We start from the raw sequence: 142,482 nt of genomic DNA, 5'->3' as shown, positions 1-142,482 counted from the left end.
AGTACTTTAGCCAAAAAGCTCTAATCCTCCTGCCTTTGACACTGGTGTCGTACCAGTTCCCCCCTGTGCGTTCCACTGCACTTACACATAGCCTAGCAAAGAGGAGCTCCAGCTGTGGAACTCCAGATGCAGGGGTGTCATATAATTTGTATGTATTTAATTTTCAAACTTCCAGAGGTGTGCTAGGAAACTGGTCAATTTGCTGTACCCTACGCAGGCAGTGGTTAATCAAATTTAAGAACAAAACAAGCAGTGATCACAGTCAGATGGTAGAAAATTCTTTGGTTTTGCTTTCTGGTTGGAGCAGGCCAGCTAAAAACTGATGTGGGTAGACACCCCTGCTATGCCACAGGTGAAGTAAAACCCCTTTTTGGCGCTTGCAGCATCAGCAACTTCAGGCTGATGTTATTTCTTTTTCTGTTAAATGGAAGCTGTGGTGTAAAAATAGACACTGGTATTTATTGGAAGCTTAAGCCTGCAGAAGTTTTACAGATTTAGAAAGTTCGCTAATCACTATCAATTAAAAAGGCTGCTTCGTTCTTGCATAAATTAATCAGAATGATGCACTCCACTTCAGGATCTGCTCAAAATATTTATTTTGAAAAAGCATTACCAGATTTAGTCTAAGAGTGGTACTTGTAGTAACAATCAAGGCTTTTAAACTGCTATAATTACAAGCATTTTTCTAAGTATCTTATAAACTTGGCAAGACTACGTTACCAGTGTCCTAGCGTCTGGTAAATATCGTAGTATCATAGAATAGAATCATAGAATTGTCTAGGTTGCCAGTCCGACCATCAACCTAACACTGACAAAACCCATCACTAAACCACATCACTAAGCACCACGTCTATCCATCTTTTAAATACTTCCAGGGATGATGATTCCACCACTTCCCTGGGCAGCCTGTTCCAATGCTTGATAACCCTTTCTGTGTAAAATTTTTTCCTAATAATTTCCTAATATTGAGCAGGTTCTGAAAGGCAAGACCGGAAAAGCAATACTTAAAACTTATTTTGAATGCCTGGAAGGCTGGAAGCATATGATGTTCCCATGAGACTTTCTTACATTACAGATTATGACCGAAAACAAAAGCATTTGTTCCGTGTTACTGTGAGAAAGAGTAACACAGCTCTTACCCAGTATCCTGTTCTTGCAAATGCTTGGACGTAAGGAAGATCACCTGGGTTGAATTCCTGTCGAGATTTATAACAATGGCGAGGCTTCTATTAAGTTATGTATTATCAGGTTTTCATTTATTGCACTCCTAACATCCACTATATTTTCAGGAAGAGAAGCTGCTTGCTTTAGTTCTGTACAGGTGACGGTGGTTTCATGCAGAGTCCTACGGAGTAACTTCCTCTTCCAATCTGTAATGTCTGACTTTGTGGGATCCCATAACTTATTGTTGCAAAGGCTTCCTAAAAGCTGTGGAAGGCAGGGGTCTATGTGCTCATCATAGTGCACCATGTTAAAGCAGAGACAGTGCACGAAGACTTAGTCACTGGTTTAGTGAAAGTCAGAACTGATTGACTTTTCTTGGAGATTTATTTGAAGCAATCCTTTGAGGATGGATGTCGTGGTGTGCCAAAGTGAAAGTGGTGCCGCCTTTGCTCACAGCGCTGAGTTGAGACAGGGCATTCGGATACTGCTATTTCCTTGCTCTTCAACTACAAATATCCCAGCCCCTCTAAAATGGCACTTTGAGGGAAAATTACATAGTATTTACAATACTTAGTGTTGCTTTACAAAGGTTTAATGAGTTTGATTCAATCTCTCCATGATAAATCTCTCCATGATGAATAAAGAAAACATGATATGGTACTTAAAGTAAGGCATGGGTGGTCATGCTGAGACAGATTAAATTAAGAAAAGTTAGCCTGTTAAACTAGGTATGATAATGTTTGATAAGGTTCGTGTTACGTATGATCTTACAGGTCTTGGAGTTGAGGGGTGGGCCTGTTACCATGTCTATAACCCTCTGACTCCATTAACCCTACCTTAGTGTCAGCATGAAGTTACTGAATACAAGTTGGATTATAGCATGTCGTGAATTTATCTTCAAAATATGACAACACTAAAAAAAAAAAAAACCACAACAAAAAAAAAAAACTTAATTTTTTTGTCTGTCTTCCGGTTTCTGTAGTTGTGGTGCATGTGTTTTAATATTTTCAAACTCCTCCTAGCAATCGTGAGCCAGAAATTGTTCTAAATTTCTAAGCTCAGAAAGATGAGGTTCCCATGTATCTGGAGAATGCCACAAGAAAGCATTAAATCTTACTAGATTTATGATAGGCATCATTAGTACCTGGCTGTTAAGTATTTACAGCTGTAGTAAGGCTCTGTGCAACCAAGCACTTGGTTGGAGTGCTGCTGTGTCAGATTGGGAGCCTCCTCTTCCCCGCACTCTGCCCGAGTCGTGGACCATGCGATGGCAGCATTGGACCCACCGAGGGGAGCAGAGCTGCGCCCAAGGGCTTTGCGACCTGAGAATGAAATTATCTCTGTTTTTCTTAAGAAAAAAACAACAAGCATTCGAGAACAAGCTCCTAGGGTCTGAAAACTCAGCACAAACAGATTTAACCCGGAGTTCTTTTATTCACTGAGAAATAATACAAAGGAATGAAAATATCTGAGATGCTGTGAATAGAGCATGGGCTTACTATTAAGATAAAGTTGATATTTTGATTTCATAAAAGATACCTTTCCTACTGATTGCAATAACAAAGCATTCGTGGTATATGTGAATTACTAGCTCAGAATACCAGTGTTAAAACATGCCTTTCACTAACACACATTTATTGAGTTACAAATACATTGTTTTCACCGTTGAAATAACCAGGAATTAATCAGTATTTGGATAGACTTTCAAGTAGAAGCATCTCAAATCTCTAAGGGCTTCAGCTTTTCTGGTATCTTCCAAGGTGTTTTAAGGAACAGGCAGTACTGATAACTTTTGGCACACGGTAGTGACCAAGCAGTAGCTTCTTAAAAAAATTGAAGTTTCAATGCTGTTTTCTTGTAAGTAGTAAAATAAAAAAATATATTTAGTAGTTCCAGTTTATATGTTTACACTATGCTCAACATAAGTATGCTGGTAAATGGTGTAAAAATTCCTCTCATTCTCTCAAACTGTTTTTTCTCTCGATTCTCTGAAGAGAATATAATAGTGCATTTAAATTTTTGTCATCAGTGCCATAAACCAAGTGTTAACCTTAGCAGTCCCACCAAATCAGTAGTGAAGAGAAATATTTTGTTGCTTTTTTTTTTACCTGAACAATGTAGTATTAAAGTACTTGCACTGGATTTGAAAGCATTATTCCACACATAAATGAAAATGTGGTCTGCCCTATTGCACTGTACGTTGTATTTGATCACAAGGAACAGAACAAGTCAAGACAGTAGACGATAAGACCGCAGCAATTTATTCTTGAGTTACATCAACTTACGCCTCTGTGAAACAGAAATATGGGTTACTGAACACATGATGTTTCATATCAGCAATGAGATTAATAATTACTGACAGTTGTACTTAACTGGAACTTTGTTCAAAGCTGCTAACATGTATTCTTTCACTTGAAATATTCCAGCTGGAGAGTGGTGTCCTCCAATGGAGTGTAAATTAAAGCATCTCAGTGTGGCCAGAGGCTCCTTCCCAAAGATCCTACCACAAAATTGCTTTTCATTTTCAAATAGTCAGTCTGTACCAGATTTGTTAAGAACGATATTCCTCAAATTGTTGCTGGTAATTATCTGAAAAGTCTACTCAGCATAATTTACTCCATAGAAATCATCCTTCTGTTTACTCTGGTGTCTTAATCTCCCCTTATTCTCACCATACAGTTCCAGAGACTTCAGCTTTAAATCCAACTAGCTTGGCACATTGTGGTTGCGTAGTATCACTAATAGTAATCTTTCAACATTTACACGAGAGAGGCAATTCTGAAGTTCTCAAAGAAACGTTAAAAACACACCGTTACTGTAATCTGGTACAGGCAAATGGAATTAATTAAAACCATTGACATTGTGAGTTGATTAATGAAAAATACGTTTATTTATAGGTTTTATGACTCTCTAGGTTTTATGACTAACTACAAGCATTGCATGATCCCTTGGATAACTGATTTGTGAAGTCTTTCATTCAATACAGTATATTGGGTATGAACAATTGACAGCTCGTAGCATAAACCAGTGCATACTGGTGCTTTCAGTCAATGTAACAAACTATATACCCACTAAGTGGAAAAAGGTTCCTTCCTAGCAAAAGAAGCCTGAAACTAATTTATATAGAGAGTAAAGGGTAGTAAGTATTTATATTTTAGTATTTTTACTTAGAATGTTTAGTTGTAAAATCAGTGATATAAAAGACACTCATCCTATACTGTATCTGAAGTATCACGGGATCATACATATAATTCATTTAATGACTATAATTGTCAAAACAGGTCCTATATTGTTGGTTTATCTTACTGCAGAAAACAATATTTTAGCACAAATATTTCATGGAATACTACTAAATTTTCCAACCACCTGGAAAATATTTATAGAAGCTGTACTACATTAACTGTGCCTTAAAACGATACTCATCTGTGTCTCAGCTCCGCACTGAATACGTCCGCGGCAGTGGTTTAGCATTCTCAAAGCTCACCATCCAGTTCTTCTTTTACCATCCACTTTTTCAAAAGTTAATTAAAGCATCATCCGTTACTATAAAAGAAGGATGACATGCCTTTATTTCTGTAGTATAATGATAAGGTAGTAACCTAGCATTAATTATATGCCGTATAGCAAATTATGAAAAATAGCAATGCCTGAAATATTTATCACAGAATAACATCCCCCAGAGGAATAATATATTATCTAATAGTATGTGGCAGACCCCCCACCTTCACCCCAAACATGTTGCAGCCTCTCTGCTTCTTGAATCCTCTGTCCTACTTCCTCGTTGCTTTTTTTCAGTGGCCCTTTTTCAAGTCCTGACTTTTCATTTTTTTAGGACTATAAAAAAAACCTATCTGGTGGCTGTGTTTGGAGTTTCATAGTTTACACCTACTTTTATGACAGCGAATATGAAAACTTCCCTTTCTCAGTGCCATCTTTTTGCAAGTATGCATTTTGGTTACCTAAACAGTTAATTCTCTTTCACCAGAAGCGAAATATTAGTATACTGAAAAAGGCCATTGATGCCTGCTGATTCTCAACAATTTTTCCTCATTTCAGACATAGTTTTTGATTATTATATGTTTTCAATTTGTAGGAATTTAAAACCTTGCCCCTTTTTGCAGGAGAATTAAATTTGTCTTTACTGATTTCCTAGCTGTGGCCAGTGCTGCCCAGATTTTTCTTTCCAAAACCCACTCCTTTTTGATGCTTTTTATCTGCCCCGTGCTTAGACTAATAAAAGGAAATTCAACTGAAAGGATCAGACTACAATTATTCCATAGTATTTTGAAGCTGAATTGCATATTTCTTGAAACTGACCTCATTTGCTGGCAAAGCACGACAGTGCTAAAGAGCCAGGAACAACTTCACTGAGTCATTGGGTTGCTTAGAAATTTTTACAGTACTGTCAAAATTAAACTCGGAGACATGAAAAACACTCCTTTTAAAAAAATCTGAGTGTTTGTGGAAAAATATTCTGATTGCTAGAAAAGATAGGCTATGCATCTACTCTTGCTGATATATTTTTTAACCGATATGAACTGCAAATAGGCCCCAGCAGTAGCCTTACTGAAAAGGGCTGGATGGGCAAGATGGCCTCATATAATGACATTTTTACAACCACCTCATACGGGCTGCCAAGAGCAGTATCTGTCCCATTGTTGCCGTAAAGCTGATTGAACAAATCCTTAGGAATTAGTCTTAAAGGATTTTTTTTTCAGGGAAGAGAAGAAAAAATTCAGAAAACTCTGGTTGTGTGAGAGAGCACTTAATGTAAAATATAACTTTGTATTCTATTTTTCCTCCCCCGAGAAGAACGAATGAGAAAAATTATCCGAATGTCACTTTCAGACTTTTTGTGATGTATGTGAGCATTTTAGAGATAAGCAGTAAACCAGATATGTGTGCATTTTCTGGTTTAGTCAGAAAAAACAGCATTGTTTTCTGACTGCTATAATTTTTCATAATATACTTTAAGATTAGGCTAGAGGATTTGGTGATGTAATTTATGTTATCATTGCATGAAGAATTGATTTTCTCCTCCTATTTTAGATTTATAAGTAATAACATTTTTAAAATCCATGCTGCGTTCGGAAAACCTATTCTTCCAAGAACCACGTACCAACTGAGCCAAAATTGCTGTCTTGTGTATACAGATCTTCGCATACACTAAGGTGAAGCTACATGAACTACAGAACACTGGAAAGAAGTAAAATATCTCTGCTCTGCAGTTCTAGAGTGAGGTAGGAAAAATATGAGATCACTATGTTTTATGTATAGTTTGACATATGTACAAGCTGCTGCCTGGAAAGCTGGCAGCTCATAGAGAATGTTTGTTTTTCCTTCTCAGCCAGCAGTTGTCGTTGTTCAAATAAACCCAGAAATGCTTGTAATAAAGCAGAAATACCCTCCAAGACCTTACTGAGCCATATGCAGTAAATCTTTCAGTCAGGCTTCAACAACAACAACAAAAGGTGCTAGCAGAGTCTTCTCAAGTGGGAAGAAATATAAGTTTTGATATAGCCCTTTCTTAAAAAATTCTCAGTAAGTAAAGTAGTCTTAAGAGAAAGCTCCCAGTTCCGGATTACCTATAAAAAGAATAAAAGAGATTAACATTGAAGGTGCTTCATGGCTATAGACAAATAATTTGTGAGTACATTGTGCTCAGAGCACAGGTAAAACCAGGAATTCGAAGTGCCTCTAGCTGACCAGCATATACATATACCTTTGGTCTGGTGTAATGAAGACAACCTGATAAAAAACTATGACAGTTTTTCTTTTGCATTGGCTGCTGAACGGACAGAAACTGTTTTCTGCGGCCAGCCAGCTATTGATCCAACTCCCTCCTGCCAGCAGTGCAGTTAATGAGAATTACACAGGCAAATCAAAGCTACATTTTGTCTTCATTTTCATCTGAAATATGAGTTGGTCTTTTGTACTCTAGACAGTCATTTGCTACTTATCTTCCTTTATTGATGTTTATGAGCTGAAGCATAAAATGATTCTCAAATGTAGTTTAATTGAGGCAACAGTTGACATTGTGACTGTGGCTACTGCTGCACCATCAGCTGCATTGAGTCCATGAATCAAGATTTGTTTTTCATTCATCTGTGAGGCAGCAGACAGTAGAAAGTATCCTTAAAATGCAATTGTGCTGTAGTTGAAGGAACGTATCAATTTTTCTGCATAGGAACTGAGGGGGAAAGAAGTGCCCAACGTCCTTATCGAACAGCAACAGAGCAGTAAAGTGTTTCTTATTACTTCACATTCTAAGGCCTTTCCCCACACCATGTCTCAGAAATAATTTGCAAAATGGTCTTTCTTGTATGCTTTTTAACAGTTGTCTCACTTAATTATTAGTACCAAAATAAATGGAAGGAAGGGCTGCCATACACAGCAAGAGGGAAAGCCAAGGCACTCGATTCTGTGGTAAAATGGTAAAGGACAATCAATACTGTGGTAAAATGGTAAAGGACAATCAATACTGTGGTCAAATGCTTTTTTATATGCAGTTATTAAATTATAAGCTACAGTATATCTCATCTCATTTCAACAACAGCTGATGTCTCCATTTCCCCCTGAAAACACCTGCAGGTCCCATTATAAGAATCATAAATAATACGTGTTAATGAGTTATGGATTGATTATGTTGGAAAAGCTGACATTTTAATCCATCATTCTAAATGATGAATTACCAGCCAGTAATTCCTCTGATATGAGATTAAATAATACAGCAGGCTGTTTCAGCAGGCTAGTTCAAGAAAATGGCAATAAATCTGCTCAATTATTGTATAACCAATCTGGTTTTCACTGTAAGGATATTATTATTTCATTTAGACTTGTTCATGCATCATAGACTATTTTATATCAGTCAGTCAATGGCAAAAACTACAGTATTTTGTTCTCGACCTTTGAGAGTACAGTACAGGTAGCTCAGTAGGCCTCAAGCAGATAGAAAAAAGCTACAAAAATACATTGTGAAATTGAATTTTTAGAAAGTAGCGTTTTGTTTTCAGTCTAGTTTACTTGATTATCTGAAAAGTCTCAACTGATGGATATTACCTGAGAAGCTGATCCATTGAAACAAAATGACTGGATCCTCTACAATGATTTACTCCACTCTGGTCCGGTAGTATATTGAGAGTTGGGTCATTCAGACGATCTTTTGGCCTGGCAAATTAGATTGCAAATAACTGCAACAAGAAGGGTTGGTTTTTTCCTCTCCCTCATGCTCAGGAGGGGAGAAAGCATGTAAAGTTTATTAAACTTTAAGCCTGTCACAGAAGGTTATTTTCTTTGCCAGCCTGACCTTACAGTCCCGATAAACTCCCCTTTCTTGCAAAGAAATCAAAACCATTGTGCTTCACTCAGTGCCCATGTCCTCCACAGAATGTTTTGTAACAGCAGATAACACTACAATATGTGGCATGTCTACTGTCCAGCTAAGCCACCCAGATGTGGGGGAACCTTTAGACAGATGTGTAAGTTTAACACATCTATCTTAGTGTGCAAATCAGTGGAGCAGGTGGTCTGTGGAGAACCCATCACACATATAGTGTGAATGATCCCTATTACTTTACCAGTTACTTTTCTGTAAAAGCAGGAAAGATGAGAATAATGGTTCCTTCACTCTCCAAACACCAGGAACTTGCAGTGGCAAGTTGTAATCCATTCCTTGCAGAAGGGAATTTCTCCAACCCCGATCCACAACATGCGCCCCTGCTCCCCAGGTTTTCACAGACCTGACCCTTTCCCTGTGCTTATGGGCATGCCCAACAGAAAGACGTCAATAAGGTAGGATTTTCCTCAAAAGCAAAAGCAGAAGATCCCTTATGCTCCAGTTGTGGGAACTCCGTACTGAAGCTCAGTAGCTAGATGAAGAGGAGGGATGCATGGAACATAGAGTTTATTTCTTCCACAGTTTTATCGCTCAAGTGTCAGCAACGAAGTAAAAGCTGCTGAGGCGCAGTGGAAAATTTGCTCCAGTAAAAAGTTCCCTCCCTGACTTGTTCTGGTTTCTCAGCCCATCAGATAACCTTTTATCTGATAGATGGAGGCAAGGACATGTTGCAAAATAGTGCCTGCATGGAATCACAACCTAAGTATCAATGCGGTGCTGGACTAACTTAACACTAAGGAAGGCAATGTAGGAGTCAGCGTGGGTAGGTCTTTGAAAAAAATCACTTTGATTCCCACCATTAGTCAAAAAGGCAAAAAGAATTGTTAGGATTTACTGGGACAGGACTGGAAATAAAATAAAAACGTCGTTAAGTTATTGCATTGACTAACGTCACCCATTCAAAAAGGGAATAGCAGAATTAGGGAATGCAATGAAATCAAGAGTTGAGCCAGGCCTAATCTGTCGAATAAATATTTGAAAAATTTTATCACCAGCACAGCCAGATTGCAGCTACTGCTAAGGCTTGAAAAACCTCATCCTGTTAACAGACCAGCAGCTAACTGCTAATTTTAAACAGACAATAAATACATCACAGATGTCTTAATTCAAGGATGCACAGCGCTGCAGATTTTCATTTTGGGCACCTTGACAGCGTTTCCTCTGCAAAGATTTCTAACTGTATACTTGTTATTGATCTTCTAGACATTGACAGCCAAAACAATCACTCTGAAGATGAACCCAAAAGCCAGATAACTCAGTTAAAGGACAAATTCCAGGTGCCTTATCCGAAGTCATGTACTGAACTCCCCCACGCCTGAGCACATTTACGACAAGGATGCTCCCAGGGCACAACCTCCCAAGGCTGCGTTTGGTCTTGTGGTTTAAAGTCTCTTGGCAGGCCCTGGCAGAAGGAACACGGCACCCAAGGACGATGCATCCTGCTGACTACCATGAAGGGAGGAGGGAACAGGATTTTTGCCACCATGCTCTGTCTTGCTTGTCAAAACAGCTTTGTCTGGAAGCTGCGTGATGGAGGACATCAACACAGACCTAGGAGCAGAGCCATGTAATCACTGAGGCAGAACAAGTGGAAGGTATGAAAATATTGTAATATGTGCAATAAACAGTAGATATTTCATTAAAGTTATTAGCAAAAATGGTTCAAAGATGTTCATATTTTCCTAACCTATATGACAATATATACCTATATATATTCCAAGTGTTATTGGTACTGCACTCACAAAACCAAGCCCAGAAGTGGCTTCAGTTGCAGTTGGTCCCAGAAGGGTGCCCAGATTGGGACCAATAAAATAAGAGTCCCAATTTGATGATGATCCTGTCACAGAGCGAGGCATTCCCACCGAGGGTCCAGTCTGTCTAGGGGATCTCATAGAAAAGGGTTTGTGCATGGGAAGTTCTCAGAAAGACAGGCTCCATTTTGGTTAAAAAACAAGCAGTTTTTGTATCACAGAGACATCACCACCTGGAGCAGGCAATGGGTGCTGTTAATTTCCGTTTTTCACCTGTGACAGCCAGTAGATGATGACAGTTTCTATTTTCTCAGACCAATTTTTATTTTTCCGGACTGCTTTCCTTTTCTTCCAGCTAAAACAGCCAATAGCAGTTGCCAACACCTACCTTCTCAGGATGTTTCCCCCTTTTCCAGACTATTTTTCACCTTTGCAGACGCTAAGTTGTTCTTACAGTTTATTGGCTTTGTGCTTATTGACGGTATCTCAGGATGTCTCCAGTTTCTGGGTACTCAGTTGCACTTCAAAGATGCCAGCTGCGCCTCTCAAGGATGCTCCTGGTTCTCAAGGTGACAGGCATTTTCTCTGTTCCAGCAGTCATCTGTCCTCTGTTCTCTGTTTCTCTACATTCCAGAAGGCATCTTCTTCTGTTCTGTATTTTTCCCTTTATAACCAGGTCGCCTTTATGGCTGCTCCTATCAGTTGCTGAGTTCTGCTTAATCTTTGAGACATTGACAATGTTTGACTCAGGAAAATGCTATTTTGCGGATGTTACAGGATGACTGAAAAAAAAAAAAAAAGATGTTCTAACGATGTAAAAATGTCATCTCTTCAGTATACAACTGGTTTTGGCTCCTCTTTTTACTTTCCTTCTGATTTCTACTTACTCTTTTTTTGTAACAACAGGTTGTTTGAGATTTCCTGAAACTACTCAAATCTCTCTTGGTACAAGGAGCCAGTAACTCAAGTACTTGCTCTATAAAGCAAGGAATTCAATCGCTGAACTGTAATACTGGATTGCTTGTGGATATATATGAAAGAGACTAAAGGAATTGTCTGATTGCATTTTTTTAAATATTTTTTTCGTGCTATTTTGTTACGTCAATTTTGATTCCTCAGTTTCTGTGGTTTCCATGTCTAGGCCAGCTGAAGCCTGCTTATTTGATGTAAAAACAATTATTCTAGTAACAACACAAAAGGATCAATGAGAATGCTGTATTTTTTCTGATGTTGACCGCGACTGCCTGGCGTTGAAGAGGAAGTGTGTGTGGAGAGAGGAAGCCTGGTTATCTTTCCTTTGCGAGGCAGCCCCATTTCTCGTGCCTTGCAGCCTTCCTGTCAGCACCGAGGGTTGATTTACAGACCCAGTGGGGGAAGATGATTGTCCTCCAGTGCTTTGCACGGCTGTGAGTTCTTCATTTTACTGACCGTAAAAGCACCAGATATAGTGCACGATTTATTTATTTTTATCTCTTCTGCAGGAAAGAATATTCACTTTTATACTCAATGCTAGCGCTTTTTGAACCATCTGTGCAAGAATGCAAAAGGCTCCTTAGTGTAGTGCAGGCTTAGGGAGAGAAGCCGCCTTCTTGTCCTGTCAGGAGGTACCTCCCAGCATCTTAGTGAAAGCAGGGGGAAAAGGATGAAAGCAGCAACTGTCCCTGTTTGCTTTAGCTGCACAGCAGTAGCTGGTCCAGTGCCCTTGACTTTCTTGCACATGGACTTCCTTCTCCATTGAACGAACAGGATGCAGCTAGTCCCAAGCAAACACAAAGGCGTCGGACCAAACAGCTCCCACTCGAGAAACCGAACAGCAGCAGCACCTGTTGCCTGCTCATAGTCTGTGTGCTCCAGAAACCCTATGAAATGGAGGGGCAGACTAAGAAAGCGGGATTACCAAAGATGGCTGAGGCTAAGATGGTATTTTCTTGCTGAGCCACTTCTTGCCTTTCATAACACCGATGAGCTAATAGGCTTAACACTGATGAAATAATAGGCTGAGCGTGCTGTAATGCTACCTAAAGACCACTAAAGCTTCAAAATGTGGCCTACTAGGTAAAATTTGATCTGGTTACCTCCAGCTCCTTTCCACAGTATGTGCATTCAGTTGGTCAAACAAAAGCCCTGTGACCCTGTCATCAGCCAAGACAGCTAAAGGTCTGGGAGATGCACTAGTTTGGTTACCAAACCTTTGTTACTTTGTGTTGTGCTTTTCCAAAAATACCCCTTGTCCCCACTTCCCATCTTAAATGGGTAAAAAAACTTCATCTGTTTCAGCTCAAGGAAGTGTCAACACCAGGTACTTCAAGACAACATCCACATGCAGGTGGAGGGAGGTGATTTTGCCCCTCTACTTGGCTCTGGTGAGCCCCCACCTGGAGTACTGCATCCAGCTCTGGAGCCCTCAGCACAGGAAGGACATGGACCTGTTGGAGCAGGTCCAGAGGAGGGCCACAAAAATGATCAGAGGGCTGGAGAACCTCTCCTATGAGAACAGGCTGAGAGAGTTGAGGTTGTTCAGCCGGGAGAAGAGAGGGCACCAAGGAGACCTTATTGCAGCCTTTCAGTACTTAAAGGGAGCTTATAAAAAAGATGGGGACAAACTTTTTGTCAGGGCCTGTTGTGATAGGACAAGGGGTAATGGTTTCAAACTAAAAGGGAGCAGATTTAGATGAGATAGAAGGAAGAAATTTTTTACAATGAGGGTGGTAAGACACTGGCACAGGTTGCCCAGAGAGGTGGTAGATGCCCCATCCCTGGAACCATTCAAGGTCAGGTTGGACGGGGCTCTGAGCAACCTGATCTAGTTGAAGATGTCCCTGCTCGTTGCAGGGGGGAAGGGGGCCATTGAACTAGATGACTTTTAAAGGTCTCTTCCAACTCAAACTGTTCTATGATGTGATGATTCTATGATTCTGTGGACTGTGTCTTCAGGAGGATTTTGTACCGGCTTGCCTGCCACGGGGTAAAAACAGACTAAGATATGCAGAAGTGATAACACAACCTTTGTGGAGTTTTTCAACCATGCTGAACTGACACAACTGAAAATCATGCCATCTGCTCATCAAAACGCAGCCCGTCTGTTTCTGTGTAATTATTCCCATCTTTTGTTTTTTACAGGAATCATAATAATAGGCTCTGCAGGTGTTGCCGTAATGCAGGTTATCATGTTTGTATTTTGATCGTGTAATTTTGGATATGTCTTGTCTGTTCTTGTCTCAAACTGTATCAAACCAAACCTGTATAGGATGTGTGATATTTATAGCTTTCAACTTCTGCACTTCCTCTTTGTAAAACAAATTTTTATTAGTTATGGTTTCATATTACTCCCTAAGTCAAGAGCACACATATTCTTTAGGCAAATAATTTTAATCACGATAATGTAGTTTCCTGCTGTTACCATGGTTTTGCCTGCTGCTGTTTTTTTCCATTTTTTAAATTCCATTTATTTATTATTTATCTCCCTAGATGTTTAACATTTCTTTATTTTGTTCTATGGGTATCTTTTAGTAAGTTCAAGCTCTTTTGATGTAGAAATGTTTAAGACTGGCTAGATCCTCAGAAGAAATTGTTTCTCTTGATACATGTATCAAAGTACTAATAAAATATTGCCTTATTATTATTTCTACAAGGTCCATTGTTGCTGTTGATTATTAATAGGAAAGAATTATTGCATTTTCTGCCATTCACATGTTTGTATAAGTCCTTTGGAGTGTATAGATACCATAATATTATGTTACTGAATCAGGAAAACAAATCAAATTACAAGTTGTAGCCCAGGAAATCTTTTGCTTAGTTTGATATTGTTGTTTCTATCCCTTTAAGTTTTAGTTGCAGTATTCAGCAGATATTTCACCTTTTACGTCACTGATTAAATTAAGAGGCAAATTAATTGAAGGGCTCTGACTGCTCTTGATTGTCAGCAATTTGGATGGTTATTAAGTCGTTTAAAGTATATTTAATTAAAGATGTATTGCTTCACATACAAGAGTCAGTAAAATATTTAGCATTTATGTCTTCTTAAATTTACTTAAGTATTATCACTTTTTCTGTAGTTCAAGAAGAAGAGTTTTAAAGGCTGTATGCATAATTTCCTCATTCTGAAAGAATGACTAACCATTAATTGCACTGAATATAGTCATCCTCTTGCCTGTCTTTTATAATTAGAAAAATGAATTTGCCCTTGCAAAATGTTATGTCTTTGCTTGTTCCTAATAAAAATATTATGTTGCCACCCACTATCTATTTCAAAGGTTAAGAGAGACTGTGCATCAGAGGAGGCATCAGTTAATGAATACTACAGATGCATCTGGACTTTAGGCATCGAGTCGCACACTGCTCTGAACCCTTTTTTCTCTCTTCTTTCTTTCCCAAATTAAAAACCTATCCTAGAACAACAGCAGTCAGCCTTTTTCATAGTTTCCAAAATAGTCCAGAAGGCCCAGACACATAAATAAAACCAGCCATAATACAGGAGGCCACGTAAACTGATGTTTCTCGTGCCGAAGCATGAGTTTATCGTGCTTTCTTCTTCTCCAACATCTTTAGGAAAGTTAAACCACCATCATCTTCCCCTCCTTCACCTTCCCCACAAATCCTTTGGCTGGCAAGCGGGAGGAGCCATAAGTGATGAAAGCAAATGCCATGGCATTTTGTCGAAGGCTCTTGGTGAGGAAGAAGACCATGGAGCAAGTCAGACAGTGGGACTGTGCCAGCCCCATTTTAGACACGGAAGGAAAATCCTGGCAGTCGTGGATATTTTTCACTTTTTTACAGAATTATTTATTTGGGAATAGAAAGAAGAGATCACAGGCTCAACACCAGTTAAAAAAAGCGTCAGTGACTTCTCTCTCCTTGTTTTTGAAGCTGTTATAAAATAATGAGATGTGCTAAGAGTGATCAGGACACGAGGATTTCAACATCCTTCCCAAAACAGGCCAGCCTCTTTCACATTTAGTAAAGGAAATTTGGCGTTCGATGTTTAAAGAAGTGAAAGCAGAACTGGAGATTTCTGCAACTGACTTCTGTGGAGATGAATTAACCTCCCGGGGTTTATTTGCTTGTTTAGTGAGGTCACCTGCGCCTCCCGCTAACTCAACAGAAAACCACATCAACCTCAGGCCTCCCCGTTCCTGGGACGAGGAGGAGCTGGTTGAGGATCCTCCCTGCTTCAGGGTAGCCATTCACAAATTCGTCTTCCTCTGCCCTGTATCGTGCCAAGCCCCACTCGCTGTGTTTTCAGAGGCGGGAAGGGGAATGTGCGGACACACTCCTCCTTCCCCGGCTCTTGGCTGGCCAGAGGACGCAAGCAGACATGTTAGGCTAAGCAATAATGGCACCCATGAAGTCTTCCCTGCCAGGCAGGTAGGGCCACAGGGCTGCCACCGCTGTTTGCTTGGGTGAGATTTGCCTGGCTTTTTATTTTGTTAAAGTTGCAGGGGGTGCGGGTGCCCAGGTGCTGGCAGTGGGGGGCTGCAGGGGCTGTGAGGAGCGGCCGGGGCTGCCCCGTGCCAGACACAGCTGGCTCCAGCCGGCTCCAACTCACCCACCGTAGGGCACGGCCTGGCCCCACCGCCAAGATGGTGGCACCTCGGGGAAAGCCTGTGTAATAAATGACAGAAAATGCTGAGCAGGCAGAGGAAGCGGGGGGCAAAAAAGCACAAGAAACAGCAGAGAGAACACCAAGGTCGGAGGAGGTGCTCCATGGCAGGGCGCTTACTGCCTGAGACCGTGGAGGACGCACCCCGGAGCAGAGGAGAAGCGGGAGAGGAAAGGTGGAGCTGAGAGACATGGCTGTCTGCTGACCATAACCCTCTCTCCTGCTGCTCCAGACCTTGCCGGAGGGACAGAGTGTGACCTACGGTGATAACGAGGGGGAGGAGAGGAGCCTGGCATGACGTCGAGCCAGGGAAAGGGGAGACAAGAGGTTCTTTCCCTGTGTTTTAACGTTCATCTTCTTGCTTCCCAATATCCAAATCAGTCATTAAGTACATATATTAATTGGCCATAAATTAATTTCCCTAAATCAGCTCTATTTGGCTTGGTAATTGTGTGATCTCCCTGTCTTTATCTCGACCCATGAGCATTCTTGTTTCCATTTTTCCCATTTCCTCCTCCTGTTTCTGTGGGGAAGGGGGGAGCTGAGCGAGCAGCTGGGTGGGATCTTGGCTACCAGCCGGGGCCAACCCACCACAGAAGTCCAGCAAAACACAAGTTGTTCGTAAACTTTGGGCTCAAGACCAAAGACAAACAACAAGAAGCAGTAAAGGAATGCAGGCTGTCAGTCTCTGTGTTCACTTTGCGTCACTGACATGGATGACCTGTGCTTCCTCTCCCTGCCCGTGCATCGAACTTCATGTCAGAAAGTTAGGAGACTTCCCGTTTTAAATCAACTTAGTACTTGCACATCTATAAAACAACAGCTTCTACGAGATCGATTACACAATTCTTTAAGTAAGAAAGCCTGTTTGATGGTTTGCAAGGTCAGTGAGACCTTGAGCTGCTCAGGCGTTGCACAGCAGTTTATAAGAGCACTGTTTCTGATAGCTCACTGGAAAGATAACACACTAATCTGCAACTCATATCCAGGTTAATAAACACAAAGTAAGGTACACACCATCCCAACCGAACAACTTCCATGCATCTGCCTCTATCCTTTTCTTATCCAATAGAAAACATATTGTTCTTAAATCTGCTCAATATTAGTTTGATTCTTACTTAAGAAACTTTTATTCTGTAAGAATCTAGTCATTCTTTCCTCAACTCCTTTATTGTCTTGCCTCAAGGCATACGTACATACAACACAAGCTTCAAAAGCTAATACAAAACACCCTACAAAACACAGGGTTGTAAAGGATGATGGAAATGGTTACAAAAGAAACAAAGTAGGCATAATAAAAGTATTCTTAAAATAAAGCAGCATTTATTACAAGATTATAATACATGCCAAAATAAGAGCGTCTTTTAAACCACCATGTTATGTTTATTAATTTTATTTACAGGTTTTTCCTCCCATTTTAAAAGTAGAAATTTATTTTGTATTTGCGTACATTGTTAAAAACAACAATCTAAAAACATGATTCAAGAACAAAACAGAACAGAAAAGGGAACCCTGACTTGAAGTGAAGCCATTCCAGCAGAAGTCAAGAGCGGAGAACGTGTTAGGGCTGAAAATTTAAAGTTTTCTAAGAACAAGAACAAAACACTTAAAGACTAGCAATGCAAGCCTTTTTTCATTTTTATAATATTACATCAAAGGTACACAGAAGACCCCAGTGATCGCTAGCGAATCTGCCACAGTCTAGTTTTTCCAATCCGATTAAGTCCATACTTCGTGGAATAATATGTCCCTCTTGGGCTGCAGGCCGAAAATAAACGCGGTCAAATCTCATCTTGCACTTATACGCTGCATCCAGGTTGGTATTGGAGTGGGTGTCCCAAGTATAGCGGCAGTGTTGAGGTTTACCCAAAAACTCCCAGATATCCATAATGTTGTTAGGCAAGTTACCCAGTTTAGTTATCTGAAAGTAGAAGCAGAGAGGGGGGAAATCTACCAGATACTGAATTTGCAAACTTCACCTTCAAAAACAGAACTGAGTTGTCACAATATCACTTTTTTCTGCAAAACATGAGTTGGAGACATTTCTAAATTGTGGTATTTCTCAGGATACTCTAAAGCATGACTAAGTCTGCAGTACTTTCTAAATCTAAATGTGTTACAAAATAAACATTCAGCTCTGAGTTTCAGGTATGGGGGTCAACACCATGTTCTTTGAAACGGTATCATTCCAGCTCACTGCAATGGAATTTCCCAAAAGGGAAAGATGAAACATTGACCTTTTAGTAATAACACAAAATTTTCACTTTTATTATCAGCAGCCAAAAGTGACTTCTAATTTTGAATGTCTCGATGACGGGGGATTAATTTTAAACTTTAAACTCCAGAGCACCCTTGGTTCTACAAGCACTAATCTCAGAATCTGAGAGTTGAGCAAGTAAAGATCAGGTTCTCAAAAAGAGAAGATGCTTTTGAAGTCAAAACTTCATCAACTACAACTGCATCTTCTCAGATATAAATACTGCCAATAAAGCATTTTATTATTGGGGGTGAGAGGGTGGGAGAAGCTCTTCATATACATCATCTCAGCCATAATGGCTCAGCACAGCAATGCCGTATCTTCTACTTAGTCACGCTTCCACTTTTTAAGAATAAAAGTTGCCTACCTCTGTTCTGCCTCAGCAGGCCATTTCTCATAAAGACAACAGAAAAGCCTGAGAAGATTCTGTCAGAATACCTTCTCAAAATAACAAGGTTGCTTATTTCTATTTACCTCACTGTCTCTGAGGTTTGTATCCCCTCCAAATATAACAGTGGTGGACTCTGACTCCTCCTGCATTCTGTTCAACACTATTTGCAGTTGCTTCACACGCTCCTTAGAGTGATTTTTAGTGCTCTCCAGATGAGAGGTCATAAGACAAAGTTCATTACCAGATATGCTCACCTGTGCATGAAACAAAGAGGCAATGTTACTATCCACACCATGATAAGAAGTTCAAAACCAAAAATCTAATCACAAAGTTAATTACTGAATGACTGAGCTCTGGTTAATATCAGTTTTACATTGAATAAAAGTGGCTTACAGGAGGATAACAGGCTTTTAGGTTTGTTTTCAGAAGTCATGAGACTTGAAAACCAAGTATGGCTGGTAACTTACATAAAAGATCTAAGTTTCTTAGTATCGAATGCAACTGGGTTTGTACGTTTGGAGTAGTTTTTCTGATGTTTGAGACTATCATAGAGTAAAGCTAGTCCAGCCTTTCCTGAGATTTTTTGTTTTGCAGCCAGAAACACAGCCGTTTACAACATACTGACTCACTCACATGCACAACCAAAAGGTTCCTCATCATGGAGGTTGTTGGAAAAGGTATTATCTCGTGTTTCAGTAGCTTCACTCTTGATTTCTTCAACATTATGACAGTGAAATAGCCATCTACATTACCTAAAGAGGAACAGGGAAAGAAATGGTTGAGGATATCTTCTGCTGTGCCATAAAGAAGGTTCTGAAAGAGACCTTTTTACCGTGATCTGGGAGAATCATGTAAATTTGTAAGACGTACAAAGTCATTAGTTAAACTTCCATAATACTTATGTGAATTTTTCAGATTTTTTAAATGCAAATATTTAAGAAATTACTTATCTATGGCACTTTTTTGGCTACCCTGCTATCAGTCCTTCAAAATGCAGAAAAAATACAAAGGAAAACACCAGGTAACAGGTTTTCACATCCATAGTTTGCATCAAACTATATCCTGATATCAAAAAACAGAGCGCTTCCTTCTTCACTTTACTCTTTTCATTCCTACAAATGGTCAGAGATTTTGGCAAGGCAAACAGAATAAGACCAAACTTATTTTTTCCAGTTTCTGTCTTTAGAAATTTAGGGTTATTTTTTACCCGGAATAATAGTGTAATTGCCTGCTCTCATCTGTAGAAGACAGAGATATGGCGGGATGACCTCTTGTAAAAACACAACATCTGGACTGTATCTGAAACAGGAAAGACAAGATTTTAAATTAACTCCTGAAAGGTAGTACCACTACATTCTGAGGCCAAACGGAACAGGGTCAGGGTTTTCAGGTGCACCTTGTCCTTGTCTTCCCAGATATTGTAAGAATCTGTTTTTTAAAAAAAGAAAAACTCTCTCCATCATATTTAGTCGTATGTAGACACAACACCATTGTTAAAAGTGAGAAACAATAATTATTATTATGGACATGGAACTGACACAGTAATAAAATGCATGACTTCCTTACCTTGATCTTGCAAATATTTGCACGGGTTTCATATACTACATACACGAGGAATTCAACTTAAACAGCTGCAAAGCAGCTTTGGAACATGTTCTGAACGTCTAAGTGCTCCAAGAGATTCCAACCGCCACCTCATTCCCTTACAACAGATCCCCTCAGGTAACCTGCCATTCATTTTATCTCATCAATGCCAAGCTCTTTCGTTTCTTACAGCTGTGCAATCAGTAACAGTTTGTGTGGGGCAGCAGTTCTGAAAATGCTGATTTAGACATGACTTTACAGCTGTCCCTATTTTTGCTACACTGCTGAACAGCACTACTCTGAGCAGCTGAAGGACAAACCTCATGCCTCATTTACAGAAGAAAAATATTGTCACCCAAGGTTAATAAAACCAAGTGAAAATTGATTTAGTTAAGGGGTTTCTGCTGTTTTAAGAGGAACTTAAATAATAATTTAATTTACACTGCTAAGTTACTGTATTAAGATAAATCAATTTATGTAATTGCTAAATTGTTCATAAACATATTCATGGGAGGCTTCCACTAGTGGAACTATAGAAGGTAATCACAGAATCTATTGCTTTTATCTTACCTTGCACATTTTCTTTTTTGACAGACAAGCAACAGAAATGGCAAGAGAGCAACCTTTCACATTGCAAAAAAGATTTTTTAGTGAAATTTCAAAAAGTCTGCTCTAGCATGAAGTTATTCATACTACCAGAATGAGACAAACAAGTGCCTTGCAGTTTTACCCTTCGCTCATGTACAGGATGGAAGTATGAAGCATGCTCTTGATGTACGACTGCAACTTGAACAATATTGTTCATTATAAAAAAGCTTTTTAAAGCAGCCATCGCAAAATATTTAACCTTTGGGATGCTGCATAGGTTCACACCTCTTCCAACCAGTATATCAGTTATTTAGGATTTGTAAAGTGATTGTATTGTTGCATCTAATGTTAAGAAAATTCAGGCATGAAGATTTTGTACACATCTAAAACAAGAAGCTTGCTTAGTCCTTTAAAGCAAGGTACATAACAGTACAAAGATGAAGCTATACTTACAATGCCAGGTAAGAACAGATTCCTCTAGCTCGTTCTTTTAGATTTCCTAGATCTAGCCCATCAATGTTCCAGGTTATCAGCGAGAAGCTGCTGTCATCTTCTTGTTGCCTCGAGTCTGCACTATTGCCACTGGCATCACTAGTAGTTGCATCTGCTGTGAGGTCAATACTAAAGACAGAGTTTAGTTGTTTGTCAACATGCATAATACTATTCTTCCTACAACAAGATGATACCTTATTGACCCTTATCATCTAAAGAAAAATGTTTTACACCCATCACGACTTAACACGTGGTCATCTAAAACATTCCCAACAAATAAGTTCACATGTATTGATCTCAACATAATTTAAAAACACAGTAACTAAAACATACAGTCATATAGAGCCTCAGTACAGAGTGTCCTTACAGACACAAGATAACATTTACCATTCTGATTTAAGTTAATCAGATAGCAACCAATCTAATCCAAAGCATTTAAGTAATTCAACTCTTGTAATACAGCCCATGCTAGCAGCCGGCTGTTTGTATTAGCTTTTCAAACACTTTCCAGCATATTAGAATAAAGAACTACAGCCAGCACTTGCTTTAATGTGCCCATCTTTATAGTACAGTCGTGATTCTTCCAATTGCTGACCTCCCTGGGGAGGTACATGTACAAGATCACTCTGTGACTAACTGATAGTCCTTTTCTTTGGAAATATTCCCCCCAAATCCCACCTCAAAAACACAGGCCCTGCCTACCCTATTGATTCAATAACGGCTAAACAACACTGCCAAAGTCTGAGTGCCCAGTCTAGTAACTGTTTGCAGAGTGTGCTGCTCGACAACCAGACTCTACCTGCTAACACATGGTTGTACTGGTTTTGGCTGGGACAGAGTTAATTTACTTCATAGCAGCTCATATGGTGCTGCGTTTTGGACTTGTGACCAGAACAGTGTTGATGACAAAGGGATGCATTAGCTGTTGTGAGCAGTGCTTACACAGCGTCAAGACCTTCTCTGCTTCTCCACCTGCCCCACCAGTGAGTGGGTTGCGGTGGGCAAGAGGTTGGGAGGGGACACAGCTGGGACAGCTGACACCAGCTGACCAAAGGGACATCCCATACATCGTTGTGCTCAGCAATAAAAGCTGGGGGAAAGGAAGAGGAAGGGGGAACATTCAGGGTTACAGTCGTAATCTGAGTAATTGTTATGCGTGCTCTCCTGGAGATGGCTGAACACCTGCCTGCTGATGGGAAGCAGTGAACGAATTCCTTGTTTCGCTTTGCTTGTGTGCGCAGCTTTTGCTTTACCTATTAAACTGTCTTTATCTCAACCCACAAGTTTTCACACTTTTACCCTTCCAATTCTCTCCCCCATCTCACTGGGGAGAAGCGAGTAAGCGGCTCTGTGGGGCTGAGCTGCCAATCAGGGTTAAACCACAACAGCGATCCAGCATAAATTTCTTGAGCAAAGGGAAAGTCTGTAAAAAATGCATTAAATACTATAGCTAAGACGAGACAAACTGTATTTTGGGAAAGCTGGGGTACTAGGTTTTGTTTTTAACCACAGAATTTCTATGCACACATGAAAATAAGGCCTGGAACCAAAAAAGAATCTATTCCTTAAAACCTAGTACTGGTTTTGTACTTGGTGTTGTACAAACAATGTAAGATCCCACTACCATGCACACATAATGTAAACTGAACAGAGAAAGAAAAGCAAAGGAGAAGCAGCTAAGGGATATTTAAGTAGGTAAGTAAGGTGGTATATGCCTCCAATATTTCCATGATGACTTTTTATATTTATTCTGTAACCTGAAGGACTATGAGATGAAACATGAAAGCCTGTGTGGTCTGCAGTGATCTTCCCCTGACTGGGAGGTCTCCAAATAGCCCTCCCAACACAACCCGCATACAACAGCTCAACACAGAACCCACAGTGCAAAGACACACAAAGGCTGGAAAAGAAAAAGGTGCTGCCAATTTGATGCAGATATATTCTGACTCATCATGGACTATCTACAGACCAACACTAATGTTCAGTAGGTTTGCATTTTTTCATACACGCATATCAAGCAAAATCAGGTATGCTGTTATCAAATACAGCTTATTTATAACTATGAAGATCATCAGGGCTCTTCTATGTAACACGCAAGTCTGTGATAAATAAATCTATAGGAAAAAAGCTTCCCTTGGGACTGTGGATGGCAGGGATCTGTACAAGTTCAATTCCACGTGCAGTTCAATGCCTGACAGGTATGCTCTGAGATCATCAATGTGTGTAAGACACAAATCCTGTCTTCCACAGGTACATTTAGCAAGGTGGGCATGTACGTGTCAATTTTATTTATAGAAATATAAATATGTATACACCTAGTAGATGATATATGTACACAGTTTATACCTATACAAATGTGTGTGTATACAGCAAAATCTGCATCTGTATTACTGCACAAGACAAGACCATGAAGAGAAAAAATGACCTTGGCCCTTGTGTGAAAGGCTCATGATTTACTAGCCCAGAGTAAGGCGGCTGAAGCACCCAGCGATGGCAAGTGTGGCCCACAAGTCTGACAGCCTCAAGGGGAGACAGCCATCCCCCTCGAAGGGGGTAGCCATGGGGAAACTAGTGTGTTCGCCCAGTAGAAATGGTGTGGAAGCATAAACGTGAGGAAGAGGAACTACCTGCCTCACTACATGCCAGCAGAGGGGCGAAGCCAGGCAGAGAGAGAAGTACTGCTTCCCAGGAGGGGGACGCCACAACCGGGGATCCTGTCACCCCCCTCCCTCCCTCCCAGCCCCGGGGGTCACCTACCAGCTGCCGGGCCCCGCGCTGGCCGGCGGCACCTCGCCTGCCGCCGCCTCCTCCTTCTCCTGCGGCGGCTCGAAATAGGCGTTCAGCGCCCTCTGAAACACAGAGGCAGATGGCAGGGAAGAGGCCGCCGCCGGGGCAGCCCCCCGCCGCCGGGGCAACCCCCGGGCCTACCTCCATATGCCAGTCGTTGCCGGCCAAGAAGCGTCGCGCTATCGCCGAGTCGCTGCTGGTGATGGCGGCGAACTCGGAGCACAGCACCTTCCTCCGCTTGGCGAGGTGCAACGCTTCCTCCTCCGCCTCCTGCCCCGCCTGAGGGCATCGGTCGTCTTCGTTGTTGTCATCATCGTCTTCCTCCTCCCGCCGCCTCACCTCCGCCTCCATGGCTTCCCCGGAAGCCGGGGGGGGAAGCCCCGCCCGGCGGGGTTGGCGTTCCGGGGCGCGGGCGGGCTGTCTGGCTGTGGGTAGGCGGGTGGTCGTCGGTCGGACAGGCAGCATGGGGTTCACGGTGGAGAGCCTGAGGGAGGCCATGAAGTACATGGTGGAGTCGCAGGGCTTCGACCGGGTGCTCCGCAAGGTACGGGCGGGGCGCGGGCGGCCGTTAACGGCGGCGACTGGCTCTGACCGGAGCGGCGGCGGGCTGCTCGAGGCGGGGCTGATCGTTTAAAAGCCATTTTCCCCTCCCCACCGCCCTCCCAGAATAAAAGGCTGAACCGAGCTCCGAGGTGTGTTCCCTCAGCGGGCCGGGCCGCCGGAGCCGGGGGAGGCCGAGGCCTGCGGGGGGTTGGCTGCAGGCCGAGCCGCGGTGGCCCGGCTGCGGGCGCCTCAGGAGCCCGGCGGTGCAGCCCTGCCCCTGCCCGCGTTTTCCCTGGGTTCAGGATTTCCCAACAGGGGTGTGGGGCCGTGAGGGTAACACACGTAAAAAGCACAGTTATTATTCGATAACTCTTTGTTTTTAAACGCTAAAGCTGCCTTACAGTATCTCTCTGAAGACAAGGATTGTGTTGAGTAGCTTTCCATGAGTTATTTAGTAACTAATATTCATCCCTTCTTAGTTCCTGTGGCTAAGCTAACTTTCAGGACTGTGAAATTGTGAAAAAACTATTACTCTTCTCTGTTTCAAAATTAAAAAAGTAGCTCATTATAACACCTGACATTTCACCTTGAAGTCAGGTGGAAAACAGGAACACTTAGATGGTCTGTGAGCTTCCAGCAAGGCTCAGTATAAAGAAATGTGTTTGACTGGTACAGCTCTAATGTAATGCTACATGGTGATCAAAAAAAGTTGAAATGATGTTACGATGTCGTCTTAAATTTTGCAATGTGCAGTAGAGTAGCTGATGTGTTCTTGAGCTCCTGCATAGGGTGGTCCTGTGAAGCAGTTTCAGTGTTCTCATTAAGTTTTGTAATGCTAGAATTCTGCATTTGATTTCTATTTATTTGTGTAACCGTGATGCGGAGAGAAGCGGTAAATATATCTAAGAAAACCAACCATTTTAAAATTTATGGGGTTTGCATTGTAGAGGAGCAAGTGGTGCTTTCATTGACAGCTCCACGATACGATACGTTTAATAGAAAGTAACTGTTTGCAAAACCACTCATATTATTTTGTTTCCCCAAGGCATTTTGGTCTCATATATGAAAAGTATAAAGCATTAAGTTTATTACATTCATTTATTTATAAAGAGTCCAATTAGTTCTTAGTCACTTCTTCACTGGGATAGCTTTACTCTCCTTTACCTTAAAATCCTACAAAGCGGAGAACATATGCAGAATTTAATCTCATAAAGGTCACAGGCTGGAAGTGAGCCTTAGGCTTCCTGCCGTGCTCTGGAATACTTTTTGACTTTTTCTGCAATCTCCTTCTAGAAGTATGATGCTATGAACACAATCATAATAACAATAAAAGCACAGTTTTGTTTGCATTTAAAGTATCTGCTGTTTTTCTGAGAGTCAGCAAAAGCCTTTCTTCCCTTAACTAAATATGACTCAAGACTTTTCCTGTTCTGGAGGAGACAGATTTTATTCTGAAACTTTTCATCTCCAGCAGCAGACTTAGTTTCTGCTTTAATTCCAATGTGGTATCTACATAGGGCTTAACGACTGTGGGTTTTAAAGCCCTTTCTGCAAAGAAGTAGTGCATTGCAGTAGTGGCTGGAAGCCCAATCAGCATGATGTTCACTGAGACAGACGCATGGGAGGACAAGAACAGAAGGGCCATGAGAAAAGAAATACAAACCAGCAGCTCTGGCTGTGCAAGTCCTGGAAGTGTTCAAATACTGAACTATTTTTGTCAAGGAGAGCAGGCAGCTAGTGCCAGATCAGAGCAATGACAAGTGAAACCAGATGCTTTCCTTGCCTTGCTGATGGATTGGAGCCCTCCCTGACAGTACTGGAAGCCATCTGCTCTCAGTGTAAAGTCCTCATTAGAAATTCCGTCAGAAACTTAAACCTCCAGTCAGTGCAGCACAGCATGCCTGGTTTAGGACTTGGGATTTTCATTGATCAAAGTGCTATTTCTGTATTAGGACGCTGCCTGGGTGATTTCCCCTCTGCTTAATTCCAGTTTTTTCCATTCGTAGATGAACTGTGTACTACATCACTGTTTATCTTAGTATCATTTCTCTGCAAAATTTGGGTAAACTTTGGCCTATCAGAAAGGGATATTAGCTTAAACTGAGCTTTTACACTGCATTATAAATAAGCAATAGTGAAACTGGAGACATTTCAATCTTAATTTCTTTTAAGATTAAAAGATGTAAATTAGCTCAGCTGATGTGATATGGAAACATTTAAGTTAAAAAAAACACCTTTGTAAAAACGTCAGAAAATTAGTAGGAATTATAATAAATATTATGCCCACATTTCACTTGTGACAGTCTAAAGGTACTTCAAAGTATTAGTTGTAGGTGTAAATACATATGCTGAACTTATCCTAGTTATGCAACTGCTTTCAGATGTTGAATATAGTAGTACTAACTGAAGAAACTTGAAAAAAATATTTTAAAATACTGAAATACAGTAACTTCTTGGTCTCAAAAATTCAGCTTCCTGTGTTGGTCACAGGCGTAAGCATGGTACCATAGATGTATACTTTAATTTTCTATTTAACACCTATGGGCTGGAATAAAAGCGTATGCACAAGTCATGATGCCGTAATACAGTGTGGTACAGCCTTAGGTACTTCTACCCAGGAATATGAATTTCAGTGCAGGAAGGCCAATCTGATTAGCATTTGTAGTGCTCATTTAAAATTACTGATTTTTACTGAGGTTGCTGTAGTATAGTGATTAATGAATTACTGGCGGTCACATTTCCATTTTGTGAGCTAACAAGTACGCCTTTGCAACTACAGTACACAGACATAGTCTAGTTTTGTGTTCTTCTAATCTGGCTTCTCAGTCACAGGTTAAAGCAAAAAGAAAACTGAAGAAGAATGTTGTCTCCTAAGCAATTTCTGAGAGCATAGCAAGTATTGAAGTTTTGTTAAACTGTTGGTTTAAATATTTATCTACACTAGAAATACAAATTTTTCTAAGGCAACAATCTTCTGCTTAAAATTTATGGAAATACTAGTGTGACAGTTGAATTACCGTATTTTCCATCTTCTAATTTGTCTTATGAGTCCAGAATTAAACAAGATTTACTTTCAGTTTGATTCAGGGCAGTATCGGGTGTTGCTACTGTTGTCATTAAGCTTTTTATTCCTTTTTTGGTTGTACAGATGAAGCTTCTTTCTGCAACTCCTGGAAAAATTGTTTGTGAAATGAAAGTAGAGGAGGAGCATACAAACAGAGGTGGCACATTACATGGAGGCTTGACAGCCACACTTGTGGATGTGGTGTCAACAACAGCGTTGCTGTACACAGAAAGAGCAATGCCTGGGGTCAGTGTGGACATGAACATCACGTAGGTATCATCCACCATGTTTACCAGAACATACTAACTTTTCTTCCCTAACACGGTATTGACTCCATTGTACTTCATTTCTGTGCTGCAGTACTCACTTAAAAAAGGTGTTTTCTTTTTTCAGAAGTCTTGTTTATATAAATTAAGAGGGGACTGCATTTGAGGATATTGCCATTAGGTTGCAAAATTCGAGTTGGACTTTGTTGAGGTTTAATTTGTTATATGCATTTAAGAGATGGTACCCATTCATTCAGAGAACGTAAAGGGATATTGATGATGTGGTAAATTTTAGTCCTATGATATACTGTCTCAACTTCTGTCTTTGCTTGTGAAGATACGTTAGAGTGTGTCCTCAAACACCAAAATCTAGGGTAAGCAGCTTTCTGTAAATCCTTTTTTAGTATTAGTCCATAAAATGTTAAAACAGGAAAAATATTAAAACAGGAAATTGTTTAGCTCTATTGTATGCTCACATAGAGCGTGAATTACAGATTCAATCAGAATTTCTTACTGGAGGGAGATTCCTTTGCTCCAGGTCATTTAAAGGTAGTTTTATACTGAAAATAGTTCTTCCTGTAATGCAAATTTAAAGCACAGTGTCTATTAAAAAAAAAACAAAACAGTTGTTCTGAGACCTTCTTTTATCATGCTATTACAGCTTGTCAGCTTTGCTTCATTACTTTTAATGAAGAGATTATGACTGGTTGGAACTAAAGTAATCCTACTTGGAATAACTAACACAGAGCATTAAAAATCTTGGAAAAGTAACTCCTCATCAAAACTGTTTAAAAAAAAAAAACACAAAACCAAACAAACAAAAACCCAACAAACTTTAAAAGTGTGTGGGGAGTGATCTGTATCTTTACTAGGTTCCCTTCTTTACCCCCAGCACCTTCTGATTTCTCCAGCAGGCAGGTGGGACTGGAGGATCTATTTAAGCTTTATACGACCACTGTGATGACCAGGAAATTACTGGAAATGAAAATGGGAGATTCTCCTATGATTATGGGTTTTTTCCCTACAGTAGTATAACAAGAGGCTGAGATCTGAATTATTTACGCTATCAAATATACCTACCCAATTACATAAGGGCTAAAATCTTAAGAAAGTGCTGTCTCTGGAGGTGATCCAAAATGATTGAGTAGCATAACCTTTAGGAATTGTTATCTGAAACAATATTAATAGCTGTGTTTAAGCCAGACTACTGCTTTCATTCAACAAGTGATATTGGATGTCGAATATTGCTATAATACAACTTTTTCCTTTTTGGGAAGGAGCTTTTTAAAAAGTTGTCACGAGGAAGCTATTTCAGTAATGGAAAGAACAGAGAGAAACAGAGAAACTTTTTTTTTTTTTTTTAAATCACAAGAGGATCAGCATCAGCCTCTGAGAATGAACCAAGATTGAAACCCTGCCCCCTGTCAACTGATGGGGTTTGTGCTACATCAGCGTTAGGCGTGACTGACATACTTTTGACATGGTGTCATGTATAAAAATGGACCGGTTGATGAAATGTATCTCAATAAGATTTATATCCAGCAATTATACATTCTCCTCTGCAGTTCCCACATTTGAATATTGTTCCCTTACCTCAGCTCATGGTTGGATCATGTTCCTCCTGATTCTTTCCAGGCGTTTTGTGAGGGAATTTCTTCCTGTTCCCTGGAGAGTGTGTTTTAAAAGCACAACCTCCTACTCATGTAAATAAAAACAAAGAGTTATCTAATGAATGGAAACAGCATTAAACCTGGGAAGTCTGAAGGCCTCCCAGATTTCCATGACTTTTCTCTGACCAGGGTATGGGAAGTGGCTAACCTATGCTTAGGTTCCATACAGAAATGACCTTCCACAGCCTTTGTAACAGAGGCATTTTGTAGCTGAACCAGCCAGGCTGGTTTAAAAAGGCTGTAGGGAGCCAGCAGTAGCTGGAATAGGATTTGGAGCTGAACTTTTAACTGAGATCATTGATACCCAGTTGGTTTTGTTCCAAAATGGAACAGAATTTGGTTCCTCATAACCAAGCCAATGGGTGTCTTTCTGTCCTCCATTTTCTCTTATATTGAATTACCACTGCAGTACAGAGGAACTCAAGGACTTCTTAGAAGTGGGGATTTGCACAATTTTTTTTTTTTTGCTAATTCCCTTCATGATAATCTAAAATGCAGGAATATTGGATTTGTGCTCTGTACAGCCTCTTACCCTGTTCATTTTGTTCTTCATTGAAGATACACTTCTGCTGCTAAGATTGGAGAAGAGATACTGATTACAGCTCAGATTTTGAAGCAAGGAAGAAATATTGCATTTGCCACCGTGGATTTAACAAATAAGGCGACAGGGAAGTTAATTGCACAAGGTAGACATACAAAGTATCTAGGAAATTAATATAAGAAAGTAATTTTAAAAATTATAATGTTGAACTTAAGAATCCCATATAGAGTGATTTTCTCACGCAGTAAGACATCATCTGCACAAAGTTATGATAGTCTGTATAAAGTGAAGTAGTCTCACTCCCATAATAAACAAATTTCATGATTACCGTCAAAATTGCTGCAAGCCTGAAATTCGTGCCTATTTTGGGATGAACAACAGAGCGTGACAGCACTGGGATGCATCTTTTTTTTGTTGTTTTGGTCAAGACAGCAGAAGGAAAGAGCCTTTGGAACAGCCATATGGTTTACCAGCATGACAGTGTTTTAAAAGATCTCTGTTTTCTTTGCCTGTGGTGTCGCCGTGTGACAAAGCAACCCTGTCTTCAGGCCCATCACCATCACAATCAAAAACCACTATATATGCTTACAAACTAAACCACTTGTTTCTGTAAGATGGTAGTACAGAGTTCATATAACATAGTGTGAAACTGGTTTGAGAGTGTAAAGCAGGCTAATACAGAGTGTAATTTACTGATGCTGTAACAAATTCAAAAGTATTCAATAAAGCTTTCTGAAACTACCTTTTTAAAGATTACTTAATAGTTTTGTAATCTCTCTGCACTGAGTAAAAGCTCGCCAGCATGAAGTGGTTGAGAGAGGCTGCGGTGGAACCCTTGTACACAAATTCACTGGAGATTTCGTCATCATCTCCCTGTGATTCCTGAATGTGAAAATGCAGTTACATCATCAGGGCTTTTCACCTCTACCTACCCGAAGCTCTGGCTATGTTTGTTTAAAAACCATCAGCTGAGAGTGAGAGATGTATCGAAAGAAGTTTGGTGAGCCTTTCATCAGGTGAAGGCTGTCAATTATCCGACTTGGGTATGAACATGGTAGAATTAAGCTGCTGTTCATCAGCTGAAGACTTGCCTCCTCACACGCTGCTGTGGAGAGGTTTAACTGCTTTCTTCCAACTGATGACAAACGACCCTTGGCAAGGCTGTCACACCCTAATAAAAACAGCAAAGCTACATACGCAGCGCAAGTTTACATAAACCATGATCTTAGTTTTTCTTCTCTAGTGGGAGATTTGAAAAAGTTAATCTACGCTAGCAAAGGGCACGCATAATTCTTTTTGTCATGGAAGTTGACTCGTCTTTAGTGATGTGAATTTTGTGATTAAATGTGCAGGTAGGGTGTTTTTTGTGCATTCCTAAACCTAAAGGAATAATTTCCCATGAGTTAAGTGACCTGTTCATGCAGACTGATTTTCAATATGAACAAGGTTCTAATATATCAGAAATCTTTCCAAAATGACTTCCAAATATAGCTGATAACTTACTCTTCAATGGAAGTTCTCTAAAAAAAAAGTACCTACAGTGGGCTCATGCTATCAGCATGTATTTGTTCTGCAAGTTTAGAGCAGTTGTTTGTGGTATATAAATTCTCAACAAAAGTTTTTTCTCTCCTGCTGTCTCAGAAGTACATGGCTTATATGCCTGTGGCTACTTCCAATTTTTAATAGTAGCATCCTCTTCAGCAGTACATTCGTAATGATTTTTACTTACACTCGTGCTCAGAATCATCCCCAAATCACGTTTTTAGAAACACAGTGCTTTGCTAAAGCAGTTCTGTGAAGATACTTATTACAGGAGCAACCTTTTTTAAACGTTGTTTTAAATCCTTGTTCAGCAGACCTGTATGCTTCACTGTATTAAATGGTTTCTCTCTGTACAGCTTCCTCTGCCTGGAGATCAATTATGAGTCTTAAGCATCTCCAGCTCCTCTAGAATTACTAGGATGAGTAGACAGAGAGGATCCATCGTAACATGCGGACACACCTAGTGGGTTTAGCAGTTGCTGGTCTGGTCATCTTATTAACGTGTTCTGGCATCACTAGTCATGTTTTTTTCTCATTCTTAAGTTTACCGGTTTTCTTCCATACGGTACTCATGTAGTAGAGTGCAAGAGGTGAAGGAAATAGAAGTGAGGATTAAAACTGCTCCCCCAACTACTATAAACCCACCCCCCTCACTGGAACACAAGGGTGACTTTGACTGTTATCTGAAGTAAAAGCCAGGGGACGACAGTGAAGGAGGTCTCGAATTCAACACACGCCAAAGGATTCCGAATGTTCTCAGCTCTGTGTGCTGGGACATCTCTGTCCTTGTGTAACTGTCCCACTGCGACGTAACGTGGCTTCCCTCATCAAAGCCAGCTGCCTCGGGAACCTGCCATAGTTAAGCGATCTCATTCTATCACTTAGCATTCGTCATATCTCCATAATTACAATTGAAAAGTGCCCAGGCAAATTAAGAGTGGCAAACCTCAACATGGAAATAACCGTATCCTCCTGTTCCCATTCCAGCCTGGCAAGGACTCTTGCAGGCTGAGAGGGAAACAAAAAAAGAAAAACCCTTCCTGAAGTAACAAGTGAATTCTCTTCTCCCTTTGTAACGGACTATTCAACACAGTATTTTAGTGCCACCTAATTAATAAGAAAGAGGAACATCATTAATAAGCAGGCCACCTATTTTAGAAGTGGCTCATTAAACTGATTATTTAAGACAACCTTGTCTGTTATCCCTCCAGCAGCAGCAGCACGCTGACCTTGTTAATTTATTTCACAGCTCAGGCTTGGAGATGATCTTAAGACGGAATTGTCACCGTTGAGCTTGCTTGGCTTTGGGAGTGAACCGACATCAGACTTAATACTTGGAAGCGTTCTTTACTGATTTCACCCTAACCTACACGTAGAAAAATCTGTATCTTACCTTAGCTGAGTCTGAAAGGAAGTAACAGAAAACAATCACTGTAATAAGGACAAATGGCACATGGTTCCACCTGGCACCAGAACAAACAGATCTCCTGTGGGGCTGACCTGCTTCCATCACGGCAGGTTTCGGCACAATTCCCTTACAAGCAAGCAAATCAGTGACTTGGTGAGATCACCTTTGAGTCTTATTAGTGTACCAGGTTACATACCCAATGGCTGACAGATGCCTGTAAGCTCCATGTCCTACAGCTGCAAATGAGACTGTCCCATATTATCCTGGGTTGGGTTTTTTTTTTTATTTATTTTTTTTTGAACACAGCAAACACCTACACCCTACTCCTTGATGGACAGACGTCTGCCCCTATGAAGGGCAACACTTTTCACATCTGTGACACATTGTGGAACAGTATGTCGCGATCAGTGAAAGTAAGCGCAGCTTCCACATGCAGTATATTGGTCACGGAAGCGTTTCACGCTGGTTTGACATCACTACTGTTGTACGAACGTGTTCCGGCTGACAGCCGGGTATTCGCAGCATGGTGGGACCGTGCGTTACAGGTCCCTTGGGAAAATGAGGAATTGGAACAGAATCCCATCGGAGTTTAAAACCAAGAGTCCAGATGCTAATCAGGGCACATACCAGTTGCAGATTAAGGTGCCATGAGGAGGGATTTAGTCATTCAAGATTCCAGCTCTCGGGAAGAAGCAACTTGCCAGTGATAAACCGGGGAGAGGAGAGGGTAAGGAAGGACATCACTGCTGAAACAAGCGTTACGCTATCAGGACTCCCTGTTAGTCTTTCAGGTTGAGCCACCTGTCACAGGGGTCTCATGGCTGAGCCGCTTCACCTAGGTTACTCTGCCAATTTAATTACGAGCCAGTTGGTTTCCAATTCTCGAATTGGCAAGCATTTCCACCTAAATGGTGGGGGGGGGGGACGGGGGGGGCGGGGATGACGACAGGGAGAATTAGGCTGTTAAGTAACTGTTCTGAACAGCAGTTCAGTTCTGTTCAGCTTCAGTGACTGGCTCTGAGCCACTGCCAGGGCATATGGAAGAATTTCCAACTGCATTTTATCACTAACCGTTTTAGAATTCTCTATCTGCAGAAACCGTTTAGTCAGTAGAAACTCCCAAACCCATCCCTTACCTCACTGTCCATGGGAATGAAGAAAAAAGCACTTTGATTCCTATTTTGCTACTTAGGAGGCCAGGGACAATGCGATGACAGTTGTTACCTTTGTGATTCTGTTAACGCACCCCCCCGAATGACTGCCGTTAGCAGATCCCCTGGTCCCAAGCTGCCGTGGTTGTGGGACACTGCAGAACATACAGTTCTCGCCTAAACCAGAGCAAATTACCAGCAAGCTCTAATCAAAAAAGACACACTGGCTATCCTCCAGAAAAAAAATAACCCACTAAGCCTACTTTTGTTCACCAAAACAGTACCTGGGGCTGTACCACTGTAGCAGGATTCTGGATCTTTCATTTATTTTGCTTAAAAGCAGTAGCTGCTTGAATAGATCTCAAGAGTCCAAAAAAAAGCAGCTTGTAGAGTGGGTGCTCTAGCATACAGTAATTGTGCTCAAATTAAGAGACCTTTCCATATGTAAATCCTTTCCAAGCAGAACTAGGTCATAGATATCTTCAGCCCTAAAAAGCATTTCAGTCAGCCGTGCAGAAGAGGAATTAGGTTTGCTTATCGCTCTGCTTGCTTCAGTTAACCTGTAGAGCTGATGCACCCCTCCGCAGCATCAGCCCCAGGAACTCCCAGCTGCGGTGCACAAATCGGAAAGCAGCACCCACTACTGTAAATGGAACCGCTATTTCCTCCGTAGCGTTCCTGACAGCAGAGAGTTCATCCGTACTCCAAGAACACCACGAGAAGGAAGATTTAAACACCCAAACTAACACAAAGCACCCAGCCCCTGTGCACTACGGCAGGGCAAGAGCTAAGGGAACTTCCAGTTCTAGCTAAACTTTTTTCTTTTGTAGAACACTATTAAAGCCCTTACTTAATTCCAGAATGCTGTTCCAGAATCTCTAAGCTTACGCAGCTTCTGAATTTGCTGCTGCAATAAATGCAAAACTCAAAATGGGAGAAGCTTTTCTAGACTAGTAAAAGAAAATAGCAATTAAGTAAACTCACGCCCTGTGTCTATCTGCTTAGTGGATGTACATGTAGTCTAGTAATTCTCAACTTTAACAACTGTCATGCTATTGGCAGGAACCTTAATGTAATCTTAAATGAAGCCTGTAACAGTCCATTAGAATCATCTCACACTTAAGGAGCAAAAAACCCCTAAGTGACCATTCTCCCTGTTCAGCCCCCCCGAGATCCAGATTTACCACGAGATGGCATTCATTAATTGCAAGTAACCTAATGACTCAGCACATGACAAGCACAAAAAAATACAGTGTTTTTCCGGCAGCAAAACAGAAATGGGCAGGGAATGACACCTGCGGAGCTCAGAAGCTAGAAGTAGGTACAAGGAGTAGGAGTTTATGACACTTTCATCAGGTCTTAAAATAATTTTAAAACTAATACTGTATGCCATGATGCGTCAACAGATGTGGTCATTCACAAGGCCCAGAACCTTGAACCTGCAGTGAAGACTGGTCTTCTGCTTGTTTTGTATTTTGTAAATATAGGCCAACTAGGTCTTTCAGAGATTTGGTTTCTTTAAAAGTCCAGACAATTGAACCTGGCAAAATTACCATCTTTCCACCATCTTCGTTTCTAATAGGCTCAACATTTTGCTATGCAAAAAAAAAATAAAATAAATAAATCAACTTGTAGCAAAACATCAGTACCTTGATCTAAAGCTTTCAATGCTCAGAGATTAGTGCCAGTAACCATTATTTTTTTTTTCTCTTAAGAAAAACACCACATAATCCCAACGTGTTTCTAGTACCCGATGTATCACTTACCACAGCAATTTTAAGTGTAAAAAAAAAAGCTTTTGAGAAGCAATTCATGAGACAGATGTGACAAAGGGCATCAGTTGCCAACTAGCTACAGGCCGACTACATTCGGGCAATGCTTGCACAAGCAGTTCTCTACTTTTGATAACACTTATGGAATGGAAGAAGCCTGAAAAGTGAAGGGAAACTATACAGCCGTGTACAAGCTACAACACAAGTTTCTCCGCACCATCTGGGAAACACCTGACACCAGCTTCCCTTCACCAGACACTTCATTTAGATACAAGAGATTTAACGGGCCTCTTGTCAACTTCATTTTGCTGCCTGCGCATTTATCCCTGCCCCATTCGCACTTGTCAAGTTCACGTGACAAATCCTCAAGCAACAGCCTGGTAAAACTCACATATTCAGGTGAGCTACTGAGTGTATTTCCATTCTGGGTATCAGCATATCTAAAGGAGACCCAGAAGTAGCTGACTGGCAGGTAGTAACCAAAATTCTTGTCTTCAACAAGAGGCCTTTTTGTATTTACAAAAAAGCTCCACTGAACAAACTAACTACACAAACTGTGCTTTGTAAACATTAGTTTTGCAAGATAAAACCTACACATTGAAGTTAAGAAAGCCTACCAAAAAGCCACTACACTGATATAAAGAAGGCCTGAACCCAGAAGACATTGCGAACTGCTTCCACTTGCTTCTGAAGAACACTTTGCTGAAGTAACCAAGAAGAATATTGTAAGATTTAACTAGAAGCTCCATTGAAGAAGAGGGGAACAACTTCAAGTTGAACCTATTCCCTCAGAAGTCATCCTGTTGAGGTGGTGAGTCACCTTTCAAAGGTGCCAAATGATGTAAGAACAAACTCTCATACGCTCCCTGAGATTCTCATGCTCTGAAGTCTGTTGTTCGCTCTTCTCTTTTTCCTCCCCTGCTCCACGTCCCTCCAACCCCGAACTTACACAATGCAGATGGCTATCAACTCAATCTGATAGCGTAGCAAAAGCATAACATTTGTTATCTGGGTAGAACAGACCACATTTAGCAAAATTAGTATTATACAACTATCTTCTCCCAAGAAAGCACAGTATTACTTAACTCCGGGATGACTGTCAAGAAGAACATCTTCATGCATCCCATACAAAACTAAAAAAAGCAATTAAACTGAACAGGTTGCTCCCTGTAATACAAAGAATTGAAGTTAAGGATCATACCATTGCTGACAGTTAAAAAGCATTGTATGCAGCCACTCAGGCCAACATCTGGAGGCTTCTCTGAAGAGAAACCAGAATGAAGACAGACAAAATACCTAATGCAAAAACTAGTAAGTCATTTGCTTTGCCACCCAAGGTACCTATGGCCATATTCTCACTACTGTGAGATGATGTCCAAAATGACAAATTAAGAAGAAACAAAGGGACTGCACTGAGGAAGCAAAAATCCAAACTCATGACACTTGAATGGTCAAGACCCTAAAAAACCCATCTCAAGCTTCATGTGGACACTTGGTATTATGACACAGGCCATTCAAAAAAGGGGCACCTAAAATTAGCTAAATTTTAAGTACTATTACAGGTATAGTGGTTACTAACTATTCCAGAAAGTCTTAGCATTCTGTAGCGCAGAATTTTCAAGGTATTCTTTGTCACTTAAGGCATTTATTTATGTGAAGTTGCAGCTTTCAGGTGGTGTTTTTCCAGGGTGCTCCAGTTTAACCTGTAGGACCTTATGACCAAAGAACTATCCATGTACTAATACAATCGTATGCTAGATTTGATTGATATTCTGACAATTACTTTTCAAAACAAACATACTGCCTGCATATGTAAGAACACCTTTACCACTAATCTTTGTTAATACTATTTTACATCCTGGACATTTTCAGTGTTTGCAATGGGTGACACTGTCAAGATGTAAGACACTACTAAAATTCAATTCATTGGATTTCCATAAATAAAGCCAGACATCTTTCACCTAATTTATTTAAGTTCCAATTTTTTCCAATTCCAAACAAAAGCTAAATACAAGTTTTAAACAGGTAAGCACTAGTTTTATCCAAAGGGAGCAGGCTTATGCAGTTTTACTCCAGTAAAGTACTCAAACCTTAAGCAGAGCCTTCTTTGTCATCAAAACTATACAGTAGTCTTCCTTTTATCATTGCACAATCTTAAAATGTTCTGTCAGAATCAACTTTTGACACTCCAAACACTATTTTACATTGTTTTATAATGTCTATTCCAAAAGAAAAAAAACAACCTCAATGGGTTTTCCATAAGAAATGTTTTAGAAACCAGTATTTCCTGCACAGTTCACCTGCAAGTTTACAAGTCTCAACTCTCAAGAAAAAATAATCCTCTACCAACATTGTTTCTGCAGCTATTATTTTACTTTATTTTTAGCTGCTTTAGCGACTTCAGACTCCAGGTCTGCCTCATCTGTATAAATGCATCCAACTCAAAAGAATACTTTTATACAGTTATACAGCAACTTGGGGAAAGAGATCAAAAACGAAAGTGCCAGTACACTCAGACATGGCCCAGCAAAATAAAAGAGGCAAAAAATGCCTACACATTAAATGAGATGCTTTTTTTTTTTTTAAAGAAAGATTTCTTTCCCACATTTACTTCCTATAGTAATAGCCACTTTTCTGTTCATTAAAATGAATGATAGTGCTCTTTGATACAATCATTAACAACAAAGCTATAAGGCTTTTATACCCGTTACATTCACTTCTCACCCTCCAAATACTGATGGTTAACATTATAGATGTTAGGGGGCATGACCAGCACAAATGGGAACACCACCACAAATGATCACCTTGTGCTTTCGGATACATTTGTTTCAGTGTACAGTCCCTTCATTTCACATTTTAGTAAGATGCTGATGCAGTGCAGAAGCGTGCAGAGCATCCTCTCTTTCACAAGGTCCATGCAGAAAACATCTAAAAAAAAATTGTAAAGTTCTGAGATACAAATGATAAAAAAAATCCAGGATGATCAAGTTTCACAATGTACAGTGTTCTGAACATGAGTCCATTTTCTTCTAAATTCTGAAAGAATAAAGTGGTGAGGAAAGTGAAAATCCACTGCTGCGTTCTGTGATCTTCCCCATTTTGCTGGCCAGTACCTTACTCTGGCATGTAAGGACGGAGGTGATCCTCTATGGTACCAACCGTCCAGTGAGTGAGCTGCTCCTGTGGCAGGTACAGGCAGATGCTGCATAACTTGAAGATTGTAGCTTTGTTTTTTGGAGTCTAGAGGCAAAGAAAACCCAAAGAAAAGCTATTAAACACGAAAGTTAACTCAAGACTAATAGGCAGACCCCCCAGCAGATCTAGCCCAATTACCAGCTTGCTGCTGGCTGTGGAGGAACAACATATACATTTAAAAGCCACTGTGCCATCCGTACAAACAGCCTGAACTCAAAATAAGTCTGCGAGCTCTAATGCCTAAAATATTTTCCTTATTCTGTTCATTCTTCACTTGAATAATTTCTGTAATATCAGCCAAATTAAGACAGTGGTTTAATTCTTCCAAAACACTATTTTATATCTTGTTTTTTAATATAAGAACATTAAATTAATTCTACTTGAAGACATCTGTGGCACATAGCTGGTTTTTGCATGCGAGAATCCTATTTATAGCACAATTTTCCTCTGAAACTGCTAAGTGCAAGCATGAATGCATGATCAATTTTTCTATTTGAGTATTTTGCAATAGAAGTACTGATGTTCCTAAGAAAAAGCCTTTTATGATTAAAACACACTTCTAGAATGATGGGTAAAATAAGCTTACCTGCAAGTGCTGTCTGTCAATGAAGAGAAACACTGACTGGTTAGGGTTGTTGACAACAATTCCAGTCTTGTCCTTTCGGCTCAGAACATGCAGAAACTGTTTTTCATAGTCACCATGATGAAATTCAAACTTGGCCTGCATTGTGTGCGCAAGGGGAGTAAAATATTTATTAAGCTAAAGCTCACATTTAACCAATTAATTTCCTTCAATCTGGGGCTTTATAACCACTGTTGTTTCCTTCCTTTTCTCATCTATGAAAAGCAGAAAATGGGGACCACAGCAATGATGACACACTTACGTCTTGCCAGAATTTGAAGAATTCCCTAGTTCTGTTCTGCCAACACTGACATTAGTCATTGCAATGATGTATTAATAATTCAAAGGTACCACTTTAACTGCATATATAAAACCAGATTTAGCTTGTTCTGTCAAAACATCCCTGTGCATCAACAATACAGCATATTTCTTCCAATAACTGACTACAATTGCGGAACCAGCACAAAAAATACATATAACACTGTTCAAAAATCTGAATGTAAACAGCTGAAACTAGCTACTGAAAAAATGGTCTAAAATGTTTGAAGTTTATTTCAAGGTAAAATTATAACGTAAGAATTCCACCCACCTCAGACCCTCTTTCATCTAACAAAATAGAGCAGCTTGGGGTACTCACAGAATCTTAATGACACCGTCATATTTAGACAAAGAATCAACTGTATTAAGAGCTATACCTAATTTACTTCTACAAATGCTAACATCCTATATGTATTTATACATGTATGTCATTTGCAAAGGTCCTTCAGATGCTTAAATTTGGAAGTGCTAATATAACAGTGCATAAAGATAGGAAGCAGAATTCGGCACTAAAAACATTGACTGCTTTATAAAATAAAACCAGACGGCTTACTTTCTATCATCCACAGAAGTCACATACCTTATCAGCTTATGGGTTAAGAGATACAGTATTTGTCCTCCCCTCCAGGTGTTAGTTACTTATTGACATTAAAAAACAAAACCAAATACCTGAACAGGCCTAAAGGGTTCATCAGATCCCTTCCACCGAGAAAACAGGAGACAGACTATCTTCTCAATATCATTACGAGGCCAAAGAATGAAGTCCATCTCCTGGGTACAGCCGATAACATCCTGTAAGTAGTAAAGTTCTGTACTTACATTCCTTCCATCAGTCAAAGATACAGATAAGCAACTTATCTATATAGGCATGTAATTTAAAGATGGCACTTATTACCGTGTTTGTGCAATTTTCCATTTGTATTACTCAGCACAACTAAAGTCCTCCTTGCCTTCCGTTAAGTTTTAATACCAGTATCCACTTACTATAAATTCCAGCTTTAAGAAAACAAAGATTGTCTATTTTCTAATACCATAAAGCAAAACGACCTAGTTGTACCACAAGAACTGTTGCAAGAATTAACACATGCCTACTAAAGGACGAGGATGGCAAGATGATGTTAATTCCCAAGGCATATTTGAATGAGACAGATGAAAGGTAAAGCTTGAGCACTACACATTTAAACACAATTTCAGAATACATATGCTGTTACCCTTCAAACCAGACCCCATAAACACACACTTTCAGAACCCTCATGCAGCAAAAAAGCAGAGAAAGTAACAGCAGGATTAGCCTTAACATTCACAAAGAAAAGCATAAGTGTTGAAAACAAACTAAAATTCAACAAGAGTAACTTTACCCTGCGCATAGACTGGTAGCGGGGCGCGTGAAGCTGTACTACATCCTTCTGCAGAAGCTCTAAGGAACTTTCCAAAGAATAGCTGGAATCCCGCACACCTTTCAGGATATTTTCTTCATAATTATTGGTCATGACTGGTATCACTTCAGACACTTCAAAAAGCGCTGACTTTTTCTTCTAAAAAAAAAAAAAAAGAAGACAGGTTACATTAAGATTACAATCCTTTCCAGGCAATCATAGATAGCAGTTCATTTTGGAACGGCATGATTTTCTGTTAGTGTTCACGTGTAAAGTGCACATCACATAAGTTCGGACTTTGATGCAAACCACACAAATTGACATGCAAAACTTTACGAATTAAACAGAATCAGTCCAACAACTTTTTCTAAAAAAAAGTTGAACATACTTTTGTACTCTCCAAAGATACAGATTTACACACCAATCTTGCAAACAATAAAGCTGTATCTAAGCATTAACAGAACTGCCCTTTTATCATGTAGAATACAGGGCTCCGGGCTGACCAAGAGGCCTCTGCAAGCTTCTCTTCACAAATCAAGTAACACTTCCCCTCCCCGCCACCCTTTGCAATACTTTAAGGTTGGCCTTTTTCATAAAAAGTGAAGTCTTTCAATGCCACATTAGGTAACGGTGGGTGACAATCCAATCTGAAGTTAGCTACAAGTCATAACCTCCTCAAAGAAGGACTAATTTGCTAAATAAAACTTTCATACTCAATACAAATATTTCAGTATCTCTCAAGCAAGGCCAAAACATTACAGGGAATTTGGAAAAGCAGTTTTTGCTGTATGTAAAAATCACTTAAAGTTGCCTGTCTGCTTCTAACAGCTTTCTTATAGCTCATGAAAATTATTGATCTATTTAAGAACTACATGACAGCCAAAGCATATTTTCTCAAATAAGACTCCACACCCCCTAACCAGAACACACGTAACAGGCAACCATTTGCTGACCAAGCTAGGCCAAGCTAAATTCCTACTTTCACACAATGATAGGAGTTAGAAGGGACCTCTGGAGATCATCTAGTCCAGGCCCCTACCAGTTTGCTTTAAGCAAACTGGTACTGGATGGACATCTTCACTGTGATATAAGCAAGTTTTATAGGATTTAAAACAGGCATTTGCAATGAATTCCTACAAAGCAACAAGAAAGTATTGTGACTGCTACAACTAAAACCACTAAAGTCACATCATATAAGAAAATCTAATTGTTATCACTGCTTAAACTTTCATATTTCTCTTTATTATTATGAGACAGTACCAAGAAGTTACACTCCACTATATCCACCTCTGTTTGCACTAGGACTGATGAAAAAAAAGCAAGTTGAACTTAGAAATTTCAAGGAAACTTTTCAATGAGAAATGTTCAAAGAACAGAGTCTTCATTAAAAAGCATAACTATTACAGCGAATGCAAAACTATACATCTGAGGGGATTAAAAAATTTCAGTGTTCATATACTGCATTATGTAGTCTGTTGCCCTTTCCTTCTATCTTCACTTCCTCATCATTTGTTCAGCACATTCACTTACTAAAGCATCTACTTTTCCTCACCTTCTGTGGATGGAAACTCTCCTACAATTCTGAGTCTACAGTTAGCTTCAGAAACACCACCAGCCTCCCCACCCTGGCCCAGATGTGCGGCAGCAGCAGACAAGGCAAGGAAGCCAATAAAGACTTCCTCCTTCCCCTCTCTGCTCCCTTTCAAAATGGTAGCAGCAGTTTCACATATGCCTGCACACTTGGGCCATTTCAGTATTGCGTTTTGCAACTCCTCCCTTCAACTGCCGGGTTTTCCCTTCTGCTTTAACCAGATAAACACAGCAACCTTAGCAACCACTCCAGCCAGGTCTGGCTTTTCAACTCAACTGTTCATAGCCAGCAATTATGCAATTCAGACCCCAACGAGGCTTACCGAATTACAGCATTAACTTCTAAAAATATGTGCCCAATACAGAAGTTACCGAGTAATCATTTAAGAGGTACTAGCACCCTCTGCATTACAAAACTACAAGCATACTAAAAGCTAAAGTGACAAACATTAACTAAGTAAATATTATCACAGTTAGCAATTAAAAAAATGTTTAAAAGTCAATGGAATCTATTAAGGATAAACCGTAAGATGCAACCAGGCAGCAAGATTTTGCACAGTACAGTTAACACACATTGCAACAGACCCCACAGTAAGAGAAATATTAAAACCAAGTTACCTTGTCTTTGAACACAAAGGCAATGTACATCTTGAAGTCAAACTGGTCAGCTAAAGATTCTTTTTTCTTTCTAAGCTGAGCACGAAGTCTGTTCAGAGCTTGTTTCTTCCGGGAGTTTGGGTCCCCCATTTTGTAATACAGGTGGTACTAAAGCCTTTGGAAACTGTCGCTAAACTATGGGCACCTTTTCATAAGACTCAAGTACAACAGAAACAAGTCGTTTTACTCCTGCTAATACGACTGAATAGATAAAACGCGAATGTAACCCAAAACCGCACCTCAGGCAATATTTTACGAGAATGTTGTATTGGATGGGTCAAGAAACAAAGTAAGTAGCTGTCCAGCCATGGCTGGACAAGAGATTTTACAATAAACCAACAAAAAAAACCCCTAAGAATTCTGAAGAAAAAAATTTGAACAGTTTAGCCGCAGGAATAAGTGGGTAAGAATGAAAAAGAAAACAAATCTTATCACAATTTATGTGTACAATAAAAAGCAACTGGCACAAGCCCAATCCATGGGGGGGGTATTTTTGCTCTGCTTACAAAAAAAAAAAAGCTGAAATTACAAATTGCGTTTTACCCCAGCCAGATTCATGACTCTACTGATTATTATTCTCAGCTTTCCACTATTGCTATGTTGCCCGTCTTTTTTTTCCTTTAGAATTATTACACTTGGTGGAGAGCAGAGAAAAGGGTGCAAAGGAGGAGTGCACATCCTGGGAGATAGATTTCTCTGCCAACAACAAAATCAACTACAGACAACACAGTGCTGGTTTGCAGGGGAGCAAAGAGAAAAAACAGCGGAGTGATTTCTAACTTCATCCTGCTCATCACCAGGCACATCATTGCCCTGAGGCTACTGCTGCCAAAAAGAAGAGGGATCATGATGGCCAAAGACGAGGGGCGGGCAGGGGTTCAAGGGACAGTATTATCTCACCTAGAGACTAAAAACCCAAGCCAGTGCCCCACACCCGGGCTCCTTACCGGTGGGAGAGCCCTACATCCCCCAACACCTCGCACGCTCCCTGGGCTGCTGATCCCCCGGGGATCCTTCTCTCTCTGCTGCTGCTGCACTCCACAGCGAGCAGGGTTAGCCGAGGCCGTGCATGGCCAATGCTCTTCGCTTCTCCTTAGGCCTCTCTCTACAGGAGACGGCAGAGGCTGCGGCGGGCGGCCTGGGCCCAGGGCAGCGGGACGGACACCCGCAGTCGCACGGCCTCTCCCCTCTCACTTCATGGTCACGTCTCAGAACACATGGAGAGCTTTGCTCCTGCTCCTCTCCCAAAACGGGTTTTCGGTGTCAAAAAAATAAAATAAATTTTTTGTGAGGTTCTTCTAAATTGCAAGTCTAGGCTGCAATTTTAAACCTCTGGAACACCCTCCCCTCCCCAAAAGCAAATCCCCAGTTATCAGGTTATTTTTTTCCTCTCTCCAGACATTTTCCCCCCCCCAGGTGCTTGATTAGACGGGGTTGAAAGTTTTTAAGGTTAGCAAATTCGCTGGACCAGGTTAAGAAAAGGGGAAAAAAGTATTTCCCCTTGCTCTCCTGACAAAAATAAGGGGGGGAAAAAAAAAGGAAAACAGAAACTTAAAAAAAAAAAAGGAATCCCTCCCAAAACTTCCCCCCCCCAACTGAAGCAAGAGACTGAGAGACTCAGACAAGAGGCCGAGACCGTGGCCCGCTCGCTACCCGCAGCCGGCGGGCGCAGGAGGAGCAGTGGAGGCGGCGGCGCTGCAAGCAGCACGGAGAGGAGCCATGTCAAGATAAAGCCACGAAACCGCGGAGCCCCCCCATCCCTGCCGCACTGGACACGATGACCGGGCCGCCCGCTCTGCCGCTGCTCGGCCCCAACCTGGTCCCCATAGTCTAGCTCAGCGCCCCGGTGCCGGGGAGTGGGGAAATGGTGGCGGAGAAAGGAAGAGGAGGAGGAGAAGGAGGAAGAGGCGACGACGGCGGCAGCGGGAAGAGGAGGAGACGGCGGCGGGTCCCTGCGCTAGTGGCTCCTACGGAGGGCGGCGGGCATAGAGATCCCGGAGCGGCTGCGGCGGAGGACGGAGACAGCCGGGAGGAGGACGGAAGGGCTGAGGAGAGCCTCTCTTCGCCCAGACGGTCCCGGGACGTCCTCGAAGGCGACGGCCGGAGGGAACAGGAGCGCCTCGGTGTGCGCCTGTGCCCCGGCAGGGAGCGAGGGAGGGAGGGAGCGCGGAGAAGAACTGCGCAGCCCGCACCAACCTCGCAAAATGGCAGCGCCTGAGTCACACAGGCACCGCCCTGCCCGCACCGCGCATGCGCGCTCGGGCCGGCGCGTACCAAGCGCCCGGCTCCCCGTGGGGGGGGGGAACAGAAACTTGCGCTAAAGGCAGGAAGGCTCAGGCCGTAACAACGCCAGGCGCGGACGCTCCCTTTTCGCCTCGACAGCGAGGAGAGCGGAGCCGCGACGGAACCTCTCCCAGCCGCCGCCGCCGCGGTGAGGGGCCGGATCGCATTTTCCTGCTCACCCCCCCCCGCCAACCCTCCCCGCGCTGCCACGCCCCGTGTCACCGCCCTCACGGCCCCGCGTGATGCCGAGTAGGGCGCAGTCCGCGGGACAAGGACCCGGATGGAGTTGCTCAACGCGGTTTCGGGGCGGGGGGGGGGGGCAGGTAGGCAAAGGGGGAGGAGAGTGGCACCCCCCCACACACACACCTGAGGTGGTACCTGCGCGGAGAGCCCCCCTCCAGCGGCTGTTCCCCGGGGTCGGTGGGTCAGTCCCCCCTCCCCTGCCGGGGTGCCGCCGCGACCGAAAGGGTCGCTTAAACTTGTCCCAACCTGAAGCGTCGTGATGTAAGTGGTAAATAACAGCTTTTAAGTCTCGTAGCGGCTCGTTTTGTTAGGTTTCGTCGGGGGGGGGGGGCTGAGCCCATCAGAACGTGTGTGAACTGAAATTAAAAAAAAAAAACAAAACCAAACCCCCCCAAATCCAGTGGTTTTAGAACGTGACATGGCGGTGGTCCGCAGCACAAACCAGCGCCCAGCCTGTGCGTAGCAGCGCGCGTCCCTCCCTGGTGCTGGTAACGCTTCCCGAGGAGGCTGGCTGCTTTTCATAACGAAGTCGCTGCCATTCCAGAGACGCAAACCCAATCCTTGGAGAAAAGTAACCATTTTTGCTTCTCTACTACAAGGAAAGGCTTATGCCTCCCTCCTCTCGCCTTCCCTGTGGCGACAGAGAAGCGAGGACGTAGCTTACCTGGGTTCTTGAGGCCAGAGGCCGGCGGGAAGAGTCGCCATCTCTAGCACTCGGCGTCCGTCTCTAGCGCTCGGTGTCCTGCCCCTCATCTGTCCCCTCAGGCGTGCCAGGGAAAGCCTCCACATCCCTAACTACCCAGGCTGGAGGTGCTTCCGAAGCGCCCAGCAGCATCGGTTTGCCCTGTGCTGCACCAGAGTGTGCTGAGGGGATGGTGACTCGCTGGACGGAGGCCACTGGGGTGAGTGAGGGCATCTCATCTACCTTCCCTCTGGAAGCTGGTGCCTGTGACTCACCAGAAGGGCAACGATATTTCAATGATTACAAGGAGAAGGCAGGCACAGGCACCATCTATCTGATTGGATTGTGTTTCAAAGCACACGTAGCGTGGTGATGGCACTCTCCAGTAAACTTTAGTAGGTTTCAGGGTGTTTTTCCCCTGGTCTTCATAAGAGTCATAGAATGGTTTGGGTTGGAAGGGAACTTGAAGATCATCTAGTTCCAACCCCCCTGCCCTGGGCAGGGACACCTCCCGCTAGACCAGGCTGCTCAAAGCCCCATCCAGCCTGGCCTTGAACACTTCCAGGGATGGGGCATCCACAACTTCCCTGGGCAACCTGCTCCAGTTCCTCACCACCTTCAGAGAGAAGACATCTTGCTTGTCTCTGCTGGTTCCCTTGTTCTCTCCTGACATTCATATTAGTTATTTCCCTTTGGCACACCTTTTCCTTTACACACTTTCCCTTGGACACCTTGTTGGCTTTCCTCCTGCCTGTCTTGTCGTAGGCAGCTGCCGTGTTGCAGCCCTTAGACCTTGTTGTCTTCACCCGGTCTTAGTCCGGCCCTCTGATGCTAACGCTCCATCTTGCCTTCCCTGTCACAGGCATTACCCAAAATACCTGTTTGAACAGGAACCGAGCAGAAATAGGTAATTTTTACACACTTACAGACTGTTCTTCTCTTGTAAAGGCAATGCCTATTGAAAACAACCCTGTATTTGGAGGCAAAAAGCAAAGCATCTAAACAGGAGTATTACATTAGCTCTGGGACTATTTCAAAATGCCAGCATTTTTTAACTGTAATACCAGTCTGGCCTTAACGAGAGCTGTGTTTAGATACCCGCTTTTTCAGTCAAAGCGGTTTTGTTTGCCGAGCTGCCCTGTACAGCATTTTGTGCCGCAATCTGAAATTCCCTCCTGTGCCCGCTGCTATTTTAAGCCGTGACTCACACTTGGCCTGTGACCCTCTTTGTGCCAGCACAGCTGATGGGAAGGCAACCTGGCACAGCAGCGCTGCTTGATGTGGGGATTACCCCGGCATGGAGGACGTTCTGAGGGAACTGGCGCCTTGTCTGCCTTGTGGAGGAGAAAGGAAGTTTTCTTCCAGCCCAGTAACTCCAGCCGCCCTCCAGAGCACAGGGATGCCGCAACCGCAACGGCTACTGCCCTTTGTCACGAGGCACGGGGCAGCTGCCCAGCCCCTGACTGAGGAAGGCATCCAAAAAATGTTGTCAAATGTAGTGCTGGCACAAGAACAGCTTTTCTTCTGGAGGACTTTCTAGAAGAGCTACGAGGAGGGGAATATATAGACTTAGAGAAAATATATATATATATATATATATACACACATACAGTTAGAGGAAACAGGAGATCGAATACAGAGTATTACGTGTTAAGCAGCCACCAGCTGTCTTGTGCAAACTCAGGCTGCTCAAATCCTTTCACAACATTTCAGAAGGGGATGGGGAACTGAAATCACTCCAGGTTCCTTGTGCATAGGTTGCTGCCCCTCCTTTTATAGGCAACTGCCTCCCTTACCCAACTCAGAAAAGATTTTTTTTCTCTTTGTTCATTGGCTAATAAAGATATGCTGACAACGTTTACACAAATGAGTACATCAACCAACCAAGGTACATTTATTGTAAATATACGTGTAGAAATATCTGCGCTATTAAAGCCATGAGTCTTGTCCTACTTTTATACAGTTGTCCTTCTTTTCCTCCATTGTGCACAATGATGAAGCTCATATAGTAGAAAAATATCAGCATCTTAGTTAAAATATATATTATTAAGTATCATCTCTTAATGAATGGATAGTTAAAACTTAGCAAAACATGTATGTTATTGATCCATAATTTTCTTAATGAGGTAATTGTATATTATTGTTATGCTTCTTACCAGTTATGCAATGTTGTATCATTTATAAGAGAGGCTTGTGTGCCTGGAAGCTGGTGTGTGTTTTGCAATTATAACACTTGGTCAAATGACAGGCTGCCTGTCTTCAAATCTAGTTTACAACGATATAAGCTTTATTGTTAGGAAGAGAAATGTGCGTGGTATAAAAACCAAACCTGACAAGTAGGTTGTGGCAGTATATGCAAAATACATAATAGTTCTTTTTTTAGGCTTCAATCCCATTAGCACAGCAAAAATAGTGTTTCTTCTGCACATTAAATTCAGGCTGAGCAAAACAGTGAGTAGAGTGGGTGAGCTTCTGCTCGGTTAACATAAAAAAGACACGTAAGCTGGTGTCCTTTAGTCTTTCTCCCACTCAAAGTGAGGAAGACTTTGTACGTCACTGTGTAGCCGCAGTCCTGTAGTCTTTGGGGAACCAAATGCATGCACATCCCTAGGGACTTCCGTCCCTGCAGCGGGGGGGTGACACTGTTCAGCCGTCATCCTGGAGAAACAGAGAATCAGGCAGCGTAGGCAGTAGCCCGTGTGAAGGTAGGAAAGACCTCGTCACGAAAATATGTTTCTTGGGAAAGAAAGTGTTTGAGCAATGTAGTTCTGAGCAGCACTGCAAGTTTGGAATGTCTGGTTGCTTGTGTATTTTTTTCTTTTCTGCTCTGAAAAACTTGTTATTTTCTATTCACCATTTTATTGTTTCCTTGCTGCTTTCAGTGAAATTGAGCACTGTAGTTTTTTCACATTTCAGTTGCACAGTAAGTTGTGTTTTTTCTGTAAGTTAAAAAGGATTGATAACTTTATAGAAACACCTTGTTTGCTTTTTCCCCAAAATTAATGTGATTTCAGTAATTCCTGTTTTCAAAATTAAATCTTTACTCATAAGCATGTGGGCAAGATGGTACTCTAATGCATCTGCTCTTTAGTTCCGTCTTAATAATTAGTTACTTAAAACTTAACAATTTCTAGTTAATAATTAGTTTTTAACAGATTGTAGCAAATTGTCTATGTTACAGACATAGCAGGAAGAGATGAAATGGATTGTTATCTTTCTGTTTATACTTTCCATGCATACTGTACTGTTTGTGTATGTTAGAAGTTGTATCAGCCCTGAAGCTACTTGCTTCAAAAACAGAACTATGATTAATTCAGTGCCAAATGTTTATGCATCAGACAAAATAAATTAGTATTCTTTCTAAATTCAAACAAGACAAATTAGGTGGCAATTAAAACTCTTTCATATACTTCAGAATATACTGTGATTCACTCTCTTCTGCCTTTAGAGAAAACATTACTTTCTAAGACGTAATAGAAATGCTTTTGTGCAGGGAAATGTCAATGTTTAATGTGTAAAACATTCCTTACATCCTGCTGTGGACAACTATATGTCCACTGCACAGGTATTGCTACAATATTAAGCTTTATTCATCACTTCCCTATGTCCTGCCTTCTAGGTGTAGGGCTGTGGTCATAAAATGGGCCATACATTCTTGGGCACATGAGGTATTGATCCTGCACCTTGGCTGAACTACACCTACTATCTTGCTGGGTTTGTTCCATCTTAATGTGTATGTATATATATATACACATATATATATACACACACTTAAATACACTTGATTATGTGTGTTCTCATTTTCTGCTTTCCTGACTCGTTTAGGAGTGCTGAGTATATGCAGTTATGATGTCAGAAGTAACTAAAGGTTCTCAGTGCCTTGGCTGAGAAGATAGCTTCCCCAAACACTGACACCAAATCAATTGCCTCTTTGAGTATGGTAGTTATGATTTCTTTGTTTTGTATAACAAATGCACGTCCTCTCTCTAAAACTTTGCATTTCTTTTGAAAATGTCTGAAATGCACATTAAAAACAAGGATCCTTGCCTGCACTTTGTACATAAACCTGCAATTCAAATTCCATTGCACAAAGTTTTTTGGCATCTGAAAGACTATTGACTCTGTCACTGTGCTGTGCCATCTTTAACTTGTGTTCTCGGTGATATGCAAATGCATTTGTCTTTATTAGACTTGTTTGATCTATCAAAAATAGACATGTCCTAATGTAGGTTTTGTGTTTGCTTCACATGTGCTTGCAAGAATAAAATTTGAAACAACTTGTTTTATTTGTTCAGTCTGTAAATAATATTCTAAATACTTGTAGTTGACAGAATTGAAATTAGATTAATAATTCCTAGCCTTTATAGTGAATGTTTCATTTTTAAATCTTAAAGCACTACATAAATGATGTTTTTTTTCAAGGTAAATTCATAGCTGAGGTTAGGACCTAACAGTGTTTTCAGGGATGTCTTAGTGACTCACACGGTACTTAACTAGGGAAAAATTCAGAAGGTGAGATGTAGATTTTTCTTTTAACCTTTCACCTCTGAAGCACTACGGATTACTATTCACAGGAAAATCTGTTATTCAAATACATGAAAATTGCAGATTCTCTGGAGACATTTAGTTAATAGCAGTGGCCATCTTTGAGAATCGGCTTGCATTATGAATTACACCTGCATTGTGCTGTGTATATAATCCTTTCTTTGGACAGAGTTTCATTGGCATGCAGCCTTCCGTGATGATTAACCTAGGGAAAAGAAGGCAAATCATGAACTTCTTGTGGGTTAGACACGAAACATTCTTCTACACAACATTAATACCCCAGAAACAAGACACTGAGACAGGGGAAGCATCAGGCAACATAATGCCACGCTGCCACCTAGTGTCACCGGGCGGGTTGCGGGGAGCCGTTTTATCCCTTAGATGAATGGTCTTTTTGTTGGACAGAAGGGCCAAGTGAAGAGCAGAAAGGGACCCTGAGGGCCACAGTTCCTGTTCGTTGTCTCAGAGATCCCAAACCCAGCCTGGAGCTTCCTTCCCGGGACCCTTTTGCAGGGCTTGCGCCCAGAGCAGGACCAAGATAAGACATTCGCGTGCTTCTGAGGCACAACGTTGCACGGAGTCCCTTGACCCTCTCCACAGTAGCTATAAGCAAGACTGGCAAACTGGTAACAATGGATGAGGAGAAGGCTGAGGTACTCTACAACTTTTTACCTCAGGCTTCACTGGCAACCTCTCTCCCCACACCTCTTGAGTGGACGGACTGCAAGGCAGGGACTGGGGGAGAAAAATCCTTCCACTGTAACAGAAGATCAGGTTCGTGACCACCTGAGGAACCTGATCATACAGAAGTCTATGGGACCTGATGAGATGCATCCCAGAGTCCTGAGGGAACTGGCTGATGCAGTTGCCAAGCCACTCTCCATGACATTTGAAAAGCCATGGCAGTCAGGTGAAGTGTCCAGTGACTGGAAAAGGGGAAACATTGCACCCATTTTTTAAAAGGGTAGAAAGGAGGATCCTGGGAACTACCGACCTGTCGCCTCACCTCTGTGCCTGGGAAGATCATGGAATGGATCTTCCTAGAAGTGATGCTAAGTCACATGGAGGACAGGGAGGTGATTTGAGACAGGCTTCACCAAGAGCAAGTCCTGCCTGACCAATCTAGTAGCCTTCTATGATGGAGTGACTACATCAGTGGATGAGGGAAGAGCTACAGATGTCACCTATCTGGACTTCTGTAAGGCCTTTGACACGGTCCCCCACAACATCCTTTACTCTAAATTGGAGAGAAATGTGTTTGATGGGTGGACAGTTCGGTGGATGAGGAATTGGTTGGATGGTCACATCCAGAGGGTAGTGGTCAATGGCTCAATGTCCAGATGGAGACTGGTGACAAATAGTGTCCCTCAGGGGTCCGTATTGGGACCAGCACTGTTCAATGTCTTCATCACTGACATAGACGGTGGGATCGAGTGCACCCTCATCAAGTTTGTGGATGACACCAAGCTGAGTAGTGCAGCTGACATGCCGGAGGGACAGGATGCCCTCCAGAGGGACCTGGGCAGGCTTGAGAAGTGGGCCTGTGTGAACCTCAAGACATTCAACAAGGCCAAGTGCAGGGTCCTGCACCTGGGTCAGGGCAACCCTCAGTATCAACACAGGCTGGGGGATGAAGGGATTGAGAGCAGCCCTGCCGAGAAGGACTTGGGGGTACTGGTGGATGAAAAGCTGGACATGAGCCAGCAATGTGTCCTCACAGCCCAGAACAACTGTATCCTCGACTGCATCAAAAGAAGTGTGGCCAGCAGGTCGAGGGAGGTGATTGTCCCCCTCTACTTCACTCTGGTGAGCCCCCACCTGGAGTACCGCATCCAGCTCTGGAGCCCTCAGCACAGGAATGACATGGACCTGTTGGAGCAAGTCCAGAGGAGGGCCACAAAAATGATCAGAGGGCTGGAGCACCTCTCCTATGAGGACAGGCTGAGAGAGTTGAGGTTGTTCAGCCTGGAGAAGAGAAGGCTCCGGGGAGACCTCAGTGTGGCCTTTCAGTACTTAAAGCAGGCCTACAGGAAAGATGGTGACAAACTTTTTGTCAGGACCTTTTGTGAGTAATGAGGAGTAATGGTTTTAAACTAAAAAAGGGAAGATTTAGACTAGATAGAAGGAAGACATTTTTTACAATGAGGGTGGTGAGACACTGGCACAGGTTGCCCAGAGAGGTGGTAGATGCCTGGTCCCTAGAAACATTCAAGGTCAGGTTGGACAGGGCTCTGAGCAACCTGATCTAGTTGAAGATGTCCCTGTTCATTGCAGGGGAGGCTGGTCTAAATGACCTTTAAAGGTCCCTTCTAACCCAAACTATTCTATGATTTTATTCTGTGATTCTATGAAATCCTCCAAGAAGCTTTTTTTCTATTGTCATTTGCTGTAAAAACTGATTATCAACAGCAATGACGTATAAAACCTCTAAAAAGTACACATTCTCTACTGCCACGAATAACCTAACAAATTGGCTAAGCTCTATGGGAAACCTTGGCATGTTTGCTTAGGCTCACTTCAAGTGCAAATAGTCATAAGTATTCATGACAGAAAGTTTTATTTTTTATGAAACAAACATGCTGAAATGCATTATATTGCACTCAATCTGAAGACATAGTTTCTGCTAGTACTGGGTTGACAGATTTTTGCATGTAAAAATGCCATAACCGCTATTTAAATTTAACCTCCAGCCACAAAAATGGGAATTACTACAATAAAGTAACCTGAAACCTTTTGGTGAGATTTTTATATAATTATACTGGTTTCCCACAGTTAAGACTATGAATAAGCTTCTGATAACAAGCTCTGAGTGTTCTTTCTGACACAGTGAAGGGATTCTTTACAAACCTTTCAAAACTGAAGAAACTGAAGTGAAGAAAAACTCTGAGACATGCTGGTTCATAAAAGGACATGTTCTTCAGCTGGATAAACTGAAGGAGTGGCACCTTTGTAATAAAGCTCTAGTTCATATGCCTCCAGCAAAGAGCAAATTAAAAGGAAAAACAAACAGAACCGTCACATCAGAACCATCTCCCATTACCTCGGGCCCTTCCCAATTATCAACGTTTCCAAAAGCAGTTGTTCCACTTCTGAACTGTAAATCTACCTGAAAACTTTTTATAAATTAAAACTGAATTTTGAAAAGGTAATCTTTGAGAAAGTTTCACTTGAAAACATCAGTATTACAAAAATAGTATCACAGCCATAAAATACATGTGTTGCCTTTTATGTATATAGATCTATGAATGCATACAATTAAAATGTTTTGTATATTTTATATTGCATATTTATATTGCTATATAACAATACATAAAACATAAAAATAGGAATGTTTTGATATTGTGTTTATGTACACATTACCTGGATCTAGATCTTTCTGAAAGGAGATTTAACAGTGGTAAGAAATGTGTATATGTTTGATCACAGTTTAGCATATCTGTGAGTGTTTTGGAATATGGAACTTCCAAATTTTCTTCTAGAATCAACAAGAATTAAATTAACTTAAAAGCATTAACATTTTTTTTTACTAATGTAACAGAACAGTAGTAATTTAGATAGACATTTCTGCCCATGTTATTTTTATTTTCTTGATAGAAGACAAAGCTTACTGAGGTGACAGCTTGCTGATGACACTATATTATTCAAGATGATAGGAACAGAGCTGACTGAAAAACTGCAGAAGGGCATAATGGAATTGAGTAACTGGCAAATACAGCAGTCAATGAAATTCAATGTAGATAAATGTGAAAGAACATGCATAGGAAAAAATCTTAAGTTCACGTATCGATTAACAGACTTTTAACTGACTATCCTTCAAGAATAAAATCAGAGTTATGACAGACGTTTCCACACAAATGTCAGCCTGATGTTCAGCAGTGGTTAAAAAGGTGAATTAAATGTCATACAGTTCACAAAAGAGCAGAAAGATGGAACAGCTTTCATGTAAGGGATGGCTAAGTAGACCTGGGAGAGATCAGAAGGGAATCTGTGTAACAGTGGCCTACATGACCAACTGTTTGTTGTCTGTTCCAGTACAGGGACTGGGGACATCAAATGAGGCAATAGGAATCGGGTTCAAAAGGGAAAAAAAAAAAAAAAAAAAAGAGTATTCTTCAGACAATCGCTATTTGTGTTCTGGAACACCTTGCCAGAGGATGTTGTGGACAATGAAAGTTGAAATGGGTCAGTGGGAGACTGAAGAAGTTTATGCAAGAGAGATCAGCTTTATTTCCTTATCCTTGTTTAAAGATTTTCTAATTCATCATTTTTTATGTTCTGCCTTTCTTTCTTTTGTCAGACCATGACACGCCTCTTAAGACATTCTCCTAAGTGCCATACAGTTTATTGCCAAACAGAAGGATGACAGAGTGGCATGCTAAAGAAATACTTCTCTCTGTAATTATCCTGATTTCTAATAGCTCCATCATATTGCCTGGAAAAAAATGTTGACAGCTGCTCTAGGCTAGCTGTGAGACCTTGGTTGCAAGGAATGCGTCCTTAACTCTACAAACGTTTACTCACAAGTCAGCAGAAGATACTATTAGCATAAATAAAAGATAAATGTGCAAGTACTTGCAAGAACATAATTGCAAAGTGGCCTCTAACAAACTTAACAACATACCTTACGCATAGTTGAGAGCTGTAGTCTATACCATATGTAAAATTATTGTAAATCAGTTGTTGTGGCTTAACCATGTTAATTTTCTTCCCTGGTTTTGCAGATTGTACTGTATTTAGATAGAATCAATGACAATAAAGTGGATACATGATTTAGTTTTGGTACAACGTTTTTATAAAATACAACAAATTATGGGAGGGAGGGAGGGAGGAAGCAGTCAGAGAGACTTTGCATCTAGTTTCGAACCACAGAGAGATTCTGAATATGGAACGAGCAGACTTTCTGTGCAAGGTGTTAATAGGCACGATGAGCACTGGACAACGCTCGTGTGCTTTATTTCCTACCGCTTCAGTCCAGGTGCCTCCAGCCTAGGGGCAGACCGCAGGACACCAGCCCGTGTACCCCCAGAGCCACCGACCAGGCCCAGGAGAGCAGAGCTGCTGTACTCTCAGGTCTTCCCTCACCTTTCTCAAGACGAAAAGCTCTCCCCAGACGGCCAGCATGAGGCACTCCCTCTAACCAACTTCCCGCGGGCCTCGGCCCCTCTCAGGCCGCCTCAGGCCTCCCGCCTCTCCCCACCCCACCCCTCCCGGGGCGTGGCTCCCCCGGCGCGACGGGACACCGCGGTTCGCGATTGGCTGGGAGAGCTGCCGCCGGATCACGTGACTGTGTTCCGCCCCGCCCCCCCCCGCCGTCCGTATAGCCGCGCGGCGGGCGCGAGGTTGGGTAGGTGCGCGCGCTGAGGGGTCCGGGCGGGAGCGGCGGCTGTGGTGAGTGGAGCCGAGGGGGCTGGCGGCGGCGTGCGCTGGGCTTGGGGAGGGAGGGGAGCCGCGCCGCAGGCTTTCGTGGTCGCGCTTGGGTCTTGGCGGGCTCCTGCTCAGCTTCCCCATTGGCCGCGCCGGCGAGCGGAGGAGGACGTTGCGGACTCGGCTGGCGGGAGCGGGTGGGTGCTCCCCTCTCTCCCCCCCCCCCCCGCCATCTTGGGTGTGCGTCTGTGGCACCCCCGCCCCGTCCTTGTGGAAAGGCTTGGCGGGGTTGTGGTCTATGGTGGCGTTTGCGGTGGGCTAGTGTGGCCGCCACACGAGGTGTCGCCTCCAGGCTTTGCGTTTCTAACCCCGATGCGCGCTTGCAGCTTGTGTCTCGGGGCGGGTGAGGGGGGCAGGCGAATCCCATCAGGGGCTCTGGAAGAGCCCCCTGACCATGCGATCCATGACTGAATTTTTAATGCTGTCATAAGAGTTGACAAACCGGAATTACAATCTTCCATAACTCGTGTCTCTGAATTTGAGTTGCAGCCAGGTATTGCTACGTTTTAACTCTTTTCCCCTCCTTTTTTTGCAGGGATCCTATGAATTCCAAAATGAAGCAGAAACCGAACGTGGAAAAATCATCAGGATCCCTGCAGGTATAGGCTTTAAAGTCTTGAAGCTAGAATATGGGAGCAGATAAGGGATAAAAAATAGAAGAGGACATTTATCGAGAGTATCTTAAACACCGAATTTGCTTCGTTCAGAGGGTTGCACTCAGTTCTCTGGGAAATGATCCCTCTGTCTGACACAAGTTTTATATCCACTGAAGGAATACAAAGGGATCTGTTGCAATGTGCTTCCACCTGGCTTATGTCCTGTTGGCTTGAGTAACCTCCTGGCAGGCAGTGTGTCTTGGGAACACTCTGTCCTGCTTGGGCATATGTGTTTATAGCTACTTTTTTCTTATTGCTGAGCAAGACTTCTCTAGTTTGACACTGAGTTTGCTGTCTTTCCATGTGATTATTTTTTTTTTTAGGGGCTAGCCTTAGTTTTGTTACTGAATCGGTCTGGCTGCTATGAAATTGTAAAGTAGGTTCTGTAGCCTGCTTTTAATAGGGATGAACTTTAGAGTTAAATATGTCTTGACTTGAACATGTTTCAACTGAAGTATTCATGCAGGCAGGTCTGTTTCTAAAGTCATGCTCGTGAGCCATAGTTGCCTTGGAACTGGTGGAGATGCTTAAAGGATTTGGGTTTTTTGATAAGAAGTTACTAAAACTTATACCTATTCCAGTGTTGCTACAAGATGGTTTTTGTTAAACCTTTTAACGTAGGCCTTACTTGAAATTGTACAGATACCATATAAAATGGAGGCTAGCAGCCCTCTGTCATGAGGGATAGATTGATTTTAATGAACACTTCTGGTATTAATGAAAATTGCCAGTTGATAGGTCTCAGACACATGGTAGTCTTGTCCTGTAGTGACTCTAGGGTATAAATTCCTCAGTGTGGCTTTTTACACTTTCAATGGGTTAACTCAAGTTATTAGTCAATAATTTCTTGGCAGAGCATATTTAACTCTAACCTTGAATAGCAGCAAGCAGTGTCTGACACGGTGTGATTCTTGTTCCCACAGCAGTTAGTGTTTGTCCTTTAGTTCAACAGTAGGATAATTGGTGGCAGAAACTACCGTGGGAAAGGCGAACTCTTGTCATACGAAGTACAGTGTGAATCGATAACTTTCTCACGCTGGTGTGGCATTGTATTCTGGCTATTCTTGCTTGGTTGTCTGCCATTGTTTGCTATCCCGTGGTGGCAATGTAACCAACCAGATCAGAAGGCTTTGATGAAGGAAATGGGTATTTATGTATGGCAGGAAAGGTGAAAAACATACTGTTTATACAAAACAATGGCCTGTCTGGATCGAAGTAAGGCAGCTTTAGATCCGTTTTAGTGGATAATTGAAGCAACGCATGTAGTTAAGTCAACACCGCTTGAGGGTGTGTTCACAGGTAACAAAAACAGGTACTGCCTAAGGTGATGTGTATGACTCTACCAAGTAAACTTGCAATTGCAGTCACTTTTGTCTCTCCCCTGGAGTCTAATACTGCTGTTGCCAAATACAGCTTTGGGAGCTTGAGCTGAAGTTTGCATGTGTCACTGCACTGTAACTGGCCTTGAAATCTAGTCAGAATATTTCTGCTATAAGATCTGTTCAAGTTACTTTACGAAGGGCATGGGTTTTCTAAGAGGCAGGGACTGAGCATAGCTTCATGTGATAAAGGTCTATCTCTGCTACAAATAACTAGATCCCCTTCTTTGTACAAGCCTTAACGTAGCCTGAAGTATCATCTTTTTGTCCTGACAAGATGAACCATGGGTTACCTTAATGGAAGCATGACAAATCTCTAAGTTTCAGTTTATGTAGAGAAGAGTGACAACTGTCTGAAGCCCTATATGTCTTTTTAGAAGTACCTCACAGACACCACATGCAGTGCTGCCCCAAGACGGACTCTTAAAATGATTCAGCCTTCAGCAACAGGTTGCCTGGTTGGCAGACTTAATGAGGTATGACTTAGAACATAACCTGTAGATGTGTAATTATTTCTATTCATAGTGAAGCACTTCTGAGCTTTTAACACAAAACTAATATATTTGAAGAAACATATAATCTGCTAACTGTGTGACACAATTTCAGCTTACTATTATTCAGCTTATTTTGGTAATAAACAATATTGAAAACAAGCAGTTTGTGTTAAACCTGTGGGTATCAAGGATGATGCCTGTAGACTAGAACTATAATGTGAAGAACCTGGGGCTTATAAAGACTTATTTGCAGTCACTGGTGAGCAGACTTACAAGTTTGTATTTTTCAAAAAAAAGCTAAAATGTTGCTCTGAAGCTAAACCTGCCTGTGTTTTATGTAGAAGAAATCTTCAGTCAAAAGGAAACTCTGGAATAACAAGTTAACCTCAAAGGCTTGTAAAGCTGAGGTGTCTGTGGACAAAGAGCAAGAAAATGAGAGTACAAATGATGTCATTCAAGCTGTAGACCTCATGATAAAAGGTATATGGTAATTCCTGAAATATTTTCTTGAGCTTAAAATGCTATGCTCCCATTGGAATATAACTTGAAACATGGTTCCTTGGTCAGTTAGGTAGGGGCTTTGTGGTTTTAAGTAATGCCTAGCAGGAATTAATGATACTTATCCTCTACAGTATAGTAAATAGAGTATAGATATCTAATGTTTAAGAAAGAGTTTATGGTAACCAGTAGCTGAGAAACACTGTGTGCTGCAGTGTTAAGAAGTCCTGTAGTTTGTTCCTTTGGCTTGGCTACAAGCTTTCAAGTGACTACTACTAAGTTGAAGTGAAAGCCTGTTTTGGCATAATGTGCTGCATATGCAGTTTCTCAGAACCATTAAGCCTAATATGGACAGTGACTTGACAATAAGACTTCTGTCTTCCACAAAGTACATGTTAAGACTGATGTTTGCAAATGTGACCATCTTGTAAAGCCTGCTGCCGTGCTTGAGGCAGCTTCTTGAAGACTCTGCCTGTATAGCCTTTAATACAGTGTAGGATCTGATCTGTTTTCTGTAAGCTTATGTCTCTAGTTGTAAATTTACATTAGTCTCTGGGAAAACCCTGTATGGAGTGAGTTCTTATTACCACAGTTCATAAAACACTTGTATATGAGCTAGATATCTTAAGGTGATCTCAAGAATTCAGTCGTAGCACAGACTTACTGTAGTTTCTTATTTCAGGGAGCCCTTCATCTCAATATTGGAAAGAACTGGCTGAAGAAAGGAGGAAGGCTTTGTATGAAGTGCTTCAAGAAAATGAAAAGGTAGCTAGTGAAAGATAACCAATGTCTTTATCACTTCTTGTTGTCTCTGTTCTAACATTTCGTTATTTGAACTCAGCTGCACAAAGAAATTGAACAGAAAGATGGTGAAATTGCCCGCCTAAAAGAAGAAAATGAAGAGCTAATGTCCCTTGCTGAACATGTGCATTATATGACCAGCGTGATTGAGGTACTTGAGTTTTCAGTTAGTGTTGTAGAATGAAAATTGAGAAACAAGTGAAGATTTTTTTTTTTTAATGAATCATGACTTTTGTTCTGTGTGTTCACATAACTCTTCATTTTAAGTTACTGTCTAACCTGTTTCCCATGGGATTGCTGTAGTCCAGAGGCATAAAGCCCCTTCTAGGGGATGAGTTTTTTTCCAGCTTAATCCACAAGAGTAACGAGAAAGTACTTAAGAGGTGTGTTTTCTGAAGGGAAGATTCTGTCTCAACAGAACAAGCTTTGCATGTTAGAGGTGGTGACAAGGGAAGGAAGGGTTCATTTTCACTTTCCTTTCCTGAGACTACTTAAATTCAAATGCTTAATAGCTTGTGTGAGGCTGCCGGCTAAACGAAACGTTTGTACTGGCTGTGTTCTTTGAGGAACTAAACTTGAAACAGCAGGGACACAAAGGGCAGCAGTGAGAGGGAGAAGGGAGCACCTATGCTCTTTAAAGTCAAGGTTTCACTGAGGAATTGCCAGTTTTGTGGCCCAACAAGGGCTAATGCACAAAGTCTGTAGGATTCATAAACTTGTAAATTTCAAAACAGCTTCCTCTGAGAATTCCTTGGGGGCAGGTAGTTGTGTCACTGATTCCATAAATCTTCTACCAGGAGTAGATTGTCTGTAACAGCCTCTGAAGGTGTTATAAATATATAGCCATGGAACCTTGATATTAAAATTATCAGCTACGTTGTTTTTGTGGGGATTGAGCTCTCAACTGGGGTAGAAAGCTGGGTGCCTGGCAAATATTTTGATTCTCTGATTAGACTGGGGAGGTGCAAACTAAATGGAAGATTATTACAAGCAACTTGACTAATCAAGAAGTAAACTTGATGAAGCTAATTTTCAGTTAGTGCAATTATTTAGATTAGTCTTTCAAGACTCCACTAATTTGCTACACTAGATTTTTTTTTTTTGGTATTCAGGGCGTTCTGCTTGTTAGTGATAAACCTACAGGCAGAACTTAAATGACTTAAGGACTTAAAGAACTAATGTTGGAAACCTCTCTGCAGTTTGTCAACAGTCAAGTTCACTTATTAGTTGTGAGTAAGTTGCTCACTTGTGGGGCTTTAATGGGCCTTAAATGATATATCAAACAACAGAAGCCTCAAAAGCAGCCTCTTACAGTCCTGTTTTTCTTCCTTAGATCAGGTTAGGTGAGGAACTTCTATTTTAATCATCAAGTTCTAGAAACTAGGTTTTCTAGTTCACCTGGGCTTGATGTAGCTTCATTATCTCTGATTAAAAATTATGAACTTAATTTGTTGTATAATAATTTTTTCTAAAGTTAAACCCATATAGTACTATAGTAATATTTAACTTGGGAAGCTGTTTCCCCTATTTTAGGTTGCCTAAGATAAAACCTGTCCTACTGAAGAACTTAAGGCAGACTTGACAATCAATAAAGCAAATGTGGTCTGTGAGTTAGAGGTAGCAATTTGAGTTGAGCTTAAGTGTCTTAAGACTTTTGTGACTGAGGAATGTTTTAATTATATTAGTGATCTCCAAATGAAGAGAACTAGTTTATTAATTCAATATGCACAGTTTTATTTCACTGGCTATTAAGTAGAAAAAATATTAAGGTCACTGCACTGTTTTTTCTAGAGGCTAACTGGGCAAGTACCTGACAGTCCTGAGACCCTGAAGAGTCTGGCTCTAGAGGAATTCAAACAAGAAAATGAAGACCTTAAGTGTGGAGGTGACGCAGAGACCACTTCTGAAGAAGGGCCATCACAAGTATCATGTGGCTTAAGGGAGAGTATATCAGATCTTGCTTCAAAGGAAGCATGTAATTTGCAACTGGAATGACAACCTTTAAATAGGCTTGTGTATGTGGCTTTTAATTGGAGACTTCCTCTTGAAAGGATATATTAAAACTTCTCAGGTATAGAAACTCTTGTGGAATCATTAGAGATGTTGGTTTTTAACTGGAATTATGTAGCAGTGGGAGTATCTGGATACTGCATAGAGAACTTACTACAGGCTGCACTTAGTTGCTTGTATAAAATGCAAATACTGTGTATTTCAAACTGTTGTGTAAATATCTTATCAGTTGGTCTGATGTGATATGTGAAAATTGATAAATAAATCTTTGCCTTTCCAAAACAGCCTCTTATTCAAGTGGGGAATGGCTAGTTCTAGGTTTATAGGTCAGTTGTGACTACTGTAGATGGAGGCTTTCAAGCTTTTAGGGAGTACCCGGGCAGTCTTTAACTCCTTAGATTTGCAGAATTCTGGAGAACAGAGTGATTTTGGTGGATAGGGAAAGCAAAACAAAACTTATGTGCTTCAGAAAGTCAAGAATGGGTAATAAGAGTCAAGATCTAAGGTTTAGTTAGATTTGTGCTTTTCAGGGGTTTCTAAATAACTGCCTCTGTCTTTTAAGGGAGCCTTTTCCAAGATGTATAAATAAGAGACAAAATAAGTATGAAGTATTAGACAGTCTCTTTTAGAAGTTCATTTATTGGCTTATAAAGAAAAGGTGGTGTGTTTTTGCTTCTAATAGCAGCTGTACTGAAAATGAGATGGAGAACAAGGCAGCCTACACTTCAGAGCTACTCTGGAAGGAAACTCACTGTCTGCTTTCAAAGTACTGATCTGGTATTTACTGAGAGATGAGGCACCTTTTTACCAGATAGTAACATTCTGAAGGGCCTACAGGAATAAAAAGCACTCTTTAAAACTTACCTGCTTATCTGGCATCCATATGGGGGGGGAAAAATATCTGCAGTTGAATACAGGTTTTCAAGTCCTGAGTGAACTTGGCAGTTGTTTTGTAAGTGACAAGGACTTCCAGGGATAGGCATTAAAAGATGGTGGCCATTGCAATGTCTTGTGAAGAGCTTAAAGTTGAGTGGCTTTCAGGAGGCAGAGATAATCACAGGAACTCTGGTTTATGGATCTATTGATCCTTGCTGAAATAGGTGCTTCAGGGTATGTGTGAACACACCTGTGGAGCTATCAGATTGGCACCTTTTAGCTTCCTTCTGTATCTTAGTCTCTCCTTGTGGGTTTCTGTAGGTTAAAAGATGTTTCACAACTGATTTCAGTTGTGACATTTGGGGAATGTCAGAACCATTGTAATAGTCTTTCTGGCTTCCATTTTGCCTTGAATCCGGTAACCACAAGGTGAGGTACTGTATTTTCCTGGGAACTTCGTAAACAACAGATTACACCTTTCAATTTGTGCTGCAGAGGGTGCTTAGACATGATCCTTTCCATCACAGTGCAGAAGTGGTGACTAAGGGGTGTGCTTTAACTGGCACTGGCATTGTGTTTAATTAAAAAACAAAAAACCCCAAACAACCTGGGTGCTGGATAACTGCTTTGTAGAGTAACCTTGGATTTCTGTTCAAAAGAAACAGATAACACTGTCAAGTGACTTAAACCTTTCCTATCTCAGATACTGAGTAATTGTCATGTCAGAGTAGCTCATAAATGAGGAAACACATAAAACTTGTTATAACAGTCTTTATGCAGTGTGATTAAGTTATTCATAGTTAACAGTCATTCCTCAGAGGGGGCTTTATTTTTAAACATCAGAAATATTTTGCATTTGCAGAGACTGGAGAAGGGAAGAAAGCAGGGTTGCATAACTAGCTGGCCAGGCAGACCGGTCCAGTCCAACTGAGACAGCGTGTGCAGCTTCTCTTCTACCCTTTCACCTGTGAACTGCTGTAATACAGGTGCTGTTGTTAGAACAAAGAACTGCCAGAAAGTAACAAATCCAGAATTTGGATGCATTTTCTACATCTGGTTCTTAACTTATTTTCAGCAAGATGGTTAAGAAGAGTGCTTTATTAGGCTTAAATCTTGTGCTTTTTCTTAATTGATTTTATTAAAATAACAAGGACAAGACAGTTGCTTGAGTAGGTAGATCCTTATTTCTGTTGAAATGGATTGTGTACAAAAATAAACCATGTAAGCTCTTCATGTGTGCTGATGAATGTATTGCAGTATTTGGCCCACCTGTAATAGAGCAACTTTTTACATCAAAAAGACATGGGCCACTCAGTAATACATAGACAGACTTGCACCACAAGTCTTCAAACCAAGCTACTGTGGTTTTACTGACTTTATTCATTAGCAGAGAGAATAGTTTGCTACATGCTGCAGGAGAAGACCAGGTATGAGAGCTGAATTGTGGCATAGAGCATGTATATAGATTTTCATTCTGTATCTCTGTGACAGATGTATTGGTCCTTGATCAAGTAATCTCCCTATGCCTTTTATAGCAGAGATATTAATGTATGAAAGTGTTGTCAGAAGCTTTATGATGCTGCATTAATTGCTATTTGAAAATGTTCTAGAAGGGTCAGGTTTCATTTACTGTCCTGAAAATTCCAGGGTACTTTTTTTAAAATATGCATGCAGTAGAACTAACTTACATAGTAAGTATAGGAACTTTGTGTGCATGTGTGAAAGGCTTGTCAAATGTGTAGAAATTATACAGATGTTTGTGTGATGAGTTCTGTTAACAAGCATCTCACCTTTTATTTTTAAGTATATAGGGGAACTCATTTATCACTGAAACATAGCTATGTAACAGCTGAAAATTAACATCGCTAAAGACAAAGAAACTTTATATCCAGCTAAATTACAGAGAACGTTCTGTCTAGCAGAATAAAATTGCCAGTTCTGGAACCTGAGTGCAGAATGTGATTCTAAGAAGCCATAAACCCTTTTGTGCACCAACTTGACCAGCGTGCTGACTCCTCATTGCAGAGGCTATGGCCGCAATCTCATCTTTCACTGAAGTATCCTAAGGCTGCTCAGAAGTGGGATGCATCTACTGCAACCTTGCACTTCTCCCCTAAAATGTGCATGTCCTAACAGGACAGAATTTCAGACATGTAAGATCAAAGTGTGGGGAGACAGGTCACTTGCAGGTGTCAGATGTTCAAGAAGAAACAGCTGGGCAGGGAGTAGCAGAGACAAGCAGACTGTGGGGCAGGTGGATGGTTTGTGTGAGGAAGAACTTTTAATTTGTTTAGCAAAGATAACAATTTTAGTGTCAACACCCATTGTATTTAAGACAATGCATAGAGAAGTGAATTAGACCATGATAACTAGTTGGGTGGGCAACTGAAACTCACTTGGTGTTTGGCATTGTATTGCCTATGTGAGGGCCTGCAGCATTGTCATGTGTTGCAGCTTATGTGGCAGCCTCTGCATAAGTAATGAAGTTGGTCATCAGGTTTTGCAAGGAAGCACGATGCTTCCATTTACATTTCCTTAAGGGCTGTGTGAGGCTGTTTTCCTTTCAGAATTGGATGTGAGATTTTGAGCAGAAGGTCTGCAAATCTGCCAAGGCCGTGTGTTCCAGTGCTCTGTTGTTCTCAAGACTGAATTGCATTGTTATCATCAACATTTTCTTCAGCAGAAGATGTTTACTACGTATTGTTAATTTCTCCTTCCATTCTTGTAATAACACAAAAGTAGTTTAGCAAATGATAATGGTGTTCTGAGGAACTTTAATTGGCTGCTGCTTTGTCAATCTGCCAACAACCATCTGTAATGAAATGTGTTCGGCTGTGTTCAAGGTCAAACCCTTGGCTCTGACAATACCTCTGTTGTACCCTCAGGGGCACCGCAGCCCTTTGAAGGTGGGGGTGCAGTGGATCATGACATTCATGACATTCAACAAGGCCAAGTGCAGGGTCCTGCACCTGGGTTGGGGCAACCCTTAGTATCAACACAGGCTGGGGGATGAAGGGATTGAGAGCAGCCCTGCCGAGAGGGACTTGGGGGTGCTGGTGGAGGAAAAGCTGGACATGAGCTGACAATGTGTGCTCACAGCCCAGAAGAACAACTGTATCCTGGACTGCATCAAAAGAAGTGTGGCCAGCAGGTTGAAGGAGCTGGTTTTGCCCCTCTACTCTGCTCTGGTGGGACCCCTGGAGTACTGCATCCAGCTCTGGAGTTCTTCAGCCTGGAGAAGAGAGACCTAATGGTGGCCTTTCAGTACTTAAAGGGGGCCTACAGGAAAGATGGGGACAAACTTTTTATCAGGGCCTGCCTGTTGCAATAGGACAAGGGGTAATGGTTTTAAATTAAAAGGTAAAATTTTAGACTAGATAGAAGGAGGACATTTTTTACAATGAGGGTGGTGAATCACTGGCACAGGCTGCCCAGAGAGGTGGTAGATGCCTCATTCCTGGAAACATTCAAGGTCAGGTTGGATGGGGGTCCTGCTGTAGTTGAATGTGTCCCTGTTCATTGCAGGGGGTTTGGACTAGATGACCTCTGAAGGTCCCTTCCAACCCAAACTGTTCTATGATTCTGTACCTCTCCTGAAGGTATACTGGGTACAAGAGGAGTCTACCAACAGCAGTGTGAAACTCTGGGCAGCTTAACTTAAGCTGCTGCTGTAGCTAGAGTTGTATAGAGGCGCTACGGCTTTCTGTCTACCTGGCAGAATGCAGAGAGGCAGTAACAGCATGGCAAGGGTACTGAAAACCACCATAGTTCGTGAAAAGCATGAGGTAAGAACAAGCTACAGAGTTATTTTGGGACGTACTTTTCTGGGGTGGCCCAAACCTTTAAATTTGTTTGAGCCAACCTGCTGCAGCTCTAAGAAAGAGGTTTTATAATTGCTATCTGATGGTTCCTTCCTTAACAAGACGGTAAGCGTCCGTCTTGTTACATTCACCTCTACGCCTGTTTTTTCCTACTCCACAAAGGAGAGCCCTTGCATTAACCTGGTAGGAAGGGGCATTGTTGTCTCTGCGAGCATAAAACTGTGTAAGTTATGAGACAAATTTATGGTTTGTTCCTTTTTATTTGCCTTCTGGCTTTGGAAGCCTTAAGGTTTGTTCACTTTTTCAAGGGTTTGTTACCCTGAGGGTAGAAACTTAGGGGATTTTGTTTGGTTTTGGTCTTAATTTGAGAGTGCGAATTTTTTTTCATATGTTGCCATGAATCAAGTTAGGACGTGATTCTTTGTTTTATTTACTTTTCTAAAGCAGTATTAATGCTCAAAGTGAAATGTCGCCTTTATACATCTAGATCCCAGGTTCAAGCTTGTCAGTCTCGGATCCTACAACAGAAACTAAATTTGGTCTAACCGTTCTTACTAAAATTCCTGCAAATTTCCTCATTGACTTTATTGAGAGCAGTATTTGCTCCTATTTGGTTTGTACGAGCTGTGTTATGTGGGGTTTTTTAATGGTTATAATTAGCAGATTATGTAGTAGTGGTGTAGGTGTAGCAGATCAGCTTTAGGTTAATAAACCTCTCGAAGGGTGGATTTAACCTACAATGAGATGAAGGCAGAGATAGGTAGGTAGAAGCTCCATGCGCCGTGGTGCCTGTGGATGTGAGCAGCCCCGTGCTCTCTGCTGGGTGGGCAGTTCTGCGTTCCCCAGCTCCGCGCCGTAACCCTCCATGCTTGTAAGAATTAAAGGAGTGTCTTCGGTCTGAGACGAGTCTGTTTTCGCTGAAGGGAAGGAGTAACCAGCAAAAGTTTGGTAACAGTCCTGGAGCCTCTTCAGCACATCTGCTGCTAGTCCTTGTGGAGCCTTTCTGGGAAAGCGTCTTGCATGATACACAAAGCCGGTTTGGTATGAACTTCAACTAGGAGTAGCTAGAAATGTAGGGTACTAGAGCTTGCTTGAAAGTAAACTCATGTCACTCGTTCCGAAGCGACAGTTCAGAATGTAGCACCTACAACCCCATGACTTCGTAGCTTTCGCTTCAACAAAATCGTGTTCCGTGCTGTGACGCACAAGCTACAACCGAGCTTTTGACATACGGTGCGTATTACGGGCAGGAGCTTTTGACATATATGGGAATATAAGACTATTCTCATCTCCTTTTTAAATAGTGTATGCCTCTTGCTGATGCTCTGGGACAGGAGCAAGAGCCTGCACACACACACTGAAGCAGCCAGAGAAGGAACACTGAGAGGGCGCAGTCCTCCCTTTGCTTCCAAAATAGCATTTTAGTTCAAAACTGGCTTTTTTTTTTTTTTTTAAATGTGCTTTGGTTCACCTCACAGGGGTACAACGAAGAGCCGTCGTTTTCACTATAGCTTCATTCCTTCTCTACTTTTCCTACTTCTGTGGTTTGTCTTTATTTCCATTACTAAAATAGTTGGCCGTTTACTACCCCCCACCTCGGCCAGCAGAAAGATGAAAACGCCGGAGCTGCGCATATTAAACCCCGCGCTGGCATTGCACCGTTTCTCCTGCTGCACAAGAAGTTGCAGTTCTCTGTCCGCCCTCAGGCACCAGTCCTTGCTACCTGTATTCGTCACTTGCTCTAATTTAGGTATTTTTGTAAGATCTTAAAGTAATGTTGTCCTAAGTCTTAACAAAGTTGATATGGCAGGAAGCACAAACTATTTCTATGCTGTAAGAAATTTAGGAGGCGACTTTATATAATTCAGCTAAACTTTTTGAGATTGTCGCTACGTCTTGTCCTGGTGACCGGGCTTGAAAAGACAAATATTCCCGACAGGCCTTTTCCCTTACTATGATTAAACAACTCCCAATGGTTTGCCCCAAATCCATCTGCAAGTAGGTGGCCCTTACTGAGCCACTTACTGTACTGGGAGCTGACTCGCCTGACGTTTGAAGGTTGGGTGAGCCTCACGGTGGAGAGGCTGCTGATAGAAAGAGGGACTCTACATATGGGCTGATGTGCTTAGTAATTAAAAAATAATCTTTATTATAACTTAAATGTGATAGGAAATATATGGTGAGTACAAATGCCACGGAACTAAAAGCAAAAAAAACAAAAAAAACAAAAAAACCCAAAAAAAACCCCAACTAAAAAAAAACCCCCAAAACAACAAACGAGCAGAAACCAGTACAAAAGGACACCTTGGAATAATTCAGCTGATGGGACAGGCATGGTATAAAAACCATAATGTGGTTATTTCACCTTCTGCAAAAAGAGTCTATATCCCTCAGTAAACAAGTAAGCATTTTGAACTGTACAAAATGTACTTTTTTTAATTAAAGGAAGAATATAGATATTTATAAATATACACATATGTACATTGTAACATTCACAGTAAAAAAAAAAAAAAAAAAACCCAAACAAAAAAAAAACCAAAACAAAACAAAACAAAAAACCAAACCAAAACAAAACCCCTGCCTGCCAAAGTGTTTGGCGCAGGAGGCTTCCTTTTGACGTGAATTGTTTGCAATCTTTTCTATGTAGTCTATGCAAATTTGGATACTTTAATTGACACCTAAATAGCATTTCATGCATAATGAACAACAGCACAGGAACGCTCCTCTGTTAATTTCTATTCACCTCCTCTGTTAACTTAAGGCTCGTGATCAACAGCTGGAAGCAAGCACTTGCTGTCTTTCATCCTTGCAGTGAGGGGGGACACGCACAGGCATTCACTTCACCCTCTGCTTATTACTGCCTCCGAGCTCCACTTCGGTTTGTTCTAGTTCTTTATGTTGAAATCGCTCTGTAGCAGCTATGATCCACTAATTAGAGCGTATGAAATCCAATCCTGCCTGCAACTCACAGGACCAAATGGCTCTGGGGACTCGTGCAATTAGCTGTATTCACTCCTCCTTCTTGGAATAAATAAACGCACTTTACCTTTTCATTTAGTTTTCAGAAACCTACGTGATTGTTTGATCCCCCTGACAAATCTCTGGATTAATGATGGCTCGTTGCTGGAGGGCGAGAGAAAGGAAATAAAAGACCAGCGGAGGCATTTAGAATGAGTCACCAAAGTGACACCTCCCAGGGTTTACATCATGCTGTTTCTGGAGGCAAAACTGGAAGAAACTTGCTCTGTATTTCGTTTCCGAGAGTGGCGCTTTTGCAGAGTGGCGTTCCCTGCCGCTGGAGTGTTGCTGGGGACACTGCAGGACAGCAGAGGCTTAGCTCTGGGTCGAAGAGACAGCTTCTTTGCAGCCCTGCTCAGGTGGCCTCCTACTTGTCCTTGGTTAGACACACTATCACACGTTGCAAGCTTCCACCACAACTTCAAGGAAGGAAATGTAATACTCGGTAAAATATATGAAGATGCCAAACTCTAAAAACTCACAGAAGTTTGTCTGAGGCTGAATAACTGCAATTACGTTAATGGTTACACATCAAAGTATTGTTCCTCAGCATCCAACTGTTCCATCATGAGCTGCAAAGAGGAGCCAATAGGAACTCTTTAGCTGGATTTCAGATTTTGCTTTTCCTTAAAAAGTCTGTAAATTTGCTACATTTTGGGACATCCTCATAGAATTCTTCAAAGTCTTCCTTCTGCTCCCCGCACCGATGGGCAGCTCCATCCTACTTTAATGACTGTTAAATGTAGGCGGGTCCTTTTCCACCTAAAAAGCTGTGGCAGCTTCAGTTCCACGGCGGCTTCCAACTTTAACAAACTCCCGGGGAAATTTGTCCAGCTGTTCGTATGCCAGTCTCCCATCTTCACCTGAATGCAGAATGTTAAAGCATAATAATGCATTATATCATTGTCCTACAGCATTTAAAATACTGGATTCTCTGGAGTTAGAAAGTACTGCTTTGGCAGTATCTTCTTTCCCTTCTTAAAATTTCTGAGGTTGTTGAGGGCAAATTCAGAAATTACTTGGAAAAATTAAGCGTGCTCTGAATGTTCACCCTTTTTTTTTTGTTTTTATTTTTCTCTTGTAATTTGCTGGTTTTATCTAGAGCAAAACAGAAGCAGATGTGGCCTGAACGATTAGATGAGCACTTGTCTTACTAAATGACCTATGGTGCTCCTCAAGGTCTCAGCTGCAGCTGTGATACACTCGAGGCAGATGATGTTTATCCACTTACTTTGGACAATATAAAGTTTACCCGCTTCTCATTTCCTGGCACTTTTAAGAAGTGAGTCTAGCCGCATCTTTGCTTATATGCCGCTGAAAAAGAGGAAGCAGTATGTTTGCTAAATTTAACTATTTGTGTCTCAAGCCCTTTTCTCTTAGGTACTGTCATCTATATGTACCTGAAGATAGCATTGCACCTTGTGTGTTGAATTGGCCATTAGGAACCAAAATGGTCTCTGTATGTCATCTAGAAGAATGGCAGTACAATCTCCCAGCGTTTTCAAAAGTGTCCCCGGGCTAGTTGTTTTATAACCTGGGCAATAACACGTCCAAGAGCAGACTGAATTCCTGCTGAACTGGCGAATGCAAGGGAATAAATTTGACGAGTTTGCATAACTAAAATCGCACCTAGACCCATGGAGCAGAAATTCAGGCCTAGCCTTAAGGCCAGAAAAATACAATTTCCCTGTGCCACTGAAGTTCTGGTGCCCCGAAACTGTGCAGCCAGGCTTGCAGTCACACAGTGCTAGGCAGCGAGACTGCAGGTTAATGAACAGGGTACCTCTCCTCTCAAGGACAAATGAGGGTCAATGCCAGGTGCCTGAGGTACGGCGGGAAGGAGGACTTGCAGGCTAGGGTCTGTCCAAATAAGCATATAAGGATAATTTAGTTTCAGCGAACACTTGGCAGTGCTAATGGCACTTGAGCGTGTGATAATGGCACTACAGGGAGATAGGAGGCAACCCCCCAGCAGAGGGTGTATGAGGCACAGCAGGCAGCGTGCCTGTCCTGCCTCCTCGAGGCTGCTTGGTTTTCAAATTCATTATTCATGATTTGTTTGTTGACTTCTCCCTTGGTTTTTTTTCCTTTTCTGCTTCCCCCTCCAGGCTGTCATACAGTTCAGTTTCTCTTTGGTCCATTTTCGTAATTTTCAAAATGAATATATGCATGAATATGAGTATAGATATTCATATATATGAATATATATTTTCTAATGTGTTTGAGTCTCTAGATGTAAAGTTTTGTTTCAGTCAAGAGTCTCACATTTGTATAGCTCAGGTATCTTATGCTGCTCTGCTAAAAAAAGAAAATGAAATAACTGCTCTAAAACAGGCAACTCACCAAGTGAGAGCAGGGTTTCGGACGCCACTTTTCTGATCTCTTCGTTGTCAGACTGACAGAGCGTGACCAGCATTTTAATACTCTCAGCAGCCTGGGAAGTGCAAAAAGAGCCACGTGAGCACCGCACAGTACACTCTGGTTTCATTTCACAGCCTTGCGTGGAAACAGTGACCATCCTCTGCGTTGCCCTTCCTATTCCAAGGGGAGGGCTTTGGTGGGGACACGAGGAGTGGGGTTTCCCTGAGGGGGAGCATCTAGGAGAAGGCGTATTTTCTGCTGTCAGTGTGGACCCTTTCTGATTTTCCTACCCTATGAATGAATATGCGTGACTCTGGCTGACCAGCTACGTCGGCCACTGCTGACTGTAGGCTGGGTGATGGGCCATGGGACAAGGCCATCAAAGCGCCAAGGTAAGCGTACGGCAAGGAGAAGAATAGGAGACGGGCGTCAAGAGAATGCGTTTCACACTTGAGCACATCAAACCTGGCAGGTCGGAGAAGGCTTTTCTCGCCAGCCAATCTGTGTCTACCTACAGGGGCGCGTTGGCTGGCCCGCTCCACCGCAGGCTGCTCACCAACACCTGCACTCACCAACTTGCCCACGTTTTTGCCTTGCCTGTCCTGTTTTGGGAAGAAAGCAAGGAATAATCCTGTTCTGCCCTGCTACAAAAACGTCAGGCCTTTGGGGAGAGCAGCTGTCATAGTGTCTCTGCCAGGCTATTTAATAGGACAAGGGAGGTGAGTGAAAGGAAGGGCAGGCACTGCCCCGGTGCACGACACATGGAAGAGGCGCTGAGCCAACAGAGTCAGTATTTGTACGAGTCCCGTCAGCCCGAGGGGCACAGGTCTGGTCTACGATGCTCTGAATGAGGGCTCAGCTACCCTGAAATCTCACCACCCCATCTTCAACGTGGTCACTTGTGCTGGACTCAGGGCAAGTCTGCGCTGGGTGCGTTCTGGTGGCTACAGCACAAATGGTTATGAGTGATGGGCTCACAGCAACACAGAGCTTGCCCTGCTTTGCAAAACCTGGCAGAGATTCACAGTGGAACTTTGTGCGGCTGACGTGATTTCACGTGGATGAGACTGCCATCGAGTCAGCTCACCCACAGCCACCTATCCATTCTAGCATTCCCACCTCTGAAATAGTATCTTCCAGAAAGGCTTCAGCTTTTTCTTTGAAGATCCCAAATGATGATGCTTCCCCTCAGTAGTTTTTTTTTCCCCCAGCAATTGCCATTCTCACTATTCAAGATGTATCGGAGCCACACTGCTCAAGTTAGATGTGTCTATCTCCAGTTCCCACTGCTGGTTCCTTGTCTGCCTTTTCCTGGGAGATCAAAAAGCCCACTGTGCCCTGCATGCAGCAGAGGTGTAATGCCCCACACCATTGCCTCTCAGTGGTGCCTCCTAGCATCAAATTTAAGGGCATACATTTTTTTTTTTTGTATTTAATATGTATTGGATGGTATCAGTTCTGTCTGGGACGAAGTTACATTTTAGAGCTGTCTTCTCCAGGGAACAGTTCTGAGGGAGAAATAGTCAGTCTGTGGTGGGTCTGTCTCACGGAACACGTTTTTTGCCTCAGTGTCCCGTACCAATTGGGCTTGGGCTGCTGCTGTTTCCCATGGCTCTGTACAGCCAAAACAAAAGTGCATTTTCCCTTCCTGTCATGGGGGGAATGTAGAAATAGTACCGTATGCACGCTGAAGCTGTACTGCCCAGATGTACCAGTTATTTGTCACAAAACCAGCTGTGACCTGCCTCTCCCTTTCTCTTCTACGGCAGCAACCCACATGCATTAGAGCTAATTTTATCCTGGGAAAGGATGTTCTTTTTCCCCTCTCAGTCAGTACTCTATGGAGGAATATTTTTTTTCCCTGCGATGTAGAAGCAAGTCTCCTAAAGTCAATAGGAGAGGGAGGAAAGGACGGTATGCAAAAGATAAACTTTGTCATCATCACAGAGCCTGGCTGTTTTTGCGATGAAGCTTCTAAACCATTCCCAAACAGCACGGTATCTGTAAAAGGATGCAGTGCAGCAATGCAAAACAAAACCACTACCGCTGCTGCTATTGCAAATTCTATTTTGTTGTTTGTACCTATCAGATGTCCTTTCCTTAAAGTAATGCCAAGTACCACAGCAAATTCCTTGTCTCTTACCTTGAGGTATCTTAGAGCCAAGCAAGCTGCTTTCTGCAGCTGGAGGTTGGGCTGGGTTAGTGCTTCACAGTAATAAATCAAGGCCTGAAAACAGATGAAGAAGAGTAGCGATGAAAATCCCTGTGCCTGTGTGGAGCAGAAGGGTGGAGCGTGGAGGCATTGCTACCTTACTAAAGGGAGAGGGATTGCATCCCGCCTCCCGGACAGTGAGCCCGTGGGATGGAGAAGCACAGGTAACATGCTGGGATAATTCCCTACAGCAGATCCAGGCCAGGCCACTAGTTAGAGCTTCGTAGTCGCAGGCCAGGTTTTGGGGAGGAAAAATCCACCTTAAGGTGAGAAGCATAATCTGGAACCCTTGAGGGCCTTTCTGTGTAAATCGCCAAAGAGCTTTAAACAGGCCTTGGAGTCTAAATAGCTCAAGAGCTGACCCTTGAGATGGTCCCTCTGATGTAGGGATGGTAATGAACAGGCTGGGATGGACCCCAGGGGGACTGCAAATAGCTATCACAAGGTTAGCATGAGCTGCTAGACCAGTTTACTGCTTGGCCCTAGAAATTAGTAGCTGCCGCTGAGCAAACAAAACCAGCAGTGAGCGCGAATCTCAGTGGCAGTCGGCTGCACAATGAACTCATCTGCAGCACAAAGCTGCAAAACGCCTCCATACAAGGCACCCTGGGGTCCTTCCTGCAGGCAGTGAACTCACGCCTGTTCCAGGAGGCGGTTATATTTTCCCTGAGTTGCTGCCTCCTTGAAGCTGGCGATGGAGAAGGATGGTATGAGACACCAAGAAGCTGACAAAATGGAAGATGAAGTGGGAGGACAAGCAAAGAGGGGAATGGATTGACGGAGAAGAGCAGCAAAGAGTGAGCTCCTTTTTCTTGTCCCTCTGCCTGCCTTCCATCACTCTTCCTTTCCAACTGCCTTTTCTTTCTCTCCCTCCTGGCAGGGAACAAGCAGGATAGTAGGGAAAAGTCTGCCATGAAAGGGTAGAAGCCAACCCCTAATTTTTTCTTATTCCTCTTCTCCCTTCTCTTTAATTTATGTTTCATCTGGCCCTGCTCGCTGCCTTCAATGTCTGTGATGATAGACTCAAGTCTTAGCTCCCTCAGCTGAGCTGTGTTTGCCCCAGGCAGTCCGTCCTCTCCAGAAATGGCGGGAGGTCCCATAGACGCCAGCCTCCTTTGGGAAAGAAAATAAAAATCTCAGACCTACGTCTTCGCCTGTTGGTGACGCTGGGGACTGTTGCCTTCGAGCCTTGGACTGAAGCCAAGTCTGAGAGAGGCCAGCAGAAATGCTGAAGTGCGGAGGAATGGCTGGAGGGCACAGCACTCAGTAAGTATTTGCCGCATTTTGGTTAGTACCTGTTCAGTGTAATGACAGGTAGAAGCAGACTGGCATAACGACAGAAGCAGACTTGCATATTTGCAGGAAGAATTAGACAGGAAATCCCTCTGGCTTAGTTTAAATCAAGCTTGGAGCAATTATTTTATATGCATAGACATTTCAGACACACAGGCAGAAAAAAATGTCACGATGATACAGGTCTCTTATGCGACAGGTGATTTTCTGCCACTTACCTTCTCCCTGAAGTGCCTGTTTTCTGCGGTAGCTGTCAGAAGTGATGCCACAGTCTCGCTGACTTCATTTTTATTTTCATTGAGAAGTAAAGCCAACGCTCTCAAAACTTCTTGCTGTGGTGGGAGGTTACTGGAGTTTATTTTGGCCACATTTTGCTGCAGTTTTCCATCTTTCACTGACTGCAGCACCTGAACCACAGAGGCTGAAAGTGTAAGAGGAAGGTCCTTGTTACTTATCTCGTCTTCTCGATATTTCAGATTGCTCCTTTCCCTGCTAGCAATCCTTAATTTTTACTATGCCCACAAAGGACATGAAAAATCCCCATCTGAGTGATTGCTACGGATCCGTATTGCGGTGTGTCTGTCTGGGCTTTAAGTTGGGCCAGTTTCTCAGATGTTCTTCCAAAGGAGGAGATGAATAGATGGACTAGGTGGGACACCGCGGCACTTCCACCTACCCAGAGTTAAGGGCCTACCTGTCAAATCTTCACTTTCTGCTGGAAGATGTAAATCCTCCCTATAACAAGTGAAACCCAATATTGTCAGTGTGTTGCCTTCCAGGGCTTCTTTGTGAGAACTTGTCCTAGCTCAGCCTAGGCAAAAGGCTGAAATGCCTTTTTCCTTCCAGGTTTTTGAGCAAAAGCTCCCCAGTATGCCCAAATAAAAATGGAAACTAGGTAAGGTTCCTCAAACTCCCTCTTAAATAGAGAAGAAAACTTGGTGTGCCAGGGATTGCTGTCTAGCACCCTCTGTGGAGCATCTGCTTCTCTCTCTAGCTCTCGGTGGCAGAGCCTGACAAGCACTGAGGTGCTGTGATCCCTTGGCTCAGGAGCAGAGCTCAGCACTTACAGAAGATCTCTCTGTAAAGTGTGATAAAAGACTGGAATGTCATCCAAGCTGTCAGCACGGAAAACTCCCCAGACCTTGGGCCCAGCCCACCACCATCAGCCACCTCCTAAAAACTCACTCTTTCAACATATTTTTTTCCCATTTGAAAATGGAAATAGAAACGACTGGAGGGTCTATATGCATCAGCTCCTTTCCCTTGATATGTACAACTGTTCGGGTGCATTCAGACTTCATATTCAAGGCACTTCTTTGTCTCCTTTCCCTCCTTCTTTTGTAAAATCAGCCTCAGAGCTGAATTGTTTTGTGCTGAGGTCAGAAGGACACCCGAGGTACTACTCCCCCGTTAGCTGCCAGAATTTATATACCCTACCTTCTTTTGCGAGCTGCAGCAAATAGCTTCCAAGGTCATTAACACTGTGGCTGGTAAAATAGTTGTAATACTGAAAGACGGTAATGATCTCGGAGGACATGCTGGAGTAGAGGACAGGCTCCGTCCGGTCCAGGATCTGAGACACCAGGATTCTGAAGACTGCAGGGAGCCACGGACAAAGGGACGCGTTAGTGAGAGCAAAAGCTGCTGGCAGAATGCCGCAGACTGCTTCAAAGCCAGAGAGAACTCTATTTGCAAAGGCAGGTACTTCCCAACGTTTCTAACCTCAACTGGTTAGGTTAGAAGCCAGACAGACCTTCTGCCTGTCTAGCTCTCATCACCAGAGGATATCCTTGTAAGAATGAACCTCTGCCAGTTTATGGATGGCTAGTGTGGTTTCCTATCCAATACAGCATCCTTTCTACCCAATCAATGTCCTGAATCACTGAACACTTACGCACATGCGCTGCCAGTTACATCTCCGCAATGCCACTGAAGCAGGGGAGATGCTCACAGAGGCAGGATTTGGCTTTGCTTGTCTTTACGTTCCTGCGTGAGCATGTGGCATGCAGAAAGCGAGTCTGAGGCACCGTCTGTGAGAGCTGTAGCATGGAGCACGCAGGAAAACACTGCCCTGGGTGGGCATCTGCAGTGCGGGTGCCCACGCCTGAGCAAGTCACCCTGCATCCCCGTTCTGTCCCAGGGAGAGCTAGCCAGTAAAGCAGGAGTTCGAGATGTGGTGCATCCCACTCCAAATAGGAACCTAGGCTCAGATAGACTCCCTTGAATGTCTGTGACTTTCCTCCCAGTGCACCGTAATGGGGCACCAACATTATATAGACACATAAAATAAGGTGCAAGGATTCCTACTTCACTGAATCACTTATAAACTTGTATTTCGGAACAGTCTTACTTTCCAATTAGCTCATAAACCTTAAAACGGTATTTTCTTTTCTGCTGACCTCACCTTTTTCTCCTATTCTGATCTGATTATTTTGGGCCAAAACTGTTTCACGAGTTGTAGCATTAGTTTTCAAATGAGATCCTGGAGCTGTGGCCAAACAGACCTTTGTTTTCCAAACAAAGCAATGAAGGTTGAGTAAAGCCCAGTACACAACTGTTCTCCATTTTGATGACCAACACAATTTTTTAGCAGCAGTTGGTACCTGTTTCTGCAAGTCCTGGACACTCCTCATTCACAGTGGTGGCAAAATTGATATCCAACTGCTTCATCATCTTGTCTGCAGATGTGTGATACACTCCTGAAGGGCCAGTACACTTCATCCAGAAAGCCAGCAGCGACAGCTTCTTGTGGAACTCAGGAATTGCTGGTGGAGAAGACAAAATGAATGATGAAACAAAGCTGTGCTGGAAGCATCCAGAAGAGAAAAGATGGTACGAGTGGAGGAAATCTCACCCGGCTCACTGAGGGACAGTTACTGTTTGGTGGGTCACCCTATGCCATTACCTTCACAGAGCGCGATCATGTGCTCACCCCAAGTTTGTAGCGTGCTTTTTCTGTTTCCCATGGTAGGATGTGACAAAATTTGCTCCTGATGCAGTTCTGGACACTGCAAATGGTCTACACAAGACTGGTCCCTGCCCTAGCACTGCTCTGTGGCCTTGGGTAAGCCACTCAATTTTGCCTCAGTTTTCTGATAAACAAAGTAAATAGAGCATGTTGTGGTTACCTGTCCTGCCGGAGTGCTCATGAGGGTAACTACGTATTTGTCAAACTCTTCCAAAATATTAAAATAGATGCAACAACAAGAAAAATAACTAAATAATTCTCCGTAGAGATGACTAAAAATAAAACGGATAAAATGTTCAAGGAGTAGTATTATGCCTCTGATAGTATGAGGCAGATCCTGCCTTTCCTCAGGAAAGAGAGGTGGAGAAAGACTTTGGCTCTCCAGAGGTGGCAGCACCCCCACCCCACCACAGCAATGACCTCTGTCCATCTTCTGCACAACAAGCAGGATAAGAAATCCTTTCTCTTCTCACCCGCTTATTTCTGGATACCAGTGATGAAGACAGAATACGGCCCCTGACCTGCTGTGGTGACTGCTGCACCTGCTGGTAACCGTGAGCCGGCCCCTACTACGGTGGCATCTCCTGCGGTGTCGGTGAGCTCTGCACAGCGATTATTTCAGCAGGAACGCATGCCCAAACAAACGCCTTTCAGAAGGAAACCCCCTAACTTGCCTCTTACCATCAGTAAGGGAGGTGATGTTTCCCAGATTCTCAGTACTGATCTCTGCGATATTCTCCATCACGAGGATCTGCCTGGACAGCTTATCCAGGAGGTCTCTTGCCACGAATGGTGTTTTACTGGAGAACACAATTTGCTGGTGAAGACAAATGAGAAGGAGTTATTGAACCAAAAAAAAAACCCCAAAAACCTCAGAAGAAAACAAAAAACTCCAAAACACCCGGCACCTGAAGAAGTGCAATGGCAAATTCATCGCCTGGAACCACAGGATCTCCTTAACTTCAAAAGTTTTTTGTCTCTGAGGTATTTTATGGTCCTGGTTGATAGACACTGTTGCTTGTATCTTTTACATCTACATCCAGAACCAGGCACTTGAGTATCCAAGCATCCATTTGCATAAGTAATTTCTGATTTATATGCTCTGCGAAGCTAAAGGAATCTATCATAAGCCTTAGAGACAGAAAAGAATGTTAGTGTGACTTCCGTGTAACACAGGCCATGGACTTTCAGGATGTATGTGCCTGGAGGCAGACCACAGGTCGCTCTTCCTCTACTCCGTTTCAGCTCTGATCAACTACCCAGGTGCCTTTATTAATTTGGTGCTTTTGCCTTGCTAATCCTCCCTGCTGCTGACATCTGCATTTTCTTCAGCCCGCCACGTAAATATTGTTCATATCAAATCTGCTCCGTGTGTGGACATGGTTTAAGCTCACCTCCCCCAACTGCATGTTTACTGGGTACTCTTGTATTTCAGCCAAAAACCTCCCTTTTTTTCTCAAACTTGTGAGTCAGCAGGGTCCAGTCAGCACTGGAATCAGTGTTGGAATCAGGCTCTCTCTGTATTGCTTCAGTGGGCCTTTGGGAAAATAAAGCTAATTATATCTAAGATGGAAGAGTCAAACAACTGTGAAAAGGATGCTGCAGTGTGTTTTGATTCGTCAGGAAAACCCTGATGCCCTCGCTTGCTGGAGGTTTAAAATCGCATTTGCCGTGCTTGGGCTCTGAATGAAAAAAAAAACCAAACTCTAAAAGGTTGTGCTAGTTTGTTGTGAGCACGAACAGACAATTTTGATGTCCCAGAGGGGCTGCCTTCCCTGCGCATGTTGCAGACAACCTCTCCACCTCACCTGCGGAAATTCATTTCTGCTCTTGAACGTCGCAGCCTTGTCTGGGGCTCGGTTAAACAGTGGGGTGAGGGGCTTCTGCTTTACCTCTGAAGACATGGGCTGCCTTAACCAGGGACCGGTCTCACTGAGGACCTCCCGGCCAAGCCAGTGGACGTTGGTAACCCAGAGCAGGGGCTGTCCCTGTCATCTGCTGCGCCACCCGTCAGCCCTGCTGGGTGGCACCTGCGAAGTGCCCCAAGGTTTGCAGGTCAGGTCTGCTCCCAAAGGGGCCAGGAATGGAAACGACAGAGGCTTTTCTGGCTGGGGGTGAAGGGTGTTACCTTCACCCCCGCATGGCGGCTTGTCCCAGCCCTGCGCTCCCGCTGCCACCCGGGAGCAGCGCTGACCTGCTCGTACCCCATGCTGTGGGCACACCGCAGGGAAAATTTTAAAATATATGCCCCAAAAAAGAGCTGGGCCCGGTACCTGAATGAGCTGCGTGCAATACTGCAAGTGTTTAACTATGGTTATGTCGAGGCTGTCGTTCCCCGTGGTCAGGGGCAGAGGGCTGCCGGCCACGCTGGTGCCCACACCCGTGTCCTCGGTGAGAGCTTCGCTCAGGTGGCCTCTGGCTTCTGGGTGCTCCATCCTGTAACTGGGGAGGGATGAGGGAGGGAGGTCAGTGGAGGGCCGACCGCCGCCACCATGGCAGACACACACACACACACACAGAGCTCACTCAGGGCGACGAGCAACAAGCACAGTGGAAAAGCTGGAAGCAGCCAGAAACCTCGCGATGAACACATCATATCGCAAAGGAGCAGTGCTGCCCTGGCCAGGCGCGGAAGGGCTGTACCCACTGAGGCAGGGACAAGCTCTCTGTCCCCTGACTGGTTTGCCTGGAGCGATGCGATGCCGTCGCCAGCAAACCTTTCCAACCCGCGGTTACTGTCCCTTGGTGGGGACAGTTTTCTCCCATCTGTTGGTGAATCACCTCCCCCGTCGCTCTGGATTGAGCACCATGACAACTCATGTCACCCCAGGCACTGAGCTGCTAAGCGCAGCTCTGCACCTTCGGTGTCCTCCCGCTGCCAAATTTAACGCTCATCGCAGGAGGAAAGGAAAACCACTGCTGGAGTAAGAGACATGATGTTTTCATATGCTGTTTTAGGCACAATGTGTACGGCTTGCTTTGCCAATTGTTTCTGTAAGAGCATAAAGCTAGTCTCACTGTGTTTTAAATCATTATTTCCAACGCTGCCTTGTTGTACAAATGGTCCTCCCTGTGTTTAAATGCAAGGCCCAAGGTCAGTCCCCAGTCGGCAAGTGCAATTGGCTGCAAGCTCAGAAGTTTCAACACTTGCAATCTTTACACTGAGTCATGTACTCACACATCTAAAAATGGAAGCAGGAATCTACACTGTCCGGGCATGAGCCAGAAGCGAAAAAATGAAATTTTAACTTCTATTTTAGCTTAAAAGATTTTTAGTTGCTTTTTGAGTTAGCTTATAACTAACTTAATTTTTGCTCCTAAAGTTAAATTTGTGCTAAAGTGCCTGGCTAAAGCCAGACCCTTAAATCAACGCAGACTGCACTGAGCTCAGAGGGCCAGTTTAGCAAGCAACACGTTTTTCCGAGGTTTTTTTTCCCCCACCACATTCTTATTCTGGAAAGAGGATATGCAGTGACATTTTGGGACCTGAATGGTGGTTGCTTGTTGGTACTCAAAATTGTTTTAAACAGGCCACGACAAGCTGCGAGATGTATAGCTCCCTGGTTGGGAAGCGTGGGGTCCTAGGGAACCACGTTCTGTTCTTTTTTCCCAGCTCTAGTGCCACTTAGGTGCCTGCTGGGCATCGCGTGGGCTCTGAGGACACAAACACGCTTTGAGGATCTAATGATTGAAACACAGCATCTTATGGTCACACGACAATGGCAGACCACGACACAAACACCACAGCTTTTCTCTTTTTTTTTTTTTTTTTTTTTTTTTTTCCCCTCTCAGAAAGACCAAAAGTGATGAAAGAAGGGCAGGTAACACGCAGGGCCATGAACAGGGTACCAGTCATCACTCTTAGATTCCAAAGGAAACCTACACCATGCTGCTTAAATCTGGCCCTGTGTTACTGTTACTGACAAGCTTAATCCACTGCAAAGACTCATTCGGCTAGAGAGAAAAGACAAAGGGAGGGGGGAAAAACCACAGAGGAATTAGTAATTACATCCAAGGAAAGCCAGGTCCAAACCTATGTCAAGGAAGAGGCTCTGCCAGTATTGATGTCAGCTTAATTGAATTTACCCTTCTCCTCTGGAGGACAGATTGAGTATATTTGAACAGGAAAAAAAATGATCCTGGAAGCTAAGATTTTGTATGCAGCAGCCACGGGGAACCCTTTGACCCTATAAACTCATCAAGGATTAGACAGTCTTCCTTGAATAACGTGTGCACCGGGATCCCCTGTTAGCGACAAAGAGCTAGGGTATCAGTTTGGCGTAAGCACAGCTAGCAGTTACTACAAACTTACCTATTCTTCTCAACCTCAGTATCTGAAAATACTGAGTCTGCACCTCCTCCACCATTACAAACCTCCACACCACCACCATCCTCATCATCAAAGTCAGAGGTGTTCAGGAAATCAAAGCTTTCTAAAGCACTCTCAACTGTTAGACTTAAACTGGAGGACCTGCTTCGGCTTACTGCTGGCTTGCACTGCAAAGGCAGAACGAACCAATGAAAACCCCAGATATTAGTTACTACTGAAAGAAAAGGAAAAAGAAAAGGATAAAGCTTAAAACTTTCAAATTCTTCATTTTATTTTTAAAACTTCATTTTATTGGGTGTTTCATTTCAAACCTTCATATTCATAGCATACACAATCAAAGCCTGAGAATTGGAAAAACCCTTCCATTCCTCCTCCCCTCCCCATCCTACCCCCTCTCTTCCCCAAAGGAAAACCCTCAAAGGCAAAATTTGATGTGTTTTATAGAAACGAGAAGTACATCTTGAATCCAAGTGACGCAGCTTTCGGCATCCTCCAAAAGGAGAGACAGCAATTAATGCACTGGAAGTTGAAAGGGGAAGGCACGTTCCATAATTGCCGTTCTAGCTACAGAAGCCAATAGCACTATCGAATTTATTCCAAATGTGACTCCAACGGACCATAGCCAGGAATAAATTTGGTCCCATATCTGCAGATTTATTCATCGGATGAGAGGACTTTTGTGGCCTTTGAAGCCATGTGGCTTACCAAGGAAAAGCAAATCAGGCATCGGATTTCTAGGTGACAGAGGAAGGCAGAACTGTAACTCAGGAATTAACAGTGCTAGAGAGGGGGGAAGCCATCCCACCTCACTGCTGGGAAGAAATGCGATGGAAACCTTGGTGTTGCTGTAGGAAGTATCAAAGTTTCTGGTCCCATGTGGTGATTCATCCAGACATGCCCACAGAGTTGCTTCCAGGGTCACCTTGCAGAATCAGATGTAGCTTGAGGGATCGCCTCTGTTGGTTCGTGAAACAACTTCAACACCTTTAGCACTACCTGATTATTTGATCAGAAACAGCCAGGAACCACCGGTGCCGTCACATAAGCTGCATCTGCCAGTCCCGGGCAGGAGCCAGGAGTTTGTCTCAGCGTGTAGAAAGAAATGCATTGCCCTAAAAGTTCAGACTCAGCACCAGCAAACCTAGAGCTGAGGCAACTTGGAGTTCTGTTTCCGATTCGTTTGCATGCAATATTAATGCTATAATGGTCATACGTTAGCACCTACGATGCTTGACTCCTTAAACTGCCCGTAGTGTCATTAGCTGATCAAACCAACACTTCCCAAGACATCTGTGACACAGGTGGGTGCTGGATCCCACTTCCTCTGCAGCACCAAGGACTTTAGCTACCGTTTCTTTCAGGGCTGGTGGCGCAGCTTCTTCGGGCAAAAGCAAACAGCAACACGTGGGCTTCTCCTTTGCTCTGCCCACCTAACGTAGCCAAGAGAGATTTCTTCAGCCACAGCTGGATTCCGGCTCAACTGTTTTGCTTGGGGAGCCCAGCAGGGCTGCTGGCGATGCTGAGTGTCGGTCCGCAAGATGATCGACAGGCGACACGCAGACGTAAGGAGATCTGGAAGAGGTGTCCCTCTCGAGCGTGCAGGAACCCTGCCTGCACAGGTCTGTCCTCTCTCCCCCCCCAGCCCATATCTGTCCCTTTGTAACTTCTGATAAAAGGAGTGTAAACAAACAGTCTCCGTTGTCTCTCTGCTGTTTGGATAATTGAACTCTTTGTACAAGCTGCAGAGCAGCCACAAAGTTAAAAAATAATAGTAACGGTAGCATTGCCTGCTTGAACCTCCTTGGGCAAGAAAGAGGGGCTGCAGGCTGTGACAAAAAGCATTTAACTTGGGCAAGTACCATGCAGCTGCAAACACCAATGGAAACAAGGATGTTACCAAAGTTTCTTCATAAAAAGATAATGCTGAAGGATAAATGCTTCCCTCCTTCCTCCTCAGCCGTGTTTTTGAATGTTGAGGCTTAAGTGACTAGTAGACCAACTTGCATATGAATATGAAGCATTTGAAATGATTATTTCCCATATAATACTCTGCACAGTAACACGTCCTGAGTTGTTATTCATGGGGGAGACACAAGTCACAGTGATCAGCAGTAAACATATTAACAACACACATGCAAAACCCTTTTCTTCTTTCTAATTTTCAACATTTTCTGTCCATCCTGGTGTGATGACAGGATGTCTCTCATGTTAAAAATGGAAGGGGAAAAAGGAAAAGGCTTGGAAGAAGCTTAGGCGACGTGGGGATGGCAGTCCTCAGTGAGACCCGTGCTTCTAAATCCCTTTGGCAATTTAGAAAATTCAGCTTCTATGGCTACAAGGCCTGATCCTCAGCTGGTGTAGTTTTGCACAGCTCCATGGAGTTCAGGGGTAGTATGCTAAAATACACCCGCTGAGGATGTGACCCATGGATTTCAAAGGCAGAAAGTTGGCTATAATCTGATCTCCAGTATGGCACAAGCGACAGGTTCACAAGCAGTTTCTTCAGAGAAGGGTTTAATTTAATTACCCCTCTGCCATGGCACCTTTTTCGCTTTCCCCCAGGTTTTAAGCAGATTAAAAAAATCCGTTGCTTGAGGATTCAAGGCTACGGTAAGCACATTGCCAACAAAAGTTTAAAAATGCAACACTGTGAAAGGATGCTCCAAGCAGGAGCAAATCTACTGCTACTGAGGAATTTTACTCATCTCCAAAAACCCTACTTTGATGTTTGCGAGGAAGGGCAGGAGATTCTACCCGCTCAGATTTCCTTTAGGGTAGTATTTTCTGAAAACGTACTCACTTTTAGGATGTCATCAAGATGCATAACTTCTTGGTCCAGGTCCTGAAACTCTTTATACTGCTCTTTATGTGGCTCAAGAGCGAAGAGAAGCCCTTGCAAGGCTTCTTCAATGCTTCCATCGAGATAAGACTTATATCCTTCTGATTCCCCACTAATCGATCCCTCACACGGCAGCCTCTCTGGGGTCATGGGTGCCTCTGCTGACGTGAGCCTTTTTACCAGCTGCTTCGTGATGTTGCCCTCATAGGTATCCAGCTCCACGGGCTTGAGCTCGGAACCTTCATCCGTGTCCTGCAGGAGAGACACCGGGACGCTTGTTTCTATAAAGACACGATCGCTCCCAGCATCAGAGGCTTTTTGGCAAATTTCAGGAGCTGGCCTTGGGGTGGCCTTGTTCTCGAGCGCTGCTGCCTCTCCCTGGGGCGGCAGGTCTTTCGGCTCAGCGACAGAGTCTCTGCGGGAGTCACTGCTGCTGCAGTCCAGGCTTGAGCTCTTGGAGGACTTGCGAGCTCGGTGCTGGCTGGGGGTGGCGGTGATGTCTGGGCTGGAGCTGACGTGAGCAGAAGAGGACTCTGCTGAGTTGGCAGGGGGCACGCGGTCTTCGTAAGGCAGGTCGCCAAAAGTGAAAGAAAGAGGCCGCTTCTCGGTGGTCACCGTTCCATTTTCGAAGACGTCGTCTGGCAAATTCGACTGAAAAGACAACAGAGAAACAAAAGCTTTTCATGCAACACTGGGAAGAGAAGAAAAATACAGTATGTGCCTGGGAAAGAAAAATGCAAGGAAAAGGATTAAAGAAGCATTCAAGGCTCGAGAGATGGGAAAAATATTTCAAATCCAACTTCTGCTTTCATCTGGCACGGCTCCTGATTTTGGCAGGAAAACTGCTGGAAAACTTGGGCTCAGTATCTCTCTGGTAAGCCGAGAGCTCCAGGAAGTGAGTTCCCAGAACACAGATCCAAATTCTGCTTGTCCTACAGACATTGCATTTCCAGTGCATTGCTCGAGCATTCCTGCGGCACGTCTCTTTTTAATGTGGTTGTACTTAAGCCACCTTGGCTGCATTTTCATATCTCTTGTAGATTTCCCATCGCATTTATTTTCTGATTTCTAAAGTATCAATCCCTAAAATTTAACACACTTTGCTCCAGAAGTTTCTCTAGTTTCATGGCATTTTAACGGTGATTTTATTATGCTAGTTCTTTTCTGTTGAAAGTACGTTCTGCATGTGGCACGGATATCTCCAATAATTGTTGAACATGAGTTACATAGGAGTCCTGTTCGACATGAGTTTCTGCCCAAATGACAGAGAATTTATCTGGCGGTGTCTTGATCAGGACATTGATCATTTAGGAAGCAAAACCAGCATATGCAGACCCAAAAATGATCAAAGCATATATGTACGTTCATCTCTCTGACTGAACTAAGGGGAAAAAATCCCTGCAGGAGGCACAACCTGCCTATCCGACCTACAGATTCTGCTTTGTTATGTGGCAAACTCGTGCAAATGCACAGCACAGATGAAAGGCAACTACTACTTTGCTGACAATTTGCTGGAAAGAACATATTGTTAAGGTGCATAAGGTTAAAGTGGCCAAAACTTGCATCAAGCTGCACTATTAGCAGCTATTTCCCTTAAACATAATTATACTCAGAGGTTCGTTTCTTCTTTCCCCTGAAAAGGGTATGCTTTTAGCATCTGAAAGTCAAGTTATTAGGCAAATGTATAACATCAATCGGGGTAGCAGGCCATTTTTAGCAATACTATGTTGGCTTGTGTTCCTGCCCTGCTCTCTGCCCACAGACAGTTGGTTTCTGATCATTATCCCTGCAGAAATCAAGAGCAATTTTGATTTAATGCAAACAGCATGGGCTCACAGTCATGTTCTCCCCTCTAATCAGTCAGCAAAATGAGTGAGTTGCAACAGAGAGCAACACATGAAGCATGCGTGGGAATGGAGATGCCACACAGGGACCGAAAAAATCCTTCGCCAAACGAAACCCAGGACTCACATATAGCTCTAGCCCCGCTTTTGGGCTTAGTCTGAGCGACGGCAGGTCACTAAAAGAGCGACTGCGACGAAGCTTGTCAAAGAAAGTGTCTTGCAGAGCATCTAAGATTGTCAACTTTGGCCTGTCTTGCAGGGGATGCAGCCATTTCTTCAACAGTTAAAGCAAAGAGGGTGTGAGGAAGGGCAAGTTAAATGAATGCCTTTAGCAGAGCACTAAATTACAGGCATGGGATGCAGCACTTGTAAAATTCCTAGCTGTACAGATGGCCTACTCAGTTTATACACAGTCCTGATTAAGCATGCAGAATTTGATTCATGCAAAATGTAAGAGCACCCTGTGGTACAGGGGCAATTTTATCATGGGCTCCCCGGTTCAAGAAGGGCAGGGAACTGCTGGAGAGGGTGCAGCAAAGGGCTACCAAGATGATGACGGCACTGGAACACCTCTCCTATGAAGAAAGGCTGAGGGATTTGGGTCTCTTCAGTCTGCAAAAGAGACGGCTGAGGGGGGACCTTATCAACACTTATAAATACTTCAAGGGTGGGTGTCAGGAGGATGGGGCCAGGCTCTTTTCAGTGGTGCCCGGGGACAGGACAAGAGGTAACGGGCACAAACTTGAGCATAGAAAGTTCTGCCTAAACATGAGGAGGAACTTCGTTACCCTGAGGGTGGCAGGGCACTGGAACAGGCTGCCCAGAGAGGTGGTGGAGTCTCCAACTCTGGAGACATTCCAAACCCGCCTGGACGCCTTCCTGTGCAACCTGCTCTAGGTGACCCTGCTCTGGCAGGGGGGTTGGACTAGATGATCTCCAGAGGTCCTTTCCAACCCTACGGTTCTATGATTAAAAATACTAGTGCTATAATGGTTGTTACTGTCACAAAATGAACACACATCTTACAAAGATTATTCAAGTATTATATTCAAGTATTAGGGCAGTAAGGCAAGAAGAACAGGTATGCAATAACTGGCCACATAGTTTCAAAGACACCAGGATCACAGTCACCTTCTTTTAGGATTAGCAGCTAGGAATGCACTTGCTTTTTAAGTATTTGTAAGGGTAACCTGCTGGAACCAGGGGAAACAAAAAGCTCAGACGTGTAAAGCAATGAAGCATTTTCAGTGTTTGAAGTGCTCTAGGGCTTCTCATTACATAAACATGAAGCCAAAGAGAGCTTACAAAGAATGAGTGGTCCTTGAAGGTCGGCGTTTCGGGAGTGCCTTGGCTGTACATGGACATTCTCCTCTGCAGAGCAGACGCCTTGCTCACATTTCCAGTGGATGGGGTCAAGTCTTCAACATCAAAGGGGCTACGGACACACAGGCGGGAAGAAAAATGGTTGTTAGGCTGAGGGAAAAGGAATTTCAGGTCCATGGAAAGGATTTATTAGCACATCAAAACCCAGAGGTAGCAGGTTTTTTAACAGAATTGTTTAAATGAAAACGTTGTTAATTAGACAGCAGGCTCAGAAGTGTGGCTTTCGGTTCTGATGAAAGGGTTCTACTCTCAGAAATCATTTCTGTAGCGTAGTCTGATGTTATTTTTCTCACATGAAAAGTATTCTTGGATGTGAGTTGACAAGTGTCACACATACTAATGAGAAAGGTGCTCTACTATTAATAGAGCTGTTGCATTATAAAGGAAACCAGTAGCTGTTATTGCTGGCTTCATGTTTACTGCATTACAAGAAACAGCATACATGACTGTAAAAGCTAAAAGCATCGATGCTTCTTTAGAAATGACAGTTAGCAGTTTTATTAAAGTACCGTGAGAATTGGGTTTGAATCCTAACACCATCAGCTTACCTGTGCCGACCAATGCGGATAGAATCATTTAGATTGGAAAAGACACTTAAGATCCTCAAGTCCAACCATAAACCTAACACTGCCAAGTCCGCCACTAAACCATGTCCCAAAGCACCACCCCTACAATGGACAATGCTAGATTTCCCACCACCCTCACGATGTACAAAGCCCTCAAAAGCCAGCTTTTAAAGATGGGCCAACTTCTGAACTTGGCTATGCTAACGTAAATCCAGAGCAAGCCCACTGTATTTTACACTAATATTAAAATTTTTTAATGGATATATGAGGACTCAGTTATGCCCCTTTCTTGAGCTTGGGGAAGAAGTATTTTTAGGCAATTTTAGGCAATTCTGTGATCTGTCATTGCTATCTGTTTCACATGCCTTGTAATGTCAGTACTCACCATGCCTATTGTAACAGCTGAAACTAGGCACAACTAAGAACTTAGGCAAAAACCCATTTGCCACAGGTATCACAGGGAACCCGTCGCTGACCGTGAACTATTTCTCCTCTCCCGAACTTGTGCCACAATTCCTTCCCCGTCTGCCTCAGCAGGGAGCAAAAGGGAGAGAAGAGACCCCACAGACATTTTCTCTCTGGTTGAATTTTTACAACTGCTTGACCCAGTAACCAAGCAGCCAGCTCTACTTACTACCAGGTGATTTCAAGGTTCAGCTTTATTGTGCCAAGGTCGTTAATGTCTACTGCAACCACCTGAGGCCGAGCTGCAAACAGGTCTTTTGTTTCACAGGTAACACTTCCCACAAGGATGTGAGTAGCAAGTCCTTTAACTTCTGTGACCTGTAAGAGAGAAGAACAAGACATCTAGGACCACACAAGGCATTGCAATCCTTAATTAAAAAGCAATGGGTTTGATTTTCTGGCCTGGACCCCTTGCTAAAAGGCTTCCAAAACATGACTGTCTGTTGCCTCTTCATTACTTATAAATTACTTATAAAAATAAATCAGTTTAATTTTTTTAATGAATGTGTAGTTGCATATGATTATGTTTCTATGTTTTCTTTATATTTTTACGGGTGTCAGAACAACCATACTGGCTTAGACCAAGGGGCTCTCCAGCCTTGGTATTTGGTCTTTTGCAGTGACCATAAGCAGAGCGCAAGGGAAGAGTAAGACCAGGGAGAGCATACTGGATGTTTTCCCATCTAATACTCTCAGGAATGGACAATTTTCATGACAGGCAATCTCCTGATGTAGCTGGCCTACTCAGTAATTCCCAAGGGAGTTCTCTTCTATGTATTTGTCTGTTGTAACACTGAAGCCATGTAATTGCATCCACAATGGCCTTGGCCTTCCACAGGAAGAGGAACCATCTCCATACATTCTATAGTAAGAGTAGTGCAGAGCACTATTCATACTTACATATATATCTGCCTGAAAATTCAGAGGGAGAGTTACACATGCAGCTCCAATACACAAAGAAACCTTTGGCTATTTGCTTGAAAGTCAGCTCTTGAGCCTTTTATGTGAAAGGCTTTGGAGAGAGTCCAAAAAAGGTAAGAATATACACATTAACCTTAACAATACTGGGACTCTCACTTGTAGCTCTTGGTTACTACGAGACAGGATTCTTTCCTAAACTTCCACCCTAAAACTGTGTTGTTAGACTGGGGAGAGTGACTCACCTCATGTCACAATCTGACTGTCTATGAAAACTTACCATCTCACACATTTGGGATTGTTTTGTTGGTGATTTTGTAATTGCTTGCATTTTTTTCATGAAGGTTTTATAGTGTCTAAGTGGGAGGTTTCCCATGAGACTTTGAAGACTCTCCCCTATTTAAACTGCCTAAGCAGGGACACCTGGCGTAATTATTAGCAGCAATTTCTGGACAGGGGTCAGGGAATGGGTATCTCCGAGTTGGAGGTTTGTTGGAAAGAAAGCACATGGGAACGTGGACCTTCAGCCAGCAGAAAACCATCTGGGGAGGCCTGGGGCAATGAAGGGATGAAGCAGTGGTGGAAAGACTCCAGTTTGGGATGAAAAGTTGCTGCTGACTGGTAGAAGTTGCAAAAGTTGCTCTTTCCCTGGGGAATGGGGCATAGAGTAAGAGGAAAGCCAAGGCTTGCAGGCATTAGGAAATCTGGGGAACTGCTGTGCTCTAGGAAGCCGCCAAAAAGTCAGAGTGGTTTTTCTACATGCCCCCATCTCACTGTGAGCAGAGACCTGACAGCAGTGCTACCTCCCGCAGACACACTGCTGTTCTGCACAGGGTGGTGGGACTGGACCTCAGGATGCTCCAGCTTATGAGCAACTGGGCCCTGGGTGAGTTCAAAGGAGAGAACTACCCATTTCTCCAGATCAGCAGATGCTGCTCTCTTACCCGAGCAGTATTAACAAACTCAGCAGCAGTGGGATTTCTGGGGGTTGGGTTTGTTGTTTCCTGAATGCTGTTAGCAATCAGGTTTCCAGTGTTCCCTTGCTTCTGGTGCAAATAATCTGAGTTTCTGGAGAGTGATGTGAGGCAAGGGTCCTGTTAGTATGGCTACGACACCAGTCTGGGGAGAGTTAGGACAACCTCTCCCGCAGGACTCCCAAACTGATTACAGTCTTGTAGCATCTAGATTGGACAATACTATAGCACTCCACGCGTGTAGGTGCGTTGGAAATACTAATGATAGCTCATTTCCAAAGCATTTAATGATCTGCTGCTGCGTTTTTGCTGATGGTGCATGAGAAGGCAGCTCCTTGACTCCTGCCTTGCTTGCAGGCAAAGGTCTTAGCATGCGTACCTTAATGGAGATCAGCCCAACAATGAGAGGGAGGAAAACCATTTCTTCTCCGTCCCAGCTTTGCTTGCCATTGACTTCTATTTTGCCTTTCAGTTTCCACCGCTGGCGACCGTAGCGCATGAAAATCTGAAAAAGAAAAATCCTCTTATTTTCTTGAGAAATCTGCTCTCGTGACGCACAAATATCAGCAACAGAATTGGGGAAGGGGTCTGAAGTAGGTTGGAAGAGTTAGTGGTGTAGGTGCTGCCATTCTGCTTCCCTTCATGCCAGAAGGAAAAGGGGTATCCTGCAGGATCTCCGCCTCTCAGCTCTCCAAATCACTCCCTTCGGTAAGGCACCCCTCACCCCAGCTTTCACCTTTGTATAACTCGATGACTGCTAACAAAGAAGCTACAGGACTTTTAACTCTATCTACAGGAGAAGTGTCAGTGGTGGCGGTGGGGAAATTTGGGAGGGCAGGAGGAAAGCCCCTGTGGCCGTTCCTATCACCTGCAGCTTGCTGGATCTGCTGCCTCCCCAGGCAGTGGAGAGGGCAGGTGAGCTTCTGGCCATCCACCATCAATGGGAGACTTTGGCTGGCTGGTGATGGAAATGAATGAGACCCCCACAGTGCAACAACACAGTCTGAAGCAGCCAGAGTAGAAAAGCCCATTCTGGGCTGTGGGGATGGCTGGGAGAGACCTGCACCAACTAATCGGCCCCACAGAGGAACCACATGCTGCTTGCAGGCGTGAGAGGGGCAGGAGAGATTTGTCACAGGGAACGAGAGCAGGAACTAATGAATCGATGATCAGGACAGCTGGGAAGTACAGGTTGGGGGAGATCCATACTCAGTCTGAGAATTTCTTGCAGGGTAAGCTCTGTTCCAGATAGAGCTGGAGGCTTTTATTTTAATCCATCTCTAATTAACCTGCTCTTGATGTTCTCCACTGGAACATTGCAGTGACCAGAGATCCTGACACAGCCTCACAGCAGGTAACATGTGGGTCTCAAGAAATGTGTCTTTCTGCAACTTGGCTTTATGAGGAAGTAAAGTCTCAATGTTCAGTAAAGGATACTTGCAAGGACTTGTTCAATTTGCTCTGCGTGCATGGGATGGGGCATATGCTTTTTTCCAGGGGAAGCAGAAATGTTTGTCACGAATAAGAGAGTGAGAAGCATGCCCTCATTCTGGGAGACACTTAAAAAATAATGGGGTTTTGCTTCTGGGTTTGTTTTTGTGTTTTGTTTTTTTTTTTTTTAATTTAAATTTTTAAAATTAAAAAAACCCAAGCACCAAAACTTGTAGTCCTTTGACTAGCCATCATCCAGTGCTCTGAATATAATTTTCTGTCTTCTGACAGATGTCCTGACCTAGGCAGCCATAAAGCAAACTGCAAGGTTTTACAGTGCATATACTGAAAAAATAATAGCCGTTTCCTGGGGTGCTGATGTGAAAAGGCTTTATTCATCACGATATAAAAAGCAGCAGAAATCTGCCGTTCTTTTGCTAATAACCAAACCGTAAACCAGCGCAGACGTACCTCGTATTGATCTCCCGGGCAGAGCCGAGCGAAGCCAGCCAGACCTGAGAGGGAAAGACAGAGAGGGGCTGTTGGAGGGCCTGGGGGTGCTGCGGGGAGCAGCAGCGGGGTGCCCCAGGGATGCTGCGGGATGCAGCAGCGGGGTGCCCCAGGGATGCTGCGGGATGCAGCAGCTGGGTACCCCCGGGGATGCTGCGGGATGCAGCAGCGGGGTGCCCCAGGGATGCGGCGGGATGCAGCAGCGGGGTGCCCCAGGGATGCGGCGGGATGCAGCAGCGGGGTACCCCCGGGGATGCTGCGGGATGCAGCAGCGGGGTGCCCCAGGGATGCTGCGGGATGCAGCAGCGGGGTACCCCCGGGGATGCTGCGGGATGCCCGGGGCCGCCGCTGCCGCGCTCGGACAGGAGAGGGCGGCAGCCCCCCGGCAGCAGCTCCGCCGGGAAGTGTTTTTAACCCCCCCTCCTCTTACTGCTGCCTCCGCACCCTCCCAACCAAGACTAAAACCAACCCCCCCATATTCATTTTCTTTCTCTTCTCTTTTTTTTTTTGGTATACAATTCATCGGGTTGTGGTGGTTTTTTTGCATATCAAAGATTTGCACTTTCCATCTTCTTTTTTTCTTTTTTTTTCCCCCTACAATGGCTCAAATTATTCTATAATAATTTCAGAAAAAGAAGAAACAGCTTCCTGACGTCATCTGGCTTCAGAAACCGAGCTTAGCACCCTTACTACTGCGATGCGTAGGCGGGCTGCTGATTACCACGTAGCACTTGCTGCTTAATGCTAATCAGACCGAGCTATACATTTTAACACAGTTTTCTTTTTAGTGCATCCTCATAGAAACAGAAGAGGGGCTCCTTCTGTTTGGTGCTTCGATAACATTATAATTCTCATACAATCTGAGTACCTTTCAGTAGTAAGTACATCAAGAAACATGACTAACATCCGTAATGCGAGATTTATCCCATCTTTCCCCAGAGGAGGAGGAGTAGCGCAGCAAAGCACTTGTGGTATATGTTTGCTTCATTTTAACTTATTTTTTAAAGGTAGGACATGACGATGTTATTTCTATCCTGGCACTGTGCATATGAAATGGAAAGTATCCTGAGGCTTGTGACCACCCTGAAATCCCAAGGATGTTACCATCCCTCTCCCGGCCTTGTGACCTTCTTCTACCAGATGCATCCGGTTGGTTTTCATTAATCTAATCCTCTGCCTTCACAGAGGGAACCTCTTCTTTCTGTCAGATCTCCTCAGCAGGTAGCTATTGCACTTGTTTTGGTATAAAAATTTACCCGTCTTTGCCTGGGTAAGCCTAAAACATGCCTCTAGTGTTGCAATGCCCAATGAAACCAGTTTGAAGACACACAAAGACTGTGGCAGAGAAAGGAATGAAAACAAACTTTCTGGGGTCTTTGGGCTGGACTTATCCTAAAATGCTGTGTCTGAACATACATGGGTGTGCTAAAATCAAGGCAAGTATGATGAACCCTAGTGTTGGCTTTATTTAGCGAGCTGAATTAGTCCTGCTACCTGGACTGTAGGAGCAACTAGACCCCTGCATGCAGTCATGGCCTGTCCCTGATCCTCCTCTTCCATTTCTTTGACTAGAAAAGAGTTTTCTTTGGTCATCTTACTGTGCAGCAGAACCGAGAGGCCCTTGCTTAGAGCTCATATTACCAATTCCTTTCTAATTTATTAACCATTTATAAATAATTTAAGCTTGCTAGTACTCCACTGCTGCTCCTCTCTCCCCAGGCATGCTTTCATAAGTGAATTTGATCTCTGCTGGGACATCACTGAAAGTATCTGAGGAAAATAAAAGGTCTTTTCTTTGCTCAGTGGATGGGGTTGTTGGGGGAACGCATCTTAAAACTCCACGTGGACGTTGTCCAGAGTCGAGGTCTGTGAGTCGTGACTGGCCCAACCAGGCTGGCAAAGCCTCTTCAGCCTGATGAAGAGGGGGCTAACTGCTGACTTGATTACAGGGGATAAGTACTTTCACAGGAAGCAACTTTTTGGTAACTAAATGGCTCTTGGGGACCAAAAGCATGTCAGGAGCCAATGGCGCTCTTGTACCATTTGAAATATCACACCTTTGTAAAAGCACTCCTCTCCTGGGCTTGCAAGGCAGGTCAGATGGGAGGCTGCTCCTGGGGTGTCAGCGTAAGTAATTAGGGGGTGGGGTCATTACATGGCTGTGGTACGGTGGCAGGACACCAGTGTCCTTCATTGGCGGGGCCACCTGGAGTTCCTGCAGCATGTACACCTCTGCTCGTGTGCAGGATGCTGACACACGGGCCGTGGTTTCTGGTGCTGGGCTCAGTGTTGCAGAGCCCCTGGTGCGTCAGGCCGGCGTCTTGCTCTCCCCGAGTGAAACGGCTGAGCGCTCTACCTCCTGCTGTCCTGGCACTTCCAAAAAGGTACAGGGGCACTTCCCTATACATCATAACAGGACACACAGATTCCACGCAGGAACTTCTAAATTTCTACTCTGGGTTTCCCTGCTTAATATCAACAACTGATTAATCCTAAGCAGTAGTTGAAGCCTGCTGGCAAGTTTATTATCTTTATTTTTAAAAATGATTAGGCTTTTTTTTTTTTTTTTAAAATCAGTCATAGAACCACAGTGTGGGTCCCCTGCTTCCTGACAGTACTGTGTAGGTTGGCTTGCTTTCAGTGTAAGTGACAGAGGGCACAAAATAAAAATAACTTTCACTGGAATGGTTAGGAACAGATAAGCTTTGGGGAGAGGAATGCTTTGATTTTAAATTAGATCCTAAAGTTAGCTGGATATGCTGCAGTACAACATAAGGGGGAAGCTTGCTGTGTGATCTGCAGGCTTTTGTGCTAGAGCTGTTGCGAGCTTTTAGCAATAGCAATGGCTGGACTGTCCTATTGGATTCCGATTCCCAGGGAAAATTATCTAGATAGAAATCTTAGCTGTCCTAATTAGAGAATACTTAATGATACACCATTTCTCTTTGCAATCTTCTAATTTGGGCTTCTTTATGTTACGAGAACTGGGTTCAGAAGTAGATGCTGTCTGTGGCTCGTGCTCCGCTCCTGTGTGTGAGCGCAGCACCTGGCTCCAGCAGAGCCCTTGAGCTTTCCTGCGGGATTCAGGCATACAAAAGAGAAGGGGTCAGACCTTTTCAGCCCGGTCCTTTGCGATGCCATGATGCCTTCTGCAACGTGTCCCGCTGTCAGGAACCGTACATTGCACTGCGCTTACAGCAAGTGAGGAAAGGCTTCAAGGGGCCAGGCCTGATGCCATTCCCCTTCTACACCGCGTGACCTGGTGCTTCCTTCAGCGTGTCCATGCTGCAGTTCTGCTGTGGGTTTTTCTATAGAAATAACTGGCTCAGGCTCTGTGTGTCCATCTGGTAACTTTACATCTATGCGTCTCTGACTGCCTTTCCAGTACCTAAGAGCAGGGGCTTTAAAACCTGAGGTTTGGTGCTGTGAGACGGAGCTAGGAGAACTACAATAGCTGCTGCCCATGTTTTCTCTAGTACGAAAGCCTGGAGTAACTATTTTAACTTGCTCTAAGCTAGATAATCTGTCATGCACTGCAACCGCTAGAGACAACTACTCACAGCTGTGGCAGAGCAGGCAAAAGCAAAACCCTGTATGAGATTTGTGAACCCTAAAAACTCCACCAACAATACTGTGGGTTTTTTAAATGGGTGAGATTTCAAGTGAAGAATTAAGAGTCCGCAAATGTTTAGATGCTCGTTTTGTTTTACAGAACTGTTTTCATGCCAGTGATTGGAGATTCAAAAAAGATATTCCCCCACAATCTCTTCAAGACATTTAGTCTTAAAGAGATAACAGCATTAACAATACCTAGTGATTCACTGAGGCTTCCGGCAAAACTGATTCTATTGTATTCAAACCCATGAAGTCCCCTGTCATAAAGAAAAGGAATAAAACTGAAAGGTGAATGCCACCTCTGAGTTATCTAGGTGTTTAAATGGTAAAATACCCCCAGGTCTTTGCTTTTTTACATTTGTTCAAAAATAGTAGTAGCAGAATCAGCAAAAGTGAGTGACTTAGAAACAGCTGATGTCAAATTAAGAAAGTATTTAGAACTTCAGCTCCACGGGCATTCACATAATTTCCCAGCCATCTTCTTAAAGGATTATGGAAATAGAGGCAAAAGATACAGCAGCCTTCGAAATTGAATTGCTTTGGCTGTTAGGAGGAGTGTTTGTGGGAGGTAATTAGCCTTGAAAACAAGCAGCAGCATCTCAGAAAGTCTCTCTGCAAGCTTTGATGTTCCTGGCTCTGCGATCCTTTCCGCTGGGCAGAGGTCTAAGTTGGGGGTTTGAAGGCTCAGCAATGGATGCAGTGGGGGAAAACCTCACCTATCATAAATACATGTCAAACCAGTGTGGATCGATGCCCTCACTAATGGGCTACTGTGCAGGGGGAACGAAGGGAAAGGTGAGAAGGCAATTACCTTTCATCTTGATGCAAAATTCCCCCAATAGGTTTTCCAGCTCTGCTTCTATGGTACACATGTTCTGCGTTGGAAAAGAGAACAGTGAGGTCAGACAAACCCTCTTTCTGCATTTTTTTTTTTAAGGTCTATTTGGAAAGCAAAGCTTCTCTGCTAGACAGCTGAAAGATATTTTACAATGAAGTCAACCTGCCAGAGCCATCCTTGCTGTTTAGCTAGGTCTGGCCCTAAAAATGGCAGCTATGCCTGCTCGTCACGAAGCTGAATGTAACCCTGTGCTCTAATCCTCCTGTTGGCAGAGGGCAGTTGTGGCCCTTGAAGCGTAACCTGGTCACTGTCCCAGTCCTCTCCGGCCAGGACACGTGCCAGCAGCAGCAGCTCCGTGCCAGAGTGGCTCCCAGCATGTTTTTAATCTCTCCAGAAAAGGGGACTACATTAAGAAAAGAAAAAAGACTGTGGGAGACGGGTACCAGACCGTCTCCAGTTCTTCCTTCAGATTTCAGAAGGCTGTCACAGCTCGTGTGCTGAGATGTTTGCGACATTATTAGGCCCTTCCTCATCTACTGCCTGTTTAATAAAATAGACGCTGATCACAGCAAGTAAAACAGGATAGGACGCAGCAGATATCTGCGTACACATGGGTTCCAGACAACCTGTCATCCCAAAAACCCGCAGGCTGGGAAGGACAAAGCTAGTACATATGTAAATTTGGGGCAGATTTATGTTTTTTTCTTGTGCAGCAGTTCCTGGGTATAACCTTGCTCTCATAGAGCATGAACATTACTATTTCAAGGAGCTCTTTGGGCCCATGTCACCCATCTCTGTAAGCCACCAGGTATTCACCTGACGACGAACAAAGAATTAATAATTCCTCTTTGCTGATTTTGCTTTTAATTCTTTTATCTGGATGAAATTCTCCCTGAAATCAGTGGCAAAGTTCCCATGGCCTTCAAAGAGCGCGAGAGCGACAGACTGAACGGATGAGGATGTACCTCTGTGTACTCCTTGTAACTCCTGTTGATTTCGGTTAGGCTCTCTCGAGCTGCTTTGCTGGCAGGAGACATTGCAAAGGCTTGCTTCATTTTGCTGGCACCATCGCAGAGACGTCTTTGGATACAATAGGCTTCGTAAAGCTCATCCACCTAGTGGGAACAATGAGGACGCATTGAAAAAAAAACTGAGAAAACCCAACAAAATAACACCAACAAACAATGAAGTCATTTGCATTACAAGGAAACTCGGCCAGACTGTGAGATCCATTGGAAAGGGTGAGCAAATGAAGCTGTGATACTGTTACAGTCTAAAGAAACACAAGATAAAAATAACTTCCACTGTAAAAATCTCATCACAGCAACATCAGATGCTGCCAGCAATTCACCTGCTTGCCCTGCATGCCTTTAACCATTGCTGCTCCCTTTTGCCCCTGTCTGGGCTACCTACAGTCGTAACGGTAGGGCAGGTGTGCAGCAAGCTTCTCAGACACGTCGGTGCGGAGAGATCTTTCAAAACCAACTGCAACATCCACGCTGCCAAAGGGGACTGGACGCGTTCGATGGCACAGTTAATAGGGCCAGCGATGTCTTCTGTATTGCTAACGCCAGCCCTGGATCAGGACCGTTGCAATATTTGGCTACTAGGTAGCAATGGAAGCAGAGAGTGATTTTTTTGAATTCTCACTGCCCATCCTCCAGCAACTGGGAGTCATCAGAATCAGCACAGGTAAAGGGCTTAGAAACAGCTGATGTCAAATTAAGGAAGTATTTTTCAACTTCAGCCCCCAGGCATTCATATAATTTCCTAGTCATCTCCTTCACATCCTTTGGCATGACTCAGGCACCCAACATTTAGTAAGCAGCCTGGAAGTTTCGTAAAACCTACTCACACGCTGTTTAAAGTCTCACCTGGATCTAGTTTCGGAGTGCGATGGATTTACACGTGTCTCATGCTTTAGTTTCCCTTTTCCCTCTAATCCCTGCACTGAATGTACACACTTACTCCACCTGACCTGTTTGGTTGGAGTCTACAGTGGTATAGCTGCTGTATATAGAGAGAGATTCATATAAACTTAATCTGCCAGATACAGGAGATGTAAGTTTTCTAACCTGACTTTACCAGGGTGATGAGAAGAAAAGGAATAGAGAAAGCTGTCTCTTCTTTCTGCTTCTAATGTCCCCGCTAAGATAGGGCAGTATTTGTTTTTTACCTAGAATAACTTTTTTTCCTTTGTTATCTCTGACACCAAGCGATCGCCCTGTACCCCGTGGTGCTCATTGCTCACTAGTGAATTTTCACAGCAGAGTTCTGCCATATGAAAGGATCCAGCGCCTTGGCTTCCTCAGTCTACGACTTTGTGTTGCTGCATTAGAGATGAGCCTGACGTGATGATCCAGCCATGTTCCAAATCCCATTTTCCAAGCCTGCTTAACCTCTAATAAAAAGCACTGTGGCTTACTTGTTTGGAGCGGGACTGTTCTTCCTGACAGCTTCAAAGCCTTCGGTCAACTTTTACAAGGCTAGCTTGGATGCACGGTGGCTAAAGCCCCTGACCTGAGGGATCTCTCACCAAGACAGGGACCGCTTTGCAAAGTGAAAGAGTTCAGCCAAGGGTAATGGAGGCACAGGTAGCATTTTGCCATTTCAAAGTTATAAAAAAAGCTTCTGGGAGTCATATCCACTCCTATTTCTCTTGCAAGTCAGCAAGCTAAAGAAAGACAGCTGCTATAAATAGCTGTCACTTGGCATTTATCTCTGCCATCAGGGCGGAGTGTTAACCCGGGGCTGATGTCCTTCCCCTGCCCACGCAAGCAGGGAGAGGGCAGGCTCATCTTTCCCCCTAAGTACGTGGGGTCCTCTGCTGCACATCCCCTTTTCCTTGCTCTGCTTCCTGTACGGAGCGGTGGCCCTGGTTCGGTACAGCTGAAAAAGACCTTCTCTATCATTAGAAACAAAGATGTTTCTTTACCTGCCCAAGCCCGTAGGCTTGAAAGCAGCACAGCTCAGTTCCTTTTGTCTCTGTTGCTGTAGGTTACGGAAAGTGAACTGATGTACCCAGCGAGCTTGAGTAATACTGACCAGCGCTACCTCTTGCATTTGGTGCTTTTCAGTCCTATTATAAGCCCAGAAACCATTAGCTCTGAGCAGGCTGGAGTGGGAAGGGCCTGAATGGAAATGTTCTTTAAGCACTAATTTTGCCATTCATGTTGCCAGCAAGAGAGAAGGCGGTTTTGGGGAACGAAATTTCAGTCTATCGCCTGATGATTTATATATTTTTTTTTGGCTCCAAGAGTAAAAGAAGGCTGAAATTAAAAGGTTTGGATGGGTTGTCATAATTGGAGACCTTCAAGCTGTGCGAACGCTTTTCAAATGACTCTCAAAAGACATTTCATCCATCAAAAATAATTCATTCTTTTGTCAGGCTCAGAAAAGCAACTAATCGCTAGCAGATATGTTTATAAGTAAGAGAATACATGCCATGGATTTTGTCCAGCTATAAAATGTATTAGTATAAATCACAAGTACCTCTACTGACTATTCTCACCGATGTAATCAAGTGGATGTGGGCCCCGAACCACGCAGCAAAAGCTTTAGCGGTGAAATCCAGGAACAAATCCAACCTAGCTGCTGTGTACAGTAGAGACAAGTGCTAAATTAAATTACTTTCAGATGCAACTCTCTTTCTACCTACAGTTTAACAATAAGCATGGGGTGAGATAGACTTTTCCCAGCAAGCGTCCGACCCTATGCTCTCTCCCTGTACCTAAAAGCGGGTGGGAGTGTCTCGGGGCACGTCTGGACCCTGGGGGCTGCAAACCATGTGGAAACCCTTTCTTTGGCTCTGACCACCAGCCCATCGCAGTAAAAATACCAAATCTGGGAGAGGCTTCGTCAAGGCGGTCTCCCCGGAGTGGAGGGGCAGCAGGAGGCCAAGGGTTTGTTTTCCTAATAACATAGGAGCAGATGCAGAAGAAAGATGATAGGAGCCCTCGTTACCTTGCTAATGTGGAACTCCAGCCTTCTCATGTATCTTTCGACCGCTTTGATTTGCTGAAGGAAAGGAAGAGGCAGAGGGTGAGGCACATTTAAATGAATCAGTAAGACACTGCCACGCTAGTTCTGCTCGGGTCTTCAGGTCCCCATGAGGCTGAGAAACTCCTCCTTAAAACACGCAGGAGAGTTTCATTGCCCGTGAATCTGGAATCAGCTGTCCCACCTTACTACCATTAATCTGCTAATGAAAATGGAGCTCACCGATGTCTGCGCCTAATGTATTTTTGAACAAAAAAGAGGTTTTCTTTGATGGGATTTCCCTAGTTTTTTGAATTCTTAAAAAAAAAAAAAAAAAAAAGGATCAGAACTTTTTTAGCTCAAAATTATTTTGAGTACTTTGAAAACCTGTATTAAAATTGGTTTCGCATTTCAAAATCCATTCGCTTCCTCAGCAAACTGGTTTTGACAGCAAAACCAAACCTTGGCATTTTGTCTGAAAAAAAGCCAGACTTGCTCAGGAAACGTTTTTGAAAGCTTTCCTTTTGTTTCACCCAAATTTTCCTGTGGGGGAAAAATATTTTCAATTTTTCAGTTTTTCCATCCCCAGAACTGGCAGAAGCAGGGACGAGCTGGGGCTTGACCCAGAGCTGGCAGGATGAAGTTGCATGAGGCGATGGATTTAATGTCTGGCAGCTGACAGCAGATAGGAGGTCTCACTCCTCCGCCTCCCTCTTTCCCTGGCAGGGGTCTTCCTCCTTCCTGGCGCCCATCCCAGAGCCAGTTTAACTTGACAGAGCCCAGGGAAGGGCTGATGGGGTAAGTTTGATGCCGGATTAGTGAGCACAGTTGGCTGGGGGAAGCACCAGGCAATACCAGAGCCCCTGGGAAGAGGAGGGGAGTGGAACTTCTTCCTTCACAAGTGCAAATTGGCAGGTAACTTCTCCCTTGATGGTGTTTGCCTGGATGGTAGGTCCGGCTGAGAGAGGTTTCCCATGCCACCTATGTACGTCGTACGGACACTAACGCTTCTTTGCAAAACCAGTGTCAAAGACGGTAACGTACCTTATCCAAATCATACAGGACTCCCTGCAACAGAGAAGATGAAACTGTGATTAATTTTGCAACTTAACAGCACTACAAGAAAGTAATGTTTGTCAGTCAACAGAAATCACAAGCAAAGCCAGGGCTGGAAGAAAAGAAGAGCATCAATGCGAATTCCCTATATCCAGCTCCCACCCCCCGTCTTCTCCAGCACCTCGAGGGGTTTATTGCGCATCCACACGATGAAAAAAGCGTGACACGTACCAGGCGTGAGTTTCTTTTCATGTCTTTTAACTGAGTAGTCAACTTATCCAGCTCCGTCTGGTGAACTTCCAGATACTCGCTGTGAACACAAACCAGAGAAGGGAGGCATGAGCCCTGCAGCACATACCAAGCTGGCTGCTGACCATCCTAAAAGAAAATCTGCGCAACAAATGGCTGTCCTCATTGGATCTGTTTTCAGACAAAAACTCATTTACGTTGATCTGTCCTAAAAGCAGCTCCCTGCTGCCTTTTGGGGAATAAATAGGAGCCACTTATTTAGCTGTGTTTAAGAGCTCGGTGTTCTCTTTACACTGAACAACCAGTTTCAAGTCAGCTTATCTGCTGCTTATTTTACGGGCTGGTGCTTTCCAATCGCTGCTCTTGTATCCAGCTGGTAAAAAACCTGTTATCATCTGGGATCTTATCTTAAGGGCAATACAAGCCTCTGATAGGACTCTAGGAAATTCGGAGGCAAAAAATGTTGAAATCCCAGCTTTTGGGAGCTTTCCTAGCAATTGGAGTGGAAATGGGATTCTGCTCCATTTCCCATACAACTATTTCACATCCTAAGTGTTACAAACCAGGCTCCAAGATGTTTATTTTCCTTTCCTATGATTAAGGATCCCTGTGACATGTTTCTCTAGGCTCTAAAATGTCACGGAAAGCTTCACTCAACAAGCAAGGATAAAGGCTCTTACTCCAGGCCATTCTTCAGGGCTCGATAGACCTCTTCCATCCTCTTAGGCTGGGGCTCTTTGGGCGTGGTGCTGTTCTTATGGCCCAAATTATGCATTTTCTTCACCTTTGCTTGGGGCTTCTTAAGCGCAGAGGAATTTTCAATAAAGGAGTTACACCTGCAAAATGAACATTAAAGAGGAGGAAACCCCTATAAATCATAACAATCTCAAAGGAGTGTAGCGTGAAGAAATCTTCTGATATTATCTTTGCTAGCAGACATGAATCTGCTTCTGTGCCTGCCAGTCAAAGAACTGCATTTGTTTACAGGTTAAGAGGTCTGAGCGGTCTGGGACACGCGCTGTCAGCTTTTGATGTGCCAGTTGCCTTGCCGAGATATGACTGCTGGTCTGGAAACGCTGGGCTGATTCTGAGGCTCATCAGACATTTCTCTGTCTTATACCATGCCTGTCCCGCCTCACATTGCTCAGCCACAGCCATAGAAGGGCTGAGCTTCGTCCAGGTGCTAAAGGCAAAGGGGAGCCCAGATAATCATGGAATCATAGAATGTGTTGGGTTGGAAGGGACCTTTAAAGGTCATCTAGTCCAACCCCCCTGCAGTAAGCAAGGACATCTTCAACTAGATCAGGTTGCTCAGGGCCTCATCAAGCCTGGCCTTGAATGTCTCCAGGGATGGGGCCTCCACCACCTCTCTGGGCAATCTGTGCCAGTGTCTCACCACCCTCATTGTAAAGAACTTCTTCCTAATGTCTCATCTAAACCTTCCCTGCTGTAGTTTAAAACCATTGCCCCTCGTCCTATCGCTATATGCCCTTACAAACAGCCCCTCCCCAGCTTTCTTGTAGGCCCCCTTCAGGTACTGGAAGGGGCTATAAGGTCTCCCCGGAGCCTTCTCTTCTCCAGGCTGAACAACCCCAACTCTCTCAGCCTGTCTTTGTAGGAGAGGTGCTCCATCGCTTTGATCATCTTTGTGGCCCTCCTCTGGACCCGCTCCAACAGGTCATGTCCCTCTTGTGTGCTGAGGGCTCCAGAGCCAGACACAGTAAAGGTAAAAGTAAATCTCAGGTGTAAAGCCTGGGGGCTCCTAAGGAAGATTGGGGCTCAGTTAAGAGCATGTCTGGAGGACACCATCACACCACTGGTCTTGAGCATGTACCATAGGTATCTCCGTACAGCACAGGGAGGATGGTTGTGCTACATGTAGGTGCCTCTTTGGTGATTCTGTTGGGGGTTTGTCAGCATCTAACAACCATCACTGACTTGAGCTGACGATGGGAGGCGACCCTTTGCCTGCCATTCCTCCTCCATTGCTAACTGGTGGTCTGGAGACTTTACGCAAGTTAAAATTACTTGTAAAGTAGCCCCTGGGGGCATCAGGGACTTGTTGACTTGGTAAATGCCTGACTCAAAGCCCTAAATCCTAGCTAAATGGTGGTGCAAGGAAAGGCTTTGCAGCCAAGCTCTGCCCTGTTTCCAGCAGGGCATGAAGGCAGCCCTGCAAAGGAAAAAAGAGTTGTTCTGAATTCATAGCAGTGCGGCAATGACAAAACTGTCTTTTGGGTAGCAACGGTCTTAAGTTGGGGGCGGTGGGAAATGTATCATGCTCCTGCACATTTCACATGCTGAAAAGATCACTGCATAAGTTTGTAAATTAAAACGATTATCCGAAACTCTCTCACAGCTCTGAGACACGCGAGGAAGCCCTGCATTAATGGAGGAGAGGCAAACAGGCATTTGGTAGCTAAGGCAGAGGGCAATAGCTTAATTATACAAACAATAGAGAGAGATATTTTAGCCTAGAAGACGTTCTTTTGCAATCAGAGAGGAGGCTGTCTTCTCTCGGCTCTTTTCCACCTTCACCCTCCCTTAGGGCCTGATTTGGAAATTCCCCTTAGAGAACACAGGACTTGCCTGGAGCGTCTCTCTTGAAGCCCGCTGAAGCCAGCGAAGGACTGGCTTCTAATAATCCCATTAGGACCTCCTGGAGAGAATGAATGTGATCCTATTGACATGATTTCGGGCAGCCTGGAAGATATTCCTGAAAAAAGAACAGAAAGCAGGTCAGTGACGACGGAGGGTAAGAGGCGGGCGGTGAGGCAGGGACTGCCTGGTGTCCATCAGGCATGGTAAAGGGTAACTGAACCCCCCGAGGGGGCGTGAACCAGGGCACAAATCTGTTTGCACTGCCAAACTGTCCCACCTAAAAAATAAAATAGTCCCATTTTCACTTCTGACTTACATCCCAGGGTCTACTGAAAACATGCTGGAGACACAAAGAGGGTCTGGATGTGGGACTAGAAACCAGATGCTTCAGCGTGCTAATCCCAACGCCATCCCCAATTTCTACTGTGCCCAGCATGCTTCTCCCCCAGCCCTGCTGTCCCCATCTGCTACATCGAGGTGTCCCGGAGATTATTTTGGGAGTGTGCAGAGGCCTTGAGGGGCACTCACCATCACCACGAAGTGTTATTACATATATTGAAATTAAAAAAAAAAAAAAAAAAAAAAAAAGGGTTTGTTCAGCACGAATCAAGTCCTGCAGCTCCCCTCCGAGCCTTGCTCGTTTTCCCCGTGGCTGTTCCTGCCTGGCTGCTGAGAAGGAAGATGCAGTGGGTGTACAGGCAGCCACGGCATGTCGTGATGAGAGACGGATGCTCTACACCACAACAACCTCCAGGCACCGTACGCTCTGCATTTCACATGTTCGGGGAAGGTGGGGGGAGTGTGTGTGCGTGTGGGGGGGCTCAGCACCCTGGGAGGAAGCCCTTACTCTGTATGTGCTCATTTTCAACGCCCAGCTCAGCATCTGCACCAAACTAAGGTGATTTCAATCCACTCACAAAGAAATAGTAAACAAGTGCTGTGCTTCACAACAGCTCCATCAGCTTGCTGCTGCCACGAGGGGCAAGGGGGATGCCTCCCTTTTCCTTTCCTCCTTGATCCGCTGTTTTCCTTGTCTCGACCCCAGCGCTTGCTGCCCTCGGCAGAGAATGAAGCAGATTTTTCTGCTGCCTTGGTTTTGTACTGCTCTGGTGAGGGGAATGGCCTCACCGAGCCGTCTGAGGAGCTTCATGACCAGTTGAGGCCAGGCAGCAGGGCAGGGAGCGGGAAGGGAAGGGGGATGCTGGAGAAGAGGGCACTGGTCCTCAGGTGCTGCTCCTCCATCCCGCAGGACCCGTCCTCTCACCGCCTCCTTCCTTCCCAGGGTGCCAGCACGGCTGCTAACGCCCTTGCACTGCAAAATGGATTGAGAAACTAGGCCAGCTTAAAAATAACCTGACAAAAAATGAAAAAGAGAGATCTTTCTTTTTAGATATTTTGTTTCCCCCTATTTATTTTAAAAGCTGGACCTGTCCTGCCCCATGCCCCCAGTTCATTGCACTCCGAACAGCTGGGTGAGTTTGGTGCCGAGGCAGGATGGCGTGGCAGCGGCTGGAGCTGATGCTCTCCAAAACCACGACCTACGGGGACGAAGGGGTGACAGCAAGTCTAAACCCCCATCTCATCCTGCAGATGAGGAACGATCACAAGAGCCCACAAAACCAGCCACTTCTGAAAGGTACGGATTTGCAACGTAAGCCTTCGCAACCGAACATATTTATTAAAGATAAGCACCAGAGCTACGTGGTGCCTGCATGGCAAACACTCACCGGAGAAAGCAAACACATGGGGAAATGTTGTGTGCTGTCCAGTTATGTTTAATTTGCCGCACCAAGCTGGGCAAATATTCTTTGAGGTGACATTTGGCGTGGTGGTGAACTACCGCTTCTCCCTGGAGAGGACGGCATTGCCTGCGGAGCCGCTTTCTGCAGGAATATTTCTGCAAGAGCTCCACCAGAAATATTTCTCCTAGTCCCAGCATTGCCAGCACTACTGGTAATGTGAAATTTTCTCTAGTGCACAACCAAAACAGTGCTAATCTTTCTGTTTCTGAAGCAAGAGCTGGTCCCCTGTGACTGGACAGCCCTCAGAGGTACCACCTGGGCTGCAATTAAGGCCAGTTTTCTCCTCCACTGTGGCCAGCAGATAATGATGCTCCACTGTTCGTGTCCCCGGCTGAGGTGGGCCACAGCGTGTCCAGCTCAGAGCCATGTCAGCTTATCCACAGGGAGGATAAACCCTTGGGATAAAGAAGCCGCTCTCAGGCAGACCAGTGCCATGAGCATCCACACCAGGCAGAAACCCACGGCCAGGAGAGACGGAGGAAAGGGAGAGGGTGGGAGCAGGAGGGTCTGGGGAGCAGCTGCACCTCACAGGCTCGGCAGAAATTGCCGTGAGGACACGCTTTGGCTGACTCACACAGGGATAAACATGCTCCAGCCACAGATACTTGAGCCTTCAGTCAATGAGAGCCCAAATTTGGCCCAACACCCATCCCTAGCTCCTTAAGGCTCTCAGCACACCTCTGCAGGGCTGAGCTCTGCTCAGGCTTCCTGATACCCAGCACTTGGCAGAAGCCACTTTGCAGCTGCCAGGGTCAAACCTCGCATCCCTGGAGACGGTACAGCTTCTACCCACGGCAGCTGATGTCTAACAGTCCAAACCCCACCAGGAACCAGGTCCCGAGAGACAAAGCAGAAACCACTCGATCGCAGTACTCTGGGATCCATGCAGCAAGTTCCCTTTGGTTTTGCAAATAATCTTAAAACAGTTACAGTGTGTGCTGTGCGCTCCCATTTGCACCCAAGGACTCACATTAAAAGCTGGGTCCAGAGTGCCAAGGAGCAGAAAATCCCTTGCAAGTGTTCAGCACTTGCCCTGTTTGACAGGATGATTAACACCCCCCCAGACAGCATCTGGAGACCTACAAGGGTAGAAGGTAAACAATGCTGACAGTCAGAGAAGATTTAACTGCATAAACATCAGCTGTTCCTCCTCAGCAAATAAGGGGAATAAAACCAAACTTGAAGTTGGGTCCTGGCCATGACCACATTGGCAATAAAAATGTAATTACTTTAGATTCAAAGCTCTTGTCAAAACACTAACACCTTCCACTCGATGAATATCTTCTGTATTAATCTGAATGAAAGACGAATGGGTTTCGCTCCAAACAAAATCTTTATGTCCATATGTGAATGTGTGCACACATACTGCAAGTCTTTAAGTTTTCTTTTGCTGTGGAGAAATTAAAAAAAATAATAATTTTGGAGAAGGAATTTAGTTATTTATTTCATTTATTTTGCCCAAGCACTCACGGCTTTGCAATGCTTTAGTAGCTAAGGCTTTCCTCAAGATACCAGAAGGAAGTGGGAAAGAAGTGCAATTGAAATGCAAATTGAAGACGTGCCAGGAGCTACTTCTGCTTTGCTTTTGCGTAAAATGGTCAGAAATTAGAGCCCAGATAGGCTTGTGCTCTCTCTCTCTATTATATAAAATCTTGGTGATCAATGTATGTTTAATTTCTGTACTGACACAAACTGTGATAAAAGGAGGTAACGGAGTCAGAACTGATGAAATCTCCCAGTTCGGTCACTTTTCAGTTTGTCAAGTTTAGAGGTTGACTCTATTGTACAAACGCAATCTGTTCTTAAGATTTAAATTTATTTTGCTGACATCTCAGATATTTCCAACTGACCTCACAAAATTGCACCGGCTGTGCCTAGCAGCAGCAGCCCCTTAGCCCAGACTCACGCAGACAGGGGTTGCATACGAGCACCGCGTCGATGGATTATTTATCATACCTACATCTAGCAAATACACTTTGAGCGATGAGTAGTCACATCGTTGTAATACACTTTGTAGAGGGGGATTTATTTTCCTGTCTCTTGAACAATTCACGGGCCTCCACGCTATCAACTAAATAAACCAACCTCTGAAATTAATAACACATTTGGATTCTGATTATACGCATAGATGTAGTCGCTAGTGTAATTTCAATAAGGCTCAGCCCACAAGGACTTACCCAGATCTCTTGTTGACCTGACCAGTGTCCCTATAAATGAACACTACCAAGGGGACTTTGGTGCTACTCCAATGCAGTGACCAAGTTTCTAAGTCTGCACTTAGTAGTTACCTGATACAATGCTACTGTCTTCCAGATACAGTATGCATTTTGCTCTCAATGTAAGGCATATTGCACATTTATACAGTATTAAATGCTTTTGAGATTCGAGAGATCCTCCTCAGCAATGGATGCAATGAGTACGCTTACATTTTTAAATCTATACAGCTGACGAACCACTGATGTTTCTTTTTAAAAAGTCACCAGTCTGCTTACTGCTAATATAAGCATGTGCTGTGTAGGAGCATAATTAATATAATTAGTATTGCCCATGGTAAGTGCACAGTAGATGAATGATGAGCCCATCAGCAGAGTCGAGGGATAAGGTGAAATCCTATCAGTACTCTTTCTCTGCCCTATTCTCTGACATCTTGCAGCAGGGAATGGCAGATAATTGATGATGTCTCTGTCCCCAGGGAAATAAAAGTCCCCTCTCTCCTTTCAGTCCAGAAACGGGAAAACAGCTGAGCCTGAGCTAATGAAAGGGGAAGGGACCGTCGAGCCCATCACTTCCACAGGGCTGCCCTCCCCTCATCACCCTCAGCATGGACCCCCACCTCCCATAATGCTGAAATATTTGATAAACCACGTGGACTTCAATCCAAGCTAAGAGAGGGGAAGAAACACATTTGCTAAATCTAGATTGACTTTCACATGGTCCCTTTTTGTTTTTTCACCATGACTGATGTGGAGGTGATATTTCTTGTTCACCACAGGATGAGGGGAAGTTGTTTTTGCTACACATGTGCTAGCACCCATGTAAAGCTGCGATACCTGTGCCAGTGGTGATGGTGCCCTGGATTCCTCCTGTAGCAGCTACAGTTATGGCTTTGGGTCCAGGGTTTGCTGGAGGGTGTTAGGGAGCCGTCTGCAGCTGAGTGTTCATGGAATAGAGGCTTCGAGGACACTTTGGGATTATGTATAATCCTTGATTAAATGGGAATGGGGAGTAGGACTCAATGACTGAAGGGAGTCTTGATAATCCTTTGTTCCTATCTTTTTTTGTGTGTGTGACACATGTTTCAAGGCCCATTCTGTACCTAAGGAGCTGCAATCCCTACAGTGAGAGGGTTTGTTTGTTGTTGCTTCTGTTGATCCGTGGTCTGCCGGCTGTCCAATAAAATTGGGTGATAATTATTTAGGTTAAGCTAAAATGCCACTAAACTGATGCGAGTGCATTGCTACAGCAGTCAACTGATTCTCTTTTGCATGCTAGGAACATTTCTTACTTACAGACCCGGGGTATGTCCAACAAATGAACTGGTACCTTCTTGAATAATGGAAGAAGTGATTACGTTCCTCTCTTGTCTGTGTCAAGGTCTATGTTCTGCTTATGAGACTAGCTGACCAGTTTACAAAGCTAAAAATTTTTAATGGCAATAAGATCCCATTTAGGAGCATGCATCTCCAAAAGAAAAAATCCAATAAGGGAAGAAACTGATTATACCCTAGAAGTCATGTCCTCCTCCCAGACAGCCAATTCTTCCTGCTCTGCACTCATAAACCCAAAGAGCACAATTCAACTCTAAACTTAGTCAGGCTCAGTTCAACGCTAAACTCCTTCAGTACGCCTTCAGCTGGTGTCGCTTGCTTTTGTAGCCTAAAGTCTAGTCATTTTTAATATTCATTTTCCAACTTCTTCCTTCTCACTTAATTGAATCACCCTGGCAATATGAGGCCTGCATGGCCAGTAGCCCAAACAACCACCTGGAATTTATGGTTTCCGTGTTCCCTAGACTCCTAGAAGGCACAGAGGTATGCATCTTGGATGATAATGTAGACATTCTTGTGCATGTTTTTTTAATATAAAAATTTGACAATAATATATGGGTAAGAGCCCTCAGGTGCATTATAAAATCTTTCACTAGAAATTTAATTCTTTCATAAGGGTTTTTACATTTTTAGGACAAAAACTGTTAGGCATTAGTGCACAAGCTCATAACTACTGAACGTGCCAGGAACATTTCCGTGGGATGGGATCTCCTGGAAGCCCCTGTCGAATGGTGTCTTCTGTTGGCCACTGGATTACATGAATGAAGACTTTCATGGCACATTTTATGCTCCCAGTGACTGGGCTGCTATTTCCTTGTGCAGGGTAGCATTTGCCAGAGTTGTACAGACATGTGAGCTCCATCTGAAGAACTATTCTTGGTTGCCAGAACAAAATCATGTGCATTTGTTCCATCAAAGTCCAAGGCTATGAGATATTCCTAAATAGCAGCATATGGCTACACTGACAAGCACACTTCCCAAGCCTACATCAGCCGGTGAAAGGCCAGCAGATCTGTGAGCTTCAAATGTTAATTTTAGCTTACAGAAAAAGAGCCACATGGGCTTACCAGCATGGCTGCGTAGAGCAGTATTGTACACAGAAGGAGCTATGGCCGAGACGGCTCCCTCTCCTTCAAATGGGAGATGTGGGAGCATCTGAGTCACGCTTGGGTGGCCATCAAAGATGTTGGTAGCCATGTATTCCTGCCTCAGGACAAGGAGGCAAACTTCTGCTCCATGTCTTGCAGCAACAAGAATCTTAGTTTAACCCACCGCAGCTCATCCTACCATCACTGGCAGCCTGAGGTGGGTCTCTTCCCCCACCATGGACATCCAAGCCAAGCCTCTCACGCTGCCAACTATCCAGCGGGGTCTCTCTGAAGGCTTGTGCTCACTTTTCACTGATGGCTTTATCTGCGTTAGTGATGCCTGCAGTGATTCTTTCTTTTATTAGTTGTATTTCAATACCTTCAGTTTGGGTGGATTCGGCTTTTACAATGCACAAAGAAGTGTTTATGTAACTCATGCATCTTTTATAGCTCTACTTAAGCCCATAGCTGGGAGCTTTACTTTGTCATGCAGAAATCCCTGTGAGCGAGTACAAGCCACCGTTACCTGTTCCTAATAAATGAAAACATTAGCTTTGGGTACCAAATTTTAGCTTTTGTTTCAAATACTATTTTTCCCAAGACTTGATACTAATAGCAAGACTTGTACTTTATGGTCTCATTTCCGTAAGAACATTTTTTATGTTGTACGTAAGGACATTTTCAACTCAAATACTACAGTATTTGCTAGCTCATCACTAGACACCCTGAGCAGAAACACAAGTTGTCTACCATCTGGAATAGCTCATGCTGTTTGTTCTGCTTCTCCTACCCAAACTGGATTAAGTACATAAACCAAAAAAGCAATAATAAGAGTAATAAGAAGAAAGCTAACAATCCAGGTCAATAGCAAAATGGTAAAGACTCTGTGGCTGTAAATGTATAGGACTTGATGCTCCCACAGCAATATAGCTCCATCAATTCAGTAAGCCGTGGTCGTCTTTCACACCAGCCTAGGTGCCAAAGTCTAAGTGGGGACTTTTCATTTCTTATTTTATTTTTACTGTAAAATGTGCATTTGGCTCTAACTCTCATCGACTCGCACAGAAATACTGACTGACAGTGGCTAAGGCAAAGCAGCACCCCTTCCATCTTGTACCACGATGACCTTGCTTCCTGACCTTTTTGTAGCTACTTTTTTCACCAGAGCTCTTGGTACATGCCCCGTTTCCACAGCTGGGGAGTCACAAACTGCTCTTCCCTCTGCTTAACCTCCCCTCGGAGAAACACCTACAGCACCGCTCCTTACCCTTGGTACCGCACGTGCCGAAAACACAAGGAGAGGGAGATGCAAATGAGTCATTTCGCCGTAATAAACCCCAGGAGAATAAATTTGATCCTAAATGGCTCCTGCGCACAACAGATGGGTTCGTGGTAGCTGATCTCATTTTTTGCAGCTCCAACGTTTGTTCGGCGCTGGCAGCTGGAGTGAGCGTGCGCAGGAACCCTGGGCCATGCCCTCCCTAATGTCTGTCCCTTGCGGCAGCACGAGGAACACAGAGCGATCATTTTCAGCTGGCATTCGTGGAGACAAGCAAAATTTGGTCTTTAACAGTATATATGAGCGTGGCTGAGGGATCAGAATCCAGCCGCCTAATCGGATTTGACGTTCATTCATTTCAAACCCACCCCGGTATGCAGAATTATCTTTGATTAGAAGTCAACTCCAATTCTACTCATCATTGATTATTCTTTATGTCAATTAAAGATTTAATTAAAAACAAAGCCACCCTGCCATTCAAGTGACAGCAAATAATCTAAAGAAAAAGCATTTCTGAAAATCAACTGAGAACAATCTCTGCGTGCTTCAAATCCACCTTGCCCCAAATCCGTAACAGGGGTTCAGCACGAGCAACCTGCGCACGTGGTGGATCACCCTGTCATTTTGGCAGTGTGACGCAGTAGTAAAGGTGGAAGGCTTTGTGCTGCTCTGTTATCTTTCCCTATATTAGGAGATAAACTACCAGGAAGGATCTTGTGAGAAGGAGTAAGACTAGCAGGATGCAAAACGGGCTGTGGGAATCGCTCCGTCTAGCAGCAGCCTGGCGACTTCTCTACCTCTTTCGGCATATGCCACCGAACACTGCCCGGTTGACAACACGCATTGGGTGGAATTTCAATTTGTCCGCTCCAATCACAAAAAGCGAGCAACCTATTGGGCACTGTTGGAAGCATTAGCAGCAGCGGAGGCCTCAGAAACCACGAGTGGTGCTGGTGGTCTCCCTTGTCCCTTACTGACCAACAGTAACATTTGGACAAGCCCGTAAGATCTGAGAACAAGTGGGGTAAGTCAGCCCCACTATCTATGTCAACAGATGCAACTCTGGTGGGAATCTTTTGGCAAAATCCATGATGCCTCTGAGCAAGTGACCTAAATTCATGTGTCAAGTGTAAGCAGTGGAGTGGCTTCATGTTCTCAGACTGTGTAAGTAATGAACATAAAAACCCTCTCACTGACAGGAGAGAAAAGCAATGACCCAGCAGTGTTTAATAGAAAATCATCCTTAAGAGTGCTGTGTTCTCTTAGTACTTTGCACCCGTATTTCTGCTGTTTACAACCCTCGCTTAATGCAGATGGCAGCAGCACGGGCAAGGACAGCAGTCGGAGGCAACTGCCTCCTTTTATCTGCAGGAAAATAAATGCATCAAGTAAACACGTGTAGGATGGTTTAGGTAACCAGTGGGCTGCTCTAGAGATTATTTGTTTTGCTTCAGCCAAGACAGACCAACTGTAGCTGTACTTGGTATCCACTCCAGGTACGCTCTAATATAAGCAAGAGTGAGCTAAATTAAACAAATAGGATAGGCTTTTCATCCCTGAAAGGAAAGTAAAACATCATTGTTGTCAAATCCTTTCAGTCGCTAATGAGATACAAAGGCTGTGCTGCTCCTCTTTAAATAGGTGGGATTAGGGTGACTTAAAACGCCTTGGATGTTTATATGATTGTTCTATTTCAAGGGTTGTCTTAATGGCACATCACTCACTAAAATATTGGTGAAGATACATCGCCCCAGGTTTTAGGACAGAAGATCTTTAAAGCTGGATGTTCTTGTCCCAGACAGGAGCATTGCAGCAACGGATTTATTTAATCTTTTTGACACCTCACAAGTGTGGCCATTTCAAGAGCATTGCCATAAAAGTCCTCTGTTACTTCTTTTATATTTGGCTATAGCATGTGTCTGAAGCTCTCTTCTAGTACATCAAGTAGGTGAACACTGTCCATGCGCTGCCAAGAGAGGCTGTGTGCTCTGATGTAACTTGTGTCTCTCGGCTTCAGTTCATTTAAATTCAGAACTTGAATCTTGTGCTAGAGAAGATCTTACATATATGACTTTTAGAACTTTTCTTTAAAGTTATGGCTGAGGCTATTATTCTTCTGGTTAAAGCATTTTAATCTTTAAAAACTCTCAAGGGTATAGGAGACAACAGTGCATACCTAGTACCACCAAACAGCCTAACCTTCTCCCAAACCACCCCCATGTTCTCTACCCATACCCAGGATCATTAAAGGAGCTGTAAAAAGCAGCTGAAAGAGATTTGATGCAGGATGAAGGGGTGAGGGGAGTCTGTGCTAGGTAGAGGGTCACTCTTGGAAAAGCTTGTGTTAATGACCCTGGTACCGGAGAAGAGATCTGACAACCAACAGGGCAGCTGAGCAACACCAGGAACGCGACTGCTGCGTGCGGCTGCCAGAAGGCACAGGTATCCCAGCTCCCTGACGCACAATGCGGTTTTACACTGAGCAGTTGCAGCCCACCAGCACAAAAAAGCAGGACATCTTTATAGATACACAAGTGTTTACAGGAACCGCTTGAAAAAAATACCTACAATTTTATGGAGAACTGCTCTCCTTGCCGCCGCTTTCTGAAATCACATTTCATTTCAGTAGTGATCAGGTTGAGCCGGCCATGTGCGCTCGCAGCCCAGAAGGCCAACCATATCCTGGGCTGCATCAAAAGCAGCGTGGCCAGCAGGTCAAGGGAGGTGATTCTACCCCTCTACTCCACTCTGGTGAGACCCCATCTGGAGTACTGCATCAAGCTCTGGGGCCCTCAACATAAGAAGGACATGGACATGTTTGGAGCGAGTCCAGAAGAGGGCCACAAAAACGATCAGAGGGCTGGAGCACCTCTCCTGTGAAGACAGGCTGAGAGAGTTGGGGTTGTTCAGCCTGGAGAAGAGAAGGCTCCGGGGAGACCTTACTACCTCCTTTCAGTACTTAAAGGGGCTTATAAGAAAGATGGGGACAAACTTTTGCAGTGCCTGCTGTGAAGGGGTAAGGGCTTTAAACTAAAAGAGGGAAGATTCAGACTAGATAGAAGGAAGAATTTTTTTACAATGAGGGTGGCCCAGGTTGCCCAGAGAGGTGGTAGATGCCCCATCCCTGGAACCATTCAAGGTCAGGTTGGACGGGGCTCTGAGCAACCTGATCTAGTCGAAGATGTCCCTGCTCATTGCAGGGGGGAAGGGGGCCATTGAACTAGATGACCTTTAAAGGTCCCTTCCAACCCAACCTATTCTGTGATTCGAAGTTTCTCAGTATAGAAAAGCTGTTCCCTCTTGAATCTGCAAGGGCTTTCTGCTCCTTGGGGCAAAGGAGGTAACGTTGTTTGAGCAATTGCTGGCACAGACTTGGCTTGGGCCACTTTGTGCTCTCCCACACAACTACTGGGCATGGTTCGGGAAGCAGCACGGGCCAAGGACCATTCCCAAAGCAGTCTTCATGTGCTTCCCTCTTTTGGAGGACAATGGAGTTTAATGCCACAGGTACAGGCAGGTCTGTGCCTGAGAACAATCCCAAATGCCCGTAGTTTACTGTCACAGACACAGCCAATGCAAACCTGATGAAACCCTTCAATATACGGTAAGTAGATATAGTCAGGTTAAATTGTTAAATTTAATCTGTAGTGAGCATTAAAAAAAGAAATCTTGAGTTTAAAACGTCATATGGTCCAGCCATGCTATAGGATTAGTTACCATTTGAGTCTTTCAGATACAGAGACATTAAGGATAAACCGAGCATGGATTAAACAGATCTGACAGCGTTTATTGTTGCTGAACTACAAGGTAATTATCTTGCATAACTTTTCATTGCACAAATTAAGGCTGCACGCAGCTCGGCGCAGCCCCGCTTTTCCACAGTCTGCCATTGAAAAGAAAAGCCCACCATCACAGGGGCCATCGCAGGCTAATGAACGGCTTATAGGACTGACCCCGCAGTTTGTCCTCCACTGCCCTCCCACTCTTTTCTCCTTTCCTTCTCTGTTGAGGTTTCTGCATTTTCCAATTCACATAACAGTGATGGACCATCATTCTGGGTATAGGAAAAGGAGGATATAATGGTTTCATATGATGAAGGAAAACTATTTTCTCCTTTTGCCAAGGGAAGCAATTTTCTTCCTCACCTGGTGGCAGAACGACATGCCCGTAAGAAATACAGTGGCTGGAGAAATCATGCCTACAGCATTTGGCTTCTGCTCAGGCATAGGAGCTGTTACACTGGATCCACCGGTGCCTTCTCTACCGGGAAGCAGGAGGATTATTTTCTTTTTAAGGGCAGAGCCAGGAAAGAATGGGGAAAAAGCAACCCCTTGTTGGGTAACTGCAGATGAAAAGCCATCTAACCTTCAGGGAGCTTCCGCTTTCAGCATACGGCGTGGAAATCAAATATATTGGAAGCACTTCCCAGTCCAGCACCTGCGTGCATGGAAACAAGGCTTTGTGGTCCAGCTGCCGTCTGGGGAGATGACGGCAACGTCTCCCTCTAATTTCAAAGAAACCCAAACCTTGGTATATGCAGGCAGCATTTTAAACTGATTATTCTCCAGCCTCAGCTGAAGTCTTAGCATTTTTAATATGGCTTCGGTTTGGTTTCGCGTAGCACAGATGACTTTGTGAGCACTTCCAGCTCTTGGTTTTATTAACCTGAACAGCTAATAAACTAAACATTCATCTCTGTCTACTTTTGCGGATGTCTATTGTTATTAATAAGATTCTGTGTATATCTAAGTAGATGTGGCCTGCGAGTGTTACACTGAATTCAGGAAAACGCCTCATGGTTGAAAGAGCACCTCACAGCAAATTGCCTCCCATCCCCCAATCATCCCCGTGCAAAACCCCAACTCCTTCTTTGAACTAACAAAGTGGTATTTTGCAGACGTACCCAACGAGACAAGGAAAGGACAGTCAGTCACGCGGGACTTGGCACATTATACACTTAACTGAGCAGTGGCATTTTTTCAACAGCATCATCACCCACGGACGCGCCTGTATGGCTGGGAAAGTGCACAGGGAGAGCTGTTGCTCCCGTAACCCGGCAGTGCTTGCAGGGATGAGGGGGGGAAAAGGTGTCTCCATACGCGGGGCAACCCCCTGGCCAAAGACTGCTTGCGGGGATGTGACTGCACAAAGCTGTAACATACGTCCCTACTTCTGTTCCGCAACTAAAGTTTTAAAACCAAACATTTTTAAATTAAATACCAACAGAGGATGTCAGGTTGCTCAATTATGGAAAAGTCCCTTTCCCTCATGTCATATGACCAGAAAACGCTCATCGGACTTTGAACACAGAGCTACATCGACCATCCCACCTGCCCGCCTCTCGCACCACCATGGACCAGCGCCACCTTCTCAGCCCCCCCAACCATTAGCTCCTCTCCCCAAGACGTCTGAGGCATCTTCAAGGGGTGCATTCACTACAAGCCCTATTTTTCCTTTGTTTTGCCTCAGTCTCCTAGTAAGATAAATTTGACAAAGAGGAAAGACATCTCGCTGAGGGACAAATCGAGCTGTTTGGGCTGCTCAGACAGCGAGATGATAATTTGGGGGAAGAGAAAGGAAGCTGCGGTGCTCAACCTTGCCCCGTCTGTTGAAACACAAACCTCCCGCAGCTATTTGCAGGTGCTTATTTGCCTGTCTGTCTCCTACAGATTTCGCTGTAAATGAGTTCCTTCCTTTGGTCAGCTCAAATAGAAAGGTTTAATTAGTAATACACAGGGCCAGGCTAGCCTGGTCTTTTGTGGACATGAAGGCACAAGCTAAAAGCAGAACCTCAGCGATGACTGGATAGATTTTTCACTGCCGCGACTGCTTTTTGGAGTTGATGGATCGCTTAAAGTTTTCCTGTTGGTCACGCTTTCAGGAAAAAGTCAACCCTGACAAATCTCTGGGTGTTGCAGCTAAATGTTATTTTTGAATTAAAAGAAAAAAAAAATAATTTAAAAAATGGTTTCTTGCAGAAGGGATTATTTGAAACAGACCTGGTGTCACTGAAGGGTTACCAGCAGGCTGCCTGACCTGGGAAGCTCTAGCTGCTGCAGCTAATCGGGCTGCGTGAGGGCCGGGAGAGAGGGCAGGCTGTGAGCAGTGGGACAGCAGTAATGAGGTGGCTGGCTCTGCCAGCCAAGGTCAGCTTACTGGAGGCATCAGAGACCGGAGAGCTTCTGATGCTTTAAAAGGGCTGGAAGATAAAATGTATTATTGTGACTACTTCATGTATTGCGCTGGTTCCAGGGAACTGTCAGCTCCAATTTGTTCCTCCCATTGAAAAGAAGAAAGATGCTCGCATACTTCTGTGCTAATCCCTCGTTTCTTTTGTGCTGGTTGGGGGGTAAAAATTACAGGATACCCTTGTAACAGAAAAACACAGCAGAAAAAGACAAGTATAGGAAAAAAAAACCCAGTTAGCTCTTGCATCACTCTTAGAGGACTTGCTTCTTATTGAGGCCACCGGGTACAGAGCCTGGATGCAAAGACCAAGGCAAGGTTTGTGCTTGATGCTGCCAAAAAGCAACTCAAGAGCGCCAAGGAACCTGCTCTTCTCCATGCCTTCCAGTGAGCAGGGCAGCACGTACTGGGACCTGCTTTTTGATCACAGCTGGGATACAGACGGTTCCTGGAGCCTCGCTGCGGCTTCCTAATTAACTTGGACCTGGTCGGAGAGGGGGGTTCTCTTTCTTCCCAATAGCACCAGACCCAGCAGCAAAGATACTTCAAAGGTAGAGTTGGACAGCCACGACTTGGGGGATTGAATCCAAATCCCCTGGATGCAGGCCTGTAGTGACAGGACAAGGGGTAATGGCTTTAAACTAAAAGAGGGTTGATTCAGACTAGAAGGAAGACATTTTTTACAGAGAGAGTGGTGAGACACTGGCACAGGTTGCCCAGAGAGGTGGAAGATGCCCCATCCCTGGAAACATTCAAGGTCAGGTTGGACGGGGCTCTGAGCAACCTGATCTAGTTGAAGATGTCCCTGCTTATTGCAGGGGCGTTGGACTAGGTGACCTTTAAAGGTCCCTTCCAACCCAACCTATTCTAGGATTCTATGCAAGTTGAGATAAAACTGCGGCCCACTTGCAATAAAACAAGAGCACAAGGTGTTCCAGGGAGCAAACAAGAAGTGCTTGCCCACAGGAGGATGCTCAAGCAGGTTTTGGCATGGCAGCTGTCTCTAGGTTGCCAAATGGGGGTAAAACCAGCTGCGGGAGAGAATTACCTGGTACCCGCTGCTTTCTTTCCCCTTGAAATACCAGCCCAAAGCAGCAGCTAGAGCACCAGCTCTGTGAGACAGGAGCAAGAGCAAGCCAGCCCCAGCCCAGCCCACCCAGGCTGGGGCAGGAGAGTACAAAAGCAGTGTTTGCACATAAAGCTGCTGGGCAGCAGTGGCCAGGAAAATACGCTGCTTCTGCTTTGATTTGGGATATGCAGGGAAGGACCGGTCGTGGGGCTCAACGTGAGCTGGCTGCCCAGCCTTTGCTAAGCCATTCCTGACATTAGGCAGAGATATATAATATGATCCAGTTTATTGCATCCAGGGTTGGCTCCGGCTGCCGCTCTCCTCCCAACCCCCTCACAGGGGAGTTGGCAAAGCCCATCCCACCATTCTTCCCCTGGCCGCCCGGCTCTTCTGCGCACAGAATGCCCTCCTGCCTTGATCTGGTAAAACTAAAATTGTCTGAAGGACAGTGATACAAGCAACTCAGCTACAGGGAGGAAATTAAATTCTAGTTTACACTGCTGCAAATCCAAAGTCCAGCCACCACAGCTTGTGGAGTCCCCCCCGAGCAAAATTACTGCTGGTGTCAAAAGACTTTAAATTTGATTTTCAGTTCACAGTGAGCCCAATTCTTTCTCTCTGCCTTCCAAAAGGGCAAGCACATCTTGGAGTCACTGACACAACCGACGCAAAACCTGGAGCGGGGGGGTGGTGGAAATCTAGTCAATGCATGCTCTTCGTCGTTATTGTTTTTAAAATCTCTTACTGAGAAACTTCTTTAACACATACACACGCACACACCCCTCGCCAGAAGAGCAGCAAGCGCTGGAAGTCGAGTGAACAAAACAGTGGCCTCCGAGCTCCTGCTAAGTGGGAAAATAACCAGGTTTCTTAACGTTCTGTTAATAGAGTCATCCAGGAACCACACGGCTTGAAATGTGACAGGTCCCTGATCTGATCCTAATTCATCTCCTGGTCCTCACTAACGAGCCCGTGCCAGGAGTGTGCGTTCAGGCATCGCTCTCCTCGCTTCCTTCCCTGTCTGCTTGCGGCTGATGCCTTGCGCTGGTTAAATGGCCACAGACACAAGCCACCTATCTATCTCCCCCGCTCTGCTTGCAGCTTAGCTTGACTGATGAAAACTACCCCAGTAAGCGGGCTGTCCGTGAGCAGCTTGTCACTGCCACATGTATAGCATGAGAAAAAAAAAAAAAAGTCAGACCAGCCATCCCTTTTTTGGAAAAAGCCAATGCTGCCTTTAGTTCTCGCTCCCGCTTCTTCCCAGTGGGGAAGCAAGGCGGCTTCCCCCAGAAATGGACCTCTCCCAGCAGCATGCTTTGTCTGGAAGTTACCTGTCTGCTCGCTTGGCTTTAAAAACATCAAAGAGTGAAAGGTAACCCTGCGTGGCGTCTGAACGTGCTGCTGTGAGTTTTGAGGCCGTGCTTTGTGCTGCTCTTACCCTGAGTGTTTGTTCTGTGATACAGGTGAATAAAATGGTCATGTGCCTTGAGACCACAAGGAGGTAAAGGAACCTTCTCACTTTGGGATGCTCCTTCACAAACCACAGACTTACACATTCCCAAGCGTTTAAGAAATATTAATTCTGCTACAGAAAAACCTCTAAGATATAACAGTATTGTCATTCAAGAGAGGAGCAGAGACACAGAAAAGCTAACTGCTCTGTTCCTTAGGCAAGATCGTGGAAAGAAATTCAATCTGTTGCTTCTTAAAAAGAAAAACAAAGAAACAAACAAAAAAACACCCCAACGCCAAAGCCCACACCCTGTCAAGGAAGTGCTCCTTGGATGTCAAAAGTTAAACCAGCATCAGGTTATGGATGCTGGGATTTTAAAATTCCCCATTGCACACACGCTTAACTGCACTTGCAAGCAGCACAGACACCATCTTAAGTGACTGTCCCAGTGATTTAGTTACTGGCTGAGAAAATGCTGAATTTATGGAAGAAAAGACAGATTTTGCTGCCTTTAGACTCCCACTGTGTAATATATAGCCACCCATACTTAAGTGTGGAGCAATCTGTCATGTTTGCCCGTTATGGTTACAAAGCAGAGCTTCTAACCTATCCCAGTGGATACCTTCCTCAAATGTGGCCACAATAAGCCAGATGTCATTCTGTCTCTTCCCGGCGCATGAAGATCTCAGAGACGGCTGGGTAGTGAGCACAGAAGTCTTTTAGGAATGACACCTTCCTCTTGCCTCCTTCCTGAAGCCCCCCCGTTTGGGTATGCTCCCACTTTCTGTTTATTCAGAGGGAGCGGGATGCTTGTGAAATCTAATTAGCCACTGGAGAGGATGAAGATAATGTTTCTGTTTGGGAGTGTGCTCCCTGCCCCAGGCTCCAGCTGCGTGACAGCAGCTCAAACACAGTAATTAAGATGAGCATGGCAGAATGCACGGCCAGATTAATGAATGCAGAAATTACGCTGAAAATACATTCAGCTCTTCCCAGCCAGACGCATGAAAGGGTGCAAAGGCAGAATGGCCACACGCACACAAACGCGCACACACAGTTTCCAGAAAGCTTTTTGAAACTTTGAATGAGAGAGAGCAAAATGCTCAGTTAACACCGCAATAGAAAGATCAGTCATAGGATTCGGATGACCTTTTGTAACCAGGGCATTCAAAGGTAAACTGAAGTGCAATGCCAGGGTGTAATATGTTTGCATCAGTCCTTGGGAATGAGCCAGAGACTGAAAGGAAAACTTAAGAGGGTCTAAGCTTTCCTCCAACCAGTAATACCATAAAAGCTCACTGGAAATAGAAAGACAAGACCTAAGGAAACTCTGAGATTTTTTTGTTTGTTTGTTTTTATGGAAACAAGGCTAAGCACTTCCATGCGCTCAGAGAAAACATTAAACCAAGTTCCTCTGCACAGCTTTTCGTGTCCCTCAGCGAACACCCACAACCAAGATTTTCTTCACATTCCCACCCTAAAACCATACATAAGAAGCCCCACAGAAACCCCTTTTTTCCCTCCTCAAAAAAAAACCCCTTTCCTCCTAACCCCCGGGTCCGGCGGGGCGTTGGACCGGAGCCGACCCCTCCAGCTCTCGGGGCTCAGCTCGGCCACGTCCTGCCTGGGGAACGGGACCCCCCCTCACCTTCCTCCCACTTCCCACGCGGGTTTCTGTCCACCCACCCGCCGGTGACCGCCCGGGTACCTGTCGCTGCCGGCGGGGCCGCCCGCCGCCGCTTCACAGCCCGCCCCGGCGCCCGCCGCCGCCCAGCGCTCCTCGGGCACCGCCGAGCCCCATCCCCGGCGGCAGCGCCCGCAGCCGCAACGCTAACGATAGCTAATAAGAATTAAAAATAATAAAAAAATCTATTTTTTGTTTTTAAATTAAAAAGGAGGAAGAAGAGGAGGAGAGGGGGCAGCCCATCTCCGGTCGCAGCGCACCGCCGCTCTGGCAGCCAGCGCAGCCGCTGCCGGCTTTTCCTTGCGGAGCTGCGGGAGGGACGAGGAGGCGGAGGCGGAGGAGGAGGAGGAGGAGGAGGAGGAGGAGGAGGGAGGTGCTGCTGCGCGGCGCTGCGCGGTCGCGGTCCGCCCCCGGGGGCGGTGGGGAGGGGTGCGGAGCCCCCCGCGGGCGGAGCAGAGGGGTGCGGATGGGTGCCGACCCCCCCCCCCCCCGCCACGGGCGGAGCGAAGCGGTACGGAGGGGTGCGGACCCCCCACGGGCGGTGCGGGGCTCCCCACGGCTAGTCCGGAGGGACGCGAAGGGGTGTGTGGACCCCCCGACGGGCGGTGCGGAGGGGTGCGGACCCCCCCGACGGGCTCCCCCCATCTCGCCCCGGCGGCTTCTCTGCACCTTTTGGGCAGCGGCGGCGGGTCTCTTCCCGATTTCCATTCGGCCCTCGTTGCCTCTCGGCCGGTTTGGCCAAAGGATTGGACACACGCAAAATACTCCCCTGATCGTCCCCCGGCGAACAGGTGCCGGGAACGGGCCGCCGCCGCTCCCCTTCCCCCCGTGTCCGGTGGGCTACTCCCGGTAGCCTCCCATTGCCTTCGGTAGCGTGTGCGAGAGCAGCCTCTACATTTGGATATTGGGAGGGAAGAAAGCAGCAGTTAGATGTGAATAGGAAGGAAAGAACATTGCAATGAATGGAGCTTACATTTCTTCCGCTGAGCATCTTTCCTGTATTACCCCAAGAAAGAAAAAAAGGCAGGAATGCTGTATTTTCCCAGAGATTATGGGGTATTTTCTTCAAATTCAGTCTTCCTTCAAAAATGTATAGCCCTATTCACTATAAACACATCTCTCTATAAAGGTAAGGATTCTGCATATATTTCTTGGTGCCCTTAGGACTTAATTTCTCTTCTGCAGCTTTTTTTTCATACTGGACTTTTACATCAGCCGTCACTCAACAACAAAGTACCAAACACTCATGTCCTATTTTCTATATGATTTGCTGTTCCTCTTCCAACATTTAAAGCTGTTGCAGAGTCCTTCAACAAGCTCTCCCTTCTGCCTCTGAAACAGCTGGAAGTGATTTTTTTATTTTTTTATTTTTTTGGCAGGGGAGGTGGGGCGCAGAGGGCATCTCTGGCAAGTCTGTGGGGTTCATAAATAGACACAATTTGGAAGGCGGCTTGAGGAGGCAATACTGATATTCTCCCTATATACCTGTCTTTCCCCGTTTGGGTCAGGATAGGTAGACTCACCCTTTCAGAAGAAAATGTTTTTCATGGAGCACACAGACCTGTCACACAGAGGGTGATACCTTATGGAGAAGTTTAGGAAATGACAGCAAAGAAAAAGAGTTGGGGTTTCGCAGGGCACGGCGCATGGAAAAAAAAAGCCTCACTGAATAAAAAACCCAAGCTGCCAATTCCATCTGACCTATCGTCTTAAGTAATTTTCAGCAGTAATAATGAACATGTGTTATTTATATTGTATGCTGAAAATAAACAGCACCCTGTAGCCTTGAGAATAAATGAGAGAAAACTACTCCAGATTCAGTTAAAGCAGAAATGGATGCTCTTCACGCTGGCGTGCAGACCTCTGGGGCCTGTGGGCCGTTTCCAAGGTTTCGGAGTTCGGATGGGCTCTACAGCGATCGCAGCGGTGGCATTTCCAGAGGAAAACCGCTTCTCCACTGGAAAAAGTGTAGGGGCCACTGCCGACACAGCGCTACTGCTGTAGCTGCGAGGCGAAATTTTTAGGGTGACCTTTCTGTGTCTCTGACTGAATCGACTACACCCTCGTTTCATGTGTTTCACATAGGACGTGAACTCTGAGGCCGAGGCGGAGAAGTTGTTTTCTGGAAAAAGCAGCTGTGTGCTTCGGGCTGTGGAATGCCAGGGGAAGAGGAGAAGGAATATTTGTGGCAATGCTGAAAGCTATAAATGTCTCATCATGCATACTTAATATGCTTTTGACTCCATTTCAGCCTTTTAGGGGGTGGCAGCTCTCACTGTGGAAGCCTGGTTAATTTGTTAAAGAATTGCAGCATCTTACTTCAACCTTGAGCCTCCTACAGTAGTTCTTGGCAATTACTCTGTGTGTAACCCATGTTAGAAATTCCCTCTGGCCCTTTTGGTCTTATCTTGCAGAAGATTTTTTGAACTTAAGGTTGCAGATGCAAATACCTCATTCATTTGCAGCCTCCTCTTTCAAGGAAATATTCTCTGTCCTATGCAAATACATGTGCTAGGGATGTATGAGCTATTTCTCTTGGTTTCTCAATACAGTTTTGCATAGCAAACGCAGAAAGTTAATTTCCTCCTCTCCATCACCCCCAACCCTACACACATTCCCACTTCTCTGTTCCCAGTGCTGCAGCTTGCCGGAACTCCTAGGAGACTGAGTAGGTTCACGGATGCTCTAGATAAAATCTTTGCCCCACTTAGTCCTTCTGGACATGTATTTGTCCTGACACACATGCTTTTGAAAGGCTCGGGTCAGTCGTTCCACGTGTGTCTTGTTTTGCTAAATCAGTGGAAAATGCCAGAGAGCTCTGCCTCCCTCCATCATTAGGCAGGAACCGAAGCTGCCGCTGTATTGTGCCTGTGATCATGCTACAACTCCGATAAATTATTCACTGTATTGCAGTGTAATCTGCTGTTATGTTCAAAATAGGTCAGCATGAATGTCCCCAGTGAAATTTCCAAGTGACAACAGCTGATTCGAGCTTTGTCGCTAGAAAACAGTGACCTCTCCAAACCGGTAATTGCCAATTATGCTCCACTTCCATCTCCCTGCCAGCGCCAGTGCACCTTCACAAACACTAATTCCCAGCAATGGTAAACCCCACATTATACTTGAGAGAACTAAGCCAGAGTTCCTAAATTACCTGCCGGGATTTGCTGGAGCACTTTGCTTTCTATTAGCCTTTGCTCCCAAGCCAAAGAGTAAATCAGGATTATCAGAGAAGAGATTATAGTCTGAGAATACCTAAATGCTCTGCTCCTCCCAGGCACCTGGAAGGCTTTTTGCATGGGCTGAGCAGGATTTTCTGGCTGATACGCATCAGTTACACACCGGTCTGGGGGGTGGATACAATGAGAAGAACTTCGGTTTTCCCATCGCCCCATGGGCTCCAGACCACTGAATCCCCCGAATCAGCAGAGCAGGAAGACCCCCTGGCTTTCAGCTCCATTGCAGACGTGTCATCTAGAGAAACCTGGAAAGGGGCAGCAGGACTCAGTAGTCTGGATAGAGGTCTGAGAGGAGCCCTCTTTCCCCCAGAAGATATTCTGAGGGAGGACTCTGTGTTGAGCCCCGTGAAAAAGTGGGATATTGCTGCAATTTCCCTGCTTGCTGCAGGAATGTGTGTTTGTTATGCAGACACAAAGATTTAACCTGGTCCTAGGTGACTCCATTCACCCGAAAGCAAGGGTTGTTGGTGGGTGGCAATGCTCAGCAGACCATGCAGGTAGCAATTTGCATGGAGTTCTCTCGTTAGCATGTTCAGATTAGCAAGAGGCCAAAGGAGGCAGGGCGCCGGTGGGTAGACCATGGCTTTGAGCTTTGGATGTCTGAGGTAGATCAGGCCTGCCCTAGCCCTTAAGGAAGACAATTTGTGTATGGGCTTTTTCTTTGCTGTGTTTCTGTGTAACTCCCTGGCTCACAAAGGGGTGCCTGGAAGCTCATGGCATCTTCAGATCACTGATGGACACCCCACGGGACGTCTCCAGCAGGTATCACACCCAGGCAAGCCTCCTGTGGGAACACAGGTAGCAAACCTGAGTGCTTTTACCTGGAGAATGTGGTCCAAAAAAAGAGGTGAATGATCAGATTTCAGAGTGGAGAGCATAGCAGGTGCCAGAACCATCGCTTGGAAAGAGGAAAGGTAAAAGACAAGAGCCTGACCCCTGTCACGAGCAATCTGGGCAAGGCATGAGCTTTAACTTGCTGACCGTATGCAAGTTCACCATTACTCTTTCCAGCTAAACATATTAAAGTGTTGCCACAAATCTCCTGCTCTCTATACTACACCCTGACCATGCTGCTCTTTGGGTTGACTCCGTTCCCATATTTATACTTTCTCTGTCCGCTGAGCCTGCCCAGTACATCTGACTTGCGCTTATTGTCATCCTGTAACGCTTCTTGCTCTCCTTCTAAAAGAGTTTGATACCCACTTGTTTTTGACTGCCGACATCCTCTAACCACTGTGCAACCATTTCCCCCCTTTTTACTTCCCATCACTGTGCTGCTGCTCCACCCTTAAGTTCCTCATTTCTCTTGATGTTGTTTTTGCAAAGCTTTCCACCTGCAGCTCTCAGGGCACTTTGGGGGAAAAAGTTACTTGCACTGATCTTCTGCACTGATTCAGGAACGGATTCGATTTTCTGGGACTTCTGTCCAGATGCTCAGCACAGATGGATCTTTGGGAATGACTGCAGTGTAACACAGTGGTTGTGCCCTAGGGCATGGTGGTCAGGACACAGTTGGTACACCAAGGAACAGCTATGGGGGAGGAGGGAGAGGGCTAGGGATGGAAAGGGGAGTTGCCTTTAGCTTTTGATGCACCGCAAGAGATAACGTCTTCCATAGGCAATCCTTTTATCTCCTTTTTGCCCCACCTTGCTGCATTTGTGGTGGTCTGAGATAGCAGCCTTCAGAGCAAGAACACTTCCCACCAACAGCCTGTCCCTCTGCCCCCATTTGAAGATAGCAAGTTAAATTCAGGAGGCATATGCACAAACATACACCCTACCTGCCCTCACATATATAACTTGGGGGAACAGGACAAAGGAGACACTGATTGCATTTTTCCCCCCAGAACTGTCCCCCTTTCAAAAATCAGCCCCGATGCCTCTTCTGGGCAGGTTTTGGGTGGCAATGGGGAGGAGTTCGTGGAGGGTTGGAGGGAGCAGCACATTCCAGTTTCTTAGACTGCTTAGCAACCAGGGCCGGCTGAGCCACTCTTAAGTGCATGCCAAGTGTGTGGATGGCATGTCTAGTACTGCAGCTCTAGCCTTGTTTTTTTTCCCCCTCTTGTTTTTGAAAAGCATTCCTTGTTTTCTAATTAAGATGCATGAAAAACTGCTGGAAACTTATTTTTGCTTTCCTGGACAGCTGGAAGTCAGCTACTCAGTGCAATGATCAAAGCTATGGTAGTGATCAGAGATCTGAAGAAACAGGTATGGCGCTGTCGGTCTGCTTTTTGGGAGCGTGGCTGTCGGACAACCTCTTCCATGCTGTTGGCAACGGACTGGTTTGAAGTCCTGCTGCTGGACAACCTCAAAACCCTCTCTCCCACCTTGCCCAGAGAAGTGTGGAGAGTGGGATGCAGTGCTTCCCACGGCACGTGGGATACCTGCTTGGGGCTGCCTTTCCCAGCACAACCAATATGTGTAAGATCAAGAAGGCCCTGTTAGAACATCTCCAGGAAAGGGTTTGGCTTTGTAGACAGTAAGTCAATCTGATCCCAGCTTCCTTGCTGGGATCCTCTTGAATCTTGGCTCTTTCCTGTTCTTGGCTCTCCAGTGCCCAGATCTGGCTCCCTGACACAAACTGAATCTTCCACCATGACAGCTGACCTACTGCATTTGAGGGTGTCTCAGAGATTGATGCCATCTCTACCCATGTTACCAGGCAGTGATGCCTGCTGCTGAAACTTGCTGGCTACATCAGGACTGCAGTGAAAATGTGGACCCAGCCCATGTTCATCTCCAGACTCTCCTTGCAGCCTTACCTGCACTTGGGAGGCAAATTTTGGGCAAGCTCTGAAGCATAGAGGAGGACGAAGCCCTTCTTTGCACATGCCCAAGCACATTCTGGCTAGCAGTCCCAGGCATGGCTGGGCCAGCCTCATCCTCATCCACCCCATGCTATGAATTCGCCTGGAAGGACCAGGGATCACAAAGGATGGTTATTACAGGAGACAAGACACTGTGGGACTTGTTTGTAACCACCAAAGGTATCCTAGGTCCATGATTGAAAGAGTGGGTCAGGAGCACCCAGGGCTTTGCCGTGCCTTGTTGTGCCATCCAGGAGCAAAGTAGAGACAGCCTCTGCCTTCCTCCTGCTCAGCACGTCCCACAGGTCATGGCAAGGAGGAGAGGAGCTGCAGGGATGAAGAGCATGGTGTGGGAAAAATGATGGTCAGGTAGGAGAAGGATGCAAAGGCTGGGGTGGAGGGAAAGAAGCAAACAATGCCAGACAAGTTTCAAAATCAAGTGCCATGTACGAACCCTGCAGTGCTGCGCACCCGCATTCCTGCATGTTCCTAACGTGGCGGTTTCAGACTAGAAACCCAGGAAGAGTCCTCTGTGGCAAAGGCTCCAAGCAATTTCCATCCTTGTCTACACTAGTGTGAAACCAGAGTTGCCCTGAAATCACTTCCAGTCGGACCACAGTTTGGGTGACCCAGCCGGGTCCTCAGTGCGGCCAGCGACCCAGGCCGACCGTGCTCCTCTTTTCTTCTCCTGGGCCACAGTTCTGCACAAAGGATTGCAGCTTTGAGGAATGATTTTCATTTCCTTCCTGCTTCCAAGATACCGCCACAGCCCTCTTTCCCTCATCAGCGCATATTTCTGTGGCTTAAATATAGCAAATACTAAACAAGTGCAGCGCACACGAAATGCCATTCGGGGGAGCGCAATGAACGCGCTGCCTCTGTAACGTAATGAGCCCCAAGGGCATCTGCCAAATATTTGGACCGAGATTCCAAAGGAGAGGGGGCGGTCCACAGCATGGAGAAGCTCATGACCAAACCCTCATGTCAGTGGCCCTATGCATCTTTTGGGGACGCACAGGTTGCTTGTTGGTCCAGCCTGCCTTTCGCTTGGAGGCGTTCAACCACTCGCAGCAGTCGTTCCCTCTAGGAACGGTGAAGAGCAGCTTTTTGTGCCACGTCACTGGGGCTGTGAGTGGATTTGAATTAAAAAAATCACAAATGATATGTAACATAAAGCAAAGAAATAGTGTTTCTTCAGGGCCATGGCCTGGCTTTGTGGCTGAGGTTAAATGACACCGGTTAAACCACGCCAGTTTTTGAACATCTGACCCTGGGTACTATTTTCAGTGCAGTGATTTTTGAAGTGATTAATGACAACAGCTTGGCACTAATCAGTGGCTGGTGTTGCTGATTAAGCTAACTCTTCCTTGTCTCACAACAGGCATCAGGAATAGAAAGGGCAGGAAGCTCCCCAGAGCGACAGAAGAGGCAGAGCAGATCAGGACCTCCCGAGCTGCCTGCTTTTCCATGGGAAAATGGCAAAAAAAAAAGCTATAGCCATCCAGCTGCAGAGCTGAGCTCAGCAGTGCTGGAGGGCTCTGCTCCTCCTGTGGTTTCGTTTCGCTTTGAGAATGTTTTCATATGGACCCTCTTCAACATTCCCACCCCTCTCTATAAAAAATGGGCTTCGCTCGTTAAATGTATGCCAGTATTGCCAGCGTGGCGCTCCTCGCTTGTGTTTGTAGGAGGATCTGAGATGCTATTTAGCTTCCAATCTATCTACACCTACAAAATCTCTCCTTTCTCCAAGACACTCAAGAGAAGGAAATCTGTTAGTTCAGTGTAAAGGCTGCACGTTGTGACCTCATCCATTAGTCCTGATGTAACCCAAACTTCAATTTATAAATCAGACAAGACTCTCCAGATGCCACCCCATAACTCAAGGAATCCCTAGAGGATGCAGGCTGTGCTCTCTCTGCACTTATCTCACCTCCATTAAGAAACTGCAGTGGCCTCTGGTCTGCTGGTGATGTTTGAGACAGAAAAAGGGCCCATTTGCTCAGTGCGAATTCTCTTAGTTCTGTGATATTACCTGGGCCCTGCCCTATATTTCACTTTTTCCTTTGTGAGTGAGAAAACCCAGTGAGTGGGACTCTAAGATTTACAGGGAGCTCTTGGTTGGCAAACTGCACTTCTACACGGTCACAACCACCCTCTAAAATGAACACGGTGCCTTCTAGGTCGCATCCACGTTCACAAGAGAGTTTTTCCACTGCCCCGAGCTACCACGAAGTGAGAAAGATGTGAACGAAGCTCCATTTATGCCACAGAGCCTGAATGCCAGCCAGCCTCGCTAGCCACTGGCTAATCTTAATCACAGACTTTGGAGAGCCACAGAGGAAAGACGTGAGATTTTATAAGCTCATCTCTGAGAGGGTTCTGCGGGAGTCCTTGAAAACTTAATGTCTGTGGTAATGACGACATATTCACAGAGCTTTTAGCCATCCCATCGAGCCTCAGAGAGGCTGTCCCTCTCTCTTCCGCCGCAGGTGGTTCTGACACCCCTACAGGGAAGCTACAGGATCGTGCTCGGCTGCTGCCATTGCCAAACCATAGGTGCGCTCCTTAGGGGAGCTCAGGGGGCTTTTCACTCCGGTATTGCGGGGCACGAAGGGAGCATCACACAAGTGCAAGTGGGGTGGGCAGAAAGGCAGGGCTGGCCCTGAGAGGAGCCTGGCGTGATGAAAGGGGAGGTGTTGCAAGCCCTCGTGTGCGATGCTCAGGTGGTTTAGTCTGAGTTTTTGGGGCAGTTTTCGGTTTTGCTTCCGAGGGCGTGCCGCGGTGAATAGGGCAGCACCAGTTTTTCCAGCAGTTAGCGGGGCAAAACGAAAAGCGCTGCTGTGCACTAGGCCCTGTGTAGGCAGTACCCTGGCTACCGAGTCCCGTTTACAGGCAAAGTACAAGTAGACCATCAACTTAACGGTAAGCGGTTGCAGCAGGGCTTCCTAACTGGGACCCGCTGTCACAAAACTGAGGCTACCTGGCTCCCGCAGTGGCTGTCTCCCTGCCTGGGGACCAGCCACCCCTGTGGATGTTCATGCTGCCCTGTGGGCACCAGCTGCTGCCAGGCTAGCGGAGGGGACTGCCACGGGCAGGGAAAGAACCAGGCTCTTCCAGCAGGCAATTAAAGAAAGGATCTCTGTTTCCATGCTCTGAATCAGCACCTGAAGGAGCTTTTTATTTCCATCCCCTGCTCTCCGTCCTTCTCACACACACTCAGACACACACGCATGTACTACTGACTATAAGGGGAACTTGAGGAAACCAACTTGAGGAGTTAGGGCTCTAAATATCTGAGAAGGTTGGAATAGAGGCGATTCAAACTGCCCCGATTTGGATACAGCCTGTCTGTGTTTATCACCTGCCATTTTTTCAGGCAGGGGCTGGGGCTTTCCCCAAAATCCCACTTTACTTTCTCAGTCTCTTTCTGTTGCTTCCTTTCTTGCCACCTCACTTCTTGTCTTTCCATCTTTTTACCAATTATTTAAACTCTAGGCATCATATCCATGCTCTGGGTCTCTGAACTTTCTAATTCCCAGCCTACTCGCAATTAAACCAGAGTAAGCCAACGTCAGCCCTGGTAAGTTATGCAGCATTAAGCCTATTGTGCTCATAATTTCCGTAGCAGTTTTCCTTCACCTGTTATCCAGTTGCCAAAGACACAGGAATATCAGTAGCTCTTCACAGCGTAAATGTTTCCCTGCACCCTCCCCACCCCAGCTTTTTTGGGGTGTGCAAATACACACACACACACACACACAGAGGCCCCTTGGCAGAACGGCTGTAGGTCGAGCAGTGAATTTCAGCAGCGAGGAAGGAGTGCTTAGGTGGCAGCCACAGCGGGACCCCTCTTCAAACCATTTCCCTCCTCTTCGATGCCAGATCAAGGCAATACAGCTTAAAATTCCATGGGGCCTGACTACAGCCCTCACCCCTCAAGTGATGCTGAGATATAGGAGAAATCCTACCGTGGGCAAACCATCCCACCATCAACTTTTTAGTGCCTCTGTGACATTGTCAAGTGCTTGGCTGCTCCCCCCTCTCTCTCTAATTCACGTTCTCAGACTGTTTTCACTCCTCGCCGTTTAACTCTGCACTTCCTGACCCGGTTGTTTTGTGACTGTCACACCCTTGGTACACCAACCACAAGGCTTTGGTTTTAGCATCCAGGCAGGCGGAAGCTCATTTCAGAGGCGGCTGAGCTGTGCCTCGAATTGTTAAAGGGGTGAAGTTGTTTACGCCACCAGCTCACGCCAGCTGAGCCACATTTATTTTGTGACTTTAACGGTGGGACTGGCCGACAAAAAGCTTGTGTTTCACAGAGCTTTGTAAAGACACTATCTGAAAACAGGAGGGGAAAAAACGGGTGAAGAGGAAGGCAATTTTGCCTCAGCCTTTGGCGAGGCACTTGTTTTGCAAGCTTGGAAGGTGGCCTGAGCACACCTAATCAGTGGTTTCTCTCTGGCTTGTACATACCTTCCTCTTTTCTCTGAGGGCTGGTTAAATGCCACTTGTTTATTTGATCTGTTTTTTTCCCCTCACTGGTGTTATTATTAGCGATCTAGAAATATTGTCGGCAAATACGAACCAAACAAGTTGCCTTCAAGACACAGAGAAAGCAACAACAAAAAGATCAAAGATCTTTAATTAAAAAATAGGGAGACAACAAAGCAGAAAGTGTCTCTCATTTCAGCCTTTTTTTAATATTGGGCCTTAATTGTTTCTGCTTCAGATACGGAGTGGGATGTCCTGTTAAAAATAGCCCTCCAGCTGCCCAGGACAGCTGGAAGCGCCGAGGGGCCGGAGCACTGCGGGTGGGTCGGTGTGGGGGCGACCGGGGTGGGGACGGGCGTCTCGCACTGCCTCCTCCGACCAGGAAAAGCTCTCTCACCCGTCTGCATAACTCTGTATCTGCCCAGGGACCACAACCGAAAAGGAGCAGCTGCGAGAAACAGGTGAGCGAAGCGTTTAGTGTAAACAGGAATAAGCGAAAACGCTCCATAAGAGCACACCCGCTTTTCCATGCCTTCCGTGTCCGGCACGCTAACTGGGTCTGCCCATTCTCTTGGAGAAAGGTGCTTCAATCTGAGTTTATAGGCCAAATGTCTCGACTGCGCTCTGTCTGGTTGAGGCAGCCACTGTTGCCTTGGTGATGAAGTGATGGGGTTTCTCTCCCTCTGGGCTGCAGTGAGTACGGCACCCGCGTTCTCCATCTCCGGGAACGTGAGATAAGCCAAAAGGACAGGTAGGGCTGGTGGGACCTGTAAACATTTTCAGGACAATGATCCGTAGTCTCCCAGCAGTCAGGGAGGAGGAGAAGCTCCCATGCTTAATACATTGCAAGGCTGCTCATCTTTGCTACAGCCTTCTTCTCAGGCATTAGGCATGCGTATGCTGGAAAAAAGTAGACGTCAAACTCTGTTTGGGGTGAAAACATAGGAAAAATGATACCTCTATATATCTCTGAGGTAGACATCTGCTGGAATACCGTACTGATATGTACACATGAGTATCCTTAGAAGACAATTTGCTTAAAGTTGCATCAGTCTGTGGGGAGGGGACATACTTGAGCTGTCTGTCACCAGAGCAGGGCTGGTGGTGGCAGGTGAGTGGCTGGCTAGCTACAGCACGGAAAGAAGCTTGGTCCAGTGGGTCGTGGAGAAGCTGTGACACTGATCTCCCCATGTGACTTTTAGACAAGTCACTGCAGCTGGATGTCCGAGGAAGGCATAGTGTCTTGTATTTCTTTAGGGGAAGAGAAAGATTGCTTAACCTGAATTGTTGCTGAATAAAAAGCATGTCTCAACTTTTAAGTTAACGTCCAAGACTTTATCCTCATTTTTCTCTCACATCAGCAGCGATGTTACAATACACCAGGCGGTGCACATAACCATGAACAGCAGCTACCTTTCGTTTCAGCGAAGCCTCAAAGCCGATCCCAAACCCCAGAGCTAAAACTCTTTTCTCTCTTAAAAAGGGCAGGCAGGCTTTACAAGGATGTAAAGGCATCTGCTACATTTTTGAAGCATACCTTAAAAGTTTGATGCAGCCACGGTTCTGCTGGGAGCCTTGATGGGTGGCAGTGCTGGAGGGTGGCTGTGTGCTGTGGCAGCACATCAGTCCTGGGCAAGGAGAGGGCCCTGGGTCTCTGACACCATGCAGTGCGCCATCTAAAGTGGGGCTCTGGTCTACTGAACTGGAGCGTGCACTTACTGAACATTATGAAAAAGACAGCTCTGCCTTTTTTCCCCATCGTTTGGAAACCTGAGAGGCAGGTCATGGTTACCACGGGTACAACTGGAGGGCACATACAGGAGGTGGGAAGTAGAGATGTGAGGAGAGGTCGGAGTGGAGCAGCTGTATGAAAAGATCTGCAATAAATCACAGTCCAATTTCTATTTCTCTTGTGCATTCTCAGTTTGGATGTGTTGATCGCTGCTAACAAAATAGCGTTAGCTGTGTGCTTGCAAACTCTGTGCATGGATGTGTCTGCACTGACCTCGGGGCTCCTGCTGTGCCAAGCCCCTAGCCCCGGTCTGGGGCTGTGCTGAGGTGGTGGCATCATGCCTCCCTGTGAGCACTCAGCTCTCCTCCCGGGGGAAACCAGGGTCTGCCAAGAGAGCCGACTTGTGCCCAAGTCTCCCTCTCTCCCTTGTCCTGGGAGCCGCGGGAGCCTTCCTGGCTCCTCGGCTTAGACAGACCCAAGGAAAACCCACGCCTGTTTGGCTGCAGCGATGAGGGGAAGCCTTGTACTAGTGGAAGTGATTGCTTTTTAATGAAATATAACCTCAGAATCTCAGGCACTTAGAGTCACTAAAAATTACGAAGCATTTTCCCTAAAGTTGGTGTTTCGACCGTATGTAAGACTAACTGAAGTCACTTGCATTGAGTTAACATAGTGAGCAAGGCCATAAAAGAAATGAAACATATCACTGCCTGTACTTTCAAGAGGCTAAAATAGTTCCTTCTCGAAACTTTTGCATACTACAGCTGTGCCCTGTTAAACAATAGCTGCTCTGCAGAGGAGAGAGAGTTTCTCTTCACTGAACTTAAACACAGTCGTTCGCAAAGTCTCTGCTGATCCTTTGAAGGAGATCGCACAACGCAAGCGCAAGGTTGTCATTAGAAAACAAGAACATTAGCTAACAGATTTTCTTCGAGGGTGAACATTTTCAAGCTGTGAATATCTATTGCAAGAGTCAGACTGATTTTTCGTGAAGCTTACTGTAGCTTGTCACACCCAGCTCTGTGCATCAATGTACAATAAGGAAAAACAATGCATAAGTAGATGAAAATGGCAGAATTATCAATAATGCTGCAGAAAATACAGAAGTTTGCCACAAATGTTTTTGTTTGCATGTGCCAGTTTATAGTCTATATCAAAGGGGAAATATTTTCCCTTTATCTTTCCCAAAGGAGGAATTTACACTGGAGCTTTGAAAAGAACTATCCAAGGAGCTCTTTGTTGATTTTTTCAAAACGCTTGAAACACCAGAGGATTTCCAGAGAGCTATGAGTTAATGTTGTGTCACTAATGATGCGACAGCCTGGCAGTGGTCCTGGCCTCGTTACAGAATAGCTAATGTAGGAGTCATATAAGCAAAATTAAAGGAGATGGAATGCAATCAGTGGCAGTCATTAGTTTTACAGCAAATAATTGTGTTGATAGACTTTTGTAAGAAAGAAGACTTGGTACTGCATGGGATCCTAAGACACTTGAAATAGAGTAGGTCAATTTAGGACATGCTGAATGGATCCGAAACAGGTCCGAATGACAGATGTAACCCAGCTGAAGGCATCAGGGATGCCAGTTTCTAGCGAGGACCTGCACAGATTCGTTCCATCCCTATGGGATTTAACTCTTTTTATGTCAGTGACCTGAAAGGGAACTTTAAACAGTGACTGACTGAATATGCAGATGGCAAAGTGTCTGGGGAAGTGGTAAATCACTCCAAGAACAGGCTCCTTGAGAAAGTGAGCTGATTCATCTGGGTTTAGTGTGGGCACAGCTGGGAGCAAAGGAGATAAGCCATAATTATGGGATAGTGTTGACCCTGTCCTGAGAAATTTTGATGCTGAAAGACTTGAGGATTATAGAAGAAAATCTGATGAAGAGGAGACCCTCATGGGATGCTGCGACTCAAAAGGATTCGAGCAGTCCTTGTACATATTAGCTGATCCTCGAACTGATCCTGAGATAGACATAGAGGTAGATAGATATATAAAGTATGAGCAAACAGATCATGTAACTTCTGGATTTGTCCCTGGTGTAACAGTTTTGGAGTGGTGGGCTCCATGCTGGTGTCCACATCTCCAAGGGGATGGTCCCAAGAAGAACCATGAAAATGCTTACATTTAATAAAGAAACAGCCATTGATTGCAGTCTGCTTGGCAAAGGGTAAGAGCAGTCTGAATACAATCTGGGGATAGTTACATGAGACATTTGTATGGTCAAGCAATAGTGAGTTCTTTACTTTCCTAGACAAGAGGGCAACAAACTCCGAAAAAGCCCAGGCATATCAGCAGTGGAAGAAATAAGATGTAGCCATCTCTAATTGTGACAGTAGCTAAGCATTGGGACAAGTTAAAAAGGTGGATGGGAGGTCTGCCGTCACTGCTTTCCAAATTAAGCCAGATGTGGAAAATAAATTTCAGAAAAAACTAGCCCACACCCTAAGAGCTGTGGTCTGTGCTGAGCTGGGAGCCCGAGTTCAGCACCTGACAAACGCCTCCATCTGGCCTGAAAATCTGCCACCAAGTTTTGGCCGGCACCTGGGTCCTCCCTGCAGCGTGAGCGGGGTGGGGGATGCCCTCTGACCGAAACCGGCGCCGCTCCTCCCCGCTCACATCCCACCCGGCCCCGGGGAGAGCGCCGGGTTGTCCGGGGTCAACGCCGCTCACAGAAATAGCAGCCAAAAAAGTTAACGTTTCCCTGCTAACCCGTGCAAGAGAGAGGAGAGGGGGCTGATGGGGAAGGCTAGCACCGTGCCTGCGTTGTTTGGGCTTTCCAGCTGGCAGGTTTGGGAGCCAACAGACCCTCCAGCCGAGAGAGCAGCTGGGGTAGATTTGTTCCCAGTTACACGCAGATGAATTAAAGAGGCTGTCACCAACTCATAGGCTCAAAGGATAACTCAGGTGGGAAGGGACCTCAGGAGGTCATCTAGTCCAACCTCCTGCTCCGAGCAGGGTCATGGAGAGGTTTTTAAAATGTTCCTGCCTTTGAAAAGCCAGCCTCCTCTAGCTGTTGCTGGATCAGCCCTGCCAGAAACAACTTAGCTGAGAGGCTGGAAAGGATTTTGTAAGCACTGTATCTTTCCCTTCAGATAATGCAATATAAATGTCGAATAACCTGGACACATTCCTCACCTTCCCTCCCACGTTTCTGGTTAAGAACATGGGCTAGAGGCTTCAGAAACAGCAAAGAAGCCTAAATCCCACTGGCTCTTCAGACCACTCGAAAATCTCCATATCGAGTCAGAGCATGCAGCTGGTTATCCCAGGAAGCAGCATCCACCTGTGTAAGGGCAGGATGCAGGGAATACAACAGGGTACCTTCAATGCTTTTTTTTTTTTTTCCTGAATGCAGATGCTCTGTCCTCTCCTTTCTGCAAATCCATTCCCCTTCTGAGCCCAGAGGAGTTAGGAGTGGGGGCATATATACGTGAGAAATGTATTTGAGTACAGACAGTACATCATTGAAACTGCTTTCTTTTCTGTGTCGATGCCTTTCACTGGGGCTCAGATAACTTGATTTGGCACTATTCACTGCTAAGTTTTCCATACCAACCGCAGCTGAGCTTTGTTTAAATGAGGTTTGCTGAAGCTGTGCTGAAAGTGAGTTTAAAGGTTCACAGTCCTTGGAGCAGGTCCAGGCAGCTCTTTGTGCCTCCAACTCCCTTGGAAACTGCGGAGGGCTGGGGGCCGGGAGAAGATTTGCATGAGCAAGTTCTCCCTCTGGCCCCTGCTCCAGTGCAAAGGGGAGCAGCGAGCAGCGGCAGAAATTAGACACCCTGAGCCAGATTCTTCCTCCTCCTCTGGGTCCTCTCATCTGCCTTTCTGCTATTTTGACCCGGTAGCACTCGGGAAACACATAAACGGCGGCACAGCAGTGAGGAATCCAGCTCCAGCTTGATCCCAGAAAGTTTTAGGGATAAGAAGCTATGGCACTGCCTCCGTGCCGTGGGTTGTGGCAGTCGGAAAGGAGGCAGCTAATTTTGCTCCGATAATTTAAGTAGCAAGTCGCCTTTAGCCCCTGCAAAGAGCCCCTACTACTCTAGCGGCAGCTGCACCTGCGGTGTTGAATGCCGAACGCTCTACTTTGCATAGTGCAGCCACTGTAGAAAACACACTTGGTGTTCCCCCAGTTTTCTTCTTCTGCAGTAACCTCCTTGTTGAGGAAGCAAGCTGCTGAGCCAGTGTGAAAGTTATTTTTATTGTATCTGGGGTGCTTTTGTTCTCCATTCTCTTAGGAGAAAAAGAAAGTCTGGTCACCCTGTGACCTTGGAGCCCATAGGCAACTTCAAATTTACCAAAGAAATACCACCCAAGCTAGACACCGGTCTCTAGTCTGAGTTGGAGAAGGATTAGTTTAATAAAAGATGACTTTACCTTCCCCAAAGGCATCATCTTCTTCTCCGGGTGCAGTCGGATCTTCTGGGGCGTGCTGCATCGTGGCAAGGACGCAGCTCAGGGAGCAGCCAGAGCCGAGTGCTTGAACTGGTTCCTACGCTACCACTCAACTATTTCCTTTCACCAGTTTCCTAAACATTTTGGTGGTAGCAGCTTCCGCATCTGCACTTACGAAAATAGTCTCATTCATATGAATAACACCTCTTGTTTTTACGGACAGCTCTTGAGCTGGGTTTTGAGGTGGGATGTCCTTACTGCTGAGAGAGAAGTTGATTTTGAGAGTAGAGGCAGGCAGGACGGGCTCAAAACGCGCCCTGCCCTGTCGCCGCTAATGCTGCTGCGCAGCGGCAGCCCTGTCAGCCCAGGGTGTAGGGGTTTTGCATATGAATGTGAATCCTTTCTGGTGGCAGGGGGTAGAGCCAGGGAAAAATTCGCCCGGCTCGGTCTGCAGAGCAGCTGGCTTTCACCCCAGGGACAGTCTGACCAGAGTAACCCCCCAGTCCCGGGGTTCTCTCAGTGCCATGTGTTCACAGGATTTTATTTTTTATTTAGCATAGCAGCAGTAACAGCACGTTCTCACCCACGCTGGGGTGACCCATGACAATGGGCATGCGGACAAGCTGGAAAGCCATAGGTGACACCAGTAGTCTCATGGGCAGATGCACTAGCAGGGACCTTAGGCTTTCCTGAGTCACCATCTTTGGTGCCTTACCAAACCTAAGGACCTTCCTGACCATCAGGTGAACAACAGGAGAACGTCAAATTAAAACTTGCTTTCTGTCAATACTGGGCATAATTATTCGAGTATCCCTG

General features: G+C 44.5%; 4 protein-coding genes across 8 annotated transcripts; 1 reads left to right on the top strand and 3 right to left on the bottom strand.

Annotated features, from left to right (window-relative positions):
* Positions 1 to 17,287: 17,287 nt before the first annotated feature.
* TDP2 (tyrosyl-DNA phosphodiesterase 2) lies at positions 17,288 to 24,553 on the bottom strand. Its single transcript, XM_063326397.1, has 7 exons — positions 24,151 to 24,553; positions 23,980 to 24,071; positions 21,184 to 21,351; positions 19,766 to 19,857; positions 19,192 to 19,310; positions 18,642 to 18,812; positions 17,288 to 17,831 (listed from the first exon to the last, which is right to left on the bottom strand). The coding sequence occupies exons 1-7, from the start codon at positions 24,514 to 24,516 to the stop codon at positions 17,550 to 17,552; spliced, it is 1,290 nt and encodes a 429-aa protein (XP_063182467.1). The 5' UTR covers positions 24,517 to 24,553; the 3' UTR covers positions 17,288 to 17,549.
* A 13,354-nt stretch (positions 24,554 to 37,907) lies between these two features.
* On the bottom strand, positions 37,908 to 45,957 carry C2H6orf62 (chromosome 2 C6orf62 homolog). Its single transcript, XM_063326396.1, has 5 exons — positions 43,686 to 45,957; positions 41,460 to 41,636; positions 40,771 to 40,893; positions 39,748 to 39,882; positions 37,908 to 39,206 (listed from the first exon to the last, which is right to left on the bottom strand). The coding sequence occupies exons 1-5, from the start codon at positions 43,812 to 43,814 to the stop codon at positions 39,081 to 39,083; spliced, it is 690 nt and encodes a 229-aa protein (XP_063182466.1). The 5' UTR covers positions 43,815 to 45,957; the 3' UTR covers positions 37,908 to 39,080.
* Positions 45,958 to 56,741: 10,784 nt separating this feature from the next.
* GMNN (geminin DNA replication inhibitor) lies at positions 56,742 to 65,529 on the top strand. 3 transcript variants are annotated; one of them, XM_063326393.1, is made up of 7 exons: positions 56,742 to 56,865; positions 57,437 to 57,500; positions 59,314 to 59,412; positions 59,772 to 59,910; positions 60,611 to 60,693; positions 60,770 to 60,880; positions 62,521 to 65,513. In XM_063326393.1, exons 2-7 carry the CDS (start codon positions 57,444 to 57,446, stop codon positions 62,722 to 62,724), a joined length of 693 nt encoding a protein of 230 aa, XP_063182463.1. In that variant the 5' UTR covers positions 56,742 to 56,865; positions 57,437 to 57,443; the 3' UTR covers positions 62,725 to 65,513. The 3 variants fall into 3 exon arrangements, with proteins under 3 accessions (XP_063182463.1, XP_063182465.1, XP_063182464.1); XM_063326394.1 differs by lacking the exon at positions 56,742 to 56,865 and adding an exon at positions 57,099 to 57,180 and having other exon boundaries at positions 62,521 to 65,523; XM_063326395.1 differs by lacking the exon at positions 59,314 to 59,412 and having other exon boundaries at positions 62,521 to 65,529.
* A 4,224-nt stretch (positions 65,530 to 69,753) lies between these two features.
* On the bottom strand, positions 69,754 to 141,879 carry RIPOR2 (RHO family interacting cell polarization regulator 2). Of its 3 annotated transcripts, XM_063326389.1 has the most exons (23): positions 141,649 to 141,879; positions 106,874 to 107,000; positions 104,965 to 105,120; positions 104,267 to 104,345; positions 104,024 to 104,047; positions 102,965 to 103,018; positions 99,967 to 100,116; positions 98,975 to 99,038; positions 94,510 to 94,553; positions 92,987 to 93,112; positions 90,885 to 91,033; positions 89,607 to 89,736; positions 88,429 to 88,575; positions 86,419 to 87,108; positions 83,601 to 83,785; positions 81,562 to 81,730; positions 79,970 to 80,105; positions 78,924 to 79,085; positions 77,758 to 77,916; positions 76,539 to 76,741; positions 74,959 to 75,042; positions 72,798 to 72,888; positions 69,754 to 71,317 (listed from the first exon to the last, which is right to left on the bottom strand). In XM_063326389.1, the coding sequence occupies exons 1-23, from the start codon at positions 141,707 to 141,709 to the stop codon at positions 71,217 to 71,219; spliced, it is 3,291 nt and encodes a 1,096-aa protein (XP_063182459.1). In that variant the 5' UTR covers positions 141,710 to 141,879; the 3' UTR covers positions 69,754 to 71,216. The 3 variants fall into 3 exon arrangements, with proteins under 3 accessions (XP_063182459.1, XP_063182460.1, XP_063182461.1); XM_063326390.1 differs by lacking the exon at positions 88,429 to 88,575 and having other exon boundaries at positions 141,649 to 141,861; XM_063326391.1 differs by lacking the exons at positions 69,754 to 71,317; positions 72,798 to 72,888; positions 74,959 to 75,042; ... (5 more) ...; positions 83,601 to 83,785; positions 88,429 to 88,575 and having other exon boundaries at positions 83,834 to 87,108; positions 141,649 to 141,877.
* Between the last annotated feature and the right edge of the window lie 603 nt (positions 141,880 to 142,482).

Source organism: Chroicocephalus ridibundus, chromosome 2, assembly GCF_963924245.1.
Source record: "Chroicocephalus ridibundus chromosome 2, bChrRid1.1, whole genome shotgun sequence".
Taxonomy (NCBI): domain Eukaryota; kingdom Metazoa; phylum Chordata; class Aves; order Charadriiformes; family Laridae; genus Chroicocephalus; species Chroicocephalus ridibundus.
The sequence above is the reverse complement of the archived record's forward strand: the minus strand, read 5'-3'. Positions and strand labels throughout refer to the sequence as shown.

Excerpts from the sequence above, each read along its gene's own strand:
- TDP2 (XM_063326397.1), bottom strand. The coding sequence starts at position 24,516 with ATGTACTTCATGGCCTCCCTCAGGCTCTCCACCGTGAACCCCATGCTG. Across the intron at positions 24,072-24,150 it reads GCAACGACTGGCATATGGAG|AGGGCGCTGAACGCCTATTT; the intron begins GTAGGCCCGGGG and ends TCTGTGTTTCAG. Across the intron at positions 17,832-18,641 it reads CAAACCTCAGAGACAGTGAG|ATAACTAAACTGGGTAACTT; the intron begins GTAAATAGAAAT and ends TTCTACTTTCAG.
- C2H6orf62 (XM_063326396.1), bottom strand. The coding sequence starts at position 43,814 with ATGGGGGACCCAAACTCCCGGAAGAAACAAGCTCTGAACAGACTTCGT. Across the intron at positions 40,894-41,459 it reads GCTACCAGTCTATGCGCAGG|GATGTTATCGGCTGTACCCA; the intron begins GTAAAGTTACTC and ends TACTACTTACAG. Across the intron at positions 39,883-40,770 it reads AACCCTTTAGGCCTGTTCAG|GCCAAGTTTGAATTTCATCA; the intron begins GTATTTGGTTTT and ends CACACAATGCAG.
- GMNN (XM_063326394.1), top strand. The coding sequence starts at position 57,444 with ATGAATTCCAAAATGAAGCAGAAACCGAACGTGGAAAAATCATCAGGA. Across the intron at positions 57,501-59,313 it reads AATCATCAGGATCCCTGCAG|AAGTACCTCACAGACACCAC; the intron begins GTATAGGCTTTA and ends ATGTCTTTTTAG. Across the intron at positions 59,413-59,771 it reads TGGTTGGCAGACTTAATGAG|AAGAAATCTTCAGTCAAAAG; the intron begins GTATGACTTAGA and ends TGTTTTATGTAG.
- RIPOR2 (XM_063326389.1), bottom strand. The coding sequence starts at position 141,709 with ATGCAGCACGCCCCAGAAGATCCGACTGCACCCGGAGAAGAAGATGAT. Across the intron at positions 104,048-104,266 it reads TGAAAAGAAACTCACGCCTG|GGAGTCCTGTATGATTTGGA; the intron begins GTACGTGTCACG and ends TCTCTGTTGCAG. Across the intron at positions 81,731-83,600 it reads ACTGAGGTTGAGAAGAATAG|TTACAGGATGGAGCACCCAG; the intron begins GTAAGTTTGTAG and ends ATCCCTCCCCAG.